Here is a 144,179-nt window from a genome sequence, read left to right on the forward strand (position 1 = left end):
AGACCTCCTAATCCTTCTAAAGTCAGCATCTCTGAGAAGCAGGAAAAATCTGCACACCGCCAGAAGTGTGCAGGCCATGGTCAGCACCGATGAGCTTTAGTGGAAAAGATAAAACAAGGGGATCTGGCGATCCTAACATTTGGCTGTGGTTTGCATCCTTAGCGCATGAGAAGTAAGTAACAGTAGTAATGTATTAATAATATCCAGTTTTTAACACATTCCCAGCCACACACATCCACATCCATCCATATCCATCCACCAACCCATCCCAACCATAACCACACCACCATCACCACATCTCATCTCACACGCTCAGGTTGACAGGCCGACTCCCTCTCGGCACTTGTCTCAACGGCCCGCAGCCCCTGGCTCACGGCCGGAAAATACCCCAAACCCTGGAGGGAGGAAAGAAGGACTCATCTCCTATCTAGTTTAAGCGAAACCCAGGAAAGGTCCATAGCCAACAAGTCGGCATATGTATCGATCGATCAACCAAACACTCTGTAGAGGTTTTACATACCCACAAGATAGCCATCCTCGATAGTGCCCCGTCTAGGCAGATTCCAGCCACTTGCTAGCCTAGAACGATGCCACCCTACCTCTCAGCCCTGGTACATCCCAAGTCTAGTCTAGGATGGCTGATACTATGAGTCGTAGATAGAGCCGGGGCCGTCCGGATGTCAAGAGCCATGTCCACAGGCCTCCTAAAGTCTCAGAACGGTGTGGGGGAAACCGCGCGCCTCGTACCTCCTTGCACACGTTCGCCTAGCTGTAGTGGCATTGTTCTACCAAGTAGTCCGACCATCCCGCACCATATAGGGCAAGTGGGATGTAAAGGATTCCCAGTGAGTCTGAGTACTAGTAAGTCCTTAGGGATTGACCAAGCCAGAATGTCTTCATTAGGGTTTCCATTTTACGTGCCACCACAGCACCTCTACCCCGGGCTCCACCTCTCCGAGGTTCACACCCAAGGACACCTCCAATTACCATTTACCCGCCACAGGTATTCCACATCCAAGTGCCCAGGTAGCACCACATGGCAAGACTCGCCCCAGGCTCATCATTATTCCAGCTCGGTCGACACAACCCTCACTCTCCACGCACCCAAGACACACGCAGCACGCTCACACACAACCAAGTCCGGCACCCATAGCCAAACCATTCCTAGGGCTCACCACCAGCATCACATCCCAGATATAATGCGAAGTGGAGTTAATAATAATAAGTATAGTGGTGTATTATGCAAGCAAGCAGGCAATAAGCATATATAAGCAAGCGAATGCGCAAAGCAGGGTGACGTAGTAGAGTGGGTTGCATCAGGGTAATAATGGTTCAGGTAGTAGCATGCATCAAAGTACTATCAAGGAATAATTATGAAGCGCTAGCAGTTCTAGATATTATGCAATGTCTAATAGGATTCTCTAAAAGAGGGTGCTGCCATGACACCTACGATGTAGAGGTAGTACTGGTACAGTTCTCCATTCATTGGTGTTCCATTAGCGGGGTCGCCTCCTCCTGCGTTGACTCCATTCCGTAGTCCTTGTCATCGTCCACGTTCTCTTGGTCTGATCGTCAGCTACTTCATGAAGCGACATGCAAGGCAAGAGAGCACTCAACACTCGAAAAGACGACAAGACACAGGAAAATCCAATAACACCAGCGAGGCAATAAGAGATACATGGCTTAGCCCTCTCGGCGGTTGTCCGATTTCCCCAGGCCAAGAAATCACAAGTGGTGGTTTGCTAAGCACAAGCTTAAGTCATGGCCAAGCCGGTATGGCTTTACGATAAACGGTTTAAGCCAGAGCTTATCCAGAGCAAACACCACGGCTCACGAACTTCCGATCCGGTGTCATTGTCTTGACGGGGATTGGAAGTCAGGCCCCAATGAAAGAAGAACGACGGGGTTCGGCTCTTATAGCCTTATCCCGCAAGTCACAATTGGACACGAGTAGCAAACAAGAACGATAACACTATTGTGACTTGGCTCCAATGTACTTCGGCTCGCCCGCTACGGTAGAAAGCGGTAGCGCAAAGAGATTGGACAGCAACGGGTTCTCTCGATCCTCACGACATAATAACGTCGGGAGCCGAGAAGAGAGTTGCTCAGCAAAACAAAAGAAGCAGGGGTTAGCTAGGTACTTCCATGTCTTGTTCTCAGACACATCTTTGGGAGAGATGGTTCTAGATGGCCGATCGGGTCGACACGCATGGGTCCGAGGTACGACATAGACTATAGCTTCGCTAACTAAAAAGAGATAGTCCGGTCTTTGATCCAATCGCCATGGACAAGGCGGGATCGAATAGAGCGGTCTAATAGGGCAATAACAGCATAAAACAGAGGTCTACTCCTTCCGGCACACACGCCACGATAGAAGATAGGGCATCGGAAGGAGCGACAAACACCAAGTGCGTAGACCACTCATAGGGTACCTGACCTGGGTGCACTGGAACTGAGATACCTCTCGGATTCGAAGCGGTGCGGTTGTCACCGCGAGAATCGGAGAAACGTGATGGTCAAACGGGGTACAAGCATACAAGGTCTTGAGCACAGAGAAGCAACTAAAAGCAAATGAGTGGCGTAGCTCCATGGTCATGGCGAGACGGACTCGCGGCCACAAGCTATACCAACATGTGTTGGCATCCATCGTTCCACGATTGTTATCTCCCAGGTCATCTCCCACAGGCTAAGTCGCAAAAGGCTCGATGTGAGCGGGTGATATCCGCATTGTTATCGATATCGATATTGAATCCATCGCGACCATGTTCTAGGGCCGAAGGCAGGAGCTAACACTCGTGGTACTATGAAGCCAACTAAAAAGTGACGGGTCGAGTTACACTCGGCATCATGGTCATGGCGAGATGGATCCCGCGATCGTAATGTCCGAACGAGGTACGATCCCTCAGCCGGCTCGAAGGCTCGGCACACAGGCAACAACACCAACAATCAGCGATAAGAACCAAACACGACCGAAGACGCAACAACTCGACACGACTGAGGAGTAGCACATTCCATAGCGATGGGGATGGGTATACCTGCACAAGGGCACGGTGCAGACAGATATAGATAGATCAAGATCACGTATTGTAAGTGTATGAACGAGTATAAGAATAAGCAGGAAGGGGCTTTCATCGGTGGTCGGAGATGTCACTGTGGTGGTCGGTGAGATCACCGTCGTGGTCGGAAGGCTGGCCGAGGTGGTCGGAGAGCTTTGCCGACGTGGTCGGTGAGATCACGGAGGTGGTCGGAGTGATCATCAACGTGGTCGGTGAGATTGCCGAAGTGGTCGGAAAGGTTGCCAACGTGGTCGGAATGGTCGGAGAGGTCATCAACGTGGTTGGTGAGATTGCCGAAGTGGTCGAAAAGGTTGCCGAGGTGGTTGGAGAGATCACCAACATGGTCGGTGAGTACTTAAGGGTTGGTCCACATCGTGGTGCTCGTCTTTAGAAAAAATATGAAACCGGTTTCATAATTTTTCGTCAACGTATGAATTTTCTACGAATTTTGGAGATTAAATCCATTCCTGAAAAAGAAGAGGGAGGCCACGGTTTCTACTGGGCCGCCACTGGGTTGCTGCCGGGCTTGTCTTACGCGAAGAGGAAAGGCAGGCCGGCCTGTTTGTCGGCCCAAACTGCAAGGAAGAGAGAGAGGGCCAGCACAGGGCCACTGGGCCGATGTTGCAGCTGCTGCAGTTGGCCCAAGAGAGAAGAGAGGGTGCTGGTGCTGGGCATTGGGCCGACTGGCCTTGGTGCTTTCCCGCAAGTCGCTCAGCAAGGTAGGGTCTGGGACTGGGGCTGCTCGCGACGCACGCGTCCGCGGTGATGGTGTTGCACGCGACGTTCTCCGAGGCCTTGGGTGAGCAGCTCGTGACCGTGCCCAGCGGTGCTTGACCGAAGAGCCTGGGGACACGGACACAGTGCACGCTTGGCTCGCCGTGACACTACTCAGTGCATGAGTGCCAGCGTCGCCATGGTCGGCCTTTGGGTCTGTGTGTGCGTGCGTACGAGCGGTGGCCATGGTCGTGAGTGTGGTGGCAGGGTCCGAGGTCATGGAGGTGTAGGGTCGGCTGAGCTTACCATGGTGAGGCCACGATGGCGGTGCCATGAGGGTGAGGCGGTATGTGTGCGGGCGTGGTCATGGCCACGACGAGGTTCGCCGACGGCGTGGCGTCGAGGCAAGGCAGGGTTTTGTTAAGCGATGGCAGTGGCTAGTGTGGGTGTGAGGCTGTGAGCGCGTCGTGCCCAAGCTGTGACTTCGAGAGCTTGGCTCGAGGGCCAGACAGAGGGAATGGAAGGCGGGCAAGGTTGTGCCTTTGGATGGAGCTGTTGTGTGCACGGGTTCTTCGGGTAGCGGTGCTCGGCCGGGGGCTCGGAAGAGTTTGGCACGGCATGTCCGCGAGGTGTGCGCGTGCTGTGCGAGTGCGGTTGCCTCAACCCTCGGCGCCTGTGACTGGTATGGACGAGGGAGCAGAGAGGAGGTTGGAAGGCCACGGCTTGGTGCCTGTCTTGTGTCACTGTGCACTACATGCGCGTGTGATGGCGCCTGGCCGTGGGTGGCTACCGGTGCGGCATTGTGCCCCCCTGCAGGATTGGTGCTGGCATGGTGCAGCGCATGCGACATTCGCGACCGCAGCTGGTGCGGGGTTGTGCGGCTACGACACGTGAGACAGCGGCAGCAGCACAACCATCCAACGGTGCCTGGGCCGTGGCTTCATGGGCGCGCCTTCAAGGCTAGGTAGGCAGAAATGGTAACCAAGGGCTGAAAGGCGAGGCTTTGGCTCATGGAATGCTAGGGTGATGCGCATGCAAACCAAGGATGCCATCATGGCATGTGCTACGTCCAGGTTGGGCCTGTGTCCGAGTGGTGGCCATGAAAGGCACCGCCTTGGTCTTCTTGGGGCCAGTGTGTGTGCGTGTGGCATTCCGGCCGTGTGGCGGTTGTGTGTGGCGACCAGCGGCAGAGACGCCGTGCTATGCGAGCATGGCAAACAGAGCCGGCGTCAAGGGCCAGAACAGGCAGGCTATCGAGGCAACGAGTAAGGCGAGGGCTTTTGGGGCGGATAGCTCACCGGAGGGCTCGTCGACGACAGATCGCGCGGTGCCGGTCGGGCCTGACGCAGGCAGTCGTGCGCGCCGGTGTGGTGAAGGTGTCTGCGTGGGTTCGCGCGTCCTTTGTCCACGTGGGTCTCGGCATCGCGGAGTGGAGCGGCTTGGTGTAGAGGAGAGCTGGGTGAGGCTGTGACGGGGTCGCTGCTGCGGCTGTGACTTCCCCGAGCACGCTGGGCCATCAACGCCGTGCAGTTACGGCAGGGGGTGAAGCAGAGGAGGTCTGGCTTCCATGGGAACACAAATCATGGCACGAGGGCCGATCTCAGTCAAGGACAACGACAGGGAAAGGGGAAAAAATGGGAGCTTTGGCAACGACGCTGCTCACCGGTGAGCACGGAGCGGCATCGAGGAGATGTCGCGGTTGACGCCGAGCCAGAGCGGGGTCGCGACGTGCGGGCTCCGAACGGTGTGGCTCGGCGACGGGGTATGATGGCGCGGCGTCGGTGGCGAGGTGGCTCGCCGCGCGTGCTTGCTCGGCATCACGCCGTGGTTGCATTGGCTTCTTGGGCTCCCGCCGCGGCATCATTGGTGGGTGCGGTGGAAGGGAAAACGAGGTAGAGGAGGTAGGGCTCTGTGGCGGCCGGGAGAGGGAGTTCGGGAGAGGTGCCAGATGTCGGGGTACTTATAGCGTGCCAGCTAGGGCTGCCGGGGGGTCATGGACGGCGGCGATCCTCGGGGTCCGTGCTTCCTGCCCATGCGGCGCGCATTGAGCGGGGGGTTCGGAGCTGGTGAAGCGCGGGCGTGTGCTTTGCCACCCGAGCGGTGGCGGCGTGGGAGCGGGTCACGGCGCGCTTGGCCTAGGGTTCCAGAAGGGGCATGCGATGCGCGTGCAGGGCGCATGCGCGCGTGTCCGAGCGAGCGGCGGCGGCTGGAGGCCAGGGCACTGCCCTAGGGTTGGGGTTGGGGCTGCTGGCCAGGCTAGGCCGCGGCTTGCTGGGACGGCTGGCTAACTGCGCCGGTTGGGCCAAGGCGCTGGCGGGGCAGGCTGGGCCATGGCCAGACAGGAGGAGAGGCTAGCTAGGCCTGCTGCTTTCGTGGGCCAAGGTGAGGTGAGCGGGCTGACTTGGCACCTTGGGCCGAAATGGCTTTCCCTATTTTCCTTTACTCTTTTCCATTTCAGATATTGTTTGATTAATTCCATAATCAAGTGTTTGTATGCTAAACTTGATTAGCTTAGGTGTGGGCCCACTTGGGTAATATCCAAGGGTCTCTAGGGTCTACTACGGGTCTTAGAATCCAATGCCAAGGGTTGGCTTTGATGGGCATTGATTTACAAGGAAGGTCGATTGATTTTATGAATTAGATCCTGGGATTTGAATGAGGTTCAAAAGCAAGAAGATGAATTGAGAGAGAGGAAAAGGGGTTCTTAAGATAATCTAAAAGGGATCAAAAGGATTTGCTACGGACTTGTGCTCTCCAACTCAAAACACTAAACCAACAAAAGATCTCCGGCAAAACTCCTACAAGTAATTCTATATGTATGCAACAGTTTATTTATAAAATGTTCTTTGTTCGACCTAGCATCTACAAGCTTCACGTATTGCAGGAAAAATTTTAAAAAGTTCGTATTTTTGGCTTCTCCAAAAACCCGGGTTGTTACACCCATGGGACATGTTTCATTTGTGGAGATGGCAGGTTAGGTCTCTGGCGTCTGGGGGATGTTATGAGATTTCATGCGATATCCCCCTTCTTCTGTAGGCCTGCGTTGTTCATCACCGTGCCGTAGTTCCTATCTCTTTTCCCACTGTCTCCGACTGTCTACTAGTGCCTCTGACTTTACGAGTTTTCGTACAATATCTATGGCCGACTTAGATATCTAAGGAGACCCCTGCCTCCATGGTCGTTGCTGTGGCTTGTGCTTGTGCTCTGCCTTCTTCCCCCCTTGCACCTTATGCTGACTGAGGTTTTAAGGGCATTGGGGGAACCCGTTTTATAGTGGGGTGGTGGCTTTTGGTTGTTAAATTTTTGGTACGTTGTTTGTTGGAACATATCTTGGCTTTAATGGCCTATATATTGGTTGTATTATTCGTGTCTTTTGAGATCTTTTGAAGTAAATAGGCCTAGTGCCTAAGTGACAGGGTTTTGTCAGACCTTGTCCTTGTTTTGTTGTTTTCGATGGCGGAGACCTTCTTCCTGGTTCTAGCGCTATAATGGTGTTGCCCCTGATGCTTGTGTTGGTTTTTTGTTAATTTCGGAGGCCCGTTTTGGCCAAGGTTGTTTTTGCCTTGCTGCCTGAATTTGTTCAGGTCTTCATCAAGGTTGGAGGCCTGTTTGGCCAAGGTTATTTTTGCCTTGATGCCTGAATTTGGATAGGTCTTTGTCAAGGGTCGGGGGCCTGTTTGGCTCTTTGTTGATTTCTGCCTTGATGCCTGAATCTGGATAGGTCTTTATCAAGGGTTGGAGCCCCGTTTGGCCAAGTTGATTTCTGCCATGATGCCTGAATTTGGACAGGTCTTTGTCAAGGGTCAGAGGCCTGTTTGGCCAAGTTGATTTCTACCTTGATGCCTGAATTTGGACAGGTCTTTGTCAAGGGTCGGAGGCCTGTATGGCCACAGAGGTCGTTTCAAATTGCCAATGCCTATGGCTGGCGCTTTGAAAGGACCTGTGCTTATTTTTGTTCATCGAATATTGCGGTGCTAGAGCTGGCCGCTTTCGATTTTGGACCTTTCAAGCGTTCTTTTGGGGGATTACCTCTTTATACTTGTAGAGGATTTTTACATTGAGCCTGCCTCGTTAAAAACCTCACCTCTGCTTGGAGTTCCCCTGTGAGGAAAAGAGTACATGCTCTTTTACATTTTTTGGGTTGAAGAAAAAACTGAAAGGTAAATGAGCGTAGGGGCCTCCGCTTATTATTTGCGGAGGTTGCCCTTTGGTACATTGCCTAGATGTAGTATCTACGGAGGCTGTCTATATTCCAGGTGTGGGTTGTCGTGACACCTTCGTTGTCGGTCAAGTGGAAAGAGCCTAGGCGGCCTACTGCCGTTGCTGTGTATGGGCCTTCCCATTTCGGTTGCAGTTTGGCAACAAGTTGTGTGTTGGGTTTTCTTCTGAGTATGAGGTCTCCGTGTCTTATGTCTTTCCTTACCACCTGAGAGTCTCTCCACTTCTTGGTTTGGGACTGATATTTTGCAATGTTTTCAACTGCTTCCAGTCTTATGGCTTCTATTGTTTCTTTTGCATATTCTTCATCTTGCAACATTAGCTGTCTCGTTGTGCGGAGGCTTTCGTGCTTGATTTCTTCTGGCATCATGGCCTCTTCTCCATAAAGCAGTTTGAATGGTGTGAATCCTGTTGTTCTTGAGATAGATGTATTGCGTGACCAAATCACTCTGGGTAATTCATCTACCCATTTTCCTTTGCGTAGGCCCAGCAATGTTTTTTATATTGCTGAAAACACTATTCTATTTGCTCTTTCCACAGCACCATTGGACTCTGGGTGGTATACTGAGGCGAAGGCTAGTTTTGTCCCAATGCTTTTGCAGAATTCTTTGAAGTTCTCTGAATCGAATTGTTTTCCATTGTCTACTGTCAAAATCCTCGGTACACCGAATTTGCAAATGATGTTTTGCCAGAAGAATTTTCTGACAGTTTCCGAGGTTATCTTCGTTAGCGGCTTTGCTTCTATCCATCTTGTAAAATATTCTACTGCCACTACTGTGAATCTGTTTCCTTCTTGGGATGGTGGTAATGGGCCGACCAGGTCCATACCCCATCTTTGTAGCGGCCATGTCGGAGGTATAAGCTGGGTCTCCGACGATGGTTTTGACTGCCTTGGATAGAATGTTTGGCATGCTTTGCATGTTCTGACTGTCTGCTCTGTGTCTTGTATGTGTGTTGGCCAATAAAAGCCTTGCCTTATTGCCTTTGCTGATAATGCTCTAGAGCTAATGTGCGACCCGCAAATTCCTGAGTGTATTTCTTGAAGCAACTCTTTGCCTTCGCTCTGCGATATGCATTTGAGGAGAGGCTGGACTACTCCTTTCTTGTACAGTACACCATCTATGATTGTGTAATTTCTTGCCCTGGCCTATATTCTTGTTGCTTTTGCTTCATCTTCTTCGGTGGTTTTGCCTTCTAGGAATTCTGTTATCGCCTTTCTCCAATCTTCATTTTGTAGGTGTAGTATGGGCTTTGGTGCCTTAGATGTCTCCGCAGTTGCCGGAGACTTCAAGATCTGGTAAAAAGTGTTTGGTGGCAGTGGCAGGTTGTTTGCCGTAGCCTTTGCCAATTCATCTGCCTCTGCATTTTCTGATCTTGGGATGTGCTTCAGGGTGAAGCCCTCGAATGTCCGCTCCAAATTTCTGACAACGGATAGGTATTTGATGAGTTCTGGCTCTCTTGCTATGTATTCTTTCTCTACTTGGCCAGTGACCACTTGAGAATCTATTTTGACTGTCAATGTTTTTGCCCCTAGGGCCTTTGCTTTGCTCAGCGCTAAGATCAGACCTTCATATTCTGCTATGTTGTTTGTTGATCTGAACTCTAGCCTTGCTGCGTATTTTAGTCTGACGCCGGAGGGTGCCGTTAGGACGGCGGAGGCTCCCGCTCCGGCTTGGCCCCAGGCTCCATCCGTGAATGCTATCCAGCCTTGAATGGTTGGTTGTACCTTGGGCTCTGTCGAAGGTGTCCAATCTGCTACAAAATTGGCTAGTGCTTGTGATTTGATTGCTGTTCTAGGGACATGCGAGGTTCCAAACTGTGATAGCTCTGTAGCCCATTTGCCTATTCTGCCGGAGGCTTCTTTGTTTCTGAGCAAGTCTTGCAGTGGCAGCAACGTTGGAACTGAGATTTCGTGGGCTTGGAAATAATGCTTTAGTTTTCTTGATGCCATCAGCACTGCGTAGGCAACTTTTTCTACCTCAGTGTAGTTTAGCTTGGCTCCGGACAGTGCTTCTGAGATAAAATAAACTGGCTTTTGAGTTTTGCCTGATTCTTTTTCCAGCTCGTGAACTAAGACTGCGCTGACTGCATGGTCGGAGGCCGCCACATACAGCAATAGGTGGCTGTCTGATTCTGGGACGGAGACCACCAGTGAGTTTGCTAGATACTCTTTCAAGTTATGAAATGCCTCCGACTGCTTGGACCCCCACTCGAAGTTGCCTCTGCCCCTCAGGGCTTGGAAGAAGGGTAGGCTGCGTTCTGCTGATTTTGAGATGAATCTGTTGAGCGTTGCTATTCTTCCCATCAGCTTTTGCACTTCTTTCTTGTTTTTGGGCTCTGCCATTGTCATTATTGCTCTTGTTTTGTCTGGGTTCGCTTTGATGCCTTCGCTGCTTATGATATATCCGAGCATCTTCCCTTTTGTGACTCTAAATATACATTTTTCTGGGTTGAGGCGGAGGCCAGCTGTCCTGAGGTTGGCGAAGGTCTCCTGTAAGTCAGAGACATAATCATCCTTGTTCTTGCTCATGACCACTATGTCGTCGACGTAGGCTATGATGTTTCTATCTAGTTGTGAGCCCAAAACTTCCTTTGTCATTCTGGCAAAGGTTGCTCCGGCATTTTTGAGGCCCTCCGGCATTTTGGTGTAGCAATATGTCCCGAATGGAGTGGTGAAACTTGTCTTGTCTTCGTCTTCTTTTTTCATCCAGATTTGGTGATACCCAGAGAAACAGTCGAGGAGAGAGAACCTCTAGCATCTGGCTGCCTTGTCGACGAAGGCATCTATTCTTGGCAATGGGAAAGGGTCTTTTTTGCAAGCTTTATTTAGATCTGTGAAATCTATGCACATTCTCATTTTGCCATTCTTCTTTGGTACCAGTACTACGTTTGCAAGCCATTCTGAATACTTGACTTCCCTGATGACTTTTGCATCTAGCAATCTTTGCACCTCCGCCTTTGCTGCCAGGATTCTGTCCTCCGACATTTTTCTCTGTTTCTGCTTTCTTGGTCTCATGTTTTCATTGATATCCAATTCATGCTGTATGATGTCCCTGCTGACTCCTTGGAGGTCGGAGGCTGACCAGGCGAAGATGTCCTTGTTTTTTACTAGAGTTTCCATGAGCTCTTCCTCCTCTGCCTTGCTCAATTCTGAGCTGGTTGTTACTTTTCTGTCTGGTAACTCCTTTTCTAAAGGGATCAGCTTTGTCTCTTCTTGACCTGCCATATCTGTTTTTCCTCTGGGCATATCCGGGGGCTCTAGTTCTTTGTCTGCCGACTCAACTGCATTGATGTTTCTTTGGGCTCTGTAGATTGCTTTTTCTATGTTTCTTGCTTCTTTCTGGCTGCCTCGGACTGTGATAATACCATGGAGTGCTGGTATTTTCATGCACAGGTAGGCGATATGCAGGGTTGTGTTGAATTTGGTTGTGAATCCTCTACCCAAGATGGCATTGTATGGGTAATACAAATCGACGACGTCGAAGGTTATGTACTCGGTTCTAGCATTTGCTTGGGTTCCAAACAACACTGGGAGTGAGATTTTTCCTAATGCTTGTATCTGCTTGCCTCTGAATCCTATTAAACGGGATTCGGAGGGCTGTAGTTGATTTCTACTGAGCTTCATTTGGTCGAAGGTATTTGCGAAGATGATATCTGCTGAACTGCCAGTGTCAATCAGTACTCTGCTTATCTCCCATGCTGCTATGTTGGTCTTGATCACCATTGCGTCTGCGTGAGGGCAACTCTCTAGCTGGAGATCTTCTTCTGTGAAGGTGATTGGGACTCTGGACCAATCTGTGTATTTCGCTGGGCCTTGGACTACTACGTTGTTTACCAGGCGGTGGTGATCCTTTTTCTATTTTTTTGTTTGAAACTCCATTGATGATCCTCCGACGATTGGTAGTATCATGCCTATTGTTGGTAGCGGTCCATGGGGGTTGACTTGGTTTTCTTGGTTTGGCTCATTTTTTGGTGCTGGTGGTTGGTTGTGAGGTGGCGATGGAGGCAGTTGCTGCATGTGGTGCTGTTGCGGCGGAGGCTCGAACCTTATTTGGTTTTGTGCCGGTGGGTTTGTTTCGAGGTAGGTTATATGGGGAGATTTTGGGTTTATGTAGGTCAGGCTTGCCTCTGACCTGTAGTTGCCCGCCGGAGGCTGCTGCGAAGGCGATGACCGCCATGCTGGTAGGAAGTTTGGGTAATAGGCAGAGGCCAGTGTGGAGGGATGTATTTGGGTTGCGTTTAGTGCTGGGTACATTGGGCAGTACTACTGGTGGCCAATTGTGTAGGTGGTGTTGACCTCTCTTGCGCTCTGCTGTGTCGGAGGTTGGGCAGTCTGCTTGTTCTTCATCCTTTCCTGTGTTTCTTTTGTCTCCAGACAATCTTTGGTGCTGTGCCCTGTGTTTTTGCCGTGAAAAAAGCAATATGGCCTGCGTTGTTTCTGGCTGTGGTTTTTGTTCCAGTTTTTGCCTTGGTAACCTTGCCGACCTTGGTTCCTGGTTTGGGTCTCCGGCCGTGCTGGCGCTTCCAGTTGCCCTTGCTCGGGGTGAGGTTGACCCTCAATGCTGAGCACTTGCCCCTGGCCTGGTTTCTGATTTGATGCATTCTGGTTATTATAGGTTTTCTGGGAGTTTTTGCTGCTGTTTTACTGTCTGTTTTGACCCTGCTCCTCCAGCCTTTTCCGGAGGTCATTGTCTGATCTGCAGTATTTCTTGAACTTGTCATACAACTATTGTATGGAAGTTGGTTTCTTTCTTGCTAGGTGTGCAGCGAATGGCCCGATTCAGAGGCCTTTGATCGCTGCTTCGATGGCGATCTCGTCTGGGACGTCTGGTGCCTTCGCCTTTAGTTGCACGAATTTCCGGAAGTAGTCGTGTAGTGTCTCTCCCTGCATTTGCTTGCACTGGAACAGATCTATGGAAGTCAGCGACTGTGCTGCTAGCCCCTTGAAGTTTGCCAATATCTTGTCCCGGAGGTTCTCCCAAGAATAGACTGTGCTTGGTTTGAGCATAGAATACCAAGCCAACGCGTCGCCTTCGGCTGCAATGACAAATGACTTTGCCAAGACGGCGTCATCTCCGCCGGCAGAGGCTACTGCTGCCTCGTAACTCATAATAAACTGATGGGGGCCTGTCTTGCCATTGAACTTTGGTAGTGTGATTGGCTTGTACGCCGTTGGCCATGGCGACTGTTGTATGCCTTCAGAGAGTGGGGACTTGGGATCGATAGGCCTCCCCATCACCTGAGATGGCATCATGGTCGGGCTGATCACTGGCGGAGGTGTTGCTGCGGAGGCTGGGATTGCGGAGGTTGACGCTGGTACTGTATGCTGCATACTTAGCATCTCAGCATTTAGGACTGCCAACTGCTGCCTTATTTCTGCTGCTTGTGCTGACGCTTGAGTAGCTTGATGATTAGCTGCGAATGCTGCTGCCATTCTGTCCCTCTCTTGTTGCGCTCTTTGCAACTATGCTTGCAGCTGTTGCAGTTCTTGCTCGAGTGTTGTGCCTGAATTTGGTTGGGCCTCCGGATCTTGAATTTCTGGATCTTGGGGTTCCGGTGGTTGACCCTGGGCATCTGCTCTGGTGTCATCCTCCGCAGGCGAGGTTGTGTAGGTGCTACGAGCGGTGCGCCTAGGCCTTCCTCTCTGACCCGTGGTCGTTGCTGCTCTAGTGGTGGTTTTTCTTTTCCCTGCCATCGTTGGTTTGCCTTGGCCAAACCACGGTGGGCGTCAATGTTGAGACTAGCGGTCTCAGACAGCGTGGAGGAGAAAGAGGCCTCCACCTACCAAGCGTCGCCCTCAGGCGGAGGCTCGGGGGATAGGCACGACAGGTGGGCGTGTAGGAAAATGGCACGCAAAACTAAGGTTTCATTAATTCATTCACCATCCTCCCGCACTGTTACAAGTGTTCCCTATTTATAGGACTCAACTACTTCTTGACAGAATTTATTACAATGCCCCTCAACTGCTACAGTACATTCCTGGAATATTCTGCCACTAGTCTCTCATTTGCGGGGCAATCCTGCCACACCGTCTTCAAGTAATGGGCCTCCATAAGCGGCCTGGGTCTTTGGCCCAGAGGCCTGGGTTCCTGACGCTGGCCTCCGGCTTTAGGGGCGCGCCGCTGCCTACGCGGGTCTCCGCCGGTCCGGTCGGAGACATCATCCGTAAGTCTCCGCCCGGCCACACGGGGGCCATGCTGGCGCGCTCGCGCGGACCACGGGCGCCTGCGCTTAGGTACCTGCACACACTTAGACAAGATTGTTTGTTTGATTAGTTCGGAGGTAGGGCGGCCTCCGCCCTCAGCGCCGGAGACGCCCGTCAGCCGAAGCGGGGCGGCGTCCGCCTGAGCGGCCGGAGATGCCTGTGCCTGGCCCAGGCGGAATCCGCGACAAGCTCGCTGAGCCTCGAGCAGCGCCCTATGAGCATAGCCAGGAAAGTTCCTTTAGTCAGCGCCAGATCTCCGCCCTAAGACGGTCGAAGACGCCTTCGAGACACCTCGCCGTCGGAGGCCTTCGCCACCCGCCGAGGCCGTGTTACAACAGCCCCCTTTATAGTACGGCCAAAGGAAAAATAAAGTCTCTAAAACTAACCTAAGTGTCTCTCAACATCAAATGACACTTAGAACTAGTCCATCCTTAACCTTGTCGTCCATCCTTTGAAAACCGAAACGAATTTCATCGTCAAGGGCATCAATACCATAAGGGCCCAATCAATCACCATTACCATGACCTAACTTATAATATCTCTACAAAACACACATTAGTCACAATAATCTTGTGTAGTCATTAATCACCAAAACTCAACTAGAGACCTAAATGCTTTCACCAGCAATTAGGCTGATGGAGACAGAGAGCACGGTTGCAGACACAGCACTAGTCGCGTTGCACACACGGGGTGTGCTGTGACCAGCTGGCCGATCACAACATTTTCCTACCCAAAGGTACTACACTACTTCCACAACTTTTTTGTTTATTTATCCTTCTATATATATATATATATATTTTTTCCGAGACAATCCACCAGGGTTATGACAGCACATATGGTTTCACATGGTTCAATACGACAGCCTACCTAAAACATGTCGAAAAGAGTATTTATATATAAATACTCGGAGAGGATAAATAAACGACAGCAGGAACGAACAGAACTAGGCAACTAGCTAGCCATGAGCCAAGGAAACAGCGTGTTGTCAAGTTCCAGCGTGAGCTCAGAGAACCGGAAAGAGAAGAACGTGAATGCAAAACTGAACCCAGACAGCATTTCCTTCGAGAAGCAAGCTCTTAAACACAATTAATTTTCGACTTTATTTGTCCAATGTTGCCACGAGATGAAGGCATCCTTATTATTAAGGCCATTACAAAGGCATCCTCATAAGTGCCCGATCCTTTACAGTGTCATCCTTATTATTACGACGCACCTAGCGCCCGTACGTCTGGCTTCAGGGACGCGTCCGGGCGCTCCTCGGGTCCGTCCGAGTGTCCCCCCGCACGGAACAGAATGCCGGTCCTTCAAGGAACCCCGTCTCACCCGCCGCACGGAACCAACCCCCCCCCCCCCCCCCCCCCTCCGCGGAACAAAATAAAAAATGGAACCTGCCCTTCCTCCACTCCCCAACGCGCCCCTATCCCCCGTTCCCCAACGCACCACGTTCCCTCACCGCGCCCCTGTCCCAAAAGAGCATGTAACACTTCAACTGCAATATTGAAAAAACGTATGGAAAACTATGTAGTACAACATCGGGTTGTAATACTGCAACATCGAAAAAATATGTATTGGAACATTGAAAAACATACACTGCAACATCAAAAAATATCTACTGCAACAACGAAAAATATGTACTGCAACATCGAAAAAACATGTACTGCAACATCGAAAAATATGTACTCCGACATTGAAAATTATGTGCTGCAACACCGAATATTATGTATTGCAACATCTCAAGCAGTAGCACTGCAATATCGCAAAAACATCTGTTGCAACGACCGAAAAAATCCCATTGCAACATTCTAAAAACATCTGTTACAATATCCCAAAACACCCATTGCAACACAGGAGGAGGGAATATGGACCTAGAGCTCGCCAGAACCCTAGCCACTGCCGCGTCCCTCAGATCCAGAGGAGGAGAAGGATGAGGCTCTGGTCCAGAGGAGATGGAGCAGGAGCGCTCAAATCCAGAGGAGGAGGTGGAGGGGGAGGAGGAGGAGGGCTCAGATCCAGAGAAGACCCGACCTACCTTGTCGGAGCCGTCGCCGCCGTCCTCGTCTCCAGTGGGGATCGCATGGAGGTCGCGGAGGGGAGAGGGAGGGAGGGGCAGCGTGGCACACGGCGTCCGTCCCGGGCATATGAGGCTGAAGGAGGAGGAGAGGCAGAGGAACCTAGCCCCCGAGACGGCTGAGAGCGAGAGCTGCACAATCGTCGAGAAGGGCCGGCGCGAGACCCGGAAGGCATGGAGGAAGTGCACTGCGGCAGCGAGTGGGTGCGGAGGAGCGTGGGGGAGAGCGGACGAGTGGAGCAAGCGAGTGGAGAACGGGGATGTGCGGGTGGGGAACGGGGATTAGCGAGCGAGGCCGAAGAACGGCTCGGTCGGGTCTGTACGGGTCCGTCCGTATGGGATGGATGCCCACACAGTATCATTGTCGTTATTATTAAGGCCCGTATCTCGAAATAAAATTATCAAAAATAATTTTAACAAATTTGATGTCAAAGCTAGTAATGAATATTTAGGCCACTAAATAATCTCAAATAATAAAAGTTGTCAACTAAATTTAGGCGAGGTTCCTTTGACGCACCTCCTTTTTTTAATTAAAAAACAGAAAAATACAATGACAAGTGGAAGCTAAAGGTGTTGCGTGCAGCTCCGGACATTTAAGATGGCTGAGGACTTCATTTTTTGTCCTTTTCATGAGGATGCATGGCTTACTTGGCTTCAATACGTCTCGATTTGCTGCGTTAAACTTTGGATTAATTTTTAGCAACTTCCAAAGACCTGTTGACGATAATTGATTTTATTTGCTGGTGCTAGCAGAAACCACGTAAATACAATCCCAACTGAATACGTGTCCACATTCAACACGGGAGCCTTTATTATACATACAGGAATATATATACACACAACAGTCGGTGCTCACTCTCAGAAGATTATAAGACAGAGCAGAAGAGAGAAGAGAAGAAGAAGAAGAACAAATAAAGAATAATTAAGGGGAACCTCCAGCTCTCTGACGCCTAAGGTGAACGGGGCTGGACCTCCATCTCGGAGCTGGTTTCATGGGATGCTTCACAAGCTGATGCTGCAGTCCTCTCTTGAGTTCGTCGTCGAAGGAACCGAGAAGCCATACTTGCTTGAGTGAAACTGGGTGCTCTAGCCCAGAAAACTGCATCTCTGACCCTTCAAGGCAGTGCAGATTCAGATGTTCAAGTTTCTGCATCGCACCCTCGTGAAACCTTAGATGCAACTTGGATTTGCACGCAATCTCGAGGACCTGGAGTTTCCTGAAATAATGTTCAGTAGAGGGAAATTGGAGTTCACCATCTTGATCCTTGTTGACGCGGAGGCGTAGAGTCTGCAGATTTGGTATGCTCCCGAGGACCTCTATGACCTCTACTGTGAACAGTGTAGTCATCTCTAATGTCAGCTTCACCAGATTATCATGATTCTTGATGTCCCCTGGCAGCTCCTCTACATGGCCGTACATCTTGAGGCTCCGTAGGTTTGTGGGAAAGGAGATGTCTTGCCAATGAACGAAATGGTTGTGTTTCTCGAACTGCAGTGTCAAGGATTCCAAATGTTTCTTGAAGCTTAAATTGTAATGAAAAGAAAATCTTCCCTGTTTGCCACTGATGCCAGAGATTTCGAGTTTCTTCAACTGGGGAAGGGAAACAATCTCAGCCACAATGGCCTCCCCGTCGGCGGTATTTACACAGACGGCACCCAGCGTTTGCAAGGCTTCTAGTCTGTCAATCCCGCTAGGCACCACAACACCACCACTGCGAGAGCCAACAACAGGTCCACCTGCACGTCTGAGGAACTTGTTGGGCAAGCTGGACGCCAGAGTGCGCCACCTGCTACTTGATGGCGGCGTCGATCCCTGCTCCGCATCATCAGTCCATGCAACGGTGGTACCTGCAAACATTGTGCGGATCGATGTAGCTCCAATGGTAGAGCGCTTGCTTTGTATTTGAGAGGCACGGCCGGGTTTTCATAAAAAAAAATGGTACCTGCACGAATGTACTGCAGCTTCCTTAGTCTGGTGATGAATGGTGGCAGCATGCGGATCCTGGTGCCTCTGATATCCAGAGTTTGCAGCTGCGCCAGGCCACCCACGGGTTCTGGCAGCTGAGAGATTCGACTCTGTCCTCTGAGGGAGAGGAACTTGAGACGAGACGGCAGCTTCCCAATCTCATTGAAGTCATCATCAGTTACGTTCCATGCATTCTCTAGATCCAGCACCCGAAGCACCCTCATCCTGTCCGAGACGTGTGATGGCAAAAACAATTGAAACACCGTCAGAGACCGTAGCCGTGAGAAGTCCAAACTCTCGAACAATATCCGATCTAGCTCCCAGCTTCTTCCGATGGCTAGGTGCTGTCCTGTGCCTTCTGTGGTCAGGCGGCCATGCCCCTGCCCCTGCTTCTCCAGTGCAGAGACTTCCACTGGAAAGAAAATGGTCTCTTCCAGTGGCGCTGACAAGACGTACTCACGGAAGAAGCCGTTGACTCGGTACCCAATCTCCTTGCCTGCCTCCAGTACTGTCTGCATGATGCTCAGTGCGGCGACCTCGTCGAACATCTTCTCTGCGTACTTCTCCACGCTATTGCTGTCGGTGCCCTTTGAGTAGCCCTCGGCGATCCATCGCCTGATCAAACGCCTTCGCCGAATGATGGTGTCCTGTGAAAAGATTGATAGATACAGCATGCATTTCTTCAGATGGCGAGGGCAAGCATCCAGGTAGGAATGCATCCAGGCAGGTAGGCCCCGCAATGAATCAAACTCTGGGTTGCTGGCTAGCTCCTGCATGAAGTTGTCGCTCAGACGCATCATCTCCTGTCGGAGGACGTCTCTTGGTTTTGTGGTCAAGTATCTTGCCACAGTAATTATCACTCCAGGAAGCCCGCCGCACTTGGGCAAGATAATATAGTTTGCTTCTTCTTCTTCCATCTCATCCTCCAGATAGCATCCTTTCTCCCCGAGCACCTATCGGTTAACCGAGTTTGAAAAAAACGAAACCCCATTAGCATCAACTCAAAGGAAGCAAATGAACATGCATGCATTTGACAGAGAGCGGCGGGCTACAACGCTAGTATTTCTGAAGTGGTATTTCCCCGTAATGATCAATCTTATATTGTGACGCAGATGACGCACAAGCTGAACTAGCTAACAAAGCAAACACAAATTTAAAATATTACATATTTGGTTTCACGTGAAGAGGAAAACAGAGATCTAAACTAGACTCAGCTGAATAAACCTGCTAAGATCATTATACACATAAAAAAGCTAAAAGAATACACACACACCTCTTCAGTTAATTGATATTTTGCAAAGAACCTAATATGTAAATGTTCTGTTCGAACAAAAAAAAAATTCCTGCCAATTGAACCTTGTGAATGTTCTGGTCACTGAAAAAATAGATATTTCACAGGTGAATTTATGTTCCACTAAAGAAAAATTTCCTAGCTTTATGACAAAAATGATCAAGGAAAGAAAATGAATTCAAAAACAAAAATATGAGCTACTGGAGCAACAACCAAAGGAATCAAAACGGGATTCTTGCATAAGCAAATTATCATTCACCAATATTCACCAAAAACAACAATGAAAATTTGGGTATACACATTGAATCTTAGAAAATAGAAAAACTAAGAAGGAAGAAAAGGTGAAATGAAGCAGATGTTGCTCACCTTTCCTTCATAAATGAAAATGCATTCAGTCGTAGCTATACATGTCCAAACGAGCGGCATCTAACGTAGTATGCATAAGTTTAATCTCCCGAAGCAGAAAAACTTAGTGAGAAAATAAAAATTAGCCTAGAAATAAACCAAGGGTATCGGAGGCATGATTTGTTCGAAAGTTACCAATAATTTGGCAAAATATATTTTCTTGGAACTAGCTTGCTTTTTAAGGCGTCGTGAATTACTATTAGGGTAATTTATTAACTTTGATACAAAAGAAATGAGGCAGATCTTGTATTTTTCCGTAGCCACATGCCTCACTTCTCTAAGCCAATTGATAATAGTGTTTTACCGATGCAGTGTCATTTTAATTATGATTGGTATCATGTCATCTATATCTCTACATTTAAAATTCAACATTGTATTTCATAATTAAGGGACACAAAATACAAATGTCACTAGCTCGGAGGTGAACTGACACGGTATTAACAGTTCAGGGACAAAGTCTTCTTTTTTTCTTGCGCGGGTGGGGGCCGGGTTTCAGCACCGCAACCAAATTGCTTTGGGGTGTTGCATTGTTTTTAAGTTAGATCACTACGCACAACGAAATTGAGCAAGATAACTGGAACATAAAACAATGGAACAGTGGTTGTGAGTAAACACACCTTTATAAACAGTTCACAGGCTGCATCAGGTTCTAGACCTTTGATGTTGTACACTGCATCATTAGATGATGGCGCACAATGTTTGGCGACACTTTCATCTGAAGTAACGATAATGATACAGCTTCGAGGATCTCCATATTCTTTCAAGTTAGATTTTATGAAATCCCAGTCATCCTTGGACTGCAAACCATCAATGACGACAAGGCATTTACTGTCTTGCATATTGTCCCGACACTCTTCCATTCGGTACTCGTCGTTTGCAATCAAAACCTTGAGTAAGTCCAGGTTGAAGTCCGTGGGATTGAAAGGATGGGATACATTCACCCAAGCATTCTTGTAGAATATATCAAATATATCTTTATAGTAGAATTTATCATATATAGCTTTGTAGAATTTATCATATATAGCTCGGACAAGAACTGATTTCCCAACACCAGGCATCCCCCACACTGAAATAAGGCGACGTTTCTTGGACTCATCAAAAAGTTTGTCCACTTGTGTCTCACGCCCAAGAAGGCCGTAGTTGTCTTCCCTTATAAACGAATGCACTGTATCATTTTGGAAAGCCTGCAAATACGGACAGAGAGATGAACGAACGAGTTGAGAATAGAATTTGGGAGCGAGATTAACTAATTTGATAAAAAATACTATTCACCTATGACAGTATGAAGTAAAAAAATAACGACATATACAAATAAGCCAAACATAAAATTTCTCAACTCGCATCAAACCACTATGGTCTGTTATCAATTGGATCATCGACCTACACTAGTACTATCTATATCCCATCATATAGCTAGTTCTAGGTTTGTTATAAACTTCTACTCATGCTATTTTAAATTTCAGTACTACAAAATTGAATTTAGGAGATAGGGATTTTTTTTCCAAATGTGGTCATGAATTTTCACTTAAATTATTGGAGGCTGAAGGATAATGACCACATCTCAAAATTGTAAATGGGCCCATTTACAACAGAGGCCGCCGTTTTAAGGAAACCACATCTGAAAATGGTGTGGCCCATCTAAAGACAAAAGCCCATTTAGCCTTATATATATGCTTAGAATTTCCAGGAAACTTTATGCCAAGAAACCCAACCCTTACCCCCGCCCCAAGTTTACTCCCTTACTCGTCCTCTCCCTCCCACTCACCGTATCCTCCCCATCTCTGTCCTCAATGTGTCGCCCTTGCTTATCGCTCTGACCATCGTAGCCTAACGAGAGTCTAACACAGGGTGTGTTAAGTCACTGAGTTATGGAATCGACAGTCCATCTAAACCCCTAGTTGACTCTCTGAGCCAACCGGGACCTCGGGGGCTACACCCATCGGGTGCGCTCGCACGCACCTACTGGCAACTAAGAGATGGCTCGGTGGTCTGCAGGCGGCCCTCCCCCCGAAGGAGTCCTGACCTAGCTAGGGCTCAAGGGCTCAGTCAAGCTACTGCCATCGTAGCCGACCCAGCCTTGGCTCGGAGAGAATGCTCCTCCCGAGCCAAGAGGAGAAACCAGCTCTAGAATCTGCAGATGCTCATAGCCTAGACACAAAAGCACCACACCGCCGTAAGGTGTTGTTGGCCACACCCTCAGTAGGGTCACGCCCTAGGCATGACACATTAGGACAAGGAACTCCCCCGGCAGGAGGCTCATGATCCACCAGGCAGCATCACTGGATGAGGAGAAGGGCCTTGCGTGCCAAGGAACCTAGGAGAAGGCTTGCCTAGGGAAGGCGCCGCTGCTGTAGACAGCACAATGTGGTAGCAAAGGCGTTACAGAATGTAGAGGTTTTGTCAGCGCCAAGCTATAAGACAAAGAAGGACTCGGCGGCGCCAAGCGGGCGATGAAGACGGAAGCCCATGGAGAGAAACCATAGGACACATCACCCGATTTGTACTCCCATCGCCTCCCCATTATATAAGACAAGGCATGGGCTCCTGTAGAAAAGGACGGAAACCGAAGAGATCCCCGGTTCAACAAAGGTAGAAACCAATCAATCGTCCACTCGGTCAAGAGCCCAAGCAAATCCCTATATTAGCATAGCGCTACCATGTGAACAACAAACTCGACTACGACTATGGCTAGACGTAGGGCACCATATTGCTAGAAGTAGGGCACCGAAGCCTAAACCACAGGATGAATTGTCTGTGTCTCTGAGTGTTTTTGAGTGCTTAAGCCACCGGAGTCACACACATCACCACCGTCGAATAACATGATGCTTGTCATGGTTCCAAACCCATGGCACTACCAGCTCTGCCTGCCCCTCCCTAACCCACTGCCTCTGCCTGCCCCTTCCACTGCTACCCTGACTTCCTTTGCCCCTCCTACCACCCCTCTCAGACTCACCGCCTTGATTGGTGATCACAAGCCATAGTATATCGATGACCTCGGCCTTGGAGTAGGCCACAAGGAACCAGAGCTTAGTGGCGGGGTCTAGATTATCGTGCACAAGTGGGCGGAGGTTGGTGATTGTGTCGTGGCTCACGATCTGGTGGCATGGAATTCAAATTTGGCGGTACGTACTCTGGATCTAGCGATACGAACTCTTGATCTGGTAGCATAGGCTCTAGATTCAGTGGCACAGTGTCTGCCAATGCCGCGGCTTCATGGAGATCAGCAGGCTACCTCAACAAGGTGCTAGATAGACTTCCTAAATAGGGTCGTTGGGGAGCCTGCATTTGGGCGCTGAGAAAATGAGCTGCCTCTGGAAACTACAATGGTAAACATACTGTCATCTAGAGGTGGGTGCTCCCCCTCCTCCTCTAGAAATGAGTTGTTTTAGCATGCGTAGAAACGCAAAGAAAGAGATTGGGAGGCTCTAGCCTCGAAAAAAAGTGTGATACCAAGGTTTAAACCCTGGTGGGTAGCGTCCCACTGGATAGCTCTACCATTGGACCAAATTCCTTTTTGCTCTAGAAAAGAGTTCTTGCATGTCTCTAAGCATGTAGATTGTAGTTGTGTTTGTCCAAGGTTATAAAAATATAATTAACATCTACTACAGCAAATGAGAACATTGTGCGGGTCTGACCGCTGGAACAGTTGGCTAGCGGCGGCATATATATGTTTCGATATGTATATATTACCCACTCCTATTAATATTAATGTAAATACTAATATTAATATAAATATGTATTAAACTTTAATTAAAGTAAATATACATGTTGTGGCATCATGCATATATACAAAGTAAACATGCATGCATGAGAGATATATGATTTGTTTCAGTAATTTTTAGATATGAAAATTTTTAGTATAACTATTAGTACACATAATTTTTAGATATGAAAATTCAAACAACTTGAGAAGTGAGGGAGGCTAGTGCATACTATATTACTATAGGTAGCTATATTTTCCTTGCCTTTAAGATTTTTTTTAGTAAATAGTCATTAATAAGGTTTAAATTTCGATATCATCTGGAGGTTATCACTGCTACCCATCCTAGACCTTGTTTCGAAGTCTACCACTGTTGTTAAGCAATTGGTGCAGGTTTCAAATGATTGTTCGTGCTACTGTAGTACTTAAAAGTACAGTCTATAACCTAAAGTCTTTATTTTGAAAAATATATAAGAGTGTTAATAAAAAATACCGTAAGTACCAATGTTGCACCTTAATTTAAGGATACAAAAATCTGTAAAAAAAGATTAGACTATTATATATTTCAAATTTGGAATTTAGATTCATGACATCATAATATATATGCTGATGTAAACCGGAGTAATAATAGTTTAAGCTAAGATTTTAACTGAATATATATTGAAGATACACAGAGGTACCCAGCAAATGAAAAAAAGTATAGATATGGATGAACCTATAGATCAGTAGTTGAGACTACGAAGACTATTCCTTCAATTCCAAATTATAAGTTGCTTAATTGACTTTTTTGGTACATCATTATTTCTATGTATTTAGGTATAACATATGTCTAGATACATAGTAAAATTAATGTACCAAAAAAGTCAAAACCACATAATTTACAACGGAGTGAGTAATATATTATGCATATTGTGTTAGAAATGAATAAAGAGAAAAACAAACAATTTAATATATCTATTTTTATATTAGTCAAATACATTAAACAATAACTAGTGCTTATGTCTTCTAAAATTATAGCATGTGCGAGAGAACGTGCTCATAGACTAGTAAATACTAAATTCATTAATGGAAATGTATATATAATTCATGCACCATTAACACATACTAGATCCAACAGTTTTCAAGATTTACCTCCTTGTAAAAGACGTAGACCGAGTGATCAGCCGAAAACTGCCTCAGCTCGGATACTAAGCACGGTTCCCCAGGACAAAGGCTAGCAATTTCGAGGTCGTGAGTCGACGCAACGATCCGGCTCCCGTTCTTCATGTCGGGTAGATATGTCCTGATGTCATCCCACTGTGAGATGGTGGACAGATCTTCCAAAACGACGAGGTATCTCTGCTTGTTGACCTGCTGCACGAACTCCTGGGTGAGACTATAAGCACCTTGGCTCCCTTCCATCATTGTCAGGGCACGTACGCCGACTTCTCCTCCTCCTAGTGCTTCGCAAGAGTTTGTGTAGAACTGAGCCACCAAGCTTCGGATGAACTCATGAGGATTGAACGGATGCTGTAGCTTCACCCAAGCACGGCATTGAAAGTTCTTATGGATCCTTTGATCGCCATACGCCTTCCTGATGATGGATATTTTCCCATGATCGCCTCCTGTTCCACATATCGAAATTACTTGAAGTTCCTTATCTTCCCTAATGATCAATCCGGCAAGATCATCTGAGAGCCCACTTTTCTTCTTAGTGGCATTGAGGAGAATGTCACCAAATGACCTTGTGCTTGCAGCAGCCATTTCCTGCGGCGGCAGGGCCAGGGGTTTGGAACCAGAGTCGCTAATGAGGTTGTAGCGTATGTTCCTCTGGCTCACGTCCACCACTCGGGCCCTGAGCAGCGTTGTCTCGGCCACTGCTTCGTCCACCGGCAGTAGCGCTCCCGTCTTGCCCCCACAGGACGGCAGCAGCCGTAGCCACCACGACCTCTTTGTCGTGTCGATGTGGAGGATGAAATCGATGCTGTCCTCCACGTCGTTGGACAGGTCGCGGACCTGCCGCACCCATGTCCCCACGATCTTATTCTTGACATGCTCCTCACTGGCGGTGTCGAGGAAGGACCGCATCATCTCGAACTCGCCCGTGATGAACACCAGGTCACGTTGCACGGTCAGCCACTTCTCAGCGTCCTCCTTGATGGCAGACTGGACCTTGCTCACCAGCGCCTCCACCGCCGCCTTGGAGATGCCAACGGCGAGATCCGCCATTGTTCTCCTGATGTTAATGCTATGTGTTTGCTTGTGTGTCAGAACTCAGAAGCTAGCAGTGGCGCTGCTAATGCTCAGAGTTGTGTGTATCCGCTGAGCGTATAGAGAGCACGGTTGCAGACACAGCACTAGTCGCGTTGCACACACGGGGTGTGCTGTGACCAGCTGGCCTATGACAACATTTTCCTACCCAAATTAATTGCCAGCGATATATACCAGTCTGATTGAGACAACAATGAGAGGATTATTAAGTCCTACTGTACCTCCTGATGCTACTGATTACGTATTAACCAAAACTACTACACTACTTCCACAACTTTTTTGTTTTTTTTTCCGAGACAATCCACCAGGGTTATGACAGCACATATGGTTTCACAAGGCAACTAGCTAGCCATGAGCCAAGGAAACAGCGTGTTGTCAAGTTCCAGCGTGGGCGGTCCTGTCCTGTCCATCACGAAAGACGAAACACAGAGGCAAACTGATGATGATTACGACTAAGGCGGTCAACAAAAACACTTGACACGATTAAGGGACCCCCCCCCCCCCCCCCCCCCCCCCCCCCCCCCCCCGCGGAACAAAATAGAAAATGGAACCCGCCCTTCCTCCGCTCCCCAACGCGCTCCTATCCCCATATACAGACAGATGCGCGACAACAATAGAGTAATAATAATCTACTTACAGGCCTTTTCCACCATATACAGACAGAGAAAGTAACGCACCTAGTAATTGGATAAGAGAACAGAATATACAATCCCAACTGAATACGTGTCCACATTCAACACGGGAGCCTTTATTATACATACAGGAATATATAGACACACAACAGTCGGTGCTCACTCTCAGAAGATTATAAGACAGAGAAGAAGAGAGAAGAGAGAAGAAGAACAAATAAAGAATAATTAAGGGTAACCTCCAGCTCTCTGACGCCTAAGATGAACGGGGCTGGACCTCCATCTCGGAGCTGGTTTCATGGGATGCTTCACAAGCTGAAGCTGCAGTTCTCTCTTGAGTGCGTCGTCAAAGGAACCCAGAAGCCATACTTGCTTGAGGGAAACTGGGTGCTCTAGCCCAGAAAACTGCATCTCTGACCCTTCAAGGCAGTGGAGATTCAGATGTTCAAGTTTCTGCATCGCACCCTCGTGAAACCTTAGATGCAACTTGGATTTGCAGGCAATCTCGAGGACCTGGAGTTTCCTGAAATAATGTTCAGTAGAGGGAAATTGGAGCTCACCATCTTGATCCTTGTTGACGCGGAGGCGTAGAGTCTGCAGATTTGGTATGCTCCCGAGGACCTCTATGACCTCTGCTGTGAACAGTGTAGTCATCTCTAATGTCAGCTTCACCAGATTATCATGGTTCTTGATGTCCCCTGGCAGCTCCTCTACATGGCCGTACATCTTGAGGCTCCGTAGGTTTGTGGGAAAGGAGATGTCTTGCCAATGAACGAAATGGTTGTGTTTCTCGAACTGCAGTGTCAAGGATTCCAAATGTTTCTTTGAGCTTAAACAGTAATGAAAAGAAAATCTTCCCTGTTTGCCACTGATGCCAGAGATTTCGAGTTTCTTCAACTGGGGAAGGATCCAAGCCAAAGATATTTCATCCAGAATGGCCTCCCCGTCTGCGGTATTTACACAGACGGTACCCAGCGTTTGCAAGGCCTGCAGTCTCTTAATCCCTCTAGGTACCTCAACACCACCACTGCGAGAGCCAACAACAGGTCCACCTGCACGTCTGAGGAACTTGTTGGGCAAGAAGGACGCCAGAGTGCGCCACCTGCTACTTGATGGCGGCGTCGATCCCTGCTCCGCATCATCAGTCCATGCAACGGTGGTACCTGCAAACAATGTGCGGATCGATGTAGCTCCAATGGTAGAGCGCTTGCTTTGTATTTGAGAGGCACGGCCGGGTTTTCATAAAAAAAATGGTACCTGCACGAATGTACTGCATCTTCCTTAGCCTGGTGATGAATGGTGGCAGCATGCGGATCCTGGTGCCTCTGATATCCAGAGTTTGCAGCTGCACCAGGCCACCCACGGGTTCTGGCAGCTTGTCAATGGATGTGTCTCTGATATCCAGAGTTTGCAGCAGCACCAGCTCACCCACGGAGTGTGGTAGCCGAGTGATTCCACTCTGTCCTCTGAGGGAGAGGAACTTGAGACGAGACGGCAGCTTCCCAATCTCATTGAAGTTATCATCAGTTACGTTCCTTGCATTCTCTAGATCCAGCACCCGAAGCACCCTCATCCTGTCCAAGACGTAGAATGACCGAAACTCTTGAAACACCGTCAGAGACCGTAGCCGTGAGAAGTCCAAACTCTCGAACAATATCCGATCTAGCTCCCAGCTGCTTCCGATGGCTAGGTGCTGTCCTATGCCTTCTGTGGTCAGGCGGCCATGCCCCTGCTTCTCCAGTGCAGAGACTTTCACTGGAAAGAAAATGGTCTCTTCCACTGGCGCTGACAAGACGTACTCACGGAAGAAGCCGTTGACTCGGTACCCAATCTCCTTGCCTGCCTCCACTACTGGCTGCATGATGCTCAGTGCGGCGACCTCGTCGAACATCTTCTCTGCGTACTTCTCCACGCTATTGCTGTCGGTGCCCTTTGAGTAGCCCTCGGCGATCCATCGCCTGATCAAACGCCTTCGCCGAATGATGGTGTCCTGTGAAAAGATTGATAGATACAGCATGCATTTCTTCAGATGGCGAGGGCAAGCATCCAGGTAGGAATGCATCCAGGCAGGTAGGCCCCGCAATGAATCAAACTCTGGGTTGCTGGCTAGCTCCTGCATGAAGTTGTCGCTCAGACGCATCATCTCCTGTCGGAGGACGTCTCTTGGTTTTGTGGTCAAGTATCTTGCCACAGTAATTATCACTCCAGGAAGCCCGCCGCACTTGGGCAAGATAATATAGTTTGCTTCTTCTTCTTCCATCTCATCCTCCAGATAGCATCCTTTCTCCCCGAGCACCTATCGGTTAACCGAGTTTGAAAAAAACGAAACCCCATTAGCATCAACTCAAAGGAAGCAAATGAACATGCATGCATTTGACAGAGAGCGGCGGGCTACAACGCTAGTATTTCTGAAGTGGTATTTCCCCGTAATGATCAATCTTATATTGTGACGCAGATGACGCACAAGCTGAACTAGCTAACAAAGCAAACACAAATTTAAAATATTACATATTTGGTTTCACGTGAAGAGGAAAACAGAGATCTAAACTAGACTCAGCTGAATAAACTTGCTAAGATCATTATACACATAAAAAAGCTAAAAGAATACACACACACCTCTTCAGGTAATTGATATTTTGCAAAGAACCTAATATGTAAACGTTCTGTTCGAACAAAAAAAAATTCCTGCCAATTGAACCTTGTGAATGTTCTGGTCACTGAAAAAATAGATATTTCACAGGTGAATTTATGTTCCACTAAAGAAAAATTTCCTAGCTTTATGACAAAAATGATCAAGGAACGAAAATGAATTCAAAAACAAAAATATGAGCTACTGGAGCATCAACAAAAGGAATCAAATCGGGATTCTTGCATAAGCAAATTATCATTCACTTAATTTGCCAATATTCACCAAAAACAACAATGAAAATTAGGGTATACACATTGAATCTTAGAAAATAGAAAAACTAAGAAGAAGAAAAGGTGAAATGAAGCAGATGTTGCTCATCTTTCCTTCAGAAATCAAAATGCATTCAGTCGTAGCTATACATGTCCAAACGAGCGGCATCTAACGTAGTATGCATAGTTTAATCTCCCGAAGCAGAAAAACTTAGTGAGAAAATAAAAATTAGCCGAGAAATAAGCCAAGGGTATCCGAGGCATGATTCGTTCTAAAGTTACCAATAATTTGGCAAAATATATTTTATTGGAACTAGCTTGCTTTTTAAAGCGTTGTGAATTACTATTTTATTTGGGTAATTTATTAACTTTGATACAAAAGAAATTAGGCAGATCTTGTATTTTTCCGTAGCCACATGCCTCACTTCTCTAAGCCAAATGGTAATTGATAATAGTGTTTTACCGATGCAGTGTCATTTTAATTATGATTGGTATCATGTCATCTATATCTCTACATTTAAAATTCAACATTGTATTTCATAATTAAGGGACACAAAATACAAATGTCACTAGCTCGGAGGTGAACTGACACGGTATTAACAGTTCAGGGACAAAGTCTTCTTTTTTTCTTGCGCGGGTGGGGGCTGGGTTTCAGCACCGCAACCAAATTGCTTTGGGGTGTTGCATTGTTTTTAAGTTAGATCACTACGCACAACGGAATTGAGCAAGAACATAAAACAATGGAACAGTGGTTGTGAGTAAACACACCTTTATAAACAGTTCACAGGCTGCATCAGGTTCTAGACCTTTGATGTTGTACACTGCATCATTAGATGATGGCGCACAATGTTTGGCGACACTTTCATCTGAAGTAACGATAATGATACAGCTTCGAGGATGTCCATATTCTTTGAAGTTAGATTTTATGAAATCCCAGTCATCCTTGGAGTGCAAACCATCAATGACGACAAGGCGTTTACTGTCTTGCATTTTGTGCATGAGTAATTCCAGGGCGACGTCCGTGGGATTGAAAGGATGGGATACATTCACCCAAGTATGCCTGTAGAATTTATCACATATAGCCCGGACAAGAACTGATTTCCCAACACCAGGCATCCCCCACACTGAAATAAGGCGACGTTTCTTGGACTCCTCAAAAAGTTTGTCCACTTTCTCATGCCCAAGAAGGCCATAGTGTTCCCTTATAAACGAATGGACTGTATCATTTTGGAAAGCCTGCAAATACGGACAGAGAGATGAACGAACGAGTTGAGAATAGAATTTGGGAGCGAGATTAACTAATTTAATAAAAAATACTATTCACCTATGACAGTATGAAGTAAAAAAATAAGGACATATACAAATAAGCGAAACATAAAATTTCTCAACTCACATCAAACCACTATGGTCTGTTATCAATTGGATCATCGACCTACACTAGTACTATCTATATCCCATCATATAGCTAGTTCTAGGTTTGTTATAAACTTCTACTCATGCTATTTTAAATTTCAGTACTACAAAATTGAATTTAGGAGACAGGGATTTTTTTCCAAATGTGGTCATGAATTTTCACTTAAATAATTGAGAGAATTCCTTATTTGACACTGAAGAAATGACCCGTTCCTTTCTTGGCCCTCAAAAAATTTTCGTTCCCTATTTGACACCGAGTTCAACTTTCGTTCCTTCCGTGACACTCGGTTGCGTTTTCCATCCGGCCACCGTTAACTGCGCTATGAAAAGGCGATTTTGCCCCTGTGGGCCCCACCACCCTTCTCCTCTCCTCCTCCATGCAGTCGCCTCGCTCCCTCCGTCTCCCCGCAGTCGCGCAGACACGCCCGTCCCTCCCGATGGCGCCCTCCACTCTTTCCCTCTCTCCACTCTCTCTCCCTCCCTCCAACTCTCCATTCTGAGGCCCTCTCCCTCCCGAGCACGGCGGTGGTCCTCCCTTCCCATGGCGCGGCGGCGCTCCTCCCTTCCCTAGGCGCGGCGGCGCCCCTCCATTCCCTAGGCGCGGTGGCGCCCCTCCCTTCCGCGCTCCTCCCTCTCCTCGATGGCGACCGGCGGTAGACTAGAGCGGCGACGACGGTGGCGTGGTGGAGCAGGCGGCCGCGACGACGGCGGTGGAGTCCGGCGAGATCCGGCCTCGGGGCGCGCGGATCCGGCCTCGGGGCGCGCGGATCCAGCCTCGGGGCGTGCGGATCCGGCCTCGGGCGACCGGCGGTGGACTAGAAGTGGCGACGACGGTGGCGCGGTGGAGCAGGCGGCCGCGACGATGACGGTGGAGTCCGGCGAGATCTGGCCTCGGGGCTCGCGGATCTGACCTCGGGGCGCGCGGATCCGGCCTCGGGGCGCGCGAATCCACCCACGGATCTAGCGAGCTCGCTGGCGGCAAATCGAGGGCGGGCACGAGCGCGGCAGCGCTAGATCTGTTGGTGGGGAAGCCGGATTCGGCTCGACGGTGGAGGATGCACCCCGGCGGCAGATCTAGCGAGCGTCGACGGCTGCCCGTGGATGGGCTCGGTGGGCCCATGGGTGGCGGGGACGGCCGGCGGCCTTCTCAGGTGGCGTGGCCGCGGACTGGGGGAGGACACGGTGGCCTGGAGGAGAGGAGGGAGAAGGGTGGTGGGGCCCATAGGGGCAAAATCGTCTTTTCACAGTGTAGTTAACGGTGGCCGGATGGAAAACGCGACAGAGTGTCACGGAAGGAACGAAAGTTGAACTCGGTGTCAAATACGGAACGAAAATTTTTTGAGGGCCAAGAAAGGAACGGGTCATTTCTTCAGTGTCAAATAAGGAATTCTCTCTAAATAATTGGAGGCTGAAGGATAACGACCACATCTCAAAATTGTAAATGGGCCCATTTACAACAGAGGCCGCCGTTTTAAGGAAACCACCTCTGAAAATTGTGTGGCCCATCTAAAGACAAAAGCCCATTTAGCCATATATATATGCTTAGAATTTCCAGGAAACTTTATGCCAAGAAACCCAACCCTTACCCCCGCCCCAAGTTTACTCCCTTACTCGTCCTCTCCCTCCCACTCACCGCATCCTCCCCATCTTTGTCCTCAATGTGTCGCCCTTGCTTATCGCTCTGACCATCGTAGCCTGTCGAGAGTCTAACACAGGGTGTGTTAAGTCACCGAGTTATGGAATCGACAGTCCATCTAAACCACTAGTTGACTCTCTGAGCCTACCGGGACCTCGGGGGCTACACCCATTGGGTGCGCTCGCACGCACCTACTGGCAACTAAGAGAAGGCTCGGTGGCCTGCAGGTGGCCCTCCCCCCGATGGAGTCCTGACCTAGCTAGGCCTCAAGGGCTAGGCCAAGCTACTGCCATTGTAGCTGACCCAGCCTTGGCTCGGGGAGAACGCTCCTCTCGAGCCAAGAGGAGAAACCAGCTCTAGAATCTGTCAGACGCTCATAGCCTAATAGGCACAAAAGCATCGCACCGCCATAGGGTGTTGTTGGCCACTCCCTCAGTAGGGTCATGCCCTAGGCATGACACATTAGGACAAGGAACTCCCCCGGCGGGAGGCTCATGATCCGCCAGGCAGCATCCCTGGATGAGAAGGGCCTTGCGTGCCAAGGAACCTAGGAGAAGGCTTGCCTAGGGAAGGCGCCGCTGCTGTAGACAGCACCATGTGGTAGCAAAGGCGTTACGGAATGTAGACGTTTTGTTAGCGCCCAGCTATAAGACAAAGAAGGACTCGGCGGCACCAAGCGGGAGATGAAGACCAAAGCCCAGGGAGAGAAACCGTAGGACACATCACCCGATTTGTAGTCCCATCGCCTCCCCAATATATAAGACAAGGCATGGGCTCCTGTAGAAAAGGACGGAAACCTAAGAGATCCCCGGTTCAACAAAAGTAGAAACCAATCAATCGTCCACTCGGTCAAGAGCCCAAGCAAATCCCTATATTAGCATAGCGCTACCATATGTGAACAACAAACTCGACTACGACTATGGCTAGATGTAGGGCACCATATTGCTAGAAGTAGGGCACCAAAGCCTAAACCACAAGATAAATTGCCTGTGTCTCTGAGCGTTTTTGAATGCTTAAGCCATCGGAGTCACACACATCAACCACCGTCGAACAACACGATGCTTGTCATGGTTCCAAACCCATGGCACTGCCAGCTCTGCCTGCCCCTCCCTAACCCACTGCCTCTGCCTGCCCCTTCCACTGCTACCCTGACTTGCTTTGCCCCTCCTACCACCCCTTTCTGACTCGCCGCCTTCATTGGTGATCACAAGCCATAGTATATCAATGACCTCGGCCTTGGAGTAGGACACAAGGAACCAGAGCTTAGTGGCGGGGTCTAGATTATCGTCCACAAGTGGGCGGAGGTTGGTGACTGTGTCGTCACTCACGATCTGGTGGCATGGAATTCAAATTTGGTGGTACATACTCTAGATCTAGCGATACGAACTCTTGATCCGGTAGCATAGGCTCTAGATTCAGTGGCACAATGTCTGCCAATGCTGCGGCTTCATGGAGATAAGCAGGCTACCTCAACAAGGTGCTAGATAGGCTTCCTGGATAGGGTCGTTGGGGCGCCTGCATTTGGGCGCTGAGAAAATGAGCTGCCTCTGGAAACTAAAATGAGCCGCGTCATCTAGAGATTGGGAGGCTCTAGCCTAGAAACGAGTTTTTTTAGCATGCGTAGAAGCACAAAGAAAGAGATTGGGAGGCTGTGGCCTAGAAAAAAGGTGTGATACAAAGGTTTGAACCTTGGTGGGTAGCGTCCTACTGTAGTACTTAAAAGTACAGTCTATAACCTAAAGTCTTTATTTTGAAAAATATATAAGAGTGTTAATAAAAAATACCGTAAGTACCAATGTGGCACCTTAATTTAAGGATAAAAAAATCTGTAACAAAAGATTAGACTATTATATATTTCAAATTTGGAATTTAGATTCATGACATCATAAGATATATGCTGATGTAAACCGGAGTAATCATAGTTTAAGCTAAGATTTTAACTGAATATATATTGAAGATACACAGAGGTACCAAGCAAATGAAAAAAAGTATAGATATGGATGAACCTATAGATCAGTAGTTGAGACTACAAGACTATTCCTTCAATTCCAAATTATAAGTTGCTTAATTGACTTTTTTGGTACATCATTATTTCTATGTATCTAGGTATAACATATGTCTAGATACATAGTAAAATTGATGTACAAAAAAAAATCAAAACGACATAATTTACAACGGAGTGAGTAATATATTATGCATATTGTGTTAGAAATGAATAAAGAGAAAAACTAATAATTTAATATATCTATTTTTATATTAGTCAAATACATTAAACAATAACTAGTGCTTATGTCTTCTAAAATTATAGCATGTGCGAGAGAACGTGTTCATAGACTAGTAAATACTAAATTCATTAATGGAAATGTATATATAATTTATGCACCATTAACACATACTAGATCCAACAGTTTTCAAGATTTACCTCATTGTAAAAGACGTAGACCGAGTGATCAGTTGAAAAGTGCCTCAGCTCGGATACTAAGCACGGTTCCCCAGGACAAAGGCTAGCAATTTCGAGGTCGTGAGTCGACGCAACGATCCGGCTCCCGTTCTTCATGTCGGGTAGATATGTCTTAACGTGTCATCCCACTGTGAGATGGTGGACAGATCTTCCAAAACGACGAGGTATCTCTGCTTGTTGACCTGCTGCACGAACTCCTGGGTGAGACTATAAGCACCTTGGCTCCCTTCCATCATTGTCAGGGCGCGTACGCCAACAACTTCTCCTCCTAGTGCTTCGCAAGAGTTTGTGTAGAACTGAGCCACCAAGCATCGGATGAACTCATGAGGATTGAACGGATGCTGTAGCTTCACCCAAGCACGACATTGAAAGTTCTTATGGATCCTTTGATCGCCATACGCCTTCCTGATGATGGATATTTTCCCATGATCGCCTCCTGTTCCACATATCGAAATTACTTGAAGTTCCTTATCTTCCCTAATGATCAATCCGGCAAGATCATCTGAGAGCCCACTTTTCTTCTTAGTGGCATTGAGGAGAATGTCACCAAATGACCTTTTACTTGCAGCAGCCATTTCCTGCGGCGGTAGGGCCAGGGGTTTGGAACCAGAGTCGCTAATGAGGTTGTAGCGTATGTTCCTCTGGCTCACGTCCACCACCCGGGCCCTGAGCAGCTTTGTCTCGCCCACTGCTGCGTCCACCGGCAGTAGCGCTCCCGTCTTGCCCCCACAGGACGGCAGCAGCCGTAGCCACCACGACCTCTTTGTCGTGTCGATGTGGAGGATGAAATCGATACTGTCCTCCACGTCGTTGGACAGGTCGCGGACCTGCCGCACCCATGTCCCCACGATCTTATTCTTGACATGCTCCTCACTGGCGGTGTCGAGGAAGGACTGCATCATCTCGAACTCGCCCGTGATGAACACCAGGTCACGTTGCACGGTCAGCCACTTCTCAGCGTCCTCCTTGATGGCAGACTGGACCTTGCTCACCAGCGCCTCCACCGCCGCCTTGGAGATGCCAACGGCGAGATCCGCCATTGTTCTCCTGATGTTAATGCTATGTGTTTGCTTGTGTGTCAGAACTCATGAAGCTAGCAGTGGCGCTGCTAATGCTCAGAGTTGTGTGTATCCGCTGAGCGTATAGAGTTGTGGTAATAAAGCGGATGTTGGTTGTATGAAGCACCAAATTTTGTGGTTGAGGCAATGCACATTATGCTTGTCAATGTGTGCAGCTAACCTATAAGCACTCAAGGTATTTGTTCCTGATGATGGACAGGATATAAATCATAAATCGTTTCTGCTACTTCCTCTTTTCACAATGAATCTCTCTTTGTGCACTTTTGTGTTGTGCAAGCAAAAGACATCAAGTGATGCTTGCTTGTAATGTGGGTAATCCTTAAGGCGCTCAAAGGTTCAAGGACGACCACAGTTCGCAGGACCAGAGCCAACGCCTACGCATGGAGCTCAATAAATAACATTTAACATTTCCAGGGTGCGCAAATTAAGTCACACCTAGCATTTCTTTAGCTCCTTTTTGCTTTCTTGAATTGTTATTTTTTTACTCTACCTTTTTTATTTCTTTTTAAATTATCTGTAGGGGGTGCAAACCCCTCTAGTTTCATAAAAAAAAAAAACAATGCACGTATGGATGGTAAAGCCCACAAAGTTGTGATGCACCTTGTTAGAAAACCGAGGTTTCCAGAAGGTGAGACATGTAGGGTCTTCACCTAGTCGGATGCCCTGGGCGAAGGTGTGGAAAGTGGTAGGTGGGTCCAGGTAAAATTAGAGTTTTATAAATGTATTCACCAACCTTTCCTTTACAGGATTTATACCCCCTTTTATAGGGCACTATTTGCTGTTGCGCCGTATTACAACAATACCTTGCGACCGTCGTGGTACATTCCCGGTATATCCCTGTGCTAATACAAGCTGCCCGGGGTAGTTTGGGTATCCTCTTATTCAACCGCCTCTCCTTACTGGGCCGCTACTGTGAGTCCGTCTGTGGCCCATGGCCTAGCACCGCCGCCTTGCATGAGCTTCCTTGGCTCCTAGAACCTCCGCCCGAGGTGCCTCCGCCCGGACTTTCGCACCGACACTTGGGCCGTAGCCTCCGCCTGTATCGCCAGAGCCTTCGCCTTCGGCTGCCTTCGGCTGCCTTCGGGCGCCTTCACCGCTGCTTCTGGACCTTCGCCCAGGGCAGCTGACTAGGCGAAGGTTCCGTTGTTTTTTTCCCTGCACAATGCTCACAGAACTTTGTTAATCGTTAGTTCTGAGCGCCACTACGAGCCTCGGAGCCTCCGCGACTCGTAACCGTGTCCCAACAATTCCCCCCTTGAGGGCATGGTCTGATGCTGGTGGGCCTTGTCCTCAAAATCTGGTCCTTAGGTTCTAAGGTGCAGAGGCTCTTGCGCATGTGGACGCTGCCCCCCATTCCCCCTAGATCGCCTGAATCAGACCGTTGCACTGGTGACGTGTCGTCGTTTGGTTCGCTGTGGTGGCTCTAAAACCAACGCATTTTGAACGGATGCGACTGTTGGCCCCTAAAGTTGAAGCGCCGGGGGCGGGGGCTATATAAGTGGGCAGTAGGTGAAGGTTGCGTCGTATCGATTGTGCTGTCGCTTTCCCAGCTTTTGCTTTCCAAGCTTTTCCCTCTTGCCCTTGCCCTTGGCCTATATGCTTTTAGCCTTCGCTCCCTTTTGTTCTTGGCCAGCGCTTTGGAAGTGGCTTCTCCCATTAGTCCTCCTCCCCACCGGGCTAGTTTCTTCAGTCCATACCGCCGGCTTCTCGACGTTAGGGCGATTGGGTGGTCTACGTGCTTTGAGTGTATGGTTGCCAGTACGGAGGCGCAGGAGCTAGCGGAGGATCTTGGAAGTGTTGAAGCCTCCGTTGCAGATCTCATAAGTGTAGAGGAGGCAAAGGATATGGCTGGCCCGAGCAAGACATGGGACTTTGGCCCCTCGTTCATGACAGCGGACATGACGAAGAGCTGTGGAAGTTGGGTTGTTTTGGTGAGGCCAAGGTGAAGCCTCCGGAAGGGGAGACGGTTCCCAAGCCGTAGGCCGCTGATGCCTGGTTTTCAGGGATTTCTTCATTTGCGGCCTTCACTTTCCAGTGGCCCACTTCCTTTATCCAGTCCTAGAGGCATTTGAGGTACAACTGCATCACCTCACCCCTAATGGTATCGTTACTTTGAGAACATTCTGCTAGGCCTGTTTGTCTTATGGTGTAGAGCCCAATATTAGTACTTCTATGAGTACTATGAGCTCTAGCACCAGCCCAAACGGGTTGGCGAAGACCAGTTGATAGACCAGTATGGGAGCTACGCGTTCATGCCATGGAGGAATCAGAAGGGCGAGAAGTTGGAAATTTCCTTCGCTCAGAAGAACAAATGGTCAAAGGATTAGATGTAATACTGGTTTACGTGAGGACCGGGGCTTGACTTCTACTGGTGAAAGCTCTAGTTTGGTTTTGGTGAATTGTTGAAACCCTAAGTGCTAACCTAGTTTATCAAGTGATCATGAGATAGGTAGCACACTCCAAGTGATGAAGCAAATGAAGATCATAGCATGATGATGATGATACCATGATGATGATCAAGTGCTTGGACTTGGAAAGAAGAAAGAGAAAAATAAAAAGCTCAAATCAAAGGTATAAACCATATGAGCTATTTTGTTTTGGTGATCAAGACACTTAGAGAGTGTGATCACATTTAGGATTGATAGTCATACTATTAAGAGGGGTGAAACTCGTATCGGAATGCGGTTATCAAAGTGCCACTAGATGCTCTAACTCATTGCATATGCATTTAGGATCTAGTGGAGTGCTAACACCCTTGAAAATATTTGTGAAAATACGCTAACACATGTGCACAAGGTGATATACTTGGTGATTGGCACATTTGATTAAGGGTGGTGAAGTTTTAGGTGCAAGGGTAAGTAACTCCACTGGCGGAGTGTCCGCCCGTAGAGTGCAGACAGTCCGACAGTGCCACTGCCACCCTAGACAGAAAAGACGGATGTCACTAGGAGTGACCAGACGCTAGCCACGGTTGGACCGGCACGTCCGGTCAGATGTATCAGCGAAGACACTGGCATCGGTCAAATGATCGGATGCTGGGTCGCTCTACGACCAGACGCTGGCAGGGTGCGTCTGATCAGTGTTGATGTACGCTGATGTGAGGCGCACAGAGGAGACGTTGAATGACTGGACACTGGGTGAGTCCGATCGGGCATCATGAAAATTCACGTTTGGAACCTTACTGGAAATGACCGAACGCTGAGGTCCAGCGTCCGGTCACTTTCTAACTGACGCGTCCGGTCAACTGATGACCGTTGAAATCTAACGAACAATATTTGAAGTAGGGGACACATGGCGTGAATCACGTGACCGGACGCTAAGGGCCAGCGTCTGGTCACCCCACACTGTATCTAGTGAAGGGGTACAATGGCTCTATTTTGTGGGGGCTTCTATTTAAGCCCCATGGCCGGCTCAAGCTCAATCTCTTGGCCATTTAGATTGACATAGCAACCTTGTGAGCTTAGCCAAAGCCCTCCCACTCATCTCCATCATTGATTCATCATCTTTGTAAGATTGGGAGAGAATCCAAGTGCATTGCTTGAGTGTTTGCATCTAGAGGCACTTGGTGTTCGTGTTTCACTACGGGTTTCGCTTGTTACTCTTGGTGGTTGCCACCACCTAGACGGCTTGGAGTAGCGAGGATCGTCGAGCGAAGGGTGGTGAATGTCTCTGGCTCCGATCATGGTGATTGTGAGGGGTTCTTGACCTTTCCCCGACGGAGAGCTAAAAGGTACTCTAGTGGATTGCTCGTGGCTTGTGTGATCCTCATCTTGTGTTGGTTGTGCGGCACCCTATTGAGGGTTTGGCGTGTGAAGCCAATTAGCGCATGAACCCCCAAGTGAGTGAATCGCCACAACGAGGAGTAGCTTGCCAGCAAGCAAGTGAACCTCGGTAAAAATCATTGTGTTCATCATTGATTCCGAGGTGATTGGTCTTCATTGGTATTCATTCTTGTGATTGATTGGTTCCTTCATCTACACGGCGGTATAACCTTCTTGATCACTCTCTTTACATTACCACAAACTAGTTGTCAAGCTCTTTAGTGTAGCTAGTTGTGAGAGCTTGCTTGGTTGGTTGGTGTGGCTCTTTAGTTAGCCTTTGCGAGCACACTAACATAGGGTAGTGTCATAGCTATTGTGTGAATACATACTATCTAAACTAGAATTGTGGTAGGTAGCTTGCATTTTGAGTAGGCTAGCGCAACACTTGCTTCACCTCATAATTGTCTAACCATTTTGTTAAGTGTTGTTATAGAAATTTTTATTAGGCTATTCACCCCCCTCTAGCCATTAGGACCTTTCAAGTGGTATCAGAGCCGAGGTCACCGTGATTTAAGGCTTAACAACCTTCGGTGTAAAAATGTCTCAAATCAACAACACAAAGAAGCCACCCCAATTTGATGGCTCCAACTATCCCTATTGGAAGGCTAAGATGACAACTTATATCAAGTCAATCAATAGAAAGGTTTGGAAGGTGGTAGAGACAAAGATTGAGATTGAAAATGAAGAGGCTCCCACCGCCGCCGAAGAAATACTACTCCAAAATAATGACATTGCTCTTAGTGCCATCCATGATGCTTTGGATGAAAGAACATTTGAGCAAATCAAGAATATTGAGATGGCTCATGAGGCTTGGAAGAAGTTGGAAGAATTATTTGAGGGCACTCAAGCCGTGAAGAGTGCTAAGGCATACATCCTCAAAGAGAAGTTTGCAAGCTTCAAGATGAAGGAGGATGAGAGTGTGCCAGAGATGTTCCATAGGCTTCAAGTGCTTGTCAATGATCTTAAAGCACTTGGTGAAGAAATGAAGGACAAGAACTTTTCCCACAAGTTCTTGAGATGCTTACCTTCAAGATTTGGTACATTGGTCACCATTCTAGTGAGAAGCGGTTTGGACACCATGACACCAAACCAAGTATTGGGAGATATAATGACCAATGATACTTATAGAGATGATGATGAGAAGGAAGAAAAGAAGGAGAAGAAAGATGAGAAGAAGGATGACAAGAAGAAGAGCATGGCATTCAAAGCCACATCATCCAAGGGCAAAGCTAAGCAAGAAACATCAAGTGAAGAAGATGAATCTTGGGATGATGATGAGAAGATGGCTCTCTTTGTCAAGAGATTTGGCAAGTTCATGGTGAAGAAGGGCTATCGTGCTAGAAGGAAGAAGTCTTCATCCAAGAACAAGGAAGAGTCAAGAAGGTGCTTCAAGTGTGGAAGCAAAGATCATCTTGTTGCTCAATACCCATACAATAGTGATAATGATGATGACAACAAGAAGAACAAAAAGAAGGACAAGAAGGAAAAGAAAGAGAAGAAGGACAAGATGGCATTCAAGAAGAAGAAGGGTGGTTCATATGTAGTCACTTGGGATAGTGATGCTTCCTCAAGTGATGATGATGATGATGATAGTGATGATAACAAGACCACCAAGAAGAAGGATCGTGCAAGCATTGCTATCAATGAGAAGCCTTCTCTCTTCGAATCTTCATCATGCTTCATGGCTAAGGCCACTAAGGTATAATCTTGTGATGATGAAAGTGATGAAGAACATGATGATGAAAATGAACATGAAAATGAAAATGATAGTGATAGTGATAATGATGAACCCACTAAAGATGAATTATTTGACATGCTAGAAGATGCTAGAGAACACTTTGACATCAAGAGAAGGGAATGCAAAAGCTTGCGTAAGGAACTAAAAGACCTTAAGCAAGCCTTTGATGAGCTCAATGCATCTCATGAGAGGCTAGAGGAAGCCAATGAGAAGCTTGGCAAAGCTCACAAAAAGCTTGAAAAGGCTCATTCATCTTTGCTTGATGAGCAAAATAAAAAGAAGCATGTTGAAACTTGCAATGTAGGTTTAACTTGTGATATAATTGATGAATCATTATCTATGCCTATCATTGTTCCTCCCACTAACCCTTCTTGTAGTACTTCTACTTCTACCTCATCTAGTAGTGATGGTCTCACTTGTGATGCCTCACTAGTGGTTGAGAATGAGAACCTCAAGAAGGAGGTCAATAAGCTCACTCACACCTTGGCTAAGGCTTATGGTGGTGAGGACCGCTTGCTTATGTACTTGGGTAGCCAAAGAGCTTCTCTCTATAAAGAGGGATTGGGCTATACCCCCAAGAAAGGCAAGGCGGCCTTTGCTCCTCACAAGACTAGTTTTGTGAAGAACAATGGTCGATTTTGCACAGTTGCAAGCAAGTTGGTCATGTAGAGCAAAAGTGCATGAACAAGAAGTCACAAGATAATGTATCCTCCATTAAGCTTGATTCTTTTTATGTACTTACCAAGGGTGCAAATGGTGTAAAGGCTAAGTTCATTGGTAAACCATGGATGGGCTCAAAGAAGAAAGCCATTTGGGTACCAAAGAGCTTAGTGGCTAACCTTCAAGGAGCCAAGCAAGTTTGGGTACCTAAAAGGAATTGATCTTCTTTTATAGGTTAATTACAAAGCCGGAGGAAGGCATTGGGCTCTTGATAGTGGGTGCACTCAACACATGACCGGTGATGCAAGGATGTTCAACTCAATCAACACCAATGGCAATGATGGTTATGATAGTATCACATTTGGTGATAATGGCAAAGGCAAGGTCAAAGGTCTTGGTAAGATTGCAATATCCAATGACATGAGCATATCCAATGTGTTGCTAGTAGAGAGCTTGAACTTCAATTTGCTATCCATGGCCCAATTGTGTGATCTTGGATTCAAATGCATATTTGGGGTAGATGATGTAGAGATCATAAGTGTAGATGGCTCTAACTTGATCTTCAAAGGCTTTAGATATGAGAATCTATACTTGGTTGATTTCAATGCTGGTGAAGCTAGATTATCTACATGCTTGTTCACTAAGTCTAGCATGGGTTGGTTATGGCATAGAAGGCTTGGTCATGTTGGAATGAAACAATTAAATAGATTGGTTAAGCATGACTTGGTTAGAGGCTTGAAAGATGTTGTGTTTGAAAAGGATAAGCTTTATAGCTCTTGTCAAGCCGAAAAACAAGATGGAAACACCCATCCCAAGAAAAGCATGATGAGCACTAGTAAAGCATTTGAGTTATTGCACATGGATTTGTTTGGGCCAACACAATACATTAGTATCGGTGAAAACAAATATGGCTTTCTGATAGTGGATGACTACACTAGATACACATGTGTATTCTTTCTAGTGGACAAAAGTGATGTATTTGCAACATTCAAATCATTTGTCAAGGGCATTCAAAATGAGTTTGAAACAACCATCAAGAGAGTTAGAAGTGACAATGGTAGTGAGTTCAAGAACACTAATATTGATGAGTTGTGTGATGAATTTAGAATTAGACATCAATTCTCAGCCAAGTACACACCTCAATCAAATGGCCTTGTTGAGAGAAAGAATAGAACACTCATTGATATGGCAAGGTCTATGCTTAGTGAGTACAATGTGAGTCAATCTTTTTGGACTGAAGCTATCAACACGGCTTGCTATTGTAGCAACCGCCTCTATTGTCACCGATTGAAAGAGAAAACACCATATGAGCTCTTGAATGGTAGAAAACCAAACATTGCATATTTTCGGGTTTTTGGTTGCAAATGTTATATCTTAAAAAAGGCACTAGATTGGGCAAGTTTGACAAGAAATATGATGAAGGATTCCTACTTGGTTATTCCACTACAAGCAAAGCATATAGAGTTTGGAATTTGGATAGTGGTACTCTTGAGGAAGTTCATGATGTTGAATTTGATGAAACCAAGGGTTCACAAGTAGAGAATGAGAACTTGGAAGATGTTAGAGGCATTCAACTTTCAAGTGCCATGAAGAACATGGATATTAGTGAATTGAGGCCTAGGCAAGTGAATGATGATGAAGATGATCAAGTGCAAGTGCTCTCTAACTCAAATGTGCAAGATGATACAAATCAAGCTAGCACAAGTGGCTCTCATGAAAATGAACAAGATCAAGTGGCTAGTACATCATCTCAACCTAATGATCAAGCAAGTGCAAGCAATCAAGTTCCAATCCTCCAACCAACCAATATTGCAAGGGATCATCCATTGGACACTATAATTGGAGATATTTCTAGAGGTGTACAAACAAGATCAAGATTGGCATCATTTTGTGAGCATTTCTCATTTGTGTCATCCATTGAACCAAAGAAGATAGATGAAGCATTGAAGGATGTTGATTGGGTGAATGCTATGCATGAAGAATTGAATAACTTCACAAGAAATCAAGTATGGGAATTAGTAGAGAGACCAAAGGGACACAATGTGATTGGAACCAAATGGGTCTTTAGAAACAAGCAAGATCAAGATGGGATAGTTGTAAGGAACAAAGCAAGATTGGTAGCACAAGGCTATACACAAGTTGAAGGTCTTGACTTTGGAGAAACATATGCCCCGGTTGCAAGATTGGAAGCAATTAGAATCTTGCTAGCCTATGCTTGTGCCCACAACATAAAGCTCTATCAAATGGATGTCAAGAGTGCATTTCTCAATGGCAACATCAATGAAGAAGTATATGTTGAGCAACCTCCCGGTTTTGAAGATGATAAGAAGCCTGACCATGTGTACAAGTTGAAGAAGTCATTGTATGGCTTGAAGCAAGCACCTAGAGCATGGTATGAGAGATTGAGGAATTTCCTACTCTCTAAAGGGTTCACAATAGGCAAGGTTGACACCACTCTTTTCATCAAGAAGATCGGAAAAGATCTATTTGTTTTACAAATCTATGTTGATGATATCATATTTGGATCAACCAATCAAGATTTTTGTGATGAGTTTGGAAAGATGGTTCACAATAGGCAAGGTTGACACCACTCTTTTCATCAAGAAGATTGGAAAAGATCTATTTGTTTTGCAAATCTATGTTGATGATATCATATTTGGATCAACCAATCAAGATTTTTGTGATGAGTTTGGAAAGATGATGTCTAATGAGTTTGAGATGTCCATGATTGGAGAGTTGAGTTACTTCCTTGGTCTTCAAATCAAGCAATTGAAGAATGGTACATTTGTGAGTCAAGACAAGTACATCAAAGACATGATCAAGAAGTTTGGTATGAGTGATAGCAAAGTCATTAGCACACCAATGGGAACCAATGGCAACTTGGATAGTGATGCAAGTGGAAATATGATGGATCAAAAGTTGTATCGGTCTATGATTGGAAGCCTACTCTATGTGACCGCATCAAGGCTGGATGTCATGTTTAGTGTATGCATGTGTGCAAGATTTCAAGCCTCACCAAGAGAAAGTCATTTGAAGGCTACAAAGAGAATATTGAGGTACTTGAAGTATACACAAAATGTTGGTTTGTGGTATCCCAAAGGAGCAAAGTTTGAGCTAGTTGGTTACTCCGACTCGGACTATGCGGGATGCAAGGTTAAAAGGAAGAGCACCTCGGGCACATGTTAATTGTTGGGAAGATCACTTGTTTCATGGTCATCAAAGAAGCAAAATAGTGTTACATTATCAACCGCCGAAGCCGAATACATATCCACCGGTAGTTGTTTTGCACAAGTACTTTGGATGAAGGCCAATTTGAGTGACTTTGGAATCAAGTTCAAGAGAGTGACATTGCTATGTGACAATGAGAGTGCAATCAAGTTGACAAACAATCCGGTTCAACATGCAAGAACAAAGCACATTGATGTCCGCCACCATTTCATAAGAGATCACCAATAAAAAGGGGACATTTGCATTGAGAGTGTAGGCATCGAAGATCAACTTGCCGATATATTCACCAAGCCATTGGATGAGAAAAGGTTTTGCAAACTAAGGAATGAGTTGAACATATTGGATTTCTCAAATATTTGTTGATGCACCTCCCCACTTATATGACATGCCTCTCCTTCGAGCAATCCAAGGTAAAAGTTGATTGGCATGGCATACATCCTTGCTAAGGACTTGTTTAGTGCATCTAGACATCTTTCATGTTTAATAGGCTCATTCATGAAAATCAAATGAATTTGATGATTGTATGGTACCACTATTGCTTCTATGCTTATTTTGATCTAGTGGTAGCATATGACATGTTTGTGGGCTTGTAAACCTAGTGTTTAATCTAGAAAATGAGCTCTAAGTGTTTAACTCAACATGGTACAAGATAACCCTTATTTGGAGGTGTGAAGAAGCTTGTCCTTGGATCAAACCGAATTAGATATCTTTGGCAAATGATCTAGATTGGACCAAATTTGGGAAAATTATCCTCACCCCATTGATTGACATTGATAATCCTAACCTATCTACTTTTTAAACCTTTGTGGTCATTGATGACAAAGGGGGAGAAATAGTGCACAAAGATAGTAAAAAGACACCAAAGGGGAGAATTTGCACCAAAGGGGAGAATTTGACATAGGGAGAGATATGACAAAGGAAATGAATCAATTAAAATTTTGAGCACACAAGTAGGGGGAGCATGCTCATGAACTTGTATGGTGCATTTGAATGTGCATTTCATATGTTTGCTTGCATGGCACAAGTTTTAAATTTCGATATCCATGCTTGTGTGGTGTATGCTAGTTGTAGGTTTGAATGATGAAATGAAAAACTAGCATGCATAGGTTATATAGTGATTTCATTTTCAAAGTGTTGTTTCCAAGTGGTATCAAGCTAACCATGATGCTAAGGATGGTAAAATGGTGCACTCCGATTGGTATCATGCTTCAAAGGTCCATCTTTTATACCTTAGCATCATTTGGTAGACATTGACTCCTATATTTCCTATCCAAGCATATGTGCAAGCTACAATCCAAACTCTTAGCACATATGTAGGGGGAGCAATTGCTATCATTTGGGGTTCATGAAACTATCCATATCCTTTTACACATGGTAAATATGCTTGGGCAAGCAACATGGATTCAATTGAATTTCAATTCATATCTTTGTGAAAGGGTTGTCATCAATTACCAAAAAGGGGGAGATTGAAAGCTCTAGTTTGGTTTTGGTGAATTGATGAAACCCTAAGTGCTAACCTAGTTTATCAAGTGATCATGAGATAAGTAGCACACTCCAAGTGATGAAGCAAATGAAGATGATACCATGATGATGATCAAGTGCTTGGACTTGGAAAGAAGAAAGAGAAAAACAAAAAGCTCAAGGCAAAGGTATAAACCATATGAGCTATTTTGTTTTGGTGATCAAGACACTTAGAGAGTATGATCACATTTAGGATTGATAGCCATACTATTAAGAGGGGTGAAACTCGTATCAGAATGTGATTATCAAAGTGCCACTAGATGCTCTAACTTATTGCATATGCATTTAGGATCTAGTGGAGTGCTAACACCCTTGAAAATATTTGTGAAAATACGCTAACACATGTGCACAAGGTGATACACTTGGTGATTGGCACATTTGATCAAGGGTGGTGAAGTTTTAGGTGTAAGGGTAAGTAACTCCACCGACAGAGTGTCCGCCCGTAGAGTGCGGATAGTCCGACGGTGCTACCGGTGCCCTAGACAGAAAAGACGGAGGTCACTAGGAGTGACTAGACGCTGGCCACGGTTGGACCGGCGCATCCGGTCAGATGTATCAGAGAAGATGCTGGCATCGGTCAAATGATCGAACGCTAGGTCGCTCTACAAATAGATGCTAGCAGGGTGCGTCGGGTCAGTGCTAACGTACGCTGACGTGAGGCGCACAGAGGAGACGTTGAATGACCGGACGCTGGGTGAGTCCAATCGGGCATGACCGGACGTGTCCGGTCGTGAAAATTCGTGTTTGGAACCTTACTAGAAACGACCGGACGCTGAGGTCCAGCGTCCGGTCACTTTCTAACTGACGCGTCCGGTCAATTGATGACCGTTGAAATCTGACGAACAATATTTGAAGCAGGGGACACGTGGCATGAATCACGTGACCAGACGCTAAGGGCCAGCGTCCGGTCGATCGGACCGGACCGTCCGGTCACCCCGCGCTGTACCCAGTGAAGGGGTACAATAGCTCTATTTCATGGAGACTTCTATTTAAGCCCCATGGCCGGCTCAAGCTCAGTCTCTTGGCCATTTACATTGACATACCAACCTTGTGAGCTTAGCCAAAGCCCTCCCACTCATCTCCATCATTGATTCATCATCTTTATGAGATTGGGAGAGAATCCAATTGCATTGCTTGAGTGTTTGCATCTAGAGGCACTTGGTGTTCGTGTTTCACTATGGGTTTCGCTTGTTACTCCTGGTGGTTGCCGCCACCTAGACGGCTTGGAGCAGCGAGGATCGTCGAGCGAAGGGTGGTGATTGTCCCCGGCTCCGATCATGGTGATTGTGAGGGGTTCTTGACCTTTCCCCGGAGGAGAGCCAAAAGGTACTCTAGTGGATTGCTCATGGCTTGTGTGATCCTCATCTTATGTTGGTTGTGAGACACCCTATTGAGGGTTTGGCGTGTGAAGCCAATTAGCGCGTGAACCCCCAAGTGAGTGAATCGCCACAACGAGGAGTAGCTTGCCGGCAAGCAAGTGAACCTCAGTAAAAATCATTATGTTCATCATTGATTCTGAGGTGATTGGTCTTCATTGGTATTTATTCTTATGATTGATTGGTTCCTTCATCTACACGGCGGTATAACCTTCTTGATCCCTCTCTTTACATTACCGCAAACTATTTGTCAAGCTCTTTAGGGTAGCTAGTTGTGAGAGCTTGCTTGCTTGGTTGGTGTGGCTCTTTAGTTAGCCTTTGAGAGCACACAAACATAGGGTAGTGACATAGCTATTGTGTGAATAGATACTATCTAAACTAGAATTGTGGTAGGTGGCTTGCATTTTGAGTAGGCTAGCGCAACACTTGCTTCGCCTCATAATTGTCTAACCATTTTGTTAAGTGTTGTTGTAGAAATTTTTATTAGGCTATTCACCCCCCCCTCTAGCCATTAGGACCTTTCAACTGGCCTTGATGGAAAGAAGAATACTTGTTATCTGTTGGCATCCATGATGACCTCAATGAAGCCTTCGACTCAAGAAACTCTAGGTTTAGGGACTTTTGAGGGGCGTGTAGTCTGTGATAAGGCATTTGCCTTGGCCTGTTAGTACTCTGGAGGCTAGGATCTAGTGTAGGAAATGGTGGTAGCTAACTATTGGCTGCTTGGTAGGAATAGACCCACAATGACCATTGAGATGGTCCACCTTCCTGTCTTCATCGAAGGATTTGGGGTTCCCTTCCCTCAGTTTGGCTTTGAGAAGAATGAGGGTTGGGCCGCTGAGAAGTTGGTAAAGTCTATCGAGGCGGAAGCGTGTGAGATACTCGGGGAAATGTCTAACAAAGAGTATTTGGCGTGTCGGGCCCTTGCCAACACAATGCCCTAGCTTAATAGGGCTTTTGAAGAGTTTGGGATCCACCACGAGGAACATGATGTTCCTATGAAGGTGCACAAATCCTTGGAGGACAAGGCAAAGAAGGCCACTGCCAAGAATGCTACTTCTGCGGCAGAGGCAAAGAAAAGGAAGGGGGCTGGTGCGTCCAAGGTCGTCAGCAAGAAACATAAGACCTTCACTGCTTCTACTATCGCCTCCGCTAATGCCTCCACTACTGCCTCCGCTGATGATGATGAGGAGGTTGTAGAAAACAATGGTGGAGGCTCTGGCTCTATTGCTTCTAGAATGGGAGGCGAGCGCTCTATCGCCTCTTTAGATCTTGATGGTGACGACTTCATCGATACCGCCCTTCAAGGAAAGGGTGGCGGCCCTACTGCTGAACCCTCCATCGTGGCACCTATGCCTGGCATTTTGGGTGATGATTCTTCTGGCTCCGAGGGCTAAGGTGCTGGTGCTGGCAACGCCTTCCCGTTAAAAGATGCGGAGGCTGGCAGTGTGTATCGTCGCTGTTCTGCGGTTGCTACTACCATGGAGGTGTCTGAGGATGAGGCGGAGGTTCATTCTCCAACTGCTCCATTCCAGAGCATGGTGTTTTGGCCTATGGCATAGCGTGCCAAGGACGTTGGTGTTGCAGATGCTGTTTTGAGCCCTTTGCATCATGGTGAGTTCCCATTTTGAGTATGTTTTGCCCGACTGTTTATCTTTTCAATTTTATAGAGACTTGAGTTATTTCGATTGCTTCAGCCGATTTGATGAAGGCTCTCAGGAACCCTAATGAGAACCCTAATGATCCTATGGGTGTGGATCTCGCTTGGATTGGTTTGGGAGCACCTTCGAGGCCTTCGCTTGCGGTCACAACTCCTGGCCCATCTAGCGTAGGCCAGGCTAGTACCGAAGGTTATATTTCCTTCTTTGTTTTCTAATTCTGCGCTATCTCAGTCTTATTCGAGATAGTCGATTTATGGTTGTTATTCTAGGGGCTTCCGACAGAACTGATGTATTCATTGATACAAAAACTATTCACACGGGAGCTCCCCCGCAAACTTAACGATTACATTTGCTGACTACTTCTACTCCAAATACTACTGTGGCCGCTCGGCAGCATCAGCTGATGCCAAAGGAGAGGCCACGACACATGCCACCGGACATAACCAGTGCCGCAAGGGCCCCGCCTGGTTTCACTCCCTTGACTTCGGTGAGCGCAACGGGTACCTCAAGGGCATCGCACCCATAGATGCTCAGCAGAAGAGCATGGAGCTCCTGACCTTCTCATGCAGTCGAGGCAGCTCTTGGGCAGGGACGCTGCCCGCCGAGGTATGGCCACCGTGGCTAGAAGATATCTCATCAAACTTTATGAACTGGCCAACCTGAGCAGGTGCAAGGGCAAAACCTCCCACCAGCACAGTCCTGAGCATCTTCCTCTTTGGCAAGGCTCGCCCGAAGAAGACTCACCGAAAGGAGTCCACGTACGGCTCCATCCCGACGAAAGCCTCACAGACGGTGACGAAGCCTGCGACGTACGACACCCTCTAGTGTGCCACCTCCTTTGGTGGAGCCAGCACCATCTCATCTACATTGGGGGACCTCCAACTCGACATCGCGCTCTAGAATCACGAACGGGTCTGTGAATTCTCTTTTCCTTCTCCCTTCCGCTATTTAAAGAAAAGGCAGAGCAGTTGAGGAAAGGCGAAAGGATTGGGGCAAGAAACCCTCTCCCTTCCCCCATTCAATGCGGATGGGAAACGACGGAACGCACCCTGACCAATGGGACACACCCTGCCCGACAGAACAGCGCCTGGTCAGACGAGATGTGGCCTAGGTATGGCCCACCACTACCGCATGACCGAGCGCAAGAAACAAAGCGCCACCACGCGTAGGCGGCCCTCCACCTTCCCAGGCAGAACATGGAAAGGCCCAACTATGGGATCTCCGCCCAAGGGAGACCATCAGGCTTCCTAAGTCAATCAAATGGCATAGGAAAACACCGAGAGATAGGTAAGGAGCAAAGGGATGCCCCATGTGGGTCATGTTGACTCCATCACAAATGATGAGCACGGATCCCAGTCGGACATTTCTGATTGGAGCTCTTCAAACCCTGTCACACGAGTCATCATGGTAACATTACCAACCCCCACTATTTCTTTATATAATCATTCATACATCCATACATGCATTCATTCCATACACCCGCGCCCCCAGACGATTCTACTCGAATCACCCGGGGGCTCGGGGGCTAAGGCATCACATATGTAGTCAAATGCATCACAACGCTCCGTGTTGCATCGCGAAGTGGCAGTTGCCTCATTCAACATGAGCAACGACCGACCGAGGTTAGAATGCCAGCCCATGAAAGGCTCGAGGCCGCCTCATGTCAAACAGAGCCAGGGGAGAAAACATGGATGAGCCCCGAGTGGCCCTCGCTCGGTCTACCCTGAAGCAGACAGGGTCATCTCAACCTTCTCATTCGATCCTAAACCTTGCCAAACCCATAGAATCTCCATCGAGGGAAGGCTAGTGGGCCACCTAGGTCGGTCTTTGGAATGACCCAGACATCTACCGTGTTGTAGGTTAAGGAGCAGTGGAGTGCCACATGAGGGCTATGCCTACCCTGTCATGAACGATAGACCCAGACTTCACTTGATCATACCCATTAGCGAGCTCACCGAGCATGTCACTCGAGCCCAAGCCATTGAGGCAAGCGACGTTAACTTAGCCCCTCCAGTTGTGAGAAACCAAGGACGGGGTAATGCACAAAACTCAAACTGACCCCTACCAAGCCCAACAGGGCTCAGGGGCTCAAGACACCCAAAAATGCCTTGGCTACATCTGGATCCATGACTCCAACTCGCCCAAAATCCCTCGGCGCACCCAACACATAGATCCATGAGTCCGTCTCGGCGTGCCCGACGCCTGGATCCACGAGTCTGTTTTGATCCCTCGGATGCACCCGATGCCAAGATCCACGAGCTCCGTCTTGCCCAATCCCTAAAACAATTGCCACGGCTGCATACGACGAGTCCATGAGTCCACCTCAACCGATCCCTCGGCTGCGCCCAACACCAGAATCCACGAGCTTCATCTCGCTCGATCCCTAAAACAACTGCCTCAGCTGTGCACGACGGCTCTGTGAGTCCACCTCAATCGATCCCTCTGCTGCGCCCGACGCCAGGATCCATGAGCTCCATCTCACCCAATCCCTAGAAAGAACTGCCTCGGCTGCACACGACGGGTTCGCAAGTCTACCTTGACCGATCCCTCAGCTATGCCCAACGCCAGGATCCGTGAGCTCCGTCTCGCCCGATCCCTAAAAAACTGCCTCGGTTGCACACGACACCATGGTTGATGACTCTGTCTTGACTAAAATGCACACACACATGCCTGCTGGCAAAAAACCCCCCAGGCGATTTTGCTCGAATCACCCGAGGGCTCGGGGGCTACACCCGTGAGTGCGCTCACGCGCACTCACTGATGAAACAAAACTTCCCCCGCTGGCAACACAAAAAACCCCAGACGATTCTGCTTGAATCGCCTGGGGGCTCGAGGGCTACACCCACGGGTGCGCTCGTGTGCACCCACTGTAAAGACAAAAATCCCCCATACGACTCTACCCAAATTGCCCGGGGGCTCGGGGCTCTAGTTGGGTTCATAAACCCGGGGTCCCTCATGGACCAGCTTCCCAACAAAGGCTCGGCCCAGTAGACAACGTTGCAAACAATGCACAACTCATGGGCTGGCCCAAATACCTAAAACGACATAGAAGGGTGATCCAGTCTTCGACCGAAAGGCCTGGCCGAGAAGGAATGGCACCCGCTTCCGACTCTGGCCCGCCTCTCTGATCGAAAGGCCTCGCCTTCGACTCCAGCCCACCTCTAGACGACCTCTCTGACCAGAAGGCCTGGCCAAACATAGCTTCCGACTCCGACCTGCGTCTTCGACTGGGGATGCGCCAAACCTATGCTCACTACTCTTCTCCAACTAGCGCAATCAGAGCCAACTAAGACCAACCGACCGAGGACGCCCGCTCGGTAAGGACTAGGAAACAGACAGAAAAAGTAAGTGTCGATGTTTTACCATTGATAGCCTACCATGGGGGTACCTGGGACAGTTGTTTGGGCTTCGACAAATAGTGGAACTCAGCAGTTACACAAAGAGACTCATGATTTATACTGGTTCAGGCCCTCGACTTGGTCAAGTAATAACCTCACGTCCAGTTCAGCGTTAGTCTATTTGCGTCGTATTGCTTTGAGTATTGGGTGTGTTCTGTTCTTTACAAGGGATATCCTCACCAGCCCTTTATAGTCCAGGTGCTGAGAGGAGTTGTTTGTGTTCTACTCGGATACAAGGTCAGAGTCCTAAGCTATGCTTCAGGTGCCTTTCCTTGTATAGTCCGAATTAGAGTTTTGGTCTTGCACGTTGCTTTGCTTCATGTTCTTCTTGGCGATTGGGCTGTGAGCCTTGTTACCAAGGCCCACTTCCCTATAGTATAGTCTATGGGGGCCCATAGGATTCCCCATCGACAAGCCCCCGAGCATTTCATGATTGAGCTTCAAGGGCTGAGTTGTTGTAGACTTGATCCAGGTTCTTCTTGAAGTGAAATCTTGAGATGGTCTTCTTTGATTCTTCTTCTGACTGATGGGCACTTTTGCTGAAAAAAGTGCACTTAGTGAGTGCAGCCCCCGAGCCTTAGCTATTTGGCACAAAAAGCTAGAGGGTCTCTCTATCTTGATGTCCTCCGGGTTCTTTTCCTTTGAGTGCAGCGAGTGCAATTTTTGCAAAAAATTGCACTCATTGAGTGTAGCCCCTGAGCCTCTTGTTTTTTGGTACAAAAAGCTGGAGGGTCAAAAAATTAAAAATGTACTTTTTTGTGGTGGGTACTTGCAGCCCCCGAGCCTTCTCTGGGTTCTTCTCTGTTGAGAAGAAGCCGGTAGAAGGTTCTTGACTTGTACTCCTTTGGTCTTTGTTGTTTGCTGGTCTTGGTTTGGAGGTAACTATATCAGTGTGCTTGTCCAGAACGTGGTTATCTCCCTATTCATAACCCAGGATTTGCTTCATCCTCTGTAGTTGTGATGCATCTAGGTTGTATTTATTCTGCTAGTTATATCGAATCTTGGTGCGGAGGGTTGCAACCTCTAATTCCACTAGGTTCTTTGCTGCCACTCTAGAATGATCTCCTTTGCTTTCTTTGAATTTATCAAATCTTATACTCCATTGTAATCTCAATGTTCTCCGAGTGAATAAGATGGTTTTTGCTGGATGCCGAGTTGTCTATTACTGTATCCGAGTTCTTCTCTATATCTGCATTCTTTGGCTGTAGTATAGTATTGTTGCCGACTTGTTGTATCCTTTTTCTGCGTTGCTCCCTTGTGAACGGTTTTGGCATCTAACTGTTGAGATCTGAACGGACCGTTGCTTTCTTTTTCCGTTGTGTATGTCATTGATTGCGGAACGGTAATTTTTGGTGACCGTTTTCACTTGGGTCGCGTGGGCCGTGTATTTTTCCCTTTATAAAAATGACTGCCCTGTTACTGTTGGTCCACTTGCCTTTGCGGTGAAAAATTCCTCAATCCTCGTTGCTGAGAAAACCCTAGCATTACTGCTGCTGCTACTGCATCTGGCCCTTGCTTTCGATTGATGTTGAAGAAGAATAAGGGCAAGGGTGAGTTTGTTGACGAGGAGAAAACTCTTAAGCAAATTGACAATCCTGAGTTCATGACCATGAGACGGATGCAAAGGCAGTTCCCGAAGCCGTCGACGCAGGAGTTGGAGTAGGATCTACTTGTTGCGCATGGGCTCATTCAGGAGAAGTTTCTTTCCAATTACTTGCTGCCTGGTGAGCATGTGATTCTGTCCCCTTCTCCCGATCAATCTATTTTGTTCATTCCTTTTGTGCGAGCAGGGCTCTGTTTTCCCCTGTCTGATTTCTTGTTAGAATTTCTTGGATCTTATCAGATTCAGCTTCATCATCTTACCCCGAACAGGGTTCTTCTCCTTTCTGCCTTCGCACATCTTTGCGAAACTTTTATTGGAATCCCGCCTCCTCTTCTCCTTTTTCGTTATTTCTTTTGTATGCGGCTATCTGATTCTAAAAATCCTCCTTTCTTTGGTTGTTGTCTCCTTCAATCTCGTCAGGGACGTAAAGAAACTTTCCCTTCTCTTACTCTCTCTGATTCTGTAAGAGATTGGGCCGAGAAGTGGTTCTACGTCCTAAAACCAGTCCCTTCTTTTTCTTCCGATCTCTCTCTCACTCTGACTTCTCTTCCTATTTGGAAGGATAAACTTTCTTTGGTTGAGCTCATGGCACTTAAGCCTTTGCTTAATCAAATTAGCCAACTAAAGCAGGCTAGTTTGACTAGCAATGGCATAGTTGCCAGCTTTCTGCGTCACTGGGTGCAACCTCTCATGCAGAGGGTGCACTTTGGTTTTGAGTACACTGGTTCCCTAGATCCTTCTCGGCTTATTCTGGACGTCGAGTTGTCTGAAGAAATCGTTCTTGAACGGTTGGGGCGAATCCTTAGTGGTGTCTCAGTGATGCCCGCCCGTGTGGACGATTATGATGCTTCTCACCCTCCTCCTGAGGTATGCGTATGCCTTCCCAAGTTCTTTTGTATCGGGTCTTTTTGATCTTATACTGATTTTGTCTCTTTTATGTAGGACTATGGCCGGGCTTTTAAGCTTGTTGTCCCTATTGCTGCTGATGATGTGGCCGAGGAGGAGGCTGAAGAAGATGAAGATGATGCTGTCGCTGCTGCTAGCAACATGGTTGAAACCGTTGTTCCAGGGCCGGGTTCTTCTTCTGCCAGGTTGTCTATTGGCTTATTTGAAGGTCAACACTCCTATGTTGAGTATGTTCCTGATCCTCAGATTGCTCGATATATCCTGTTATCTAGGAAGCGGCAGACTGAGGCTGCTTCTAAGTAGTCTTTGCCCAAGAGGCGACGTTCAGCTCGTCAACACCCTCCAATAGGTAATATTCTTGTAGGTGAGCTTGCGCTAAGCCTTTCCTGAGTTGTTTTCCTGGTTTTGTCTTGATTTGACCTGCTTTTGTGTATTCATCCAAGTTCTTCTTGTCTTCTGATAGATGGTCAGTCTATCACTATTGATGAGGAGGTGACTGATGATGAAGTCCCCCTTAATCTTCGTTCATAAGTTTTTACTTCTCGAGTGCCCTTGTATTTTGTAAGATTTGCTCTGACTGAGTTCTTTTTTCTGTAGTCGTGCATGGGCTCCTTGTGTCCCAAATGTAACAATTGCTTCTGCTTCTGTCCCGGAGGCCATCCCAATCTCCTCCTTTGAGGTGGTTGAGGATGATTTGTTTTCTGTGCCACTTCCCGACTTCATTTTCACAGAGGTGGCTGGTGATTTTAAGAAGGTCATCACGTAAGTTTTTCTCCTGGTTGTTCTTATTTTGATATCTTATTCTGTTTTTATAGACCCGAGTTCTTTTTCATTGTAGGCCTTCTGAGGATGCCTCGTCTTCTCTGGCCCTTAGGGCTAAAAAAGCTTTACAAGAATCTGCTATTGGTGAGCTCTTGTTCTGCCTTGCCTTTCCGTCTCTTGTATAATTTATGTATTCTATATCCTTGCAGACTTATAATTCTGCTTTTTGTAGCTTCTCCTCCTTGTGTTACTCCTCTTGAGCTACATGTTGAGGAACAGAATGTTGGGGCCCTGGTGTCCTCTTAGGAGGAGCACCGGATTGTGGGTAGTCCCTCGGGCATTTTAGCTACTGCTCGTCTGCCACTTGGGTCGTCTCTGTTGTACTCCTTCGAGGCTGCTGCTCGAGTTGATGTGGTAGTGGGTGAGGTTTCTGATAACTACCCTCCCCTGCTTCTGCTGCTGATGCTGACCGGCCGTCAGCATCTGGGCCGAGTACTCTTCTGCTAAATCGTTTAGGAGAGGAAATGGCTCAGCTTGGCTGAGTTGAACGGTTGGCCAAGTTGGGTTCTTCTTGGGAAACCTTTTCCGGTGCTTATGGCGCCGAGCTCAAGGTATCCGAGTTCTTTTTTGACTTTTGATATTGGTTTCTTCTGCTTCTGTCTCACATATTTTTGTTTTGCAGTCTTTACTTCAAGATCAGGATGTCTTGTTCGGTCCTCATGAGGCACAATTTACTTCCATTGCTGAGGCTACTTTGAAAAGAAAGGAAGATGAGCTGGCTCAGGCTAAAGTTGTCCTGACTTATGAGAAGGAGCAGCGTGCTCTGACGGAGGCTGCTCTTAACGCCAAGGTGCTTGATGCTGAGAAGGCGCGTGATACCGCTCAGGCTGAGAATTCTGACTTGAAGGAGAGGCTGGCTGGTAAGTTAATCTTTTGTTGATCGACTGCTTTCCCTTGGTTTTGCTCTTTTTTCTTTTCTGAGTTGTTGATTTGCTTTCTTTTAGCTCTTGCTCGTGAAAAAGAAAACTGGTTGAAAGATAGGGAGGCGATGACTGACACCCTCCGTACTTCACAAAATCAGGCTAAGTCTGTAAGTACCTTTACTAATTCGAAGTTGAAAGAAACCCAAGATATTCTTGCTTAGGCAAAATTGATACAATCTGGCGCTGACCGAGATCTTGTTTAGGCCATAAAATCTATTCGAGATCTGCAGGCGAAGTTGAAGGCTACCCATGAGCAGTTCTAGGCTCTTTATGCTGTAGTCGCTCCAATCATTGCTTTAGTCTATCGGCGAGAAGACAGAGATCTAGGCCTTAGAGGCATAATACCGGTGCTTTCTTCCCAGTTTTATGATTTTGTAAGGGGTGGCTTTCACCGATGCATCAACAATGTGGTTTCATATGTCCAGGTTGTTGCTCCTGATGCCCCTCTTGAGCGGATTACTGAAGCTTCTGTAACGGCTGAGTTTTGAAGACAGTGGGAGGAGACCAAAGTAGAGCTTAGTGGTCTATCAGACCAAATCTTGGAACAGATGAATGTGCTTCCTGCTGTGCCTCCAGCTCCTTAGACATTTTGTGTAATGAACTTGTGGTTTCTTGTAATATATACTTGTTTCTGTGAATATGATCAGGCTTTGCCCTGCTTTTGAATCTGTCTTTGACTGCTATGAGAAGGCTTTGACCTGTCTTTCTTTTACTGCATTTGTGTAGTTTCTGAGTAGTCCTTCCACTTTGTGTGACTGGTTTTGTCGCTCTTTGGATAACAATAATCGACTGCATGTTGATATCCGGTTTGTAGAGTTGTTTTTTGCCACCCTTTTGGGCGTGGGATTTGATCATACTGCTATCTTGAGTAGATAGCCATCCTTGTAGGGTTGTTTCCTGCCGCTTTTGGGGCGAGTTGGTCGGCCATTCTTGCCAGATTGTACAATTGTTTTGGCTGCTCTTGGGCCGAGGCAGTTGGTCATGCTGTTCTTGGAATATGTAGCCAAGTTGACTTTGATCATGCTGCTTGTTGGGCGAAGTTTGTCGATAATACCGCTCTTGGGGTAGGCGACCGAGTTGTAAATTTGTAGATGCCGCTTGCTGGGCGAAGTAGTCGATCGTACCGCTCTTGGGGTAAAGTAGTCGCTTGACTGAGTTGTAGAGTTGATTGCGCTTGTTCTTTGTGTGGAGTGCTTGATTATACTACTCTTGGGGTCGACAACCAAGTTGTTGGAGTGCTTGTGCCGCTCCTTTGGCGAAGTAGTTGATCGTACCACTCTTGGGGTAGGTGACCGGGTTGTTGGAGTGCTTGTGCCGCTCCTTGGGCGAAGTAGTCGATCGTACCGCTCTTGGGGTAGGCGACCAAGTTGTTTTTGTAGATAGCGCCGCTTGTTGGGCGTAGTAAACGATTGTACCAGCTCTTGGGGTAAGCGATCGGACCCATATAGCACAACCGTTTTCGGGTTGGCTGTTTGCAGGGTAAGTAAGCAATCGTACCTGCTCTTGGGGTAAGCGATTGCACCCGTTTAGCAACAACTGTTTCTGGGTTGAGCTGTCTGCAGGGCTGCCCCTTTTTCCCCAACCTGATTACGGGTTGGTTCTGTCCGTTGGACAGGGCTGTCAGTTGTACCATCTCTTTTTATGGTAGAGTGACAAATGCTAGCTTGGGTCTTTGGCCGCCAGTGAAACCATCTCCATATGGTTGAGTGACAAAATTGCTCGTGTAGTGCAACCGTTTCTGGGTTGGCTGTTAACAGGGATGCCCCTTTTATCCCCAACCTGATTACGGGTTGGTTTGTCAGTTCAACAGGGCTTATATCTGAAGTCGTTCTTCTTGAAGAATTTCTGCTTTATTTCTCTTGAAGCTTGAGTACAATATGTTGTACTAATTGTAGAATCTTTTGAGTTGGCTGATATGCCAAGTATTCTTCACTGGTATTTCATCTGGAGTCATCAACTCGTATGTGCCCGGTCCTGTTGTGTTTTTCACGATGAAGGGTCCTTCCCATGGACTAAGTAGTTTGTGTCGTCCATCTTTCTTCTGGATTAGTCGTAATACTGAGTCCCCTGGCTTTAGTGATCGGGGCTGAGTACTTTTGTCATAATGTCTTCACAGCCCTTGCTGATATCTTGTATTTTGGATTATTGCACTGTCTCTTATTTCTTCTATTGAATCAATTTCTAACAGCCTTGTTTCTTCGGCTTTGCCTTCTTCGTATTGTTCTATTCTTAGAGATAGCCATATCAAGTCGGCTGGTAGTACTGCTTCTGATCTATAGACCAGAAAGAAAGGTGAGTAGCCAGTGGCTCTGCTGATCTGGGTTCTTAAACCCCATACTACTTTTGGTAGTTCATCGATCCATTTTCCACCATAATCTTTTAAATCTTCATATAATCTTGGTTTTAAGCCTTGTAATATGAGTCCATTTGCTCTTTCGACTTGTCCATTGGCCTATGGGTGTGCTACTGATGCAAAGTTGATTTCTATCCCACAATCTTTTGCCCAGTATTGAAATTCTCTTGCTGTAAATGGTGAACCAAGATCCGTGATTATTCTGTTGGGCATGCCGAACCTATGCATGATGACTTGTATGAATTCCACTGCCTTTTCTGCACTGTATTTGACCAAATGTTTATATTCAATCCACTTTGTAAAATTGTCGATTGCCACAAATATGTATTCAAAGCCTTCTTTTACTTTTTTGAGTGGTCCTACTTGATCCAGCCCCCAGCATGAGAACGGCCAAGCTGGTGGTATGCATATCAAATTATGAGCGGGCACATGTGATTGTCTGGCAAACATTTGGCAATTCTTGCATGTTTTGATGAGTTCTTCTGCATCTTTGAGTGTTGTTGGCCAATAGAACCCGGTTCTAAATGCTTTGCCGACCAGTGTCCTAGAGGCTACATGATTTCCACAACATCCTGAGTGGATTTCATCCAAGATTTCATTTCCTTTATCTGTTGGAACACATTTAAGCAGTACTCTAGATGATGCTGCTCTTTTGTATAGTTTGTCTCCCACCAGAACGTAGTTTTTGCCTCTTCATATAACCCGGGTTGCTTCTGCTTTGTCTTTGGGTAGTTTCTTCTCTTTAATAAAATCAATGTATGTTTGTCTCCAATCATTTTGTATGACCATGATCTGTCTTAATTGGTCTGGTTCTTCTGCTTGATCTATTTCCATTGGATCTGTTGTTTCCTTCTCCTTTTCTATGTTCCTGAGTTGTTTGAAGGATGGGGCTGTGAGTTCTTCTACAAATATACCAGGTGGTACTTTTGCTCTATCTGATCCTAGTTTGGCTAGCACATCTGCTGCAATGTTGGAATCCCTTAGTTAAGCATGGCAACAGATCGGGTTTGGGGCGGATATCCGCGGGTTTCGGGTTCTGCGGGTTCGGGTTTGGGGATGGTTTTTCACCCACGGTTTTCGGGTTTGGGGCCCCGAAACCAATCGGGTTCGGTTTCGGGTTTGGTTTTCCAACCGTGGATATCCAATGGATATCCAAAATAAATCATTTGGAATTAAAACTCATGTTTTATAATATACTAATAATAATTTGTTTACTTAGATTATTAAATTTATTTAAAGTTGACTCATGAAAATATTTATTATTTGTTGCCTCTTGTTTATACATGTGAATATGTGTATATATATCCGCGGATTTCGGGTATCCATTCGGGTTTCGGGTATCCGTTCGGGTTTTGGGTATCCGCTGGTTTGGTTTTGGTGATGGATTTCCACCCGAATCGGTTTTCGGGGCAGATTCGGGTTTCGATTTTGGGTTTCGGTTTTGGGTGCACGGAGACTCCACCCGATCCAAACCCGACCCGTTGCCATCCTTACCCTTAGTACATGATGGATTTCGAGCCCTTGGAATTTTTTCTCCAATTTTCTGACTTCTGCACAGTATGCATCCATATTGTCTTTTGTACAATCCCAATCCTTGTTGACTTGATTGATTACTACAGCTGAATCACCATAGACAAGTAGCCTTTTGATCCCAAGTGAGCTTGCAACTCTTAGACCATGTATTAATGCTTCATATTCTACTTCATTGTTAGTTGCCTGCCAAAGTATTTGTAGCACATACTTTAACTGTCTTCCTTCTGGTGATATGAATAGCACTCCTGCTCTGGCTCCTCCTAACTTTAGGGAACCGTCAAAATACATTTTCCAATGATCAAGTATTGGTTCGGGTTCTTTTTGACTGATTTCTGTCCATTCAGCAATGAAGTCGGATAATGCTTGAGATTTGATTGCTGTTCTTGATTTGAAGTCTAGGTTGAGAGCACCGAGTTCTACTGCCCATTTTGATATCCGACCTGTTGCATCTTTGTTGCGTAGAATGTCTTGAAGTGGAAAATTTGTTACCACTGTAATCTTGTGTTCATGGAAATAATGTCTCAGCTTTCTTGATGATATCAACACTGCATAAAGTAGTTTTTGCACGTGTGGGTATCTCACTTTTGATTCTGTTAGTACTTTGCTTATGTAATAGACTAGTCTTTGCACTTTGTAAGCGTGTCCAGGTTCTTCTCTCTCAACCACAATTGCTGTGCTGACAACGTTCTTGGTTGCTGTAATATATAGCATCATGTCTTCTTTGCCTTTTGGTGGTGTCATTACTGGTGATGATGCCAGGTATTCTTTTAACTTTTGGAATGCTTCTTCTGCCTCTTCTGTCCATTCAAAGTTTCCTGCCTTTTTCAATAATTTGAAAAAAGGTAGCCCTTTTTCTCCTAATCGGGAGATGAATCTGTTGAGTGCTGCCATGCATCCTGTAAGCTTCTATATGTCTTTAACTTTCTTTGAAGGTTTCATATCCATGATGGCTTTAACCTGCTTTGTACTTGCTTCAATTCCTCGGTTGTTGACAAGAAATCCGAGTAGTTGTCCTAATGGGACCCCAAAAAGACAATTTGTGGGGTTTAGCTTCCACTGCCATGCTTTTAGATTTTTGAAAGTCTCCTCAAGGTTTTCTATCAATGATCCGGGTTCTTTTATCTTGATTACCACATCGTCAATGTATGCTTCTACGTTCCTTCTGACTTGATTCCCCAAACAAGTTTGAATTGCTCTTTGATATGTTGCTCCTGCATTCTTTAGCCGAAAAGGCATTGATTTGTAGCATATGCCCCAAATGGTGTAATGAACGATGTCTTGCTTTGGTCTTCTTCTCTTAGAGATATTTGATGATAGCCTGAATAGCAATCTAGAAAGGATAATAGAGTTGATCCTGCTGTTGAGTCGATGATTTGATCAATCCTTGGTGGAACATATGGATCTTTCGAGCAATGTTTATTGAGGTCTTTGTAGTCAATGCACATGCGCCATTCTTTTGAATTCTTCTTCTCAACTAGGACCAGGTTGGCAAGCCAATCTAGGTTGATTATTTCTCTGATGAATCCCACTGCCATGAGCTTGGTGATCTCTTTTTTGATTGTTGTTTTTCTGTCTGGAGCGAATCTTCGTAGCTTCTGCTTAATGGGTTTGGACCCTTTGTTCACATCAATTATGTGCTCAGCCAACTTTCTTGGGACCCCTGGCATGTCGGCCGCCTTCCAAGCGAAGATATCTTTGTTGTCCCGAAGAAAGTTGGTGAGCGCGAGTTCCTATTTGGGATCGAGATTTGCACTGATGATTGTCGTCTTCTCTGGGTCACCAGTCAACAAGTCAATAGTCTTGGTAGCGGCTTCTTTTGGTGGTGCAAAGTTGCTTGGCTTCTTAGCCGGTATTTGAATCTCATCTGGGTTCATTTCGTTGGCTAGTATTGCAATCTCCTTTCGTTCCTTTATGTCTTGTAATCTTTCGGATATTTGTACTGCTTGTATGTCGCAATCATGTGCTTTCTTTAGATCTCCTTTCAATGATAATACGCCCTTTGTTGTTGGCATCTTGAGTAGTAGGTATGGATAGTGCGGCACTGCCATGTATTTTGTTAAAGCTGGTCTCCCAAGTATTGCGTGGTAGCATGATTCAAAGTCTGCAACTTCGAATTTGATGAATTCCATCCTGTATTTGTCTGGTGTGCCAAAGGTGACTGGTAGGGTTATCTGTCCGAGTGGCATAGCTGCTCTGCCAGGTACTATTCCATAGAATGGTGTGCTTGTTGGTGTCATTAGTCCTTCACAATCCAGATTTATCCTTCTGAGAGTATCTACAAAAATTATGTTGAGCCCGGCTCCTCCGTCGATGAGTACTTTAGTTACTGCCACTCCAGCAATAGTTGGACCCAGTACCAATGGGTAGCATCCTATGTTTGCTGCACTGGTCCATTGATCTTCTCTTGTGAAGTGGATGTGGTACTCTGACCAATCTAGATACCTTGGGGTGGCTGGTTCAGCTGCCATGATGGCTCTGTGAGCTAATTTCTCTTGCCTTTTACTTCGTGTGTTAGGAACACCTGAGAATATTACTGCTAATTGGCATTGGGGTTCTTGATAATCTCCTTTAGCTTTCTTTTCCTCCTTGAATTCTTCTTGCTTTTGCTCTGAGTTGTTTTGATTCCTGTTTTCTCTCTTCATGAATTGCCGCTGAAAAGTGTTGCATTCAACTAACTTGTGTCTAGTTCCTAGGTGTATGTGACATGGCATGTTCTCTATGTTTTCCGGTGCTCTTCCGCAGTAGTTGTTGCTTCGATAGTTGCTATTACTGTTGTACCCGCTGTTGTTACTGTTGTTGTTATTGTTGTAGTTGCCATTGTAATTGCCACTGTTGCTGTTGTCATTGTATCTTCTCTTGTTGTCTGTGGTTGCCACCATGTTGTCCTGCCTCGGCCTTTTGTCTTGCTGTCTGTAATCAGGTCTCCTATTTTCTAGGTTGTCCCTAGCAAACCAATGCTGGGTTCTTTCTTCTGATGAAATCAGCTTTTCAACAACCCTCTTGAAATCTTCATTTGTTCGTGGGTTCTCATTGAAATAGTCTTTGTATTGCCAGTTTGCTAAGATTCCTTCCGCAAAGGCTTCTATCACTTCTCTATCGGTAATGTCGTGGACTTGAGCCCTAAATTCTCTGAATCTTCTATAGTATTCCCTTAGACTTTCTCCTCTCCTTTGCCTTACTCCTTTCAACTCGGCTGCGGTCATTTGATGGGTAATAATGCCTGCAAAGTTGTTGCAGAAAGCTTCTTGCAAGTCTTCCCAATATCTGATTGATCTTGGCCTCAATTTGTCAAACCATTGTAGTGGCATTGCTTCGAGGGCCATTGGGAAAAATAGAGCCTTGATGTCGTCATCTCCTCCGGCTAACTCAATAGATTGGGAATAAACTCTTAGCCATTGTCTTGGTTCTACTTTGCCATCGTACTTGGAATGATTTGCTGGTTTAAATTTGTGTGGTAGCTTCAATGTTTGTAGTCTTCCTACGAAACAAGGGAATCTGTCGTATGGTTCCGTTCTTCCATAGTCTGGTGATCATACCCTTCTATAATAAGACCTGTCTTCTTTTAACTCGGACTCTCCGTAGTCATCTTCTTTGTCAAATCTTCTTGGTATTTCTTGGTAGTGTTGGCTCAATTCTGGTTTGCCTCTTTCTTGTTGCTTTGAGTAATGTTCCTGCCTTCCATTAGCATCAGCACTTTCTGTTGGTCCTAGCCTTTGAAAAATTGATTTTTTGGGTGGTTGCTCTCCTTGTGGCTCTTATGGAACTTCCTCACCGGGTTGTTTTCTGGTCCCCCGACTTCTTTCTTCTAATCTTCCTTTGTTTTTCCGTTATTCATGAGGGTGTGCAACTCCTTTGTTAATTCTTCAATTCTTTCCCTTTTTGTACTTTTTGTGGCTTCTCTTTCCGCCTTCTTTCTGTTGTATTCCATTAGTTCCGCCTTGTACTTATTCCAGATTTGCTTCCTTTATTGAGCCCTGTTCCTTCTTCCAGCCTTCAATTTATTCTTCTTTAGTCTTGCTAGCCTTTGCTCATCATTTTCGTTGCTGTTGCTTTTCTCATCCGGCGAGATGTTGCCTTCTGATTCGTCTGAAGATTTTATATCTGGTATCTGTGGTGGTTCCAAAGGTTGTTCTAACTGCTCCACCATATATATAGTGTACCTCTTCCGAGCTCTTCTTGTCCGATACTTCATCCTTCGTTTGGGAGAGCTGTCGATAGTTTCTGAGCTGGATCCGAGTTCTTTTCCCTCTTAATAAGGTAGTTCTTCAATGTACGTGCTAGTTTGGGCTTTGCTTGAGGTGAAAGAACCCGGCCAATGCACCACACAGTCTTGTGGGGTAACTATCATGATCATCCCTTCTTGTGCTCCCTCCAGGAGTATTTTTCTTGCTGAGTTCATCTTGTCTTGGGTAAAGTGTTGGTACGGGTTGTATTCCTTCACGATTGTTGTTGCGTCTCTGAGTCCAATTAGGCTTGGCTCTTTCGCTGTGAAGATTGTCTTGGAGTCGGGTTGTATCTCTTTCTCAGAGTCGGTTTCGTATCCGCTTCTTTCTTCATTCCAAGTTGGATCCGAAGTTGAAAGTTTCGTCATCTTCTCGGCGAGTTCATATTCAACTTTGTCGAAGAGTTCTTTTTCTTCTTTGAGACGGGTACGTAGCTTGCCATCGCCATCAGCCTCATAGATCTAGGATCCGAAGACGAAGGTTGTTCCCGCCGGAAAAGCCATCTTGAGGTTGAGGTCCGCTGAGCTCTCGAGAAAAAAATCATCGAAAGCCCCTACCTGGCGCACCAGCTGTCGATGTTTTACCACCGATAGCCTACCACGGGGGTACCCAGGATAGTTGTTCGGGCTTCGACAAATAGTGGAACTCGGCGGTTACGCAAAGAGACTCACGATTTATACTGGTTCAGGCCCTCGACTTGGTCGAGTAATAACCTTACGTCCAGTTCAGCGTTAGCCTGTTTGCGTCATATTGCTTTGAGTATTGGGTGTGTTCCATTCTTTACAAGGGATATCCTCACCAGCCCTTTATAGGCCAAGTGCTGAGAGGAGTTGTTTATGTTCTACTCGGATACAAGGTCAGAGTCCTAAGCTATGCTTCAGGCGCCTTTCCTTGTATAGTCCGAATTGGAGTTTTGGTCTTACACGTTGCTTTGCTTCGTGTTCTTCTTGGCGATTGGGCTGTGGGCCTTGTTACCAAGGCCCACTTCCCTATAGTATGGTCTATGGGGGGCCCATAGGATTCCCCATCGACAGTAAGGCAGGGCACTCAAGTCAACCGCAATACCAAGGACCGTACCCTGTACACCTGCCAGACAGTGCCCTGCGACCTTCCTGGCATAACAGAACCCAAGCAGTGTTGTAGGCGCCGACATTTCCCCTATAGTGTTGTGGGCGCCATCAACTCCCATACCAGACAAACACGGAAAGGTTCCCCCACGTGCCTCTGAGTCATCAACAGTGTTGTGGGCGCCGGCATTTACCGTACCAGACGAACATGGTAAAACCCCTTTCATGCCTCTAGGTATCAACAGTGCGGCAGGCACCGACGTCTACCATACCTGAAGAAAACGACTTAACCTCCCACATGGATCTGACATAAACAGTGTTATGGGTGCCTACAATCATCCTGTACCCAAGAGCATGGGAAACAAGACTTAGCATACGTACACTCTCTCCCTCTCACTTATAAGGCTATCCCCTTCATCTATAAAAGGGGATGCGCTCTCTCCCAAAATAGAGAGAGATCGATCAAGTTCACTAGTACACAACAACAGAACCACCAGGTTCAAACCACGAGCACACACTCGAACACTTAGCACATAGCGGAGCTCCCGTCACTCTCGGTCCTTCAGACCAGAGTCCGACCGGATCTCTTGTACCCCCATCTTTCTCCCTTCCGTTTGTAACCCCACAACAAACTTCGAGTACCTGGGCTCAGGAATAAAGTCACCGACCGACTCAAACTGGACGTAGGGCACATTACCTGAGCTAGTATAAACCCTGTGTCACTGAGTGCTAGGCCACCTCCGATCACAATGTATAACAAAACTATAAACATTTACATGTTGGTCACTTTCTGCACCGACAATATGAATCTAACTGCGTTCATCAATCATCATACAGATTCGATATATGCAGATGATCCTGTACTTGTATTTTCTCCGGTGTTGGGAAACACTATGCTTGTAAAGATTTTGAGAGGGTCATGGCATCAAGCCAACTATGTATTTCCAAGGCTCTTTAATTTTTATGTTGAAAAGCTAGTAGTAAAAGGTATGGGGTTTATAAGTGGTAACAATTTTACTTCCAAATTCCCATATAAGTATGCTGTTGGTTTAGGAAAATCAATAATTATACTCATAACTCTTACTGTTAGTAAAATTAAGTGTTAGTGACTGCATCTGAAGTAGTACAAGCTTCTGTCTTCTTTTTCTTGTTGCTTCTCTGCTATTTGCGTAAAATTGGTACATTCTTTGTAGCAGATTTCCATGTATGATGATAACCTCATTTTCCAGTTTAGTGCTGATTGAAAATACTGTGGTGTTGCCCAATTGAATAGCAAACACATATTTGGAGAGAACTTCGTATCATTATTAACATGCTAGCTATGCATAAAACGAAGAATTGTTATGTTTTTTGTTAGCTGAGTTATATGTTTCTTAGCTAATGAATAACTTCATGTAGGTCGTTCACAAGAATACTGCATCTGTTCTTTGCATGACCACCGTCAAGAATGAGGACAATCTTCAGTTCAGCAAGATCCTGCAAGCTATTAAGGTTGGATTTTATGAATATCTTTTTCTCCACATCCAATTTGTGTTCAATTGACTTATGTACTGACTGGAACTCATTCTCTCCTAGGCCAACTTCAACGACAAGTTTCATGAGGTCAGTAAGAACTGGGGTGGTGGTGTCATGCACTACTACAGAATGGACTTGTTGTCCCGGGCGGTAACGGCCTTTAGTCCTGGTTACCACGCCGGGACAACGATCCCAGGACTAAAGGTGGAACCTTCAGTCCCGGGTCATCGAGCCGGGACTAAAGAGGGACCTTTAGTCCCGGTTGGTGTTACCAACCGGGACTAAAGGACCTCCAGCCGAGCAAACCTAGCGCACCCTTTAGTCTTGGTTGGTAACCCCAACCGGGACTAAAGGTTCAACCTTTAGTCCCGGTTGGTAACCCCAACCAGGACTAAAGGTTTCTTTTCTTTTTCTTTTTTTTGTTTAATTTGTTTTCAGTTCAGTTACACATATTTGTTTAATATATAATATGTTTTTATGTACATATTCTACGCTGCTAATATAAATACACGCACGCATATAATTACATCTAATTCTCATCTCGAGCATTATTATATTCGAATAAAGTATGAAACTATATATATTATAGATATATATGTATATATACAACACTTTCGTAATCTTGTTCTCGAAAATAGCGATATCAATAAACATTTAATTTACATCATTAGTTCCTTAGATCAAAGTAGAACTCGCCGTTGGGATTTAGCACTTTTTCTAGAAGATATCCTGCTATTGACTCTTGAACTGCTTTCAGATGGTCTTTTTGCATGACCCTTCGTTTCAACCATTCAGTCTTGCATTTGAAATAAAAGGAAAAGTATTAATACATATATATATATATTTTTTCATTTAAAAATAAATAAAAAATTGATATATACGTACTCTGAGGACATCTTCAGGAGTTCTTCTTATGTATGCAGTGATAAATTCACAAACGTAGTATCCACACAAGTTATTACTTAGTTCCTGCCGCAAACACCACTGTACGAGAAGAAGATTATTCTCATCATCTCACACGTAAATTGAAGTACGATATAGTAATTAAACATGTGGGGAAGTATATATAATACTACTTACTAGTATTTCAACTACATTAAGTGGTGCCTTGCAATCCTTGCGGTGTTGTCGAATAAACTCTTTCCAAACCCTGTGCGACCAATAATGTACGATCGTTAATAAATTATGGCAAAGTCTATTCAATAATAGTTGTGCGCGAGAGATCGAAATTACCCCTAGATAATGTCTATCATATCTTGGTATAGTGCTCGCTCTTTTCTCAATGAGTCCAAGATTACTAACTGACTTGAGTTTAACTCAATGACAATGAGTATCCAGTGAAACCTGCATTGGTTTATACACACACGTACATGCATATAAGTTGTATTGATATTACATAAAATGTGTGGACTACATTATTATTAACACTTACTCAAAGTTGTACGGGAAAAGTATTGTTGTCTTGCCGTGCTGCTTCACGAAGAACCTCATGATATTCTTCTGTGCTTCAGATACCCACTGCTCCTTAGCAATAATACCAGTTTTGAATATGATATAAGGATCAATGAAGCCAACACTGGTGTCTTGTATTATTTGGAGCTCTAACATCTGGAATCTGTATATAAATATAAGTTACATATGAGGATAATTATATACACGTACGCATGGAAGTGAGTTTATTAAATAAAAGTAAGAATCACTTACAAACAAAAGCAGCTAATGATTGATTTGTCCAGAGCGTCCATGTGGTATAGTTGATGCAATTCTTCGAAACTAATATGTAAAATGTCATCGCCATAGAAGTAATGATGGTCTCTAAATCTGACAAAGATCCACTCCTCACCCCTACCACATGCCTGCATGTACCACTTGTTGAGCAAGTACATTTGCGTACCCAATTTATTCAGAGCCGTAGGGTTGTATAGACTTTTGCCAAATTTATAAGTCTTCCAGGTATCAACTTCTAGGTTCTGGATTAGAGCTTTGCCCGTCAATTGATCCAAGGTTAAACCAGTATTTTCAAAAAAAAGCATTAAGGTCTTGATCCGACACTTCTCCAGAGTTGTCTGGTCGATAGACTTCTATGTTGGAACCATATTCATTAGCAACAACAAGATTTTGCATTGGTTGCTTCTGTTGTCCGAGCTGTGGGACATCCTTCCCAGATGCTCTTTTCCTTTTCTTATCTGCATAATGTGACTTCACGAGGGAGTGGTCATAGTCTGATAGTGGCGGAGGCTTACAAAGTTCAAGCATCTTTTTCTTGTGAGCTTCGACCTTCTGCCTCAGCAGATCTCGTGGTATGTAAAAGTACGACTTCTCCTTAAGCTTCGCTTGTCTCTGCTTTTCGATATCTATAAAAAAATCTTTCACTTTTTTGTCTTCTTTAGCTGCTATTTGCTCATCAGTCTTTTCAGGAAGTATTTCTTGAGAAATAACTCTTTTTTCGGGGTCTTCTTTGCCACCGGGACCTTAGATGTCTCTATAGTGCGTCGCTGTGGAGGGGGTGGGGCGGTGTTGGAGACCGGCGTGGAGGCGATGAGGCCGGTGTTGGAGACCGGCGTGGAGGCGTTGGAGATCGTTGTGGAGGCAGTGGGGCCAGTGTAGGAGTTGGAGATTATTGTGGAGGCGATGGGGCCGGTGTAGGAGTTGGAGATCGCCGTGGGGATGAAGTCGTCTCGCCCCCCGTGACGCTGTGATGAGATGGGGAATGAATGATTGGGCTAGGCTGGGGGGAGACCCTGCTACAAAAACAAGTTGTTAGTCAATTATTTTTGAAGCCAATAGAAAATTAATGGAAAATAATATTTCATTCACTTTCATTCGTACATAGGGTGAGGTAGGGGAAGCGGTGGCGCCCCAGGAATGATGATGAAGCGTTTGCGCCATTGAATAAATGTCTTCTCTACTTCTCCTAGTGTCTTCTCCCCATCACCGCCTTCAATGTCAAGAGGAACATTGTTGTAACCTTTGAGCACTCTATCGACCGAGACGCTAGCATATCCAGGTTGAATAACTGACCCATGGATTCTTGGTGTCTTCGTTCGGTCTATTGGAGATACAACCCCGACAGCCACCATGATTAATGAATTATTACCATCTAGAATGTGCAGCTCACATGTTGTTAGAGGCTCAGTAATGTAATCAATAGGGAAGCGCAACCTAGCATCATCTTGAATAACTGGCAGCTCTGTGGAAGCACAACTGCTTTTCATCTGACCAACGGGGCTAATGGTGACTCCCGACGTTGATTGCGATTGCATTTGACTCATTGCTAGCTACACTTGCCTCTTGATCTCCTCCTGCATTCTTGCCTCAAGAGATTTTTCTCGTTCACGTGATTCAAGCAATGCTTGTCGTGACTCATTAACAAATTGCTCCAATACACAGATTTGGTCTGCCTCCTCATCCTTCTTTCTCTGGCGGCTTTTGTAGGTATCCTTGTCTGCTGGGAATGCTTGTAGCCACGGAACCACCCCATAGCCTCTTGTTCGACCACCATGTTCGAGATTCTCTAGGGCATATGTCAATTCATCCTTCTCTCTATTGGGCTTGAAAACACCACTATCAGCTTCTTCCCTAGCACGAGCTAGTCTCTGTGTTGCTCTCTCAATTTTTTGGCCAAAAATTAGCTTGCCAGTGTCTGGGTCTAGGCTTCTCCCATGAGTGTAGAACCAATTCTTCGCGCATTGAGGCCAGTTCTTCTCTATTGTTTCAGGTATGATTCCCTTGGCAGTAATCTCTGCTTCTAGGTTCTACCACTTGGGAATAGCACTCCTATAACCACCTGATCCCATGCGATGATGGTATTGCTTCTATCGGGCATTCTGCTGATTCCTCATCACACGTTCCTCACTCTCTTGAGATGTCTTGTATTCTACGAAGTCATCCCAATGGGACTCCAACTTGACAAACGCCTTAGCATTAAAATCCGACGTATCATTCTTCAAGATAAACTTTTTATACAATGTCTTCTTCCAACTCTAGAACAATGTTGCCATCTTCTTCATTGTCCAATCCCTCACTACCTCCTTCAAAGCATCATCTGCTTGTAATGTGAAATGCTGAGTGATATCTCTCCAAGCTAGGTTCTTGTCACGATCAGATACAAAACTAACATTAGGAGCGGATATCTTTTGCTTCCATTCACGAGCACTAACTGGGATCCTATCCCTTACAATGAACCCACATTGATTGACATATGTCTGAGCATGTGGTCCCAATGGTTTGCCGGTGTCGGTGTCGAATTCTGATATTATGAAACGACCCTCTAATGGCTTTTTTGTCCCTTGGACTTTCCTACTCTTGTCTGTAGTTGATGTAGATCCAGAGACCTCAGATGAAAAATCTCTGAATACCAAGTTTGATCATCTCAGCAAGATCTACAATTGTTACATAGCTCATTTTCCCATTTGAGAAAGTTTTATCAAACACTAGTCACAAATTCTTGATTCTCATAGACTTTCTAAAACTATGTCATACACTTGTGAAATTTGAACTACATTTTGTTCAAACTTTCTCAAATGAAAAAATGGCCTATATAAGGATTGTATATCTTGATGAGCTGAACAAACTTGGTATTCAAAACTTTTCAATTGGAGACAATCTAGGGTTCCGAAAACTAGTTTGTAGGCGTCGAAATTTAAAATCACAAATTTGAACCGTCCAAACTATCTCAAATGGAAAGTTGACCAAAACAACAATTGTAGATCTTGATGATTTTAACAAACTTGGTACTCAAAACTTTTCAATTTGAAGTCATTTAGAGTTCAGAATACTAGAGTCAAAGTGTTGTTTTTCCATTTGACCAAATTTGACTTGGTCAAACTTGCTCAAATGAGACACTAAATGACCTCAGATGAAAAATCTCTGAATACCAAGTTTGATCATCTCAGCAAGATCTACAATTGTTACATAGCTCATTTTCCCATTTGAGAAAGTTTTATCAAACACTAGTCACAAATTCTTGATTCTCATATAGACTTTCTAAAACTATGTCACACACTTATGAAATTTGAACTACATTTTGTTCAAACTTTCTCAAATGAAAAAATGGCCTATATAAGGATTGTATATCTTGATGAGATGAATAAACTTGGTATTCAAAACTTTTCAATTGGAGACAATCTAGGATTTGCATCATTGTATCATGCGGGCACAACAGTGATTTTTTTCTTGACGTATGACCCTTGGTTATGATCTTGTCGTAACCATAGAGTGTCTTCATCATTTAACATGATGCTTGGATCTTTCTTCACTATGAAGGGTGGAATTCGGACATTTCTTTCATAATCTTCTGACATGTCTGACTTGTCTTCAATTCCCACTATATTTATTTTCCCAGAAAGAACTATGTGGCGCTTTGGCTCATTGATCATTGAGTTGATGTCTTCGTTTTTTCCTCTCTTTGATTTTGTAGACATGTCTTTCACATAGAACATCTGACTCACATCGGCAGCAAGGACGAATGGTTCGTCTTTGTACCCAATATTGTTGAGGTCCACTGTTGTCATTCCATACTCTTTGTCGACTGTTACCCCTCCTCTGGTCAGCTTCACCCATTGGCACCAGAACAAAGGGACTTTAAAATTAGGTGCGTAGTCTAGTTCCCATATATCTTCTATGCAGTCATAATATGTTTGTATATTCCCATTTGGATCTGTGCCATCTATGCAAACACCACTATTTTGATTGGTGCTCCTTTTATCTTGGGCAACTGTGTAAAATGTATTCCCATTTATCTCATACCCTTGGTACGTGAGGATATGCCATGATGGTTGCCTAGACAACAAATATAGTTGCTCATCAATATTGTCATCGCCTTGACATTCTTTTCGCAACCAACCACTGAAACTTTCCATGTGCTGACGCCTAATCCAAGCTTCAGTCTTCCCTGGAAACTTGGATCGTAAGAACTCCTTATGTATCTCGATGTACGGATGCACCAATGACGAGTTCTAAAGAACTGTGTAGTGTGCTTTATTGAAATAATCGTCTTCCATGCCAATATATGTTTTCTTCCCTAAAGTTCCTTTACCACTGAGTCTCCCCTTGTGTCGCGATTCGGGAATGCCAATCAGGGCAAGGTCAGGAATAAAGTCAATATAGAACTCAATGACCTCCTCTATTCCATAGCCCTGGGCGATGCTTCCTTTAGGCTTAGAACAGACTCACATATTTCTTCAAGACTCCCATAAACCTCTCAAAGGGGAATATGTTATGTAAGAACACAGGTCCAAGAATACTAATCTCCTTCACCAAATGAACTAGGAGGTGTGTCATGATATTAAAGAAGGATGGAGGGAACACCAACTCAAAGCTGACAAGACATTGAACCACATCATTCTGTAGAGTAGCTAGTTCCACTAGATTGATTGCCTTCTGAGAAATTGCATTGAGGAATGCACATAGCTTCATGGTGGCTAGACATACATGTGGAGGTAGAATTCCTCTTAAAGCAACTGGAAGCAATTGCGTCATAAGCACGTGGCAGTCGTGGGACTTTAAGTTTAGGAATTTCTTCTCTAGTACATTTATTATACCCTTTATATTGGAGGAGAATCCTGATGGGACCTTGATGCTGCTTAGACATTCGAACATGTTGTCCCTCTCTTCTTTGCTAAACGTGTAGCTAGCAGGACTTAAGTAATGACGTCCATCATCTATCTTCTCTGGATGAAGGTTGTCTCGTTCTTTCATGCCCTGCAAGTCCTGGCGTGCTTCAAGTGAATCCTTTGGCTTCCCGTACACACCCATGAATCCTAACAGGTTCACACAAAGATTCTTTGTCAGGTGCATCACGTCGATTGCGTTGTGGACCTCTAGGACTTGCCAATAGGGTAGCTCCCAAAAGATGGACTTCTTCTTCCACATGGGTGCGTGTCCCTTAGCATCTTTGGGAACAGATTCGCTGCCTTGTCCCTTTCCAAATACTACTTTCACATCCTTGACCATTGCAAGTACATCTTCTCCGGTTCGGTTATGAGGCTTCTTTCGGTGGTCTGGCTTACCTTTAAAATGCTTACCTTTCTTTCTTACTTGGTGATTCAAAGGAAGGAATCGACGATGGCCAAGGTACACGACCTTTCGACATCTTTTCAAATATATACTGTCAAGGTCATCAAAACAATGTGTGCATGCATTATATCCTTTGTTTGTCTGACCTGAAAGATTACTTAAAGCTAGCCAATCATTGATTGTTACGAACAACATTGCTCGTAGGTCAAAGTGTTCTTGTTTGTACTCATCCCAGACACGTACATCTGGTTTGTTCCATAAAACTAGAAGTTCTTCAACTAATGGCTTCAGATAGACATCAATGTCGTTGCCAGGTTGCCTCGGACCTTGGATGAGGATCGGCATCATAATGAACTTCCGCTTCATGCATAACCATGGAGGAAGGTTGTAGATACATAGAGTAACTGGCCAAGTGCTATGACTAGTGCTCTGCTCCCCAAAAGGATTCATACCATCTGTACTTAAGGCGAACCTTAAGTTTCTAGCCTCATTTGCAAACTCTGGAAATTCCATGTCTATCGCTCTCCACTAGGACCCATCAGCTGGGTGTCTCAGCATATTGTCTACCTTACGGCCTTCTTTATGCCACCGCAACAACTTTGCATGGTCTTTATTTCTGAACAAACATTTTAAGCATGGTATTATAGGAGCATATCACATAACCTTGGCAGGGATTTTCTTTCTAGGACGTTGTTCACCCTCGACGTCACCAGGATCATCGCGTCTGATCTTATACCGCGCTGCTTTACATACCGGGCATTCATCCAAATTCTCGTATTCATTGCCATGGTAGAGGATGTAGTCATTAGGACATGCATGTATCTTCTGGATTTTTAATCCCAAAGGGCAGACAACCTTTTTTGCTTCGTACGTAGTGGTGGGCAATTCATTTGGCTTCGAAAGCATCTTCTTTATGAGGTTCAATAAATTCCTAAATGCCTTGTCGGATATACCATTCTTTGCCTTCCACTGTAGCAATTCTAGTGTTGTACCTAGTTTTTTTGCCCCTCTTCGGCCGTCGGGTATAGCAACTTCCTATGATCCTCAAGCATGCGCTCGAACTTAACTTTCTCTTTTTCACTTTCGCATTCTTGTTGTGCATCGCGAATGGCATCGCCAAGAGCATCACCGAGATCATCTTCTGCCGCTACCTCTTCTTCATCTCTCCCTATTGTAGTATCATCAAAGGCAGCATACTGAGCAATAATGTCATCAATGTCTAAATCTTCTCCTTCACCTTCTTCCATCATGACCCCGCTTTCTCCATGCTTAGTACAACATATATAGTTTGACATGAAACCTGACTTAAGCAAATGTGAATGAAGACTCATTGAGCTTAAATATTCCTTTAAATTCTTACATATGGCACATGGACAGCACATGAAACCATCCCGCTTATTTGCCTCGGCCACACCTAAGAAATAGTGCCCGCCCTCAATAAAGTCTTGGGAGCGGCGATCGGCATTATACATCCAATGGCGTGACATAATCTGCATTACACGACAAATTATGAAAACCTTGAACATAATTAAGTATTTTATTAAAAATCAAGGATTTGTGAAGATAAATCTCTTGTCATTTTTGTACTTATAGTTGCCGAGGAATGATTTTGCTACCTAAATTGTTTTCTGTCAACATCTAAGGGCATCCTACTCATACGCTTTGCCGGAATATAATGAGCCATTTCCTCAGCATTAGACTGAACTTTGTTTAAGCTGTCAGGTTGTCTATAAAGGCTGTTTTGCTATATAGTGGATCATCATTACATGAAAATATAAAAATTCAGGGCCTCCTGGACTCCAAACCGATGTGCATAATCAATTGGTTTTTACTTTTAGAAATATGTAGAACCCTGCTTTTAAGAATGCGTACTGCATGAGAGTATGGCCACAAGGGCCCAGAACTGGCTGGGGATGCCAGCATACAAGTAGAGTACGGACTGACGCTCGCAAACATGAAGAATCAATTGACCAGTAGTATGGTAGTATCATGTTTCCACTGAAATTATGAAATATTAAATGGTTGTGTCAAATGTGTTGCCTGCTGGTACAACATTTTCCCTTGGATCGTGCATGTTTTGCTTCATGCTGCTGTACTTTCAGTTCCAGTCCGTATTGTAACATAAACCTTGCTGCTTTCTTTGATGAATTCCCAGACCTATGATGAAGAGCCCTTGGGTGGAATGAACTACATTCGCCAAGATAACAGGAGTCTGTCTGAGAACTTGAGTGGCATCGGTTTGGACCGTGATGGCCTAGAAGACGAGATGGCGTTCTCGGATTTCGACAATCACAACACCTTCTCTTCGTCAAACAGCGAGCTCCATTTCTCCTCATCAAATGAGCACCTGCGGAACAGAAAGGCATGCAGAAACCATCCGTCACTCCTTCAACTCACCCTCTCTGCTGACAGTTTGCTTAGGTCAGCCAGCAGGATGACAGACTTAACTGAATTTAAGGCCGTTACGACGTGCAATACCTGCAAGCCTGCAACTATCAGTCGGGACACTGAAGCTGATGCCAAGTCCTTGAAGAACCTCAATAGCACCGCGCCGCTGTCAAACTACCACCCTGCTGCCTTCTTCCGGACAAGACACAAAGGGCCACATATTCTCTCCTCGCTCTTGATGGGATAAGTCTCTGTGTTGGCTGGTCTTTGTAGGGCTGCAGCATATGATTTTTATGGTTGCATGGTGGTCTTGCTGCCCATCAAGGACAACATTCTTGACTGGCTATGACAACATCTAAGCATCTAGGATAGCATCTGTTTTAGGACAGCATGTTAGCATCTAGCATCTTGGCATATGCTTAGCTGGCTAGCAGCCTATAAATATGTATCCCCAACCCCGCAGGTTGGTATAACATTTGTATGAGAAATAAACCAGAAAATTGCGCCAACTCCTAGTGTCATCCTCTCTCGATGAGAATAAGAATTCTGCTACTACTAAGAGTAAGAATTCAGCGACTAACAACTGGTATCGGAGTCGTACTATCCTGTAGCCTGAGCATCTCCTGCTCATCTCCTTTCCCAGCCTCGCAACAGCCCAAGCTGGGAGCAGCAGCAGCTCCGGCCGCTCCTGCTCACTCTTCTCCCTCTGCGCAGCTCATCTGAAGTAGCCCTCTCCCCACGCAGCCCTCCGGTAGCACGTCATGTCCACAGGACAGTCTCAGCACTCGGTCACCTCGAGCGCACGGCGTCGGCAGGAGGCCGAACTTGCCATGGTAGAGGAATGCGAGCGAGCGGTGGCAGAGACCACTGCGGCGGCGGCAAGGGCGTCGAAGCTGGCAGCGGCGGAGCTGGCAGCAGCCAGAGCGGAGGCGGAAGCGACGGCGGCGGCGAATGCAGCGCGTGCGGCGGCAGTGGAGGTCGAGGTTCTACGCGGCAGCATCAGCAGCTCTATTTCTGCTGATGACAGCGCCGACGCGGACCTCGAGCTGCTGGAGAGGGAGGCAGCGCGAGCGCGAGCGGCGCAGTGGGCAGCCGCGCACGCCCACGAGCGCGCGCAGCAGCCCAGACAGGCGCGGACGCGCTGGCGGCGCTCCTGGAAGAGGCGCACACGGCGGTGGCGCTCCTGGAGGAGGCACACACGGCAACGGTGGCGGACGGGTCGATGGAGAGCGCGACCTTCACAGATAGCGTGGCTCTCTCTCCCCGGATCGATACCGTGGTTACCACGGGCTCCAAGCTGTTGTTAGAGACGTCAGCCCCGGCGGTGGGTGGCCTACCCTCACTAAGACCAACTACGTCGAGTGGTCTGCGGTGATGAGGGTAAAGCTCCAGGTGCGGCACATGTGGGAGGCAGTCCGGTACGGCGACGTCGACTACGACCAGGATCGACGGGCGCTCGATGCCCTCATCACTGCAGTCCTGTCTGAGATGTAGTTCTCGCTTACCAACAAGCGGACTGCCAAAGAGGCTTGGGACGCCATCGCTGCGGCACGCACTGGTAGAGATCGCGTCCGCAAGTCCACACTGTAGGCACTTTGCAAGGAGTGGGAGAACCTGGCCTTCAAGCCAGGTGAGGATGTTGATGACTTTGCTCTCCGTCTCAACACTCTGTTGCAGAAGATAGTGCAGTTCGGCGATGACACCTACGGTGAGGAGAGAGCTATCGAAAAGCTCTTTCGCTACGTCCCCGAGAAGTACAAGGAGATGGCTCGCTCGATCGAATCTCTGCTGGATCTCTCCACGATGTCGATCGAGGAGGCAATAGGTCGCCTCAAGGTCATCGACAGCGATGAACCACAGTCTCTCTCGGGGCCCATCACCACTAGCGGGAAGCTCCTTCTCACTCGGGAGCAATGGGTTGCCTGCTAAGGTAACCGGAAGAAGGGGGAGCCTTCTTCCGCGATAGGCGGCCACAAGCATGGCAAGCCACGCAAGGCGCGCAGAGACGCCCAGGCTAGGGCACGAGGACATGCCCGAGGGTGATGCCCACGAAGGCGCCCAGGGTGGCGCCGCCGGCAAGCACAAGCCGGCACGAGACGACACCTGCCGCAACTGCGGCTAGCTTGGCCATTGGGCCAAGGACTGTCGACAGCCATGACGCGGCCAGGCCCGTGTCGCACAGGCGGAGGAGGAGGAGCCGGCTCTGTTCATGGCACATGCAAGCATCGAGCTACCTCCAAGGGCACCGGCCGCAGCGGCTCTCCTCCACCTTGACGAGCCAAAAGCACATGCCCTCCTCGGCAATGGCTCCGGCAACGATAAGACTGATGGGTGGTGCCTCGACACTGGCGCCACCCATCACATGACTGGTCGATGGGTGTTCTTCACCGAGCTTGACTCTAGCATCCGAGGCTCCGTCAAGTTTGGAGATGCCTCCGGCGTGGAGATCAAGGGCGTCGGCTCTGTCACCTTCACCGCCGTGTCTGGTAAGCACAGGCTGCTCACCGAAGTCTACTACATCCCCACATTGAGGAACTCTATCATCAGCTTGGGACAGCTGGATGAGAACGGTTCACGCGTGGTGGTTGAGGATGGAGTCATGAGGATTTGGGATCGCCGTCGTCGCCTTCTTGCCAAGGTAACCAGAAGCGCAAATCGACTCTACGTCCTTAATGTGCAGGTGGCACAACCCCTCTGTCTCCCTGCTCGTCGGGATGACGAGGCATGGCAGTGGCACGAGCGATTTGGGCACCTTCACTTCGAGGCCCTGAAGCGGCTTAGTGCAACGGAGATGGTGCGAGGCCTACCGTGCCTTGACCATGTTTAGCAGCTCTGCGACGTCTGCGTGTTGATGAAGTAGAGGCGACTCCCCTTTCCCCAGTGGGCAAGCTTTCAAGCCAAGGAGAGGCTCGAGCTTGTGCATGGGGTCTTGTGTGGCCCAGTGACACCGGCCACATCGGGAGGACGATGCAACTTCCTGTTGCTCATCGACGACCTCTCCCGCTACATGTGGGTGATGGTCCTTGGCAGCAAGGGAGAGGCTGCGGATGCCATCAGGCGTGCGCAGGCTGCCGTGGAGCTAGAGAGCGGCCGCAAGCTACGCGTGCTGCGCACCGACAACGGCGGCGAATTCACAGCGGCTGAATTCGCGTTGTACTACGCTGATAAGGGCATTCAGCGCCACTACTCCACGTCGTACAGCCCGCAGCAGAACGACGTCGTCAAGCGGTGCAACCAAACGGTTGTGGGAATGGCTCGGACCCTTCTCAAGCAGAGGGGGATGTCGGCTGTCTTCTGGGGAGAGGCGGTGGTGTCGGCCGTCTACATCCTCAACCGCTCGCCTACCAAGGCACTCGACGGCAGGACACCATACGAGGCTTGGCATGGGTGCAAGCTGACGGTCTCCCACTTGCGTGTCTTCGGCTGCCTCGCGTTCGCCAAGGAGCTTGGAGGACTCCGGGAGTGTTCATCGGCTACGCAGAGGGCTTGAAGGACTACCGCATCCTCGACCCAAAGACACAGTGTGTGTGCATGGCGCGCGATGTTGTGTTCAACGAAGGGCGAGGATAGGCGTGGGACAAGGCGGTGGACGGCGGCTCGGTTCCGACGTATGCCGACTTCACTATCGAGTACGTTCACTTCAAGGTAGCTGGGGGAGTAGGTAGCTCTTCTTTGATGAGCGCGTCTACCCAGTTCCTGAGCCTCCACCGACCCCGGCGCCTGCTACTCCGACAGCACCATGCTCTCTAGCCAGGACCTCGGCAGCGATGAGTTCTTTGTTGGCTCCACCACAGTCGGCACCGCCACACACTCCAACACCAACAGGCACCTCTCCAGGCATGTCTACTCCAACACCAGCTCGTGTCGAGCACAGCCCGGTTGAGCTCGCTACTCTGCTCTCTCACGACGAGGAGCGCATCGACATGTACCACGACGGCGAGCCGTCGTGGTACCATACGATGGAGAACCTTCTCGGCGACCAGCCGGTGCTGGGACTGGTGCCTCACGACCTGGAGGCGTAGTTGCACCTTACGTGTGATGATGGCGAGCCTCGGTCGTTTGCTGAGGCTGAGAGACTCGCGGCATGGCACGCCGCAATGCAGTTGGAGATGGATGCGATTGAGAAGAACCGCACCTAGGAGCTTGCTAACCTTCCTCGTGGCCACCGCGTGATCACCCTTAGGTGGGTGTACAAGCTGAAGAGGGATGAAGCTGGTGCCATCATCAAGCACAATGCTCGCTTGGTGGCACGAGGTTTCGTGCAGCAGGACGGGGTCGACTTCGACGACGCCTTTGCTCTCATGGCATGGATGGAGTCCGTGCGACTCCTCCTTGTGCTAGCTGCCCAGAAGGGCTGGCGTGTTCATCACATGGACGTCAAGTCGGCGTTCCTTAATGGCGACTTGAAGGAGGAGGTCTACGTGCACCAGCCGCTGGGATTTGTGATCCCCGGCAAGGAGGGCAAGGTGCTCCGCCTGCGCAAGGCCCTCTATATCTTGCGGCAGGCACCGAGGGCGTGGAATTCTAAGTTGGATTCCACGCTAAAGGGGATGGGCTTCGAGCAAAGCCCGCATGAGGCGGCCATCTACTGACGGGGCAGTGGAGGAAATGCTGTGCTGGTGGGTGTCTACGTCGACGACTTGGTGATCACCGACACAAAGGATGCGGAGGTGACGGCATTCAAGGAAGAGATGAAGGCCACCTTCTAGATGAGTGACCTGGGGCCTCTCTACTTCTACCTGGGAATCGAGGTGTACCAGGATGACTCCTGGATCACGCTTCGATAGACCGCCTACGCCAAGCGAATTGTTGAGCTAGCTGGGCTCACCGACTGCAACCCAGCTCTCACTCCGATGGAGGAGAGGCTGAAGCTGAGCCACGACAGCACGACGGAGGAGGTGGATGCTATGCAGTACTGGCGTCTTATGGGGAGCCTTCGCTATCTCGCCCACACACGGCCGGACTTGGTATTCTCCGTCGGCTACGTTAGTCGGTTCATGCAGCGACCGACGACGGAGCACCAGCAGGCTGTGAAGATGATCATCCGCTACGTTGCGGGGACTCTCGACCACAGCCTCTACTACCCTAGGTGCCCTAGGGCGGCACACTTCGTCGGGTACAGCGACAGCGACCACGCCGGTGACATCGACACCAGCAAGAGCACGAGCGGGATCCTCTTCCTCCTCGGCAAGTGCCTCGTTAGCTGACAGTCGGTCAAGCAGCAGTTGGTGGCCCTATCCAGCTGTGAGGCCGAGTACATAGCGGCCTCCACCGCTTCAACTCAGGCGCTCTGGCTCGCTCGACTGCTTGGTGATCTCCTCGGTAGAGACACTAGAGCGGTGGAGCTCAGAATGGACAGCAAGTCCGCTCTGGCCCTGGCAAAGAACCCCTTTTTTCATGAACGGAATAAGCACATCCGGTTGATGTACCACTTCATCCGAGGCTATTTAGAGAAAGGGAGCATCAAGGCAAGCTACATCAACACCAAGGACCAGCTTACGGACCTGTTTACTAAGCCTCTTGGGAGGATCAAGTTCCTTGAGCTCTGCTCTAGGACCGGGATGGTTCAACTTTCCTACAAGATGACACACAAGACTTAGGGGGAGAATGATGGGATAAGTCTCTGTGTTGGCTGGTCTTTGTGGGGCTGCAGCATAGAGTCCTTATGGCTGCATGGTGGTCTTGCTGCCGATCAAGGACAGCATCCTTGACTGGCTAGGACAGCATCTTAGCATCTAGTACAGCATTTATTTTAGGACAGCATGTTAGCATCTAGCATCTTGACATATGTTTGGCGGGATAGCAGCCTATAAATTATATCCCCAACCCCTAAGGTTGGTATGACATTTGTGTGAGAAATAAACCAAAAAATTACTCTAACTCCTAGTGTCATCCTCTCTCGATCAGAGTAAAAATTCTACTCCTACCAAGAATAAGAATTCAGCAACTAACAGCTCTTACCAAAGTCAAAAAGGAAACTGAAATCAGACATGTCACCGAACACCATCGAATGTGAGAACATGTCACAGCTTCTGAAGGACTGGGGTGTGTTCTCACTGGAGTCCCTGAAGAAAGAGGTTGTTGAGGCCAATGAGCATAGGGACGCTGCCCTGCAAGAAGTATCAGAGATGAAATTATCACTAGGAGAATTGACTACCAAGCTAGTGAGCCTGGAAACATACTGTTCAGAATTGAAGAAGGCTCTAAAGCAAGCGACGAGCGCAAAGAACATGCAATGTCACTCAAAGAGATCGGCTAGATCAGTTAGTGGGAGCAGAGACAGTTCCTTGCCCGTCAGTCATGAGGTTATGGTGGAAGGGTTTTTGCAGATAGGCCCCGTTCACATGCCTTTAAACCCGGCTTGATCCGCTTCTTTTTTTATCCAAAACAGTGTATTCCTCTCACAAATTCCTTCAGATTCCTCCAAACGAACGGGGCCTAGTATCCGAGGCCCGTCTTTCCATAAAACAGTTCTGCAAGGTATTGATACAGCAAGTTGAAGACGCTGACAACGGACTATCAGATAAGCTAAATTTACTCCTACAGCCATATCAAATCACTCAGTGACAAGCATCCAAAACTAGTGCTGTACCACCTTCAGCCGCTTCTGCGACCAGAAGATGAGCTGCATCGTGTCGACCCTGAAGCCTGAACTGGTCGTGGCCATGGGCCGAGCAGCTGCTGCAGTGCTTCTTCGTGGCGTATGGGAACACCAGTGGAGAATCCCATTCTAACATTCAGTGATATCAAATGTCTGTATATCTTAATCAATTCTTAGCAGAACCCCATTCTAACATTCAGTGATATGTGGACTGTGCACAACTTTGGTGGAACCTGAATGAGGCGTATGAGAACACCAGTGGACAGTTAGGATTCAGGAGCGTCGCATATATAGTTGGTGATTCTTATGAAAGGAAGCTGATCAATGTTTTTGCATAATGTCCAAAGTAACTGAGATGATGTACATCTTTGTTCATTGTAAATAAGGCTCAGTGAAGTAACAGAGATGATGTACACCTTTGTTCATTGTAAATAAGGCTCAGTTAAGGGAGATTCGGAGATTCATATATGACTTGTTCCTTGTAAATAAGGCTCAGCTAAGGGAGATTCATATACGACAAGTAGTGATAACATTTTCATTTTTAAATTTTTTATGTATTTCTAGGAATTTCAAAAATTTGAGATGTCCAAGTACTGCTATACCGTCTTTATCTAGTTTGTACTCCGTTCTGGCAGAACCCGCCGATTAAGGCCTTCTTCGTTTTATCCCAGAATCAAAGGGATTGAAGGGGATTTGACTTGCAAAGGATTTAATCCCCTCCACCCCGCTTGTTCTGAATGAAACGAACAGGCCCAGGACTCCTTTGGATGCTGGGAGCAAAAGACATGGGTTTCCCGCCTAAGACTTTGTTTGGCTTTACTAATTCACAGCACACACTCTTTCATCTCACAGGGTAAGCAAACAGATGAACTTCGATCTTACAGAAAGCTGGCCATCATCTAGGTTTACGACAAAACTACATGGGCGCATTCGGATGGTGTCCAACGTCTGCCGCAGATCGCCGCACTGGACTCGCGGCACGCCGCACTCGCCAAACACCGACGCCACACATCGCCAAAGGTTCGGCGGCACCCGCAGCAGCTAGTTCATTTTCAGTGCCCAACCTCGCCGACTGTCTGACGGACGAAACGTCCGCCGCGCTCGCGGCGAGGCCACAGTAGCTGCGGCGTCTGCGTTTCAGGCGGGAAGCAAACAGGCCCTTTACTACATAACCAGCTAGAGAGTATTAGCAACTGTCTAGGCATAACTCCGCTACAATCTATTCCTCACAACCAGCATCAGCAGGCCAGAACATATATCAGCCCTGCAGTTAGATGAAGAGAAAAATCACTATTAATCGATGCAATGTAATATTTATAAAATAGTGCAATGTAAAGCCAGACTGAAACTAATTCAGATGCTTTATTTTATAGTAGTATGCACATGCTAATGCTACGGTGATATTCGGACATACGACTCAACACGCCATGATGCCAAAAAAAAAAACATATGATCCGGGAATAATTCCTTTTCAGTGAAATTTACTTAAATTTCTTCAAAAACAAAAGATATATAACTCGAAAGTGTAGAAACAGGCCAAGGTGCAGGGTTCACCTACCGAGTTCAAGGCTGCGGTGGACACTGCCGGTCTCCGCCGGATGGCTGTACCACAGCCCACCACATTGCTGGACAGTCTAGTTGAAAGCATAGGTTAAACAGCTGATGATGTATTAGTACCGTATCGTGGAGCTGCTAGAGATGGGGTTACGTGGTCTCTGATAAGACGAAGGGCTGTGGCACCGATATGGGGCACGCAGCTTTATGGTGAGCACAGAGCGTACTAGTCTCTCGCCTTGGGCGAGGACTCCAACGATATGAATTCAATTTGTTTTCAAATTTTTATTTAATTGTTATTATTATTATTATTATTATTATTATTATTATTATTATTATTATTATTATTATTATTATTATTATTATTATTTAATAATAACTTAATTTAATAATAATCTAATTTGCTTTCGAAATTTATTTTAATGACAATTTAAATGAGAAGAGTTAAACTGTTGTTTCAAATTTAGTTTCTGGAGGGTGTTCTAATTTTTAAATAGGAGAAACAATATGAATTCAATCTGTTTTTAAATTTAATGCCAAAATCTTAATAAGAGTTAAACTGTTATTTCAAATTTCGTTAGTATCTGTCAGAACGGAACTATGAGAAATACGACATTTATACTACTCAAGTCAGAAAACAACAACGATAGATTGCAAAGTAGTCTGAGAAAAAAAAATAGAACGCAAACAGTCTGACTCACAAAATCGATGACCCGTGATAGTGACATCACTAACTGGAGAAAGTTACAGCAAACCAGGCCAACTTTCTTACTTTACTATCCACTACGGTAAACGGGTTCTTTGTCGGGAGCAAACTGCTTTGTCGAGTATCAAAAATCAAGCACTCGGTAAAGACCTTTGTCGAGTGCCGCACTCGGCAAAGAATTCTTTGTCGAGTGCCGGGCACTCGATAAAGAAGGGCACTCGGCAAAGGACTTCTTTGCCGAGTGCCAGGCTCTCGGTAAAAGAGCGACACTCGGCATAGGCTATCCCGCGTAATGGTGTTCGGCCACGTCCTTCTTTGCTGAATGACTGCTGTTAGGCACTCGGCAAAGATTTTTTTTCGGAAAATACTTTGCCGTGTGCCCTTGACACGGCGCTCGGCAAAGTTTTAATTTTTTTTTGAAATGTCTTTGCCGAGTGCCTTATTCGGCACTCGGCAAAGACCCCCTTTGTCGACGGCCATGCCCTGGCGCTCGGCAATTTTTTTGTTTGTTTTTTGCCTCTAAATTTTTTGTGCAGCTATTTTTAAGTACCAGAAACTCCTCGTTAGAATTTGGGGATTTTTTGTGGCTTTTTGATATATTTAGTTACTTTATTTCGTTTACTTGAATTTTTCAAAAAATAAAAATTTGAACTGCACGTGGTACGAATAATGGAATTTAATGATTTAAAAAATGATAGTCATGTTACTGCGTGTAGTGTGAAGCCATATCCAGGAACGGACTCGAAATTTCGGACATCTTGTTCACGAAACATGACCGCGAACTTGCGTGCGAAGTGTTTTTAAATTCTATAAAAAGAAAACGAAGTCCGAACATTATGAAACTTGTTGAGATATCGTGATATCGTATGTGGAGGCTATGATAAAAATTTCAGAAGATTTCATACACGTTGTCACGTACGATGCTTACAAACCAAGACATCTTTGCTGAGTGCCAGATCGGGGACACTCGGCAAAGAATGTTTTTTAAAAAAAAACTTCTTTGCCGAGTGCTAGGCCAGGTGACACTCGGCAAAGAGGCGGTTAAAAAAAATTAAAAAACCCCTTTGCCGAGTGCCAGATCTGGGCACTCGGCAAAGGGGGGATTTAACCCCGTCGGCTAGGCCGGCCCACACACCCCGCACGCACGCGTCACCGCCCGCGCCCGCGCCGCCCGACCGCCCGGCCGCCCGTGCCGCCCGACCGCCTGACCCCGCGCCGCCCGGCCGCCCGTGCCCGCGCCGCCCGACTGCCCGCGCCTGCGCCGCCCGCGCCGCCCGCGCGCCCGCCAGCCACCGGGCCGCCGCCCTTCCCCATGCCACGCGCCGCCCACCTTAGCCCCTCCCCGCGCCGCGCACCGGCGCCTGCCCTCGACCCCGCCAGCCCTCGCCCCCGCCCCCGCGCCCGCGTGTGGCCGATCGTGGCCAGCTCGCCCACACCGGCCCGCCAACGTCGGCGGGTGGAGGAGGCGAGGAGGAGGAGGAGGAGGAGGAGGAGGAGTAGGAGCCGGCCCTGCCCCCGGTCGTGCCTCGTGGACCGCTTGCCCCGACGCCGCCCGTGCTCGACCCCGTTCCCGACTCCGGCGACCCCAACCCTGACCCCGACGCCACCCGACCCCGACCCCCAGCGCCCATCAGGTATGCCCTCTCTCTTGTTGTTGTCGTGGTAGTCATAGTTGTAGTAGTATTAGAAGTAGTGGTAGTAGTAGTAGAACTAGTGGTAGTGGTAGTAGTAGAACTAGTGGTAGTAGTAGTAGAAGTAGTGGTAGTAGTAGTAGAACTAGTGGTAGTAGTAGTACCAATATTGGTAGTAGTAGTAGAACTAGTGGTAGTAGCAGTAGCAATAGTGGAAGTAGTAGTAGAAGTAGTGGTACTACTTGGATATATTCTTCTGCATGGATTGATATCCAAACTACATGGCTTCTCTTGAGACATATGTGCTTGTCGGCCATCGTGCCGTTGTTTTTTGTAGGTTTTGGAAACCTCACCGTGCAGGGGAGGTTCTGCCGAATTTTTTTTAAATGACAGTATTTTGTTCCATTTTGTAGAGAAGAGCCCGTCAGAGTTCCCATCGCCGTGCCCGTCTGCCTACACCGCGTCGCCTCGCCACTGCACCGACCCACCACGGCCCCGCTAGCCTGACTCCGCCTCCACCCTAGGTATAATCCCTCTTTCCGTATCATGGCCGTAGATCGCGTAACCTAGTTAGGCGTCTCCCATTCGAAAGAGATATGGTTGGAGGTATGCAGATCTTTGCATATCTATGACCGTATCTGTTTCTGATTGTCCACATTTTTTGGACAGCCCGCGAATGCGTAGATGTGTTAGTTTCTATGGTCTGCTCTGGTCCGAGACAGAGTTTTGGCATCACCTCCCTATTATTCCCCGGATACACACTCTTCTTTGGCAGGACGTGTATCTAGAGAACAGCGGGGAGGTGCTACCGAAATTCTATCTCGGATAGGAGTAGAGCATGGAAACTAACCTCATCTACGCATCCGCGGGTGGGATTAGGACCTATCCTTACCTATTAGACAGTAGGAACACCATGTAGATGCAATTGATGGTTACATTACTCGCTGATACATATGTTAGAGGATGGATGACCGTTAGTGGATGTACATGGGCCGGAGAAGTCAGAGTGATTACACCACAGAATGAATGAACAGGACCGATGCTTTCTTGAACAATGCATTTGGCAAGGCTGCTAAAGGACATTGCCTACTTTTGTGTCCCTGCAGCAAATGTGGAAATAGGAGAAGGGTAAACAAGGTGGAAATGGGTAAACATCTTGTGAAGAATGGATTTACACCGGACTACACCTGGTGGGTCCACCATGGTGAAGCCCATCGTATGAGAGAGGAGGTGGTGAGACCACGAGTGGAGGCTTTTGATGCTGATGCCGGGGTAGCAGACATGTTAGATGACTTTCACCGAGGACAGTTCGATGAGGGATGTGAGAAGGAGGAGATGGAGGCAGCCGCACAGGCGTTCTACGACATGATGGACTCGACACAGAAACCCCTTCACGATCGGTCAACGGTGTCTCAACTGGATGCCATTGGACACTTAATGGGGTTGAAGTCTGAGTTAAACTTGAGTCGAGAAGGCTTCGATAAGATGTTGGCCGTGATTGGCACCCTGCTTCCGAAGGGCCACATTCTACCAAAGAGCATGTATGAGTCATAGAAACTCCTTCGTGCATTGAAGAAGTCGTATGAGCAGATACATGCTTGTCCGAAGGGGTGCGTCCTATTTAGGAAAGAACACGAGCATGCAAAGTTCTGTCCAAAGTGTAAATCCTCCAGGTACCTGGAGGTAGACTCTGATGATGGCCAAAAGAGGCAACTTACAATCCCCGTGAAAATCCTACGGTACCTTCCATTCCTACCGAGGATCCAACGGCTATACATGACCGAGGAATCCGGGAAACAGATGACATAGCACAAAAATGGCAAATGGTACAATCCTGACAAGATGGTACATCCATCCGATGGTGAAGCTTGGATCCGCTTTAATGACAAACATCGTGACAAAGCAGATGAGGCTCGTAATGTACGTGTCGCGCTAGCAACAGATGGGTTCAATCCTTATGGAATGATGGCTGCCCCATACACATGTTGGCCCATCTTCGTTATCCCCCTTAATCTCCCCCCCGGTGTCTCCTTTCAACGACATAACGTATTCTTGTCGTTGATAATTCTTGGACACCCAGGGAGTAATATGGGTGTGTTCATGGAGCCCGTGTTTGATGAATTGGTTCGTGCTTGGGACAAAGGGGTATGGACATACGATCGAGCTACAAAGACAACCTTCAAAATGCATGTTTGGTACCACTACTCCCTACATGACTTCCTGGCATATGGGATATTCTGCGCCTGGTGTGTTCACGAGAAGTTCCCATGCCCAATATGCAAGGAAGGTGTGAGGTTCATTTGGTTGCAGAAGGGTGGCAAGTATTCATTGTTCGACATACATCATCAATTCCTACCTCTTGACCATCCATTCAGACAAGACATCAAGAACTTTACGAAAGGTGTCAAAGTGACAAACCCTGCACCGCAAATGATGACTGGTGCCAAGGTTCATGCTCAGATAGATGCTCTCGTGCCCAATGAAGAAGGTGGTTTTGTGGGATATGGTGAGCAACATATGTGGACTCATATCTCGGGCATGACAAGGCTCCCCTATTTTGATGACCTTCTTCTGCCACATAACATTGATGTAATGCACACTGAAAAGAATGTCACCGAGGCACTTTGGGCAACACTCATGGACACTGAAAAGTCTAAGGATAACCCTAAGGCTAGAGTGGACCTACCAATGTTGTGCGATAGACCAAATCAAGAGATGCAGCCTCCTAGTCGTGGCAAGACCTGGAGAAGGCCTAAGGCCGATTTAGTCTTGAAAAAGGACCAAAGGAGGGAAGTACTTGAATGGATCCAGACGCTAATGTTCCATGATGGGTATATAGCGAATCTAAAGAGGGGAGTGAACTTAGGCACTCTGTGAGTCAATAGGATGAAGAGTCATGACTACCACATATGGATTGAGCGGCTTCTTCTAGCGATGGTTCGAGGCTATGTCCTGGAGCATGTCTGGCAAGTGCTGGCAGAGTTGAGCTACTTATTCCGCCAGCTTTATGCCAAGGAGCTCTCTCGGACTGTCATTGATAACTTGGAAAAAGAGGCACCCATGTTGCTTTGTAAGTTGGAGAAGATCTTTCCACCTGGCTGCTTCTTGCCGATGCAGCATTTGATTGTGCACCTCCCGTATGAGTCACGGATGGGGGGCCCATGCAGGACCGTTGGTGCTATCCAATCGAGATATGTCTGAAGACTCTTCGCAAAAAATGTAGAAATAAAGCCAAAATTGAGGCTTCCATTGCAGAGGCATACATTCTAGAGGAGGTGTCAAACTTCATAGAGAAATACTACACTGAGAACCTTCCTAGCATTTATAATCCACCCCCTTGTTACAATGCTGGCGAAAATGAATCGAACCTTAGCCTTTTACAAGGGCAACTCGAAAGCGCAAGTGCATCGACCACTAAGCAATTGAAAAATGAAGAGTGGCGCAGTATCATGCTATATGTGTTGACCAACCTTGTCGAGGTGCAGCCGTTCATTGGGTAAGTTCTGAACGAACTTGTTTCATTTCGCCGTATGTCCTTGTTTCTTTGTCCAACCCCCTTGTTTCTCGTTGGTACATGGAATTTCTTCGTCAATCCCGGCATGGATCAAGGCAACCTACCCCGCAAGAAAATGATACCCTTCTTTCATAGGGTGCGGGACCAGAGAGCCCCAATTTCATTTGTTGGTTCAAATAGAAAGCCCAAACTGATGCGCCTATAAGTGACGAGCTGAGACAGGTTGCAAACGGCTGTGCTGTTAGGGTCAAGTCATTTACCGATTATGACGTGAATGGATATCGTTTTCACACAGCAAGCTATGAGCAGAGTTGGCCCAATCGAAAAACCATAAATAGTGGAGTTGTTACGCCCGGCACTGATGGACTCTACTATTATGGAAGAATTGAAGAAATCTATGAACTATCATTCTTTGGTTCCAAACCTCTTACTCCTGTCATATTCAAATGCCACTAGTTTCATCCTGGAGCAACGAGACGGACCCCTAAGCTTGGGCTAGTCGAGATTCGACAGGATTTCATCTATCCAGGAAAAGATGTCTACATTGTGGCTCAATAGGCCGTCCAAGTTTATTATATGTCATACGTGTGCAAAGACGCCGAGCATCTTAAGGGTTGGTCTATTGTGCACAAGGTATCGCCACACGGTAAACTACCTATCCCAAATGATGAAGATTACAACTTTAACCCAAACACATATGATGGAGAGTTCTATCAAGAAGAGGGGCTACAAGGGAGGTTTGACATAAACTTAACCGAAGAGATAGGAATAGAAGTAGACAATGAAAGGGATGATGACGAGGACGCTGGAGACGAGGTGTGAAATCTGAAGGACATACAAATGCTTGAGCGATTACGTTTAGGCAATGACAATGAAGACAACATTCCTCCTTCGGATAGTGTTGATGAGTTGGACAATGTTGATAGTGATGACGAGACCTATGATCTAGCTAATCTCAATCATGAAGATTATTTCTAATACATGTAATACTATGTTTTGTTCATTTTTGCATATATTTCTAATACATGTATTACTATGTTTTTGTAATTATGTTTTGTTCATTTTTGCACCTATTTCTAATTACGTCTTGTTTTTCTTTTTTATTGCAGGTGATTGAACAAAGATGACAGGCGACCATCATAGGTCCGTGAACTCGATTTACCAAAGACCACGCTAGCTACAGGAGGAGGCGGAGGGGGCAGCAGAGGGATCAGATAGGAGGAGGAGGAGGACCACCAGCTGTAGGAGGGGGTCGTCTCCTCCCACGCCGTACGAGTCAGACGAGGAGCTGGTTCGGTAGACGGACGAGGAGGAGGGGCCGCACGAGGACGACAAGTTGGAGGCGGTAGGCACGTGTTTTGCTTCCTCTGACTCCTCTTCGAGTGTCTACTTGCGAGGTCCCACGAGCCTTCCACATGTTCCGCTTCCTCACCAACACCCAGTGATTCGCCCTGAAGGGCAAAAGTAAGTAACTTTATATGTTATCACCACTACTTCATATGATATGATGAAAAAAAACTAATAATTTTTCTTAATCACTTGTGCAGAAACTAGGTGGTTGTGTCAGGTGGTAACGCATGGCTAGTCAACGGCATCCTGGGTCTTCTGTGCAGGCAACACTTCCCCGGCATTGTCACGTATGCATCGAAGATGGAGCCGGCCTACTTGTTTGACCACTACGCCATCGCCACCGATGCAGAGTACCCCAACAAGGCGGCGCGAGTGAAGGCAGAGCTTTGGGTAAGTCTCCCTCGCACAACATTGCTCAATACGTCGCATTCATTGGACTTTTCTTGAAATAATAAATGGATACATTGCTTTTGTATGCAGACTTATTACAGATGCGAGGAGGGATTTGAGGCCAGGGCGGAGTAGGTGACTACCAAAACCTATAAAAAACTCATCACCGACATGCATCATGAGGCGCGCATCTAGGCCATCGTAACCTACTACGGGTCGAAGCTTGGGGAGAGGAAAACCAAGAAAGACACAAGAGAGATGCAGCTGACCCGGGAGCAGTACCTTGAGGTAAATGAAGAACATCAATATTGATTCGTTTTCAGATTAAGTTGGTTTAATTTGATCTTCTTATATGTCCAATACTTGATGACGTGTAGATGATTCCCTGGTGGTGCCAAGCGTATCCCAAGTGTTGGGCGATGATGGTGGAGAGGTGGTTCACGGAGGAGTACCTCAAGATGCACAGGGATACCTGGGACCATCCTCAAGGTGGTGCCAAGCGTATCCCGAGTGCTAGGCGATGATGATTCCCTGGTCGTTTGCAGATGCAAGGTCCAGCACACCATCAAGGCAGCCGCAGCCTCGTCGGATACAAACAAGCATGGGTACGCGAATTCATTTATCTATTGTGATGCTCAGTTCTGCCTGATTTGTAATCATCGTGCTATCTTTCTCGCAATCGGCGTCACATAGTGGCCAGGCTTGCTTGGACTTCTAGGCATGGTGTATGGCCCACAAGGGCAAGGCGACGTCTGACGTCTCCTTCAACCTAGAGGACCCGCCCGAGGCATACACGAACCTAAGCATCCACTCCCGCATTAGTGAGTACACAGAGGTGGTGAGGTCGCTCCATGGGCCAAAGCACGATCCGAGCACCCAGGACTTTGATGGAGAGGTCGTCATCGACACAGCCTCTACTCCCTCTCTCCTAGATCCGAGCATGGAGCACGAGCGAGAGCCCAGCCATTCACATACGGCCGACCGCTGCACAGCACCAGGTCAACGCACTCGAGGTTATTTCTGTTTTACTCGTCATACATTGATCTTTACACACCTTAATTAGCTTTGCATTACTGAAACATTGGAGTGAAATATTGCAGGCCTAGCTGGAACAAGAAATGAGGCAACGTCAGGAGCTGGAGGCCAGTCACCAGAGGATGGCGGCCCAGCTAGAGGCCGAGCGGGCTGAGCGGGAGGCCCAGGCGCAGAGGCTGATGGACATTACGGAGTTCCTATAAGGGCTTGGGCAACATGTGGGCTTCTCTCTGCCAGCTGGGCTGTTGGTTCCACCTCCACCTCCGCGTCCTGCAGCTCTAGCTACTCCTGTGAGTATGAAAGTTTTTTGCTTTTGTCACACCCAATTTTAAGGATAAAATTGAATGCACAAAACTCGTGTGTGCCTAGGGATCAATCACACACACAAGCTGACAAATTACATAAAGTATCATCATGGTGTCCTTACATCAGATCAATAATATAACTTAGTCTTACATCACACAGCGGAAAATAAAAAGATAACTTTCTCAAGGGGCTTCATCACAGGGAAGGTCAACTGGTTGACCACAAGCCTAAAAATCCTTAGGGAATTCCTCATACCCATTGTCATCTGTTACCCATCCGAGATTTTTATCCAAATAAAGAAAATAAACAAGCGTAAGTACTTCCCGTACTTAACAAGTTAACATGGGGTTATGAAGCTCAAAAAGGTTGACACTGGTTTACTGCAGTTAGCATTTTTAATAAGACAAGCTGTTATTATCAGGTATTATCAAATTATGCTTAAGCTCCCATTTAATCCCATAAGAACATATATCAGGGTCAAGTGTACCATATATCATCATAGAACATCTTAAATGATCATCAATAAGTATCCAGTTATTATGTGAGTTTTCTAGGCCGCTCATGACCGTGAGCATGGCTATTATAATAGTTTGTTACCCTCTGCAGAGGTGGTGCACATTCACCGCAAGTCATGATTCCCATATGCCCGGGTTAATTACTCCCATGTCACTGCCAAGGTGAGCGGGCAAGGTACACTATGAAACCTTTTCATAGGTTTCTCTAACAAGTTAGGGCCGCTAGGTTTCCTCGGTAGGCAGATGTAGGAACCCCCCCTTTCCAATGGCACATATCCATCGTGGCTATACACATAGGAACAGAGGCAGCCCTATACCCAACGTGGCAAGCCCCTTTTGTGCCATAAAGGTAACCTCTAACTAGCTAGAAAAGGTCCTATTACTAAGCTAAAGTCAGAGCCATATGACTCTCCCGATTGCACTATCAGTCCCAGCTTTTGCCGACAGATAAGTCCTTATGGAGGGCCGGGAGCAACATGATCAAAAGTCATTTGCACGTTCGCCCTATGCAACAGTTGTTATAAATCATGTTATACTTTTAGTTCTATAGAATCATTCATCATCGTATAGATCATGTTCAGTTAGAGCACTAGCAATCTACCCATATGCAAATAACCCATAGGAGATAAGGAACAGGATAATCAATCACTAGGATGTCCTTACGGGAATCAAAATTAGACACATGCAAATGAGTAATTAATAATGGTGAATAGGCATCAAGGTAAATCCCATGCTATACTTGCCTTGGTTCACAAACTCTTGCTGGTCCTACTGGTCGTCGAAGAATTCTTGGTCTCCAACGTTCTCCTCACCGTCTGAACGCGACCAACACGGCAACATACAACATTCCAAAGGCATTCATGCAAAGCAAACATTCCTATAATTATAACAGTACACCAACAGTATAGAAAACAAGATAAAATGTTTGTGAAAATAATCTACGTCTCGCTACGATCACGTCAACGCGAAGTTCACGAAAAACAGAGCTAAAATGCGAAAGTTATGATTTAAACAAGATTTCCTATAGCAATATATTTAATTAAAACTAATCATGAAATTTAAAAGTTCCAAACTTAACTAATAGTGGTTCTAACATGTAGATTATGAAATTACAAAGCTAACGCAATTTGAACGGATTAATTTGGAGCTAAAACGACGATTTTATAAGCAAAACAGTTCAAATGGCATTTCTGTAAATACTGAAAACGTACTTTGAACTAAAACAGTTAACTTTACGCTTTCAAAACGAGAAAGCGTACACGGGGAAAATACGCTAAGGACGACAGGTTCTATTTCTGGAAAAGGGAGGGGCTCTTTAACAAATTTGCCACAGCGAAAGGGTATCGGCCATCCAGGGCCTTTGATCACGCGATGGATGGCTAGGATTATTTCAGAGGAGAGAGAACAAGGGGGGGGGGCTGGCTGGAACAGTGTTCCTAGTGGCCAGGCGCCATGGCTGACGGTGAGGACTCGCCGACGAGCTCGATTAGGGCTCCATGGGCCACGGAATGCGTATCCAAAGCACCGGGGAGATGCGGAGGAACAGGGGATCTCGGCTAGGCCAAAAAGGTGGCCGGAGGGGAAGGTTGAAGCGGCTGTCGCCATGGCCGGCGGCCAAGAGCTTCCCGGCCGCACGCGAAACGGCCATACAAGTCACCAAACGCCAAAGGAAAAGGTCGGGGAGAGAGAGGGGAGCATGGGGAGTCTCACAGCGGGGAAAATCAGGGTCAGAGTCGGCTCGGGGAAGACGGGCGATGCGGACGGCGGACGGTGGTCCTCGGAGCTTCTCCGTGCAGCGGTTGCGGCCTCTGAGGCGTGAGTGAGGGCGAAAACTAGAGCGGGGAGCGAGAGAGGGACGCGTGGGGGCTCGGCTTCGCTTAAAAAGAGGTCGGGGCGCGGGGAGGGGGCGCTCCCACGACGCGCGTGGAGCGGGCGCGGTTGCGGCTTGACCGCCACTGCGGTTGTGGGAGGAAGGTGGGGGAGCTGACAGGCAGGGCCGGGTCTCAGCGGCTAGGCGCGGTGGTTGCTGAGGCGAGCAGCGCGGCTGCGGTTGGCTGGCGTGGAGCTAGGCCGGCACGGTTGCTCGGGCTGGGCCATGGCCAAAAATGAGGAGAAGGGGGAGGGGAGAGGGAGCTGGGCTGGCGGGAGGAGCGGGCCGAGAATCAAGGAAGGGAGGGAGAGGAAAAATAATAATTATTTTCCTTTTTCCAACAATTTTCCAAATTCATTTTCAATTAGATTTTGAATTCATTTGGGACTTTGAATCAAAACCATTCATCATAAAAATAAATATGCAGCAGCATGTATGCATCACTTGTAGCTAATCTTATATTTGATTTTAGTTTTATAAAAATTATTACTTTCCTATGTTTGAATGCTCACATAAATTGCTTAAATAAATCAATTTGACTATTTTTTTAGAAAATGCAAAATTAGGGTGTTACAATTCTACCCCCCTTAAGATGAATCTCGTCCTCGAGATTCGGATGATTGCTTACTCAAACAGTTGGGGATAAGTCTTTCTCAGATCCTCTTCTCTTTCCCAAGTAGCCTCATCCTCTGTATATCGATCCCACGGCACCTTGCACATCTTTATAGTTCAGCTTCTTGTAACTCTTTTGGCAGTTTCCAAGATCTTTATCGGATACTCTTCATAAGTAAGATCTTCCTTGACAGCAAGTTTTTCTAAAGGAATTTGCTCTTCTGGTACCCTCAAACACTTTTTCAATTGGGAAACATGGAACACATCGTGCACACTTGACAAACTCTCAGGCAGTTCCAACTGATAAGCTACTTCTCCATGTCTCTCTAGGATCTTAAAAGGTCCTATATACATTGGTGCTAACTTTCCCTTCATATTGAATCTTTTCACACTTCTCATTGGTGACACCTTCAAGTACACATAATCACCAACTTTGAAAGTCAGCTCTCTTCTACGAGTATCAGCGTAACTCTTCTATCGGGACTGAGCCACTCTCAAATTGTATCTAATCATTCTCACTTGTTCTTCCGCGTCTCTAAGGACATCGGGTCCAAACACTTGAGTTTCTCCAGTCTGATTCTAGAATAAAGGTGTTCTACATTTACGTCCATACAGCGCCTCAAAAGGTGCCATCTTGAGACTCTTCTGATAACTATTGTTGTACGAGAACTCTGCGTATGGCAGACTCTTATCCCAGCTATCATCATACTGTAGTGCACAAGCTCTCAACATATCTTCCAAAATCTGGTTGATCCTTTCAGTCTGTCCATCAGTTTGCGGGTGGTAAGCAGAACTGAAATTCAACTTTGTCCCCAAAGACCTATGTACTTTATGCCAGAATTGCGATGTAAACTGAGTGCCTCTATCCGATACAATTTTCTTGGGAACACCATGTAAGCACACTATTCTTTCCATGTACAACTCTGCAAGTCTTGCACCCATATAGGTAGTCTTGACTGGTAAAAAGTGAGCAACCTTGGTGAGTCGATCCACTATTACCCATATTGAATCATAACCTCTTTGAGTGCGGGGCAATCCTACGATAAAATCCATACCAACTTCTTCCCATTTCCATTCAGGAATCTTCATTGGTTGTAGTAACCCTGCAGGTCTTTGATGCTCAGCTTTCACTCTTTGACAAGTGTCACACAAAGCCACATACTCTGCCACATCTCTCTTCAAACCATACCACCAATACTTCTCCTTGAGATCCAAATACATCTTGGTACTTCCGGGATGTATAGAATAAGCAGACTCATGGGCCTCTTATAGAATTGCATCACGGATAGCCTTCACTTCAGGTACACATATCCTTTTTCCGAACCAAAGGGTGCCATTCTCACCCATTCTGAATCCGGATGCCTTTCCAAGTACTACATTCTCTGCTATCTCCTTAAGTTTTTCATCCTCCAATTGACCTTTGCGTATCTCTTGCTCCAAAGTAGGCTCTATCACCAATTCCATTGCATTAGTGGCAAAACTCAAGTTGAGATACTCCATTTCAGCATACAACTCTACTGACATAGATGTCATCTGAAGTCCATTGGCATAGCTCTTTCTGCTAAGTGCATCAGCTACGACGTTTGCTTTTCCCGGGTGATAATGCACTTCCAAATCATAGTCTTTGATCAATTCCAACCAACGACGTTGTCTCAGATTCAGATCTGATTGGGTAAAGATATACTTCAAACTCTTGTGATCTGTGTATATATCACTCTTATGTCTAATTAGATAATGTCTCTAGATCTTCAAAGCATGAACCACAGCTGTCAATTCTAAGTCATGAGTAGGGTAATTCAACTCATGCTTCCTCAATTGTCTAGATGCATATGCCACCACTCTTCCTTCTTGCATAAGCACACATCCAAGGCCCAAACAGGATGCATCACAGTATATAGAGAAGTTCTTGCTTAAATTGGGCAGAATTAATACTGGAGCTGTAGTCAATCTCTTCTTTAGCTCATCAAAGTTTGCCTGGCATTTATTCGACCATACATACTTAGCATTTTTTTCCAACAGAGCTGTCATAGGCTTGGCTAGCTTGGAAAAACCTTCAATGAACCTCTTGTAGTATCCAACCAATCCCAAAAAGCTATGAATCTCACTTACAGTGGTTGGTGGTTTCCAATTCAATACATCTTGCACTTTGCCTGGATCCACTGCTATTCCACCATTGGAGACAACATGACCCAGAAAAGAGACTTCCTTCAACCAAAACTCACACTTGCCCCGCTTAGCATACAACTTATGTTCTCTAAGCTTTTGTAAGACCATCCTTATATGTCTAGCATGTTCTTCTTCAGTCTTGGAGAATATCAGTATGTCATCTATGAATACCACCACAAATTTATCTAGAAACTCCATGAACACCTTATTCATTAGATACATGAAGTATGCAGATGCATTGGTCAATCCAAAAGACATAATGGTATACTCATACAATCCATACCGTGTAGTGAATGTTGTCTTGGGTATGTCCGAGTTTTGAATCTTTAGCTGATGATACCCTGAGCGGAGATCAATCTTGGAGAACACATGGGCTCCTCTCAACCGATCAAACAAATCATCAATCCTAGGCAAAGGGTATTTATTCTTGATTGTAACCTCATTAAGTGAACGGTAATCCACATACATCCATTGACTACCATCCTTCTTATCCATAAAGATCACAGGTGCCCCCCATGGGGAAGAACTGGGGCGTATGAAACCTTTTTCTTGCAACTCTTTTAGTTGTTTCTTAAGCTCTTCTAATTCATTAACCCCCATTCTATATGGACGTTTAGCTATTGGTGCAGTTCCAGGTAATAATTCAATAATAAATTCAATGTCTCGGTCAGGTGGCATACCTGGCAAGTCATCGGGGAAGACATCCGGGAACTCCTCCACGACATGATCTTGTTTATTGGCTTCACCATCTAGCTGGTTCACTGTGGCTGTAGGCTGAGCTTGCACTACCACTTCTACACAGATTCTATCTCCATTGAGTGATGTCACAACCATAGATTTCTCCTGACATTGAATCACTGCCTGGTGTTGTTTCATCCAATCCATTCCCAGAATAAGATCAACTCCCGCTGTTCTCAACACAATTGGTTTCACTTTGAAGTCTACCCCCCTTAAGGAAATGCTAGTTGAGGGACTCCAATATGAAGCGGGCATACTACCTCCCGGTGAATTTACTAGTATGGGGGTTTTCATGGCACACAAAGGTACGCTATGCATTCTAACAAAAGCTTGGGAAATAAAAGAATGCGAAGCACCAGAATCAAAAAGTACTATAGCAGAGATAGAGTTGACGCTGAACGTACCCAACATGACCTCTGGCGTCTCTTGAGCTGCATCAGATGACACATAGTTCACCTTCGTAGTGTGAGGTGGTCAGGCGTTGAACTTCTGATTGCCAGTCTAGTTCTGAGGTGCTTATTGGTTCTGCTTCTTAGGGCACTGATGAGCATAGTGACCTACTTCTCCATAGTGGTAGCAGGCATTGGGGTTATTGGGTGCACCACTCTTCACAGGAGCATTGTTGGATGGTCCCTGGCAGGGTGGTGGATTGCCAGTCTGTTGCGAGGGACACTGATTACTATACTGTTGCTGGTACTGAGGGTGTTGCTGGAACTGATTCCGTTGAGGATACTAACCATGGTTTCCCTTGTTAGATGGTCCTTGATTCCTTTGTTGGAAACCCTGCTGGGGATAGGCACGCGGGCGGGTGTTACTTCCAGAAGCTTGCCCTTGAAGCCTCCTCTTCTTGGCTTCCATCTCTTTGCGCTTATCGTCAATCACAATAGCACGGTTCACTAATGACTGAAAGTTGGGGTAGGTGTTGGACATCAGTTGAAGCTGCAGTCCATCATAGAGTCCCTTGAGGAAATGGCATTGCTTATCCTTGTCCTCAGCCACATCATTTGGAGCATAGCGTGATAGTTGAGCAAACTTATCACGATACTCCGCCACAGTCATGGATCCTTGTTTGAGGGACCTAAATTCCTCCTGCTTCAATTCCACGAGTCCATCAGGGATATGATCAGACCAGAAATTGTCCTTGAATTCCTGCCAGGTGATAGCAGGAGCATTGTTGGGATGTCCATACTGGAAAGAATCCCACCAATCCTAAGCTGCTCCCTGGAGTTGACCAGAAGCATACAACACCTTCTCTAGATCATTGCATTGTGCTATGTTAAGTTGCTTCTCTACAGCACGCAACCAATCATCTGCCTCCATAGGGTCTGTGGCATGAGTGAACACCGGTGGACAACCCTTCATAAACTCTCCACACTTATCTCTGACCTGAACAGGCGGTGGTCCTCTTGCAGGTTCATTGTCCAAGCGCTGCATCATAGCTTGCATCAACTGCGTTTGCATTCCCAATATTTGTTCCATGGTCACAGGTGGCGGCGGTGGTGGATTTATGAGAGCATCACGCCCACGACCACGGCCTCTGCCTCTTCCTCCTCTTGCGGCCATCTGTTTTCCAACAAATGCGCAAAATTTAGAGATTTTCCAAATTATAGAGAGCTTACATAAGTTAAGAAACAATGCTGAGAATTTTCTGGACAAGATTCAAATTCAGCAGTTCAGTAAAACTGTTATAACTCGAGTTTCATAGATCCAACAGAGGTGCACCAAGATTTGTTAGAAATCTTAGGAGATCAGCTACAACTTTTATGTAGATCACTTTTACAGATTCTGACACACACATGGTCAAAAGTAGAGCTAAACCGAATCTGTTCTGGGTTCTAGACAGCGCAGGAACATCAACTTGTGACAGCTAGATCTCACAAACCTTAATGGCTATTGACATGATTCCAGAGACATTTGAACGATACAGGGGTCTAGTTATCTCCACAAAAAATTCATAATTTTTGACAGCCCAGATTTCGAGATACCAGATAAAGAACACAGGCTGCTCCAGAAATCAGCACAGCAGAGATAAGATAAAGCGAAACATCTGCATTAAGATTTCCTCTAAACTTAAGGTTCCAATCTAAGGAAGTTGTGGACATGCCCACAAACTTCCAGCAATCAAACAAATACCAAATCAACCAAGTTCACAAATTAAAACATCTAATCATCCAAGTTCACAAGACCAAACAAGACTAAATCTGAAACACGAACTAACAACGTGGTAATCTAGATCAAGGCACCTAACACCTATGGAGTGGTGTCAATCATGGTGAAGGACCGGCGCTTCTTCTTGTAGATCGATGGCTGCCCAAGTTGAGCTCGAAGTTCATCCACTTGCTTCTGGAGACGTCTCTCAGCCCTATGAGATGCATGCAGTTCTCCTTTGACTTCCTCATCCACCCCCTGCATAGCATGGACATGCTGCACCATTGCTTCCAGAGTTGGATCACTCTCTAGTGGAGCCAAGACCTGCCAAACACCCTCATGATCATTGCGAGGAAGGAACCTGAAGCAATCCTCCCTCATGGCCTCAAAGCGACGACCATGGTAGTAGATATAGGCGTCCTGCGCTGCATCTTCCATGCCATCCAAGGCATGGGCCCTCCTGGCAGTGGCACGGTGGACAGTCTCCACCTCATGTCCATTCTTGATGTCATTCCAGATGGTGACCACCAGCTCTACCTTCCAGAAGGTAGCCTCCAATGGATGCTGGTACTCTGCACAGTGGTAGCTGATGGAGGCGTGCAGGTCGGGGTAGTAGTCGTCCAGCACGTGAGTGAGGAGGGTGTGGTAGTAGGCCATCTCTGGGGCTGACTTGAAGTAGTACTTGCACTTCCAGCCTATCTCCTCATCCTCCACGGGGACAGCTGGGGATGGTGCAGGTGTAGGGGAAGTAGCCATCGACTCCTCAGGTGTAGCTATGATAGGATAGACCGGTGCGACAGCTGGTGTAGGAGCAGGTGCAGGTGTCGGGGTAGCCATCTCCACATCGTCGGAGATGATCACAATCTCCTTCTCCGCCTATGGAGCTCGTGGGGTGAACAGGGAACGATAGCCAGCAGTGCTGAGTCGGGCAATCTTCGGGTTATGAGACATCTATAGATTTAAAGTGAGATAGAATTAGAATCAACAATTTTATATAATAGATTAAGGTATGAAAAACATAAATGTTTTAATAAAATAACAAGAATAAGACAGTAAGCAAGAAACCAGAGGAGCAAAGATGCTAAATCGACTGTTTTCTAACTAGGCTTGCGACCTACAGTCAACACGGCTCTGATACCAATTTGTCACACCCAATTTTAAGGATAAAATTGAATGCACAAAACTCGTGTGTGCCCAGGGATCAATCACACACATAAGCTGACAAATTACATAAAGTATCATCATGGTGTCCTTACATCAGATCAATAATATAACTTAGTCTTACATCACACAGCGGAAAATAAAAAGATAACTTTCTCGTGGGGCTTCATCACAGGGAAGGTCAACTGGTTGACCACAAGCCTAAAAATCCTCAGGGAATTCCTCATACCCGTTGTCATCTGTTACCCATCCGGGATTTTATCCAAATAAAGAAAATAAACAAGCGTAAGTACTTCCCGTACTTAACAAGTTAACATGGGGTTATGAAGCCCAAAAAGGTTGACACTGGTTTACTGCAGTTAGCATTTTTAATAAGACAAGCTGTTATTATCAGGTATTCTCAAATTATGCTTAAGCTCCCATTTAATCCCATAAGAACATATATTAGGGTCAAGTGTATCATATATCATCATAGAACATCTTAAATGATCATCAACAAGTATCCAGTTATTCTGTGAGTTTTCCGGGCCGCTCGTGACGATGAGCACTGCTGTTATAACAGTTTGTTACCCTCTGCAGAGGTGGTGCACATTCACCGCGAGTCGTGATTCCCATATGCCCGAGTTAATTACTCCCATGTCACTGCCAAGGTGAGCGGGCAGGGTACACTATGAAACCTTTTCATAGGTTTCTTTAACAAGTTAGGGCCGCTAGGTTTCCTCGGCAGGCAGATGTAGGAACCCCTCCTTTCCTATGGCACATATCCATCGTGGCTATACACATAGGAACAGAGGCAGCCCTATACCCAATGTGGCAAGCCCCTTTTGCGCCATAAAGGTAACCTCTAACTAGCTAGAAAAGGTCATATTACTGAGCTAAAGTCAGAGCCATATGACTCTCCCGGTTGCACTGTCAGTCCCAGCTTTTGCCGACAGATAAGTCCTTATAGAGGGCCGAGAGCAACATGATCAAAACTCATTTGCACCTTCACCTTATGGAACAGTTGTTATAAATCATGTTATACTTTTAGTTCCACAGAATCATTCATCATCGTATAGATCATGTTCAGTTAGAGCACTAGCAATCTACCCATATGCAAATAACCCATAGGAGACAAGGAACAGGATAATCAATCACTAGGATGTCCTTACGGGAATCAAAATTAGACACATGCAAATGAGTAATTAATAATGGTGAATAGGCATCAAGGTAAATCCCATGCTATACTTGCCTTAGTTCACAAACTGTTGTTGGTCCTGCTGGTCATCGAAGAATTCTTGGTCTCCAACGTTCTCCTCACCGTCTGAACGCGACCAACACGGCAACATACAACATTCCAAAGGCATTCATGCAAAGCAAACATTCCTATAATTAGAACAGTACACCAATAGTATAGAAAACAAGATAAAATGTTTGTGAAAATAATCTACGTCTCGCTACGATCACGTCAACGCGAAGTTCACGAAAAATGGAGCTAAAATGCGAAAGTTATGATTTAAACAGGATTTCCTATAGCAATATATTTAATTAAAACTAATCATGAAATTTAAAAGTTCCAAACTTAACTAACAGTGGTTCTAACATGTAGATTATGAAATTACGAAGCTAACGCAATTTGAACGGATCAATTTGGAGCTAAAACGACGATTTTATAAGCAAAACAGTTCAAATGTCATTTCTGGAAATACTGAAAACGTACTTTGAACTAAAACAGTTAACTTTACGTTTTCAAAATGAGAAAGCGTACACGGGGAAAATACGCTAAGGACGGTGGGTTCTATTTCTGGAAAAGGGAGGGGCTCTTTAACAAATTTGCCACGGCGAAAGGGTATCGGCCATCCAGGGCCTTTGATCACGCGATGGACGGCTAGGATTATTTCAGAGGAGAGAGAACAAGGGGGGCTGGCCGGAACAGTGTTCCTGGTGGCCAGGCGCCATGGCCGACGGCGAGGACTCGCCGGCGAGCTCGGTTAGGGCTCCACGGGCCACGGAATGCGTATCCGAAGGCACCGGGAAGATGTAGAGGAGCAGGGGATCTCGGCTAGGCCAAAAAGGTGGCTGGAGGGGAAGGTTGAAGCGGCGGTCGCCATGGCCGGCGACCAAGAGCTTCCCGGCCGCACACGAAACGGCCATACAAGTCACCAAACGCCAAAGGAAAAGGTCGGGGAGAGAGAGGGGAGCATGGGGAGTCTCACAGCGGGGAAAATTGGGGTCGGAGTCGGCTCGGGGAAGATGGGCGACGCGGACGGCAGACGGCGGTCCTCGGAGCTTCTCCGTGCAGCGGTTGCGGCCTCCGAGGCATGAGCGAGGGCGAAAACTGGAGCGCAGAGCGAGAGAGGGACGCGCGGGGGCTCGGCTTCGCTTAAAAAGAGGCCAGGGTGCGGGGAGGGGGGCGCTCCCACGACGCGCGTGGAGCGGGCGCGGTTGCGGCTTGACCGCCGCTGTGGTTGCGGGAGGAAGGTGGGGGAGCTGACAGCGGGGCCGGGTGTCAGCGGCTGGGCACGGCGGTTGCTGAGGCGAGCAGCGCGGCTGCGGTTGGCTGGCGCGGAGCTGGGCCGGTGCGGTTGCTGGGACGGCGCGGTTGCTCGGGCTGGGCCACGGCCAGAAATGAGGAGAAGGGGGAGGGGAGAGGGAGCTGGGCTGGCGGGAGGAGCGGGCCGAGAATCAAGGAAGGGAGGGAGAGGAAAAAAATAATTCTTTTCCTTTTTCCAACAATTTTCCAAATCCATTTTCAATTAGATTTTGAATTCATTTGGGACTTTGAATCAAAACCATTCATCACAAAAATAAATATGCAGCAGCATGTATGCATCACTTGTAGCTAATCTTATATTTGATTTTAGTTTTATAAAAATTATTACTTTCCTATGTTTGAATGCTCACATAAATTGCTTAAATAAATCAATTTGACTATTTTTTAGAAAATGCAAAATTAGGGTGTTACAACTTTCGCTTTTGCTTTGCTTGTATGGCCTCTACCTTCCTAGATTAGCAATCCAAATAATCTTGTCTCACATGCAATCTCTTCTCCTTTGTGCAGTCTCCATTTGACGGTGGTTCGAATAATCTACCTCATGCACCTCTGAATGATGGAGCTGGACCTTCACCACAGTCGCAGTGGCCGAGATGAGTGCACGTTGTATTTTTTTTATTTGTTATTCACTTGGTGATGGACTTGTGATATACTTGTGATACACTTGTGGACTTTGATGGACTTGTGAATTTATTTAGATGGACTTGAGCACTTATTATTATATATGTGATATATATTGTGATGGATGTGATATGTGCGGATGGATGTATGGATGGATGAGATATATATATATGATGGATGAGATATATATGTGATGAATGAGATATATTTGTGATGGATGAGATATATATGTGATATATGTTTGTATGAATTTATTTGTCATGATGGAATGTAAAAAAAATTCAAAATTGCCATTTTGGGTCACTTTGCTGAGTGTTGCACTCGGCAAAGGACCCCTTTGCCGAGTGCCATGGTCACAGCACTCGGCAAAGCTAGAAAAATGGGCGCTCGGAAAACCATTTTTCCAGCTTTGCCGAGTGCCATGACCATGGCACTCGGCAAAGAATTTTTTTTAAAAAAAAAATTCAAACTTTGCCGAGTGCCGGCCAGAGGACACTCGGCAAAGAATTTTTTTAAAAAAAATTCAAACTTTGCCGAGCGCCGAATAGAGGGCACTCGACAAAGAATTTTTTTAAAAAAAAATAAAAAAAATCTTTGCCGAGTGCCTGCAGGGTTGGCACTCGGCAAAGCGACCGTCAACGGGGCCGGCGCCGTGACGGTCGCTTTTCTTTGCCGAGTGCCCCCGGGGCTCTCGGCAAAGCCTTTGCCGAGTGCCCGATAAAAGACACTCGGCAAAGAGAGCTTTGCCGATCAATTTTTTGCCGTATGTTCTTTGCCGAGTGCCGCACTCGGCAAAGAACCTGAATCCAGTAGTGATCAATGGCCTGTAACAGTGGCATCAGTACATAGACAGCACGCCACATTTACTGAAACAACAAAAGCTCCTTCCATTGTGCAAAATTAGAAGATATACCGGCATAACATTGCTATGACAAATCTAAACAAAAGCTCCTTCTAGTGATTCTAAGAGCCTTAGTAGCACCTCATATCATACGTTCGATTTCTCGTGGGAGCGATTTTTTTAGGATTTAGTAATAGTGTTGTACTTTCAGTGGTAGACGACGTTCGTATTGACAGCGATGTGTCTGTGATGGTTTCGTCAATCTCAAGGATTTGCCGGCACGATTTTTGAAGATACTCATAGGGGTAGGGTTTACGTACGCGCATTTATATGGGTGAGTGTGCGCCCGTTGTGAGTGATACTACATCTTACACGTAAGTTCACAGATGACAAGAGGCTCAGATTTGACGACGTCTAGAGTGAATGGGTATTATAGAGGAAGAGCTCCTCTAAAAAACTCGTTCTTTTATATAGTGTGATGATGATGGTGTTGGTGATGGTGGTATAAATAACTTATACAAGCACACACCCATCGTCTCATCTTTTAATAATACCGCTCCCTTCTTCATCACGCGGTCAACAGCCTGTTCGGTTGGCTGGTTTATATCGTTGCTGGTTCATGAAGAAGTATTGCTGGCTGGTTTGTGTGAGAGAAAAATACTGTTTCGGCTGGAAATTTACGATCGTTTACGACAAGCCACAGCCAAACGAACAGGCTGCAAGGCTCGCTACACTTAACAGCTAGATGTAGCACGATAGCTTATGATGTCTTCCTAATTAATTTCTAGATGAGTTAAATGCACCAGAGATCCATTAACTTGTGAGGAAGTTTCAGTTGGGTCCATTAACTTTTAAAGTGGTTTTTTGGGTCCATAAACTTTTAAAATAGTTCACTGCAGTCCATACCTATTTATTTAACCTTAAATTCAAAGCACATTTATAAAAAAACCCCTACCTTTCTTTATCTTCCGCGCTTGTCCCCCCTGCCCACCTGACACGGATGCAAACGCATGGCGGGGCTCTGGGCTCTGGCTCTCTGATCTGCGCGCTGCACTGCATGCTGCCTCCGACCGTCTCCATGCATGCATGCACCATTCCGTCCCTTGTCGCATGGCATGCAATGCACGAAAATGTGACCCGTCTTTTTCAGGCTCTGCATGGCCAGCGGTGCCGCTCCATGCACAAGCATCTACCGCTGCTACGAGTGATGGATGTGTGTGTGTGATCCTGTTCATGGCCGGCCATGGGTGGGAGAGACGGAGCGTGTAGGGACGATCGTGTAGTAGCTCCTGTTGTCCTGACCGGTCGATCTAGATTTTGTTTTGCGTACACAAGTACCATTAGTTTGGGGCATGTAGATATTGATGGATCGTGGCAGACCAAAAGGGGGCCGGGCTAGCACAAGCGTCTTCGATGCTGCCGTTTTCAGAAACGGTCGCACAGTGGCGTTCGCCGGTTCATAAGTGGCGAGACATGCCGCGCATGCAGGGCTCGAGCGTGCAGGGCTAAACACGTGTGTTCTGGCCGCAAACCACCTGGCCAAGGCCGCGGGACGTAGCCAGCCACCGAGGCCCCTAGCTATCCGTGGAGGTCGCCGCGCGTGACATGCGCGCGCCCGGATGGGACAAACGGCCGGGCCGCTGGATTGTTAGACGACGGCCGGGCGATTAGCTAGCTAGGGCGGCGGCGACGTGGATCTTTTGCTTTCATTCATGGTACACCTCATGAAAAACATGTAGTTATTGCACGGCCGGCTCACCACCGGGTGGAGCTGCCCCGACCCGCACAGCGTCTCCGGGATGACGCCGGTGAGGCGGTTCGACGACAGGTTCATGAGGATGGCCGTGTGGAGCTGCCCCGATGCGCACAGCGTCTCCGGGATGATGCCGGTGAGGCGGTTCGACGATAGGTCGACGAGCCAGAGCGGCGCGCTGGCGCCGAGCCCCGCGGGGACGCGGCCCGTGAGGTTGTTCATGAATAGCTACACCATCTCCAGGCGCGGCAGCGCGGCGATGAAGTCCGGCACCAGGCTGTGGAGCCAGTTCAGGAATAGGTTGAGCATCCTGAGCGAGGTGAGCGATGCCAGCGAGTGAGGGACCTCGCCCGTGAGCGCGTTGTTGGAGAGGTCCAGCGCGGTGAGCCACGTGAGGTTGCCGAGCTCCGGCGGGATGGGCCCGGAGACCTGGTTCGTGTGGAGGAACAGCGTGTCGAGCGACGCGAGCGCACCGAGCTACGCGGGTACCCGCCCCGTGAGGCCGCAGTTGGAGATGTCCAGCACGGTGAGGCTACGCAGGCGGGATGCCGCCGTCGACTGCGCGATGAGCTGCGAAGTCGTCGGACTCGAGCTCGCTGCTGTCGCAGCTCATCACGCCTTCCTCCTTCGGCGGAGCCGCGTCGTCCCGGCACCGACTCACGGGCACGCTCTTCGGCTACCGCGACGGCCGCGTGTCGCTGTCGCTGCAGCAGAACGTGCGGTGCCAGCCCACGCTGATCGTGGAGCTGGCGCTCCCGACGCACGCGCTGCTCCGCGAGCTCGGTGCCCACGCGGGCGCTCGCATTGTGCTGGAGGTCGAGAAGCGCGCGGAGCAGAGCGGTGAGGCCGACGGCGCCCTCGAAGGCAACCAGGCCATCGTCGGCGTCTGCGAGGGCGGCGGCGCCAACGGCTTCAGGCACAGCCACAACGACGGGTGGGTGCTGGAGGAGCTCATGTGGACCATGTTCTACAACGGCAAGAGGGTGGGGTACGCGGTGCGGCGGGAGCCCACCGAGGAGGACATCGCCGTGTTTGAGACAATGTGGGCCGTCACCATGGGCGGCGGCGTGCTCCCCGGCAGGTCGGACGTGGACGGCCCCGACGGCGAGATGGCGTACATGCGCGGGAGCTTCGAGCACACCGTCGGGTCCCGGGACTCGGAGTGGCTCTACATGGTCGGACCGCCCGGGGGTGACTGCCCGGAGCTCGCCATCTTCTTCGTTAGGCTATGAATGAACCAAACGAACGAACGAACGTACGAACTACGGTGTACACGTCGCGCTCGTGGTGTCTAATCTCTCGCTCTTTCTCTCGTCTGGTCTCGTTCGTTGTTCAGCCGCAGCTAGCGTCGTCAAAAATATTCATTGCCCCATCAAAAGATTATTGTATCACGCAAAAAACAGAACACGAAAGAGTCTGGACGTTCATTGCTAGTATGACAGGTCACGTCGTCGATCGACCACCACGGACATGCATGTAACCTGCAGGGCGCAGCAGCACTGCATACCGCAGCAGGGGCCATCGGCTAGCACTAGCAGTCGCCTGCTCCCTGCTCCATGCTGCCGGCCGGCTGTGCCTGTGCCTGGGCTCTGCATGCATGAACCGATCGAAACGATGCACGCATACAGAGGCACTGCATGGATGGACGGCGGCTGTGCGGCGCGCTGTCCAGACTGCAGAGGCGCTCGGCTTAGACGCCGACGTGCATGCATCATGCAGTGCATGCATGCGTGTGTGCGGCGTTGGACCTCACGATGACGAAGGGTGAGCGCGTAGAAGATAAAAAAAGTAGAGGGTTTTCTACAAATGTGCTTTGAATTTAAGCTTAAATAAATAGGTATGGACTGCAGTGAACCATTTTAAAAGTTTATGGACCCAAAAAGCCACTTTGGAAGTTGATGGACCCAACTAAAACATCATCACAAGTTAATGGATCTTTGGTGCATTTAACTCTTTCTAGATCCTAGTAGAGTTGTGCTAAGATCACTACCGTCCCTATCCGGAGGCTTGACGTAATCTCCTTCATACAGCAAAAAGGACGGCAGGAGGAAGCCCGTCACCAGCACAATACCCAGCACAGCATGCCACCAGTATTCAGAGGAGCCGACCAGGTAGAACATGAAGAAAAAATAATACAACACAAGTGTCATCAATCCGAGGCCTGCGCAACACAAAAAAGCAATTAAGCACAAGAGATATGTATGCAGAACAAATGTACATTTTATCTCTATTTAATTGGTATAAAATATAAAATATTAAACCAAACAATGCATCACTATCTCTTAGTTTAGATTTAAGTTGATACGTACGTTATTTTCTACGGTACGAGGTTGAACAGGCAAGCTGCATTAGCACTCAGAGATGCTCAGCTCCTGATATGGAACGGATATGTATACTCAGAACCTCTCTTACGTTTTCATCCCCGCTTCATGTAAAATAGTTAATTCAGAGGTGCTATGTTTGGGGCAAGGATTATAAGCTGACCCTCACTCTCGTAAACTTTCAAGGTGATACTAAACTCACCAACCACAACCACACATGCATGGGCCAATAACACAACTAATACATGCTTCTAATGGACTAGGGTGTCACAGATGGTTTAGAACCATCTAATGAAATCAGGTGCATATCTTCTTGATAATACAAAAGCCACCTAGCTAGTTCCTAGCTCTCCAAGATTGATCTAGGTTTTCCTTTTTTTTAGAGTTTCCATCACCTATAAGAATCTAATAAGATTAATAAGCATTTAAAATCCATAAACTTTTGTACATGATCAATTTGCATACTCAGTATTCAGTTGTGGAGTTCGTTGCAAGAGATTGTATGCACTTACCAAACTAGTCGAGGATCAAACACACACCGGCCGGGGAAAAGTTAGGTTGACTAAGTTTTAGATGGTTGTGTTTTTCCCCACTTGGGGAGGTGCTCTCTAGGTGACTAAATTTTGGATTTCTTTTTTTGGGCACATGTAATATTTATTTAACCACAGCGAACAACATTATTGTTTTTTTATCACCAAACTGTTACCCGCGTTAACGTTGCACCCCGAATCCTATGGCAACATTGCAACCCCCATCTCCCATCCGATCCCACCCACCCCCAGCTGGGGCAAAGAGATAAATCTAGGAGGAAACAAAAGCAAAAACCTAGTATTTCCTCCCTCCCAAATGATACGACGTTTCGTCATTTTTAGATTCATAGTTTCTACTATGTATCTAGATAATATATCTATCTATCTATCTAGGTGTGTAGCAAAAACTACGAATGAATCTAGAAAAGTCAAAATGTCTCATGATTTGGAACCGAGGAAGTAACATGGATCGATCGTGTGAGAAAAATTAAACCGACAGATGAGGCGATTGACCGCGGAAAAATAACTTAACTATGGTATGAAGAAAGAAACGAGTTTGGGATGAGCAGGAGGAAGAGGCGCTCACACAGCCTAGAGTCGTCCGAAAGCTTTTCTGGCGGTGTTGAAAGATCCAGGCAGCAGGACAGCACAAGGAAGGCCGTCCCCACGGCAACACCCAACGCAGCATGCCACCTGCAGGTGTTAGAGAAGCCGATCAGGTAGAACATGAAGACAAGGTAGTACAAGAGAATGAACGACACCATCGATGGGACCTGCGCAACGCAAACAAGTTAGGTTTGTTTGACCCTGGATGGAACAACACAAACAGAGACACGTACTGCTGCCAATGTTTTGCAGATAGACCAGGCGCGCAATTGAAAAACAACAAGTGGACAATGAACAGATGAAAGACGCGCGCGACTGGAGGAGGAGATCGAGGTGCTCACGGGGTCAGATGCTGCACTACCGCGGTTCTGCTGGGCACTATCGAGGCCGCCGCAACCGTCCTCGAGATCAACAGTGACACCGTAATCGCAGTCAGGAGTTGCCATCTCGATCCCTTGACTCTCGATCGATCTGTGTTGTGTTGCTCCAGGCGCGGCGGCGGGGGCTGTTCAACGACGGAACGGTTTTTATGGGCGGGCACTGGGCAGGCAGGCATAGTCAAGCCCCGTTCGTGTGACTTTAAATCCAGCTTAGGAAATCCAGCTTAGATCCGTTTTTTATTCGGAAAAGTATTTTCCTCTCACAAATTCCTTCAGAATTTCTCCAAACCATCCAAATTCCTCCATAATTATACCAGCCAAACACCCCCTCCATAAGCAATACGCCGTCACCGATCCTGAATCCTGATTACAGTGACTACAAAATAACGTATTCTGTAGCCACGTTGAGTTACAATAATTACTATATTAATTTACAAGATTATAATAACTCCTTGCTAAGTGGTTTACTATAACATTATGGTAAATATCTCTATGTGTTACAGTAACCCAACTATCATAAATATGTATTAACATTATCATAAATTAGTATATAAAATTATCGTAAATGGAGTTGGCTATAGAATAACTTATTTTGTAGCTTGCTACTGAATATACTCTCCATATATATATATATATATATATATATATATATATATATATATATAACTACTACTCTGTAGCTGGCTACAAAATAACTTATTCTGTAGCCACCTACAGGATAGTAGTTCTATATATATATATATATATATATATATATATATATGCAGAGCAATGGAGAAGACGAAGAAAGTTGGCAGTGGTTGTTCTGGACTCTTGAGAAAGAAGGATACTAGCAGTAGTTGACCGGAGTGCGTGCTGGGACTACTGCAGGCCTGCAGGCTGCTGCAGCACTTTTGGCGGAAGGAAGCGAAAATCTTCGGCGCCGACCAGGGTGGCCGCCAGCAGCGCGCCGACCACCCCCCACGCTGGAGCAAGCAGCCCACAAACGCGGCCCATTATCTGTGGAAGCGAGCGTGGCCCATAGGTGGAGCTACCGGCGCGAGGGATTCCGTCCGTCCTGCCGTCCGGGGAGTTAGGTACGTAAGTTTCCTTTTCTGTTTTTCTATTTCTTTTTTTTTCTTTCCTTTTCCTTTTCCTTTTTTTCTTTTCTCTGTTATGTTTTATTCTTCCTTTTTATTTATTTTCGTTTTACTCTAATTAATTATTTTCTCACTGATCTTTTTTATTTTCTTTTTATTTGATTTTTTATTTTGCTTTATTTTTTATTAGTTTTATTTTCTTCTCTTTGTTTTTAATTTCATCTTTTATTAATTTTTTTCTTTTTATTTTTTCCTTCTATTTATTTTTTCATTTTCTTTCTTTTTCATTTTTATTTTTTGGTGGTCTTTTTATTATTCTTTTTTTCCTTTTTCTATTTTCGTATTTTATTCTTTTTTATTTCCTTTTTTTCTATTTATAATTTTATGTTTCACTTTTTTTATTTTACAGACACATGCGATGTTTATGTGGTATACATGTAATATTGTATGATGTATTTTCTGATGTCCGCGAGTGCAAATGTGATGTTCTACGATGTATTTTGTGATGCTCAGTAAGCATACATTGATGTTCTAGGATTTTTTTGTGATGTTCGATAGCATTTTTCTACTTTTTATTTGACTCTAATTAATTACTTCACTAATTTTATTATTTTATATTTTCATGATATTTGTGATGTTCACGTAGTATACATATGATGTTCTATGATATATTTAGCGATGTTCGTGTAGTCTTAATTGATGTTCTACGATGTATTTGTGATGGTCGATAGCATTTTTTTCTTCTTTAATTTTGATGATATAATTAATTACTTCACTAATTTTATTTTTATTTTTTACATTTCATGATATATATGATATTCGCGTAGTATACATATGATGTTCTATGCTATTTTCTGCGATGTTCGTGTAGTGCTAATGTGATGCTCTATGATTATCTTTAAGTATAGGTCCAACATGAGATAAATGTTCATTAAAAATGTTATCAAAATATATCTATCTGGGGTCTTGTTTTAAAGAGTTTATTGCAAGGAAGACGATGGTGCAATCAGATTTTAATTATGATACTTGGTTTAGTAGCTATGACTTTTTTTACTTCCAAAAGCATGGGATATATGCTGATGTCAGCAATTTTGGCTTTTACTGCATGGCTGCTGCTTGGTCTGTTGTTTGGCCCAAGAAGACAACTGAATTGGGCCCAATTTAATGAAGGAAGTGAGGGTGGAAGTTTTTTTGAGGGGAGGGGAGGGGGTTGGTGGGGTGCCTCCCGCCACCAGTCGATAGCTAGCACCCCCCAGAAGGAAGGGCTGGAGGATCAGAGCGCGGGAGAGAGGCCGAGAGCAGGATGGGGAGCGAGCGACACTCCCTTTTTCTTACAAGCGTAATTCACCGGATATAGGATGGGATAATTTAGAGAAGGCAATGGAGAAGCTGTTGGACACGTTTTTAACCCCTAAATAGCTAAATCGGGTTTTGTGGAGAGATTTAGAACATCTCATGAAGATGCTCTAAACATGAATTGACAGGTGTTCAACGCGTGTATTGTATTAAGCAATGCCAGAGTGGTTAAACGCGAAACATCTGTTTGACGTGGACTGGCCTCTTTCGTGTGGCGCGTTCGGCGTAACCTATTAAAAAATTCAAATCCTGAGCTATATAGTCTAACCCAGAAGCCGGACTGTAGTCTTCCCCTCGAAGACTTCAATAGGATCTTAAGGAGCTCAAACAGGTCTTGCTACTTTCTAGATCTATTCTCCACCATTCATCACCAGCACTTCTTCTTTCTCTAATGCTTTGCTAGAAATGGAGTTAACGCACAGCCAGCGATGCTTCCTTACCGAAGCTTTCAAGGGCAAAAGGGTCATTGGGCCAAAGATCGTCTGGAGATCTAGGTGCTGATAACATTGATCATTTGTTTGAATTGCTTCTTTACTCATCTAAGGCCTTGTTTGATGTTGTTGGATTCACCTCAATCCACATGTGTTGAGGGTGGATTAGGATGGAATTTAGTTCAAGTTCACATGTGGATTGATGTGAATTCGACTACATCGAAACAAGGCCTAAATGCATAGAAATGAAATCCAAGTTCAGTCAATTGCTCATCGTATCGACGTGTAAGGACTGACACTTTATTGTCTTCATGCTCCTGAATACTGGCTTGCTCTCCAGACAGGGCCGATAATTTTCAACATGGTGATATACCAATTGTAACAAACCTAAAAATCCCATAGCCAAAAATCTCAAGATTTTTTTTCTAAAACCTCACATGGTGAGTGTACATACTAGGAAACTAACCCTAGATGCACTAGCATGACCCCAACTAGATGTGTGAGTATGTGCATTAACACAACATGTGAGTTGCTTCTTAACTGGCTTTCATGATTTGTTAATAAATAATTAATCAACCTTTTATAACAAACATGTCTTGTGAATGTGTGCTAAGTACCCTAGCATGGATTCACCACCTAAGGTTGACCTAGAGGACCCACCCCTAGTAGGGTGTACATGTATATGAATACATGTATACAAATATAGGTTTAGAAAATTGGAAATAGAAATGGAAAAGGAATAGAAATAGACAAGGAAATAAAAAGGAGAAATGGAGCCTAGCTGACCGAGCTAGCCCAGCCGGCCTACCTCCCCACTGAAAGGTCCTTGTTTGGTTTTGGTAATTGAATGACAACTGAGGTGGACTAATAAGTGTTTATGTGAGAATATACAGGAGATTAGTCCACAAGTGAATATGTGATGAAGGAGCTCATTGCATATGAGACATGACATGGAGTCATGTGACTAGGTGGAGAAGATCAAGATGAGGCTTGTCTTGATGGACCTGATTGCAAGTGTGAAGAGCAAGTGAGTGAGGCTTGGTGCTGATGGACGGAAGCAACGGTGAAGAGCAAGTGAGGTCAATATCAATGAACCAATAAGGTCACATGTTGATATGAAGTGGATCATATCATTTATGATAGTGTTGGTGCATGTGTTGCATCAACATTGGAGGAGATGGAATGGAATGCGCAAGCCTAAGGTATGACTTGTAGGGAATTTCATTTCACTAGTCATAGGTGTGTAGAGAATATTATGACCGGGTTTAGGATAGATGACCATACTATCAAGAGGGGCAAGCTTGTTTGTATATCAGTCATCTAGTGTCACTTGAGCGATCTAACTTTGCGATGTTGCTAGGATCGAGTGGCGTGGTGAGTGCAAGTGAAAATCCTTTGAAAATGATTATGAAAATGCTAACACACATGCACATGGTGGTGTACACTTGGTGGTGTTGGCACATTTGCAAAGGAGAAGAAGAAAGAGTTGAAAACGTGAAGAGAAGGGGTCACTGTGGTGACCAGACGTTGTCCCTGGGAGGACCGGACGCATCCAGTAGCAAACCCTAGGTGAAGGGTTGAAGTGCAGCAGTGACTAGACACTGGTCCCCGTGGGATCAGACACATCTGGTGCTTAACCCTAGGTGCAGTGCAGCCCGGCTGCTTGCACCAGACTCTGGTGTTAGGCACGACCAGATGTGCCTGAGCCACTGTTCATGAGCCGACAAGAAAGTCACTGAGGTGACCGAACGCTAGGGGAGTCCGGTCAGGGGTGATTGGACGCATCCAGTCAGTAAAAACCCTTTCTAGAACCTCTCTAGAAAACTACCGGACACTGTGGCGTTGCGAGTCCCTGTGAGCGCATGTGAGTGGAGCTGTTCTGCACCAATGGTAACATTCAAACAGCTAGTACATGTTCCTTAGGTGATACACCAGACGCTGGTGACTGGATGCGTCCGGTGCACCCTACAGCACGTCCGGTCGACACGCGATCAGTCCAATGAATGGGTATAATAGCTCTATTTGTTTGGGAGCTATATAACCAAGCACTTGCCGGCCTTCGGCTGATAGCTGAGCACCCTTGAGCCTTAGTGGCTTGTGTAGGTGTGCTTTGGAGCCCTCCAAACTCACTTGTGCTTGCAAGAGTGTGAATCGATTGCGAGTGAGTGATCTCTAGTGTGTTCCTTGGTGAGATAGCATCGAGTGGTGCTTGGTGATTGTGTTGCAAGCCGGTGGTGCTTGCTACTCTTGGAGATTGCCACCTCCTAGACGGCTTGGTGGCTTGTGGCTTTGTCAAAGCACGCAAGAAGATTGTGCGTGGCTTTGGAGAAGACTTGTGAGGGGTATTGTGCTCGCCCCGCGGGGATCGCGAAGAGAAACTCTAGTAGAGCGTGTCATTGAGCTACTCTCACTTGTGGATAGGTTCTTGCGGCACCCAATGTGTGGGCTAGGTTTGTGGGAACACCTATTAGCCACCGAACTACCAAGTGTGCGGTCAACACAACAGGGACTAGCTTGGTGGCAACCAAGTGAAACTCGGGAGAAAAATCATCATGTCAACATTGTCATTATCTTCTCGGTGGTTTGCATTCTCCATTCACTAGCTTGGTTTTACATATTCATACTTGTGCTTTGATTAGTTGTTGCTCTTGTAATTAGTTAGCTTGTGTAGCTTGCTAGTTACCTTCTTGCTTATGTAGCATAGAAGTAGATCTCTTGCTTGACTAATTGGCTTGAGTAACCTTGTTAGTCACATTACTTAGTTTATGTAGCTAAGTAATTTGAGCTCTCTAGTTTGGCTTGTGCAACCTTACTATTGAGCATTGCTAGTGAGCTTAGGATTTATGCGCTTTGCTAACTAGCATGTGTAGGAGCTCCCCGGTTTGCTTAAAGTACTAGTTGCTTAGGTTTGTGTGACCTTGCAATCTAGACTTATTTAGGTGAGCTTCCTAGCCTAGCACCCTAGTAGCATAATTAGTATAATTTGCTAGGTGCTTGAGTTATAGATAGAGGGGTGTAGTCTTGGCTAGACTGAATAGTTTAATTCCATATTGTTTCGGTTAGCTGGTGCGATTATTGTTAGAAAATACTATTCACCCCCTCTAGTCCGCTATCTTGACCTTCAATTGGTATCAGAGCAAGATCTCTCATTTGTGGTCTTCACCGACCTAAGAGGATGGCGTCTAGTGGGCTAGATGATGTGTGTGATACATATATTTTTGATGGCACTCACTTTGCATGGTGGAAACACCACATGCTTGATCACTTTCGTGCAAAGGGGCCTAAGTTTTGGTGGATTGTCACTAGTGGTCTCACTCATGTCTTGGACCATAAAAATCTCACCAAAGCTCAGAAGGTTCTCTTTGAACTTGATGCAAATGCTTATTGTTATCTAATGGATGCATTGAGTTTTGAGTTGTTTTGTAAGATAAACTCCAAAGGAACCGCTCATGAGATGTGGGAGTCCATCAAACACACCTGCGGTGACTCCTCCACATGGGATGATGGAAAGTTCAAGGTGGATGAGCCTAAGGTGGAGGCGCATGAGGATGTTGAGCATAACCACAACTTGGTGATTGTGGAAGATTGCTCCACCTGATGGTCAAGTGATGATTATGAAGGATCTACCATAAGTTCACTTGACAAGGTTAATGATGATGCCTCAAGTGATGCAAATGATAATGCTACTACATGCACACTTGATGGTGATGATGATGGATCATGCCCGGATGACATTGCTACTACAAGCTCATCCACTACATCACATTGCTTCATGTCACAAGGTGACACCAAGGTATCTAATGCAAATATGTCGATTGATCTTGATTCATATGAGGAGGTTCTAGATAGATATGGTAGCATGATCAATGCTTTAGAAAATGAGATGGCTAAAACAAAGAAATTGGAAAATGAAAACTCATTTCTAAAGAACACATGTGAACAACAAAAGCATCTACTTTATGTTATTACTTGTTCACATGAGGAGCTAAAATTGGCTCATGAGGAACTTAGTGTTGCTCATGATAACTTGGTACAAGACCATGCTTTTCTCACTAAAGAGATTTCCAATGAGAAAAAGAAAACTAGTGAGAGCTCATCGCATGGGTCAAATGATCAATCACATAATATTGCTAACCCTTGTGATGTAGAGAAGAAGCATGTATCCACCTCTTGTGATGATTTATTAGACATGCCATGTTCTTCACAAATAGATGCTTGTTCTACTTCTATGTCTTGTGAGACTAATATTTTAAAGGAGAACAATGAGCTCAAAAGTGAAGTAAAGAATTTGAGCAACAAATTAAAGAGGTGCTACAACTCAAAAGTCACCTTTGGGCATATGTTGACAAACAAAAGAAGTTATGGTGATAAGAGTGGAATTGGCTTCAACAAGAGCAAGGGCAAGAAAATAAAGAAGCAAGAAGAAAAGAAGATATCTCATTTCATGTGCTACCGGTGCTATAAAAAGGGATATCTTATAAATGCTTGCCTAACCAAGAAGCCTCAAGTTAAGCCATAAGTTGTCAAGCCCCAAGCACAAGACAAGACCAACCATGAAGATGGTGATAATTTGGGGATGAAGAAGAAGAAGACAAGAAGAGGTGGCAAAGCAAGATCAAGGCATCCAACTTCTTATCAAGATGCCAAGATGATGAGCAAAGATCAAGAGAAGAGAGATTTGGCTCACATCAAGTGCTACAAATGTGAAGATATGGGACACTTTGCCTCGAAGTGTTCTACCAAGCTTGAGAAGAAGGCTCAAGCAACTCATGAGAGGCAAGGCAATGAGAAGCAACACATGAGCAAGGAAGAGAAGGCTCAATCAAAGAGAGTTTGCTACTCATACCAGAAAAGGGGACACATGGCTAATTCATGTCCCCCTAGGTATGACTTCTAAGCCCATTTCAATTAATGATGATATTATGCTTAGAAAGGATGGTAATTGTACCTCTATGGTTGCTATTGCAAAATATCCCGCTATTCATACTAAGGCTATGCCAAAGTATGTTGCTCCTAACTTGAGAGGACCCAAACTAGTTTGGGTACCATCAAAAAGTGGATGATTGTTTGTAGGTACCATGGCATTGGAGGCTTGATTCAATTGGTTTCATATTGTTCATCATATGATTGAGTCGAGCAATGAAGCTTAGTGCTATTCCATCCCAATGCCAAGTCAAATAAGTGAAGTCCAAGTGCTACAACATACAAGTGCATATCTCAAGTTGTGGGTGATTCATTGGATATAATTGACGGCTAGCTATATATTCAAGTTAAAGCTTGCTATGGATTGATCATGATTTACCAAGGTATATCTTTCATTGATCCAGTTTATTTGGGTGTGTATAAGATGTTTGAATTGGATATACACATATTGCTTGCTATAAGATGATTGAATGGATTTAATGATTAGTGATCAAAACTGGATTGATTTGATTGGATATGTTCATGAGACTACCTTTAGTAAGTGAATTGAATGGATTTATGTCTTGTGAGAGTGTCCAAACAAGTTAACTTCAAGTTTGATTCAATTTGAAGATAGATAGCTTAATATGTTGAAATCTGTCCAATACTAAAAATCTGAACTATCTGTGATCATAGCCATGTTTGAGTGATCAAATCTATTTTAATTGGCTTGAAATTTGGTATACATTCTCTACACTTATGGTATTAGTTTCTGTACAAATTTTATAACAATTGGATAAGAAATGCTTCGGTTTTGGAGTGGATCTTGTCAACACATGTGCAGCAGTTTTCAGCATATAACAGTGTGTGAAGATGTGAAATCTGGTTGCAATCTATTAGTCAAATGAAGCTCAAATCTTTATGGTTGCTAGAAGAGTTAGTAAAGCATATCTCCACCAAATTTCGTGATCATTGGATATGTACTTTGAGGGTTATGGATTATTCTTTGAAGAGTATAGAATTTGCCAGAAAAGTGATAATTATTAGATTGATCAAGAGTCACTTAGATTAAAAGGTCATCAAGTTGGAATCATGTTTATAAGTGATTGAGACACCTATGTTTAGTTTTGAATTGATCTAGAAGCATAACAAGTAATGAGTACAAGGCCATTTGATTGTGGAGTGTATTTGGCACACTTTTGGTACTCATATTGGAGATCAAGACCAAGATCAAGATGAAGATAGAGTTTAAGTTCTAGTGATAATTAGAAATCATTTGATAAAAAGGAAGGAACTTAAACAAGTAGAAAGAAAAGAACTTAAAGAATGATACAAGGTTACACATCAAATTAAGTCCAACATATGGATCAATCAAACAAAGTCATTTCAAGTGAGTATCAAGGATGGGTCTTTAGAGAGAGGTCACTTCTCCCTAGTGTAGGGACTTGCCGCCTTTTGTAGGTAAACCGAGCACGTGGCTTGGATGGCTAATATGTAAGTGGTGATCTAAGGAACATTTGAGATGCTTAGTTGAAGCAATTAATAGTGTTGATCAAAGAAACAAACAACACCCAAAAAGAGAGAAATTCTTGGAAATTCAATTGGTATATCATCAATGGTTCTCTCATGCAAGCAATGATCAAAGAAGAAGCAAGCCAATGACAACAAGAAGTGCACTTGATCATAAGTGGTTATCAATTTATATGGGTGAAGAATGGATTTCAAAATTGGTGTATATTGGTCTTCACCAAGCTTATTATTGGACTTCACATTGCAATTGGAGATGAATTGGAATCTTAATGACTACCCTCTACTCCAATATACCAAAGGTATCATTATAATGTGTATGAACATTTCATCTCTTACTAGTATGCAGTTAGTGTATATAGTACATGATTATAGGTTCATGCATTACAAATGAAAAGTTTAAATTCATAGCCTACCACTATTGCTTGAATGATTAATTGATCTAGTGGTTAGTATATGAGTTTGTTCATGAGCTAGTAAACCCAAGTACTTGATCTATTTTAGATTGCAATCAAGTGACAAGTACAACCCCTATAAGATAACCGTTCAATGCGTGTGAAGAAGCTTAGAGAGAGTTTAAACCGGACTTGGAAGCTTAGGCAAATCATTTAGTTCAAGTCAAAAAGAAAGAAGCTCATGGAAACAATCTAGTTCAAGAACAAGACAACAATGCAAATGGATATCATGTAACTAATTGGTATCTAGACTCATGTTATCCTTCAAGTTGTATCAATTTTCAATTGGTATTCAAAAAAATTGTCTAGATCAAGCATACAAGTGATATCCTACAAGACTTCAAGTGATCATCAAGAGAAGAATGCATCCCTCATTTACAAAGATCTCAAGTGATCAAGCGGTATGACCCATGCTATGACAAAGGGGGAGATGCCCCATCCATTGGTATCAAGATTAAAAGATCCTACTCATGGTATCTCAAGCATATCCTTCAATTGGTGTCATTCCAACACATGTGGTAGTGTCCAGCAAAAATGCAAAGATACAAGTGTCAACCATCTACACCCTAGTACCACCCTTGGTAGAAAAGAGGCATACCTTTTATGAAAATTGATGCCAAAGGGGGAGAAGTTAGTGCAAAGATATGAAAAATATGATATGTTGGTACGATGTGTATGCACTAAGGGGGAGAAGTTGGTCAAAGATAAGGAGAGTTTGTATGGAAATGGACCAAGAGGGAGCAAGGTTGAGCAAGGTCGAAAGGATCACAATTCTTGGACAAGAGAAGCACACAAGTAGGGGGAGAAAGCTCATGAATCTTGATTGATTGCATATGATATGTGCATATTCATGTGCTTGCTTGCATATTGCATAAGTTTTACATTTGACATGCATGCTTGTGTGGTGTATGCTAGTTGTAGGACTTGAATGATGATTTGATAACTAGCATGCATAGATTAGTAGCTAGATATGTGTTCTTTCATTTGGTATCTAGAAACTTTGCTTATAATGTTGATCTCATGAGGTTTCTAGTATTTTTGATATCTAGCTAATCATGGTGCTAAGGATGAACTTAAAGGTGCAACTTCGATTGGTATCACACTTCAAAGGTTTGTCCCATATACCTTAGCATCACTTAGTAGTGCTAACACTCCCAAAACTTCATATTTATGCATGTGTGCAAGCTTGAAACCAAACCATTTGAGCACACATGTAGGGGGAGTTATCACTACCAAGTCGGTTTTATGGTGCTTATCCAAATCCTAACATAGAGCTTAAATGTTGGATAAGTAGCATAAAATCCAAATATGCTTAATTTCCATATCTTTGTAGAGTTGTCATCAATTACCAAAAAGGCAAAGTTTGAAAGGTTCTTGTTTGGTTTTGGTAATTGAGTGACAACCTAGGTGGACTAATAAGTGTTTATGTGAGAATACACAAGAGATTAGTCCACAAGTGAATATGTGATGAAGGAGCTCATTGCATATGAGACATGACATGGAGTCATGTGACTAGGTGGAGAAGATCAAGATGATGCATGGCTTGATGGACCGCTTGCAAGTGTGAAAGGTCCTAAATGGCTAGAAGAGGGGTGAATAGCCATTTAAAAATTATATAACAACACTAAAACAAAGTGGTTAGTGAAGCGACCTGATTTCCGCAAAGGGAAATCCACGGAGTCGAAGTGTAATAAGACCATTGTAGATCATATTACCCAAATTTCCAGTCGAATACCACATCCATACAATGATAATATCAGAGTACAAATAGTGTGGAATTACATAATTTATTACATCGCCGCATTGGCGGAATCAAAAGTAGCATTCATTCAGAACAGCTTGAAGATAGGATCGCCAAACTCGAGCGTAGGAATGAATCCCTCAACCGTCAAACTCCTCAGAGCTATACTCCTCAGCAGAACCTGTGTGCCAAAATGTATCAGTACGATTTGTACTGGCCACTCCCACCCTATGAGCATTGCTTTGTGGAAATTGGATGCAAGTTGGATATAATCAAAAGGAACCTATAGGGCTAGGGTCTCCTATGTTTTAGCATATCAAGTATATAATGATAGTTGGTCAAGTTTTTAACACCATTCGCACACACATTCCACCCCATTCCCTTTCCAGAGCCAGGTTTCGATCCAGGGATCAAAATACCACCATCTCCACACCTTCACCATTCCATCGCTCAGTCGACAGGCCAACTCCCTCTCAGCACTGTCTCAAGGCCCGTAGCCCCTGGCTACAACCAACACTCTCTCACAGGGGGAAGCAAAGAAGGACTCATCTCACTATCTAGTTTAAGCGAAACCCAGGAAAGGTCCATAGCCGACAAGTCGGCACATGTATCGATCGATCAACCATACACTCTGCAGAGGTTTTACATAACCACAAGATCTGCCTTCTTCGCTGACCGTCGTCAACTGGGCTGATTCCGGCCGCTTCCTAGCCTAGGATAATGCCACTCTACCATTCAGCCCTGGTACACCCCAAGTCTAGTCTGGGGTGGCTGAAACTGTGAGTCATGAGCTGGGTCCACAAGGCCTCCATGAAGTCTCGGAAGGGTGTGGGGGAAATCCTCCGTGCCCCGTACCTCCTTAAACTGTCCGCTATCAACCTAGTAGTAGTGGCAAATATCCTACCAAGTAGTCCGGCCATCCCGCACCATATAGGGCGAGTGGTACGTAAGGCTTCCCGGTGAATCTGAGTACTAGTAAGTCCTTAGGGATGACCAAGTCAGAATGTCTTCATCAGGGTTTCCATTTACCGTGCCACCACAGCACCTCCATCCCGGGCTCCTCCCATCACAGGTTCACACCCAGGACCACCTTATATACCATTTACCCACCATAGGTATCCATTTCCAGGGGTGCCTAGGTAGCACCCCATGGCAAGACTTGCCCCAGGCTCGTCGTATACTCCAACTTGGTCGACACAACCCTCACCCTCCACACACCCAAGTCACACATGCAACACTCTCCCCATAGTCCAGATAACATCAGTTTCCACCACGCATTAATGTAGTATAAGCATAGTAGAAGTGCAAGCAATGATATTTAGCAGTAAGCGTGTGTCTAGCCTAATAGCAGGGTATGCAGGGGTAAGGTTGCGTCAAGGTAAAGGCCATCAAGTAAGCATACTACCATGCAAGTCATATCATTGTATGATTATAACAGTAAAGCAATAGCAGTTCTATATTAGCCATGCGTAATAGGTGCTACGAGATTGGGTGGGATGTGGCACCTTCAGTGTAGTCGTCTCTGTTCTCCTCACGGTACTCATGATCCTCGTCCATCTGGTTCTCCTCCGAGTGTGCAACGATCGCATTATAGTCACGTTAGCGACATTTATAGAATAGCACAAAGAAGCAATGAAAATTCAAAAGAGTCAAATACACTCAAGCATGGGTTCATTGCATAAAGCTCGATTTTAGATGAATTTTGGTCCTAGTTTCATATTTTTCCGAGGTCATATGAATTAGTTATGAATTTCCGAAGTTTAATTCATCTCTAAAAATGGAAAAAGGCTGAATTAATCCTGGGCTAACACGTGTCATGCTGTGACTGGTCCACGTGGCATGCTGATGTTAGCATGACATTAGCATGATGTCATCATCTTAATTCCGAGCTGACAGGTGGGGTCCTGCTGATGTCAGCTTGACGTCAGCATGACGTCATCAACGTCATCCGTTCCGACAGGTGGGGCCAAGGTCCCTTGGGTCACTAACTTGTGGGTCCAGTCAAAGTCAATGTCAAGTCAATGGGTGAGTCAACGATCAATGATTCATAGTCACTAACGTGTGGGGCTAGGGCTGCTGACGTCAGCAGCTGACATCATTGTGACGTCACCTCGGCTGTGTCGTTACTGACAGGTGGGACTCGCGTGATGTCGTCATGATGTCAGCATGACATCACTTATTGACAAGTGGGTCTAGAGTCTTTGTGATGCTGACATGTGGGTCCAGTCAATCGGTCAACGTTGATCGGTCAACGGTCAACCCAGACCAGGTCTCGACTGGGCTTCGATGGGCCTGGACAGGGCTAGATTTGGGCCGGGCTTAGCCCACCATGTGGCCTCGTCATAGAGCGCCACGGCGCCTTCTGGATTCCGGGTCAGGCTCGAGTCCATGGCTCATGGTCCACGGTGGACGCATGCGCCGATCTATGGTGGTCTGCTTCTCCCTCCGATGAACCGCGTCCACCCTTCTCCTCGTTCTCTCTGTGGTCTACGTGCACCGGGTGTACGAGTGGGTGGTCCAAGGATGAAATTTCCCCCCCTTCCTCCACATGGTGGGTTCTCGCCGGTGGCGTACCTTGCCGGCGAGCTCTTACGGCGGCGCTGGCGTCCAATTAAGGTGGGAAAAAGCTTCACCAGGACTCGACGAACACGGTGGTGGGGTCTAGGTGGCGGCCAGGGCTTTCCAGTGCGTTGGCCACGGTGGTCGGTGGCTTGGTCGTGGTGGTGCCCGCCGGCGGGGCAGCTAGGGGCTGTTCTAGGGGTCCTGGTGCCCCGTTCCCGTTCAGACGACTAGCGGGCGATAGGGTGAAGTGACGGCGGTGACCAAAAGGCGTGGCAGAGTCCGCGAGCAGTGGTGGTGCACGACGGAGCTCTGACCATGGTCCGGTGCTTGTGGCCAGGGCGCTATGGCTGGCTAACAGGGTCTCAGTCTATGCGGCTACCCTCCGGTCATCACGATGGTGCTACGGCTACATCCTGGTCCGGTGAGGTGGCCGGGTACGCAAGTGGTGGCCGTGCCAAGACGGCGGCGTCGTGAGCGTGGCATGCGCATGCTCTGCTACGACGTCCATGGGGCTAGGAGGAGTCTCAGCAGCGAGGGACTCATCGCCAGTGTTGAAGGCGAAAGGATGGTGGTGCAGTGGAGGGTCGTGGCTGTGTAGACGGAAGCAGTGCAGTGTGGACCCGCAACAGTGATGAAGACGACGATGTCGTCTTCAGCTCTGATGACTTCGGTAGCACATGGGCGGCTCTGATCCTCCTCTCCTTGCTCCTCACTCGTTCCTTCTTCTTCCTCTATCCCCTCTCTCTCTCTTGGCTTGGGTGTGCGGTGGATGGCCACCAAGTGGCGGCGGGGCATGGGGACGCACTTGGGCAACCAGGGTTGGGCTTTTATAGCCAAAGCTCAGCCAGGCATGGAGCGAGCGGCTGGGGATGGCCAAGGGGTGCAGGGAGGGCTATGATCACATCGAGGCTAGGCTACGGGGTCGCGACGCGGCCACGGGTGCGATGGCGAAACCATTTTCATGTTCCTTGGTCAGCAAGGTGGGGGACAGGGAGGCAACAAGGTCATGGCTCAGCCATGGCCATGGCAGGCGCACATGAGGGGGGCAGGGTCATGCCGCGGGCGTGACTTCTGTCAGACTCGGTCGGTCCGGCTGGTGTCCTTGAGCACGTCCGATCGGTTGATGGCGTGATCATGCGGCCGAGGCGGGTTGCGTGGAGCTCTCGCTCCTGTCTCTGCTCTATGGTCGGGAAAAAGTAGGGGGGGCCGAGGTGGGTGATGACACCTGGGCCCCGCTTGGTAGTGGCTTCTGTCGGGTGATGGCATGCTGGCGTGCTGGTGTGTTGGGCCAGCGCGGTCAGGCTAGGCCTGCTTGCGGCTGTGCATGGGCCAGCGAAGCCGGGTGAGCAAGCTAGGCTGGCGGGAGGAAAAAGTGGGCTGGGCCGATCGGTTGCTTGGGCCACGAGGCTAGCTCCTCCCTTTTCTCCTTTTTGTTTTACTTTTCTTCTCCTTTGTTTGAATTCAAATTTGGTTTGGAATTTGAATTCAAAATTGGTGTACCTTATTCATTGGAGTTTTAGGAACTTTATTTAGCTATTTTGTATAACAAAAATAGGTGTAGTTTTGTTATACAAAAATAGAATTAGTTTTCTCTTTAAGCATTTATTCTTTGGTTTTATTAATAATTACTTTATGGTTTATTACTTTAAAGAAGTTGTTAAGCATTACATAAAGCAAATGGAATTCCAAATCACCATTTGAGTTAACAATGTATGCTATATTTTATTTGTTAGTATTTGAATAAACATAATTAACAAATGACATGCCATACTCATGAAATTGTCTAGTTGGGTTACTTCTAATGCAACACCTAGGGTTGGCTCCTACAAATGTCACTCAACATTGCATGGGGTAATAACAAAAATTTTGTAGTTGTGATTTTTGGTGTGTGGATTTTTGGGTTGTTACAGTCCTACCCCCTTAATAGAATCTCATCCCCGAGATTAAAGCATAACATACTCTTTGAAGAGGTAAGGGTATCGTAGCTGGAGGTCAGACTCTTTTTCCCATGTTGCTTCTCTCTCAGTGTGGTTGCTCCATTGGATCTTGCACATAGGAATAGTTTTGCTTCGGATCTCTTTGGTATCTCTTCCCAGAATTCTGATAGGATATTCTTTATACTCGAGGGTGTCTTGAATGTCAAGTGTATTAGTTGGAACTACTTCATCAGGCACTCTCAAACACTTGCGTAGCTATGAGACATGGAATATGGGATGTACACCCACCAATTCCTCAGGTAGCTCAAGTTTGTAGGCGAGCTTTCCAATCCTTTTGCAGATCTTGTATGGCCCAACAAATCTAGGGGCTAGCTTTCCTTTCACATGGAATCTGACAATTCCACGTAGCAGGGATACCTTGAGATAGACGAAGTCTCCCACATTGAACTCAAGTTCTCTTCTTCTTTTGTCAGCATAGCTCTTGTATCGACTTTGAGCAATCCTCAACTTCTCCTTCACTTGAACAACTCCTTCGGCATCTTGAATCTTAGCGGAGTCAAAGAATGATCTTTCTCCCAGTTGGGACCACATCAAAGGTGTCTTACAAGGTCTGCCATACAGAGCTTCAAATGGCGACATCTTGATACTGGCTTGGTAACTGTTGTTGTAAGAACTCTACATAGGGTAGGCATTTCTCACAATCAGAGCCATAATTCAGCACACTAGCGCGAAGCATGTCTTCTAAGATCTGATTTACTCGTTCTATCTATCCATTTGTCTGTGGGTGATAAGCGGTACTGAAATCAAGTTTGGTTCCAATGGACTTGTGCGGGGCTTCCTAGAATCGGGACACAAACTGAGGACCATGATCGAATACAATACTAGAGGGAGCTCCATGCAGTCTGAGAATATGCTCAACATATAGATCTGCTAATTTTTCGGCATTGGTCTTGGTCTTAACTGGTACAAAGTGAGCAATCTTGGTCAAACGATCAACAATCACCCAGATGGAATCATTGCCTTTCTGTGATCGGGGCAATCCAACTATAAAATCCATGGATATGCTCTCCCATTTCCACTCAGAAACATCAAGAGGCTTTAGCAAACCTATAGGTCTTTGATGTTCAGCCTTGACTCTATTACATGTGTCACACCGTGCCACATGTCCCACAATGTCTGTCTTCATGCCTTTCCACCAAAAGTGTTTCTTCAAGTCTTAATACATCTTTGAACCTCCAGGGTGAATACAGTACTTGGAATCATGAGCTTCTGATAGAATTTCCTTTCATAGTACTAGGTCAGATGGAACACAGATTATGTTCTTGAACCAGATGGTTCCATGTTCATCTTCCTGGTGGTTGGTCTTGTAGCCTAGTTTCATCAGACCATGGAGATATTCGATCTCTTTGCAACTTTTCTAAGCTTGATGGATGCGATCTGTGAGATCATACTGCATGCGAAGCTCATTCAGCAAGTCATGCGATAGTATCTCAAGTTGGAAATCATCAATCTCTTCCTGGAGCTCTGGTGGTATGGATTCAGTGATCAAAGTGTGACAGTAACTCTTGCGACTGAGAGCATCTGCGACTACATTAGCTTTTCCCGGATGATAGTGAATTTCTAGGTCATAGTCCTTGATCAACTCTAGCCATCGACGTTGCCTCATATTTAGGTCTTCCTGAGTGAAAAAGTACTTCAAGCTCTTGTGATCCGTATAGATATCACACTTGTTGCCTATTAAGTAGTGTCTCCAGATCTTCAAAGTATGCACAACTGCTGCTAACTCAAGATCATGAGTTGCGTAATAGTTCTCATGTTCTTTCAACTATCGAGACGCATATGCTATCACTCTTCCATCTTGCATCAGTACACAACCAAGTCCTTGACGGGATGCATCACAATAGACCACGAAATCTTTGCTGATATCAGGCAATGCTAGCATAGGAGTTGTGGTAAGCTTCTATTTCAATTCCTGGAAGCTTTGTTTGCACGCGGGCGTCCATTCAAACTCCTTAGTCTTCTTCAGAAGGTTGGTCATTGAACGGGCTATCTTGGAGAAGTTCTCAATGAATCGGCGATAATATCCAGCCAATCCCAAGAAGCTTCTGACTTCTGTCACATTACGGGGTTGATCCCACTCTTTCATAGCTTCAATCTTGGCCGGGTCAACTGCAACACCTTCAGCTGATAGTAAATGGCCTAGGAAGGCAACTTCCTATAGCCAAAATTCGCACTTGCTAAACTTTGCGTAGAGCTAATGTTGGGCTAGTTTCTCAAGCATAGTTCTCAGATGATGTTCGTGTTCTTCGGCGGTGGGTGAATAGACAAGGATGTCATCAATGAATACTACCACGAACTTATCCAGTTCATTCATGAAAACCTTATTCATCATGTTCATGAAGTATGCTAGAGCATTTGTGAGTCTAAAGGACACCATGGTGAACTCAAACTGCCCATACCTAGTCATAAAAGCTGTCTTTGGGATGTCACTTTCTCGAATCTTCATCTGATGATAGCCAGATCTGAGATCAATCTTGGAGAAATACTTTGCACCTCTGAGCTGGTCAAGCAGATCATCAATTCTTGGCAGTGGGTACTTGTTCTTGATGGTGACTGTGTTCAAGTTCCGGTAATCAATGCACATTCTCATTGAGCCATCCTTCTTCTTAACAAATAGAACAGGGGATCCCTAGGGCAACGCACTGGGTCTGATATATCCCTTTGAGACAAGCTCATCAAGCTATTTCTTGAGCTCGGCCAGTTCATCAACTGACATGCGATAGGGTCTCTTGGCAATGGGTCATGTTCCCGACAAAAGATCAATGATGAACTCTACATCACGGTCTGGTGGCATACCCGATAATTCTTCAGGGAATACATTGGGATAATCTCTGACCATAGGCACATCATGAACTGTCTTCTCCTCTTTCTGTGATTCTGAACTTGCTTTAAGGGCACATAGGATAGAAGTGGACTTTCCAGACTGGGGTTCACATCTAATAACTTGGCCTGATGGGTGGGTCACTTGGACGTATCTAGGTGAACATGATATAATACCTCGGTGAATGGTTAGCCAATCCATGCCTAAGATGACATCTAGGTTTGTGGAAGGTAACAGGGTTAGGTTGGCTTTAAAGATAAGACCCTCAATGGTAAGACTCACTCCCTTATAGATGTGGGTGCACTTTAGGTCTCCTAAAGGTGAGCTGGTGATGATAGGCTTTCCACGTGGGGTTATAGGCAGGTCATGCTCTCGTGCAAACTTGGATGATATGTAAGAACAAGTTGCTCCAGAGTCAAATAGAACTGATGTAGTATTGCCATTAACTAAAAATATACTATACACAACGTCAGGGGCAGCCTGTGCTTCCTCGGCGTCTAGATGGTTGAGACGTCCATGGGTAGCAGATCCCTTGAATTGAGACTTCTGAGCAGCTGAGTTCTGTGGCCACTCAGTGGCTTTGTGACCTGGTTGGCCATAAGCGAAGCAGGTGAAAGGCGTACCACCTGTAGGGGTTGGCGTGGGTGCCCTCCAGTTTCCAGTGCTTGGTGCGGAGCGGTTCTGTGCTGGGCGTTCATTCACAAAGCGGGAATGGTTGAAATGGTCCTGAGCGTTGTGGTACTGAGCATTGCGGTCTTGATCATAACGGTCCTAGGTGTAATGATCCTGAGCAGGGCAGGAGTATTTGGTGGTGTAGCCTCCACTATCCCTACTCGATCTAGGGTTGTCATCCCTGTTGTGGCGAGAGCGTTCCCTATGTGGTGCATCTCTGTGGAACCTCTTGCAATCACATCCATGGAAGGACTCCTCAGGCTTATGCTTCCTCTCCCTATACTCCTCTCTAGCTTCAGCACGGCCCTTCTCAATCTGGATGCAGTGATCCACTAGAGCATGCAGCGTGCTACTCTCAATACCGCTAAACTTTAGCTTGATGTGCGGGTTAAGTCCCTTGCGGTAATAGTATAGCTTCTCCTTCTTAGAGTTCACAACATAGGAAGGTGCATAGCAAAGAAGATTGGTGAAACGAGTAGTGTACTCAGTCACCCTGTCCTTTCCCATCTTGATGTTGTGGAACTCCTCAGCTTTGGCCTCCATGATACCCTTGGGAATATGATACTCAGTGAATGCTTCGGTGAACTCATCCCATGAGATGTTGGCAGAGTCCTCATGGGAATCACTAAAACTATCCCACCAGGCGCATGCTACACCTATGAGCTGGTGTGTGGCAGCTCCGACACACTCATCATCGGTGAAAGTAGTGAGGTCAAGCTTCTTCTCCATCTCCTTGAGTCAGTCATCGGCTACAAGCGGGTCAGGGTCGGTGCCATCATAGGTAGGTGGCCTTAGCTTTAGAAATCCTTCCAGCTTCCTTTGGAAGCCATTCTGCTAGCCTCCCTGGCGACGGTTTGCTCCGTCTACAAGAGCTGCAAGAAGCTAGGTCTGTTGCGCCATCACCTCTGCCAGGGTCGGTGGTGGTGGTGGCGGAATGTTCTCCTCATCAAGCGGCGGGGTATTCTCTAGGTTGAAGGGTATCCCTCCATTTCCATGGCCACGGCCTCGGCCATGATTGTTGCCACCATGCCCCCCATTTAGCTCGACTAGTTCGGGGGTGGGCGCACGTCCACGGTTCATTAGATGATTAGATCGGCGGTTCGGCATCTGCAACACGGATCATAGGAATTTTAGTGTTTGTGCCATAAGTGCTTATAATTCAGTATGATTACATGATTTTGACGATTTAAAGAAAAATATTTATACTATCCAACACTCATTAGAAAGAAGCAATAAGATTCATAAGATGCAGAGAAAATTTCCTATTTGACACCAGAAATAATGCTGCTTTCTTATTTGACACCGAAACTGAAATTCTTTCCTATCTGTCCTTCACTCGAGTTTTTCTTTCCCATTTGACATTTCCGTCAGTTTGGACTGCTAATGGTGTTAAGTCCTAGGAGAAAAGTCTGTTTTACCCCTAGAGTTTTTTTACCAGTCATGACATTCCATGGTTGACATTGCTATCTTCTTTTTGAATGTTTTTATCTCAAACTGCTATATTTTCTTTTTGCTTTCATAAAATAAATAAAGGAATGAACATAATCTTATATAATTACTTATAATTATATTAGTTCAATATCAATCTGTTTAATCTTAGCCGTAGATCACGAGATGGATGGCTCAGTTTTGCTGCTGGTGTGAGACACGTATGCGTGTATTCATAATATATAATGAATTTATGAGATTATTTTTCTAAAGGAAAACAGCCATATAACGTGTATGACGTTATGATGACATCAAGCAAAGAAACACTGGGGCAAAACAGAGCACAGCTCGCGGCCGGTGTTCATGGTTCGTAGGCACGCGGTCATGGTGGCCTCTCCTGTGGCCTGCTGTGAGTTGGTGCTATGTCCTCGGCGCGCCGGCCCTACTCGCGCAGGCCTTGGTCGCGCTGGCCGCAACCATGTCCGCAATGGCCGGCCTCGAGGCCGCGACGACCAGCCCTAAGGACAAACAACCACGACTCCTAGAGACTACGAGTTCATTTGCTTCCCTCAAAGGGCATAACGGTCTTTTCCCATTGCCTCACTTGGCCAACTAACGTTAGTCGCTAACAGAACTAACGGAAATGTCAATTAGGAAAGAAAAACTTAAGTGGAGGACATATAGGAAAGAATTTTAATTTCGGTGTCAAATAGAAAAGCATCATTATTTCTGGTGTCAAATAGGAAATTTTCTCTAAGATGCAATAAGATCCAAAACATTCATTACATGGGTTTTATTACATAGCATCATCTCCAGTAGCTACACTTGAAGACTTGCGAGAATCGTACTATGCATAGTGTCTCATATTACATCTCATAAGGGGTACATCATGGGGTACAACTTATGGAAGCCACTGACATGACTCATGACCACGTAGGGTCATCTACTCTAACTCGTACACCGCAGCTGGGATACGACTGTTCTCGATCTCGATCTCCTCGTCAGACTTGTGAAGTCGAGACACGTACTTCAAGGCCTCGACGAGCTCCTCAGTAGGCTTGGCTCCAGGTAGGTAGGACAGGCATCTAGGTTGAGGCGAGTCAGGGCTAACTCAAACTCCTCTATCCTAGGTTTCGTCTTGCTGCGAATCTCCTTGGGTAGCTGATCCCACATACCCTTCATCTCCCTGAGGCGCTTCTTGTCAGACTTCTGCCAAGCCTGCCATGTCCTCTCACACTTGTCCTGTAGGTACTCGTTCTACCTGAGTGCCTCGATCAGGTGACCCTAGTTGCGAACGGCCTTCTTCCTGAACTCCTCTAGATCCCGAGTCATGGTCTTGTTCGAGATTGGATTTTTCAGCATATCAATCCCCTTGGACCTCTCTCTGTCTCCTCTGCGGTTGAACTCGGCCTTCTTGTCATCCAACTCTCTCTGCAACTCCAAGACCTTGTTGTCGAGGTAGCAGTTCCTGTTGCCTAGGTCGGTGGCTTTGTCCTGTAAGTCTGCGACCTCGGCTCTGTGGACTTCTTCACGGCGGTTGAGCTCGTCCTATAGCTTGGCGACTGTCTCAAGTAGACTAGCTCGCTCCTATGCTCCCTACAAGTCTCGCTCCTGGTACTCCCACAGAAGGGCCTGGTCCTGATGTCTCCTCTGTCCAGCTAGGTCACATACCTGTCCTACTCTAGTAGGTGGATAGCTAAGACACGAAGGCATCTGTCCTCCTCAGCAAAGGTAACCCTACCGGCTGCGAAACTCTGCTCACTAGGGGTAAGGCTAAGGTCGAGGGCCTGGGGAAGTAGACAGAACTCTGTCATCGTAAGGTGCTCGTAGTGGTCCCTCATCACTCTGCGAAGTGCCTTGTGTGAGATCGCTTGCAGTCCCTCCTCGACTGTGTCCTCTATAGTCAACTCGGTGAAAGCTAGGATAGAAGGTAAGGTAGTGCTAGCTGGGAACTCGACTGAGGTGAGAATCGGTCCTTCAATTCCTCCTTCCTGAGCTGGTTTCCCGGTGCAGGTGACCTTGACAAGCTCGTCAGGGACTCCAATCGTGACGAGAACTCGGCAGAGGGTCTGTGCAAAACCCTTAAGCTCACGTAGGTCGAAGGTAAGCTTGGCGTGGTCCAGAGGTAGCGGTCCTAGAGGCGGCCAGTCAACATTCGTTGCCATCTGCATGTTTTAAGGAAATAGGTATTAGCATGTCAATAATAGATCAGCCTTGCATAAAAGTAAATGCAGGGGTTGGTATATAACCGAAAGAAGGGATGTTCATGTCCTATTCTTTCGTTCATTTCTAAGGGTTTTATCCTATGGTCAAGTATGGCTCTGATACCAACTGAAGCGACCTGATTTCCGTGAAGGGAAATCCACAGAGTCGAAGTGTAATATGACCGCTGTAGATCATATTACCCAAATTTCCAATCGAATACCACATCCATACAATGATAATATCAGAGTACAAATAGTGTGGAATTACATAATTTATTACATCGCCGCATTGGCGGAATCAAAAGTAGCATTCATTCAGAACAGCTTGAAGATAGGATCGCCAAATGCGAGCATAGGAACGAATCCCTTAACCGTCAAACTCCTTGGAGCTATACTTCTCAGTAGAACCTGTGTGCCAAAATGTATCAGTACGATTTGTACTGGCTACTCCCACCCTATGAGCATTGCTTTGTGGAAATTGGATGCAAGTTGGATATAATCAAAAGGAACCTATAGGGCTGGGGTCTCCTATGTTTTAGCATATCAAGTATATAATGATAGTTGGTCAAGTTTTTAACACCATTCACACACACATTCCACCCCATTCCCTTTCCAGAGCCAGGTTTTGATCCAGGGATCGAAATACCACCATCTCCACACCTTCACCATACCATCGCTCAGTCGATAGGCCAACTCCCTCTCAGCACTGTCTCAAGGCCCGTAGCCCCTAGCTACGACCGACACTCTCTCACGGGTGAAAGAAAAGAAGGACTCATCTCACTATCTAGTTTAAGCGAAACCCAGGAAAGGTCCATAGCCGACAAGTCAGCACATGTATCGATCGATCAACCATACACTCTGCAGAGGTTTTACATAACCACAAGATCTGCCTTCTTCACTGACCGTCGTTAACTGGGCTGATTCCGGCCGCTTGCTAGCCTAGGATAATGCCACTCTACCATTCAGCCCTGGTACACCCCAAGTCTAGTCTGGGGTGGCTGAAACTGTGAGTCATAAGTCAGGTCCACAAGGCCTCCATGAAGTCTCAGAAGGATGTGGGGGAAATCCTCCACGCCCCATACCTCCTTACACTATCCGCTATCAACCTAGCAGTAGTGGCAAATATCCTACCAAGTAGTCCGGCCGTCCCACACCATATAGGGCGAGTGGTACGTAAGGCTTCTAGGTGAATCTGAGTACTAGTAAGTCCTTAGGGATGACCAAGTCAGAATGTCTTCATCAGGGTTTCCATTTACCGTGCCACCACAGCACCTCCATCGTGGGCTCCTCCCATCACAGGTTCACACCCAGGACCACCTTATATACCATTTACCCACCATAGGTATCCATTTCCAGGGGTGCCCAGGTAGCACCCCATCGCAAGAGTTGCCCCAGGCTCATCGTATACTCCAACTTGGTCGACACACCCTCACCCTCCACACACCCAAGTCACACACGCATCACTCTCCCCATAGTCCAGATAACACCAGTTTCCACCACGCGTTAATGTAGTATAAGCATAGTAGAAGTGCAAGCAATGATATTTAGCAGTAAGCATGTGTCTAGCCTAATAGCAGGGTATGCAGGGGTAAGGTTGCGTCAAGGTAAAGGCCATCAAGTAAGCTTACTACCATGCAAGTCCTATCATTGTATGATTATAATAGTAAAGCAATAGCAGTTCTATATTAGCCATGCATAATAGGTGCTACGAGATTGGGTGGGATGTGGCACCTTCAGTGTAGTCGTCTCTGTTCTCCTCACGGTACTCATGATCCTCGTCCGTCTGGTTCTCCTCCGAGTCTGCAACGATCGCATTATAGTCACGTTAGCGACATTTATAGAATAGCACAAAGAAGCAATGAAAATTCAAAAGAGCCAAATACACTCAAGCATGGGTTCATTGCGTAAAGCTCGATTTTAGATGAATTTTGGTCCTGGTTTCATATTTTTCCGAGGTCATATGAATTAGTTATGAATTTCTGAAGTTTAATTCATCTCTGAAAATTGAAAAAGGCTGAATTAATCCTGGGCTGACACGTGTCACGCTGTGACTGGTCCATGTGGCATGCTGACGTCAGCATGACATTAGCATGACATCATCATCTCAATTTCGAGCTACCAGGTGGGGTCCTGCTGATGTCAGCATGACGTCATCAACGTCATCCGTTCCGACAGGTGGGGCCAAGATCCCTTGGGTCACTGACTTGTGGGTCCGGTCAAAGTCAATGTCAAGTCAACGGGTGAGTCAACGGTCAATGATTCATAGTCACTGACGTGTGGGGGCTAGGGTTGCTGACATTAGCAGCTGACGTCATCGTGACATTAGCATGACGTCACCTCGACTGTGTAGTTACTAACAAGTGGGACCCGCGTGACGTCGTCATGACGTCAGCATGATGTCACTTACTAACAAGTGGGTCCAGAGTCTTTGTGACGCTGACATGTGGGTCCAGTCAATCGGTCAACAGTCAACCCAGACCGGGTCTCGACTAGGCTTCGGTGGGCCTGGACAGGGCTGGATTTGGGCTGGGCTCAGCCCGCCATGTGGCCTCGTCATAGAGCACCACGGCACCTTCTGGATTCTGGGTCGGGCTCGAGTCCACGGCTCGTGGTCCACAGTGGACGCATGCGCCGGTCTATGGTGGACCGCTTCTCCCTCTGGTGAACCGCGTCCACCCTTCTCCTCGTTCTCTCTGTGGTCTACATGCACCGGGTGTACGAGTGGGCAGTCCAGGGAAGAAATTTCCCCCCTTCCTCCATGTGGTGGGTTCCCGCCGGTGGCATACCTCGCCGACGAGCTCTTACGGCAGCGCTAGCATCCAATTAAGGTGGGAAAAAGCTTCACTAGGCCTCGGCAAACACTGTGGTGGGGTCTAGGTGGTGGCCAGGGCTTTCTAGGGCATTGGCCACGGTGGTCGACGGCTTGGTCAAGGCGGTGACCGCCGGCGGGGCAGCTAGGGGCTATTCTAGGAGACCTGGTGCCCTGTTCCGGTTTAGACGGCTAGCAGGCGACAAGGTGAAGTGACGACGGTGACCAAAAGGTGTGGCAGAGTCCGCGAGCGGTGGTGGTGCACGGCGGAGCTCCGGCCGAGGTTCGGTGCTCGTGGCTAGGGCACTGTGGCCGGCTAACAGGGTCTCGGTCTACGTGGCTACCCTCCAGTCATCACGGTGGTGCTATGGCTACATTCTAGTCCAGCGAGGCGACCGGGTGTGTAAGTGGTGGCCACGCCATGACGGTGGCGTCGTGAGCATGGCGTGCGCGTGCTCTACTATGACGTCCATGGGGCTAGGAGGAGTCTCAGCAGTGTGGGACTCACCGCCGGTGTCGAAGGCGAAAGGATGGCGGTGCAGTGGAGGATCGTGGCTGTGTAGACGGAAGCAGTGTAGTGCTGACCCGCAACAGTGATGAAGACAACGGCGTCGCCTTCGGCTCCAACGACTTCGGCAGCACGCGGGTGGCTCTGATCCTCCTCTCCTTGCTCCTCACTCGTTCCTTCTTCTTCCTCTATCCCCTGTCTCTCTTGGCTTGGGTGTGTGGTGGATGGCCACTAGGTGGCGGCGAGGCACGGGGACGCACTTGGGCAACCGGGGCAAGGGCTTTTATAGCCGAAGCTCGGCCAGGCATGGAGCGAGCGACTGGGGATGGCCAAGGGGAATGCGGAGGGCTATGATTGCGTCGAGGCTAGGCTATGGGGTCATGATGCGGCCGCGGGTGCGATGGCAAAACTATTTTTGTGTTCCTTGCTCAGCAAGGCGGGGGACAGGGAGGCGACAAGGTCACGGCTCGGCCATGGCCATGGCAGGCGCACATGAGGGGAGGGCAGGGTCATGCTGTGGGTGTGACTTCTATCAGACTCGGTCAGTCCGGCTAGCGTCCTTGAGCGCATCCAATCGGTTGATGGCGCGATCATGCGGCCGAGGCGGGTTGCGTGGAGCTCCCGCTCCCGTCTCTGCTCTACGGTCGGGAAAAAGCAAAGGGGACCGAGGTGGGTGATGACACCTGGGCCCCACTTGGCAGCGGCTTCCGTCGGGTGATGGCATGCTGGCGTGCTGGCGCGTTGGGCTGGCGTGGTCAGGCCAGGCCTGCTTGCGGCTGCGCATGGGCCAGCGAAGTCGGGTGAGCAAGCTAGGCCGGCGGGAGGAAAATGCGGGATGGGCCGATCAGTTGCTAGGGCCACGAGGCTAGCTCCTCCCTTTTCTCCTTTTTGTTTTACTTTTCTTCTCCTTTGTTTGAATTCAAATTTGGTTTGGAATTTGAATTCAAAATTGGTGTACCTTATTCATTGGAGTTTTAGGAACTTTATTTAGCTATTTTGTATAACAAAAATAGGTGTAGTTTTGTTATACAAAAATAGAATTAGTTTTCTCTTTAAGCATTTATTTTTTGGTTTTATTAATAATTACTTTATGGTTTATTACTTTAAAGAAGTTGTTAAGCATTGCATAAAGCAAATGGAATTCCAAATCACCATTTGAGTTAACAATGTATGCTATATTTTATTTGTTAGTATTTGAATAAACATAATTAACAAATGGCATGCCATATTCATGAAATTGTCTAGTTGGGTTACTTCTAATGCAACACCTAGGTTGGCTCCTACAAATGTCACTCAACATTGCATGGGGTAATAACAAAAATTTTGTAGTTGTGATTTTTGGTGTGTGGATTTTGGGTTGTTATAGTTAGATAAACAAATGGCGTAAAGCATGTTTTGCGCTAGCACTGCAAGAAAGATGAAAGCCACCTATCCACAAGTCTAGTGAGCTATTATCACTAAGCACTCAAAGGCTAAGTAAATACTCTACTTCTAGCAAGAGAGCTAATGTCAACTAGCTAGGTAAAATATCACTATACTAGACAAGTATCAATGTGAATACAAGAAATGATTGAGGGGGTTATACCATCGTGGCAAGTGATCAATCAATACATATAAGAAATCCTTGGAACAATGATTGACACAAGATTTTTATCGGAGGTTCACTTGCTTGCCAACAAGCTACGTCCTCATTGTAGCGATACACCCATTTCATGATTCATGCGCTAATAGGCTTTACACGCCTAACCTGCAACTGGGTGCCACACAATCAACACAAGATGAGGATCTACAAGCTATGAGCAATCCACTAGAGATGTCTTTCATGAACTCCCACGGGGAAGACTCAACAACCCCTCACAATCACTATGATTGGAGCCGGAGACAAAACATCACCCTTCGCTCAACGATCCTTGCTACTCCAAGCCATCTAGGTGTAGCAAACACCAAGAGTAACAATAGAAATCCACAGCAAAACACAATCACCAAGTGCCTCTAGGTGCAATCACTCAAGCAATGCACTTGGATGCTCTCCAATCTCACCAAATGATGAATCAATCAAGCAATATGAGTGAGAGAGGATTGGCTAGGCTCACAAGGTTGTATTGTCAATGGAATTGGCCAAGAGAGTGAGCCCTAGCCAGCCAACACGTTTTTATAGAGCCCTCTCAAAGGACTAGCCGTTATAACCCTTCACTAGGCTGTATGCGAGGTGACCGGACGCGCCGCATCCGGTCGAGTAGCGTCTGGTCCCTCAGATGCTGCCATGTGTCCATCACATTTGACCTTGGCCGTTGATCACCAATGTCTATCTCTATTCACTCGTGTGTTAATGTTCCACCGAACGCGCCAGGGCATGGCGTCTGGTCATTTCTAGAGAGATCCAAAAAGCCAAATCAACGACTGAACACGTCTGGTCTAGGGTGACCGGACTCCAGCCAATGTCCGGTCCTCTTCTCCCTCAACTCAGCTCACCACGTCACTTTAACCAAATGCACCATAGTCGTGTTTGGTCAGACTCACTCAGCAGAGTCCAATGGTTATACAGTAAGGTTTTAGAGACGACTTTTGGTGACCGGACGCGTCCGATCAATATAGACCAAACACACGCAGCGTTCGGTCCACATTGTGTGAACTGCCCACGCCTAGGGTTAAGCATCAGACGTGTCTGGTCCCATAGGGACTAGCGTTCGGTCACTTATAGTGAACCCGGATTCTTCTCCAATCACTTCACCCTTGTTCCCATGTGCCAAACACAATGTGTATCACCTTTGTACATGTGTGTTAGCATATTTTCAAAGCATTTTCAAGGGTGTTAGCACTCACTAGAATCTAAATGCATATGCAATAATTTAGAACATCTAGTGGCACTTTGATAACCGTATTTCAAACATGAATTTCTCCCCTCTTCATAGTACGGCTATCTATCCTAAACACACTCACACCCTATATGGTGTCTTCAGTGCCAGAACAAAAGAGCCCTATCAAGTTATACCTTTGCCTTGATCTCTTTTATTTTTTCTCTTTCTTATTTTTCAAGTTTGGAGCTTGATCATGATTACATGTTTATCACCACTATGAACTTCATCTTGCTCCACCACTTGGTATGTACCAACCTATCTCAAATCACACTTAGAGCCAAAGGTTGGTACAAAGGTTTCATCAATTATCCAAAACCAAACTAGGGCTTTTAATCTCCCCTTTTTTGGTAACTGATGACAACCTTTACAAAGATATGAATTGAAATCATTTTTGAATCCATGTTGCTTACCCAAGCATTTTATGATGTAAAAAAGATTTGGACAAGTTTCACGAATCCTAATTGGTAGTGAAAGGACCATGACGCCTAAGGGGGGGTGAATTAGGCAACTTAAAAATCTACTTCTCAACGAAGGCCTCTTTTTCTACCCTTAGCAAAGCCTATGCAAAAGATAAACTATCTAAATGTCCAACTACAGTTGTGCTAGTGTGTTGTTATCTCTACTGTAAAAGGAGTTATGCAACTTAGGTTCCAATCCTATCAACTAGCCTATCAACTAAGCTAGGAAAGGTAAAGATCACACCCAAGTATGCGATGAAAATGCGGAAGCTAAAGAGCAAGGTAGAGATGCAAACTCCCATCGATGACTCTGGTATTTTTACTAAGGTATCGAGAAGCGCGCAAGCTTCCCCTAGTCTTCCTTAGAGCCCCTCGCAAGGAATCCCTCGCAAGGGCCAAGCTCCTAGTTAGGTAACTCCATGGATAGCCTTAGGCCATCCCCACACACAAGTAGGTTTTCGACATGCCTTCCAGCAAGCCTCTCCTGAATGCTTCCTGCCATCTTCACTATCTAGCTTTCGACCGAAATGCCACGGGCCTTGTTCCCTCCGATACATGATGGCGGCCACACCACAAATGCAGTTGGTGTGATCTCACAAGACTACAAGCCCCGTTGAGTACAAACACAGTGTGCGCAAGCACTGATAGATAAGAGGTATGCAAACCTCACTAAATACTAGGTCTAAACCTAGAGAAAGCGCATAAACAGTGGTCTAACTAACCTAAGCACTTCGCAAAGCACCTATG

General features: G+C 46.4%; 3 protein-coding genes and 3 pseudogenes across 3 annotated transcripts; 2 read left to right on the forward strand and 4 right to left on the reverse strand.

Annotated features, from left to right (window-relative positions):
* Nucleotides 1-7,989: 7,989 nt before the first annotated feature.
* LOC136484409 (uncharacterized) lies at nt 7,990-13,683 on the reverse strand (annotated as a pseudogene).
* A 3,500-nt stretch (nt 13,684-17,183) lies between these two features.
* LOC136480579 (disease resistance protein Pik-2-like) lies at nt 17,184-25,831 on the reverse strand. Its single transcript, XM_066478080.1, has 4 exons — nt 24,755-25,831; nt 20,541-21,107; nt 18,205-19,180; nt 17,184-18,109 (listed from the first exon to the last, which is right to left on the reverse strand). The coding sequence occupies exons 1-4, from the start codon at nt 25,829-25,831 to the stop codon at nt 17,184-17,186; spliced, it is 3,546 nt and encodes a 1,181-aa protein (XP_066334177.1).
* An 899-nt stretch (nt 25,832-26,730) lies between these two features.
* LOC136480580 (disease resistance protein PIK6-NP-like) lies at nt 26,731-35,950 on the reverse strand (annotated as a pseudogene).
* Nucleotides 35,951-57,711: 21,761 nt separating this feature from the next.
* LOC136480581 (IRK-interacting protein-like) lies at nt 57,712-84,783 on the forward strand (annotated as a pseudogene).
* A 25,419-nt stretch (nt 84,784-110,202) lies between these two features.
* Nucleotides 110,203-111,434, forward strand: LOC136480582 (protein MIZU-KUSSEI 1-like). The gene is made up of 2 exons (XM_066478081.1): nt 110,203-110,313; nt 110,366-111,434. The coding sequence occupies exons 1-2, from the start codon at nt 110,203-110,205 to the stop codon at nt 111,017-111,019; spliced, it is 765 nt and encodes a 254-aa protein (XP_066334178.1). The 3' UTR covers nt 111,020-111,434.
* A 299-nt stretch (nt 111,435-111,733) lies between these two features.
* LOC136483206 (uncharacterized) lies at nt 111,734-113,714 on the reverse strand. The gene is made up of 3 exons (XM_066480262.1): nt 113,586-113,714; nt 113,225-113,411; nt 111,734-111,948 (listed from the first exon to the last, which is right to left on the reverse strand). Exons 1-3 carry the CDS (start codon nt 113,688-113,690, stop codon nt 111,734-111,736), a joined length of 507 nt encoding a protein of 168 aa, XP_066336359.1. The 5' UTR covers nt 113,691-113,714.
* Nucleotides 113,715-144,179: the final 30,465 nt, after the last annotated feature.

The sequence above is a fragment of the Miscanthus floridulus genome, chromosome 9 (assembly GCF_019320115.1).
Source record: "Miscanthus floridulus cultivar M001 chromosome 9, ASM1932011v1, whole genome shotgun sequence".
Classification (NCBI taxonomy): Eukaryota; Viridiplantae; Streptophyta; class Magnoliopsida; order Poales; family Poaceae; genus Miscanthus; species Miscanthus floridulus.

Bases quoted from the DNA above. Each gene is read 5' to 3' on its own strand.
- LOC136480579 (XM_066478080.1), bottom strand. From the start codon at position 25,831: ATGGCGGATCTCGCCGTTGGCATCTCCAAGGCGGCGGTGGAGGCGCTG. The intron at 21,108-24,754 runs GTAAATCTTGAA...CCGTATTTGCAG, and splicing joins TCTACGTCTTTTACAAGGAG to GCTTTCCAAAATGATACAGT. The intron at 19,181-20,540 runs GTGTGTTTACTC...GTTAACCGATAG, and splicing joins CCTGTGAACTGTTTATAAAG to GTGCTCGGGGAGAAAGGATG.
- LOC136480582 (XM_066478081.1), top strand. From the start codon at position 110,203: ATGGGCCCGGAGACCTGGTTCGTGTGGAGGAACAGCGTGTCGAGCGAC. The intron at 110,314-110,365 runs GTGAGGCTACGC...TGAGCTGCGAAG, and splicing joins AGTTGGAGATGTCCAGCACG to TCGTCGGACTCGAGCTCGCT.
- LOC136483206 (XM_066480262.1), bottom strand. From the start codon at position 113,690: ATGGCAACTCCTGACTGCGATTACGGTGTCACTGTTGATCTCGAGGAC. The intron at 113,412-113,585 runs GTGAGCACCTCG...TGCGTTGCGCAG, and splicing joins GTAGTGCAGCATCTGACCCC to GTCCCATCGATGGTGTCGTT. The intron at 111,949-113,224 runs GTGAGCGCCTCT...TGTGTTGCGCAG, and splicing joins TTCGGACGACTCTAGGCTGT to GCCTCGGATTGATGACACTT.